At 42.6% G+C, this 121,896-nt stretch overlaps 3 protein-coding genes and 1 long non-coding RNA gene across 11 annotated transcripts in view; 2 read left to right on the plus strand and 2 right to left on the minus strand.

The window, feature by feature from the left end:
- Nucleotides 1–9,013, plus strand: part of FPGS (folylpolyglutamate synthase) — a 25,055-nt gene extending 16,042 nt beyond the window's left edge. For both annotated transcript variants that reach the window (XM_075835251.1, XM_075835250.1), the window contains exons 8-15: nucleotides 687–789; nucleotides 1,381–1,458; nucleotides 1,539–1,686; nucleotides 1,867–1,965; nucleotides 2,270–2,420; nucleotides 2,531–2,606; nucleotides 3,440–3,506; nucleotides 8,312–9,013. In XM_075835251.1, the coding sequence (XP_075691366.1) occupies nucleotides 687–789; nucleotides 1,381–1,458; nucleotides 1,539–1,686; nucleotides 1,867–1,965; nucleotides 2,270–2,420; nucleotides 2,531–2,606; nucleotides 3,440–3,506; nucleotides 8,312–8,733 (1,144 nt within the window). In that variant the 3' untranslated portion in view covers nucleotides 8,734–9,013. The remainder of the gene's footprint in view (nucleotides 1–686; nucleotides 790–1,380; nucleotides 1,459–1,538; nucleotides 1,687–1,866; nucleotides 1,966–2,269; nucleotides 2,421–2,530; nucleotides 2,607–3,439; nucleotides 3,507–8,311) is intronic.
- A 20,318-nt stretch (nucleotides 9,014–29,331) lies between these two features.
- On the minus strand, nucleotides 29,332–63,895 carry ENG (endoglin). Its single transcript, XM_075835252.1, has 15 exons — nucleotides 63,454–63,895; nucleotides 51,840–51,982; nucleotides 45,192–45,335; nucleotides 43,551–43,710; nucleotides 41,560–41,725; nucleotides 40,910–41,036; nucleotides 39,586–39,757; nucleotides 38,021–38,151; nucleotides 37,329–37,469; nucleotides 33,860–33,895; nucleotides 33,615–33,722; nucleotides 32,600–32,800; nucleotides 31,671–31,728; nucleotides 30,712–30,813; nucleotides 29,332–29,879 (listed from the first exon to the last, which is right to left on the minus strand). The coding sequence occupies exons 1-15, from the start codon at nucleotides 63,506–63,508 to the stop codon at nucleotides 29,761–29,763; spliced, it is 1,863 nt and encodes a 620-aa protein (XP_075691367.1). The 5' UTR covers nucleotides 63,509–63,895; the 3' UTR covers nucleotides 29,332–29,760.
- A 2,459-nt stretch (nucleotides 63,896–66,354) lies between these two features.
- Nucleotides 66,355–113,629, plus strand: LOC142659286 (uncharacterized). 2 transcript variants are annotated; one of them, XR_012850298.1, is made up of 3 exons: nucleotides 66,355–66,476; nucleotides 67,686–67,750; nucleotides 111,864–113,629. It is a non-coding gene; the product is annotated as an uncharacterized LOC142659286 (long non-coding RNA). The 2 variants fall into 2 exon arrangements; XR_012850299.1 differs by having other exon boundaries at nucleotides 66,355–66,446.
- Nucleotides 83,836–120,387, minus strand: AK1 (adenylate kinase 1). Of its 6 annotated transcripts, XM_075835253.1 has the most exons (14): nucleotides 120,181–120,387; nucleotides 118,201–118,378; nucleotides 117,831–117,986; nucleotides 116,813–116,985; nucleotides 113,486–113,599; nucleotides 113,191–113,382; nucleotides 112,010–112,100; nucleotides 111,829–111,905; nucleotides 93,583–93,622; nucleotides 89,719–89,754; nucleotides 88,871–89,034; nucleotides 88,205–88,321; nucleotides 85,692–85,883; nucleotides 83,836–84,225 (listed from the first exon to the last, which is right to left on the minus strand). In XM_075835253.1, the coding sequence occupies exons 1-14, from the start codon at nucleotides 120,238–120,240 to the stop codon at nucleotides 84,157–84,159; spliced, it is 1,659 nt and encodes a 552-aa protein (XP_075691368.1). In that variant the 5' UTR covers nucleotides 120,241–120,387; the 3' UTR covers nucleotides 83,836–84,156. The 6 variants fall into 6 exon arrangements, with proteins under 6 accessions (XP_075691368.1, XP_075691370.1, XP_075691372.1 ...); XM_075835255.1 differs by lacking the exons at nucleotides 111,829–111,905; nucleotides 112,010–112,100; nucleotides 113,191–113,382; ... (3 more) ...; nucleotides 118,201–118,378; nucleotides 120,181–120,387 and adding an exon at nucleotides 105,614–105,702; XM_075835257.1 differs by lacking the exons at nucleotides 111,829–111,905; nucleotides 112,010–112,100; nucleotides 113,191–113,382; ... (3 more) ...; nucleotides 118,201–118,378; nucleotides 120,181–120,387 and adding an exon at nucleotides 95,283–95,368.
- Between the last annotated feature and the right edge of the window lie 1,509 nt (nucleotides 120,388–121,896).

Consider the following 121,896-nt stretch of genomic DNA (forward strand, 5'->3'; position numbering starts at 1 on the left):
AGCAGCTGCAAAAGCAAATAGGATTTTAGGTTTTATAAAAAGAGTAAAGCCACATCTTGAATAGCGAATTCAGTTTTGGGCTCAATTGTAAAAAGGATGTAGGAGAACTGGAAAGGGTTCAAAGGCGGGCGACTAGATTAAGTGGGATGGAATGGTGTCCCTTACAACGAAAGGCTGGAGAAATTGGTCTTGTTCAGCTTGGAAAAAAGACTCCTTAGAGGTGATCTTATTAACATGTATAAGTATATGTGTGGTCAATACAGAGAACTAGCGCATAATCTGTTCTGTCCAAGGACTTTACAAAGGACCAGGGGACACCCATTGCGTGTGGAAGACGTTTCAGACATCAATATAGGAAAGGGTTCTTTACAGTTAGAGTAATCAAACTATGGAACGTCCTAACCCAAGAAGCAGTGATGGCAGATACTATGTCAGCATTTAAAAAAAGGCGAGATGATTATTTACTGACAAACGGTATTAAAGGTTATAACTAATCTAGTAATGAAAGACGTGAAAGGTTGAACTTGATGGACCTGAGGTTTTGTTGTTTTTGTTTCTTTTCAATATATGTAACAGGCTAGTCAATTTTTTTATTTATTTTTTCTTTAGTGAATCTTCTTTTGGTTTCTTTTGGATTTTTTATTTTATTTATTTTTTAATAACCCCAATAATTATCATTCCTGCAGAAAACCCATTGTATGTGGGGTTTCTTCTCTTGGTATCGACCACACTGCCATCTTGGGGGACACCATTGAGAAGATTGCCTGGCAGAAAGGCGGCATATTCAAGGTTTGGAAAATCAATATACCGTAATTTGCATCAATAACCCCCTCCCTCACCCGTGTCACTCAACAGGAACACATTTTAACCAGTTGTTGATAGCACTTTTCCTCTGTAAAAGTGCTGTTTAAAGCTTTTACAGCTGACGTATACAATATGTTACAGATATTCACTTTGGAAGCCTATTGCTACTAAAGCAAATATAAAAAAAAAAAACGAACAATAATTAGACTTAATCTAGCATGCAAGGTTCAAGTTGAGTCCTAGGTCACCAATGTGGGATCAGTGACTGTCTGACCTGTGTTATACCAACAATCGGCAAAATGCAAATTTCATGCCTCCTTCATTGCATTGCTTAACACAGTGCCACCTTCATCAATGTGGCTGTGTCTGGTACTGCAGCTCGGTCTCAGCATCACTTGAATGTATCGGGTATTGAGTACATCGGGCACAGCTGCACACACATAGTAAGCGTGTTCTCATGCAGTGAAGATGCCGCTGCTCTATGGCCTCGCTGCCTATCTGGTTTGCCCTGCCAGGAGATCCATTGACTCCCTCACTACGTAAGGTATCGCATAGGTCTGATTCATTGTCTCTCAGCCAGGTGTTCCAGCGTTCACTGTTCCCCAGCCTGCGAGCCCCCTGGAGGTGCTAAAAAACAGAGCCCAGGAAATTAAGGTAAGTTGATTCTCTCTCTGTAGTACACTCCCTGCCCAGCAGTCTTGGGCTTTTTACTCACTAGTGCTTTGTTGTCATAGTGCCCCCTGTATATGTGCCCAGACTTAGCAGAGTACGAGGAGTCCGACATCTCACTTCATCTTGGTTTGGCTGGAGATCATCAAAGAACCAATGCCTCCCTGGCGCTGCAGCTGGCACAAACATGGCTCCAGCGACAGGCCTGTCAAGGTACGGTATATTTGGCAAATGGTCTAGAACTGATTCGTGCAAGTATATTCTGCTTATTAATAAATTACAGAATTGTATATTTTTATATTTATATATATATATATAATTCTAATAATTTTTTTATTATATATTTTTTTAAACCATCCATTTTAACGCTATTTTTTTTGTTTTTCCCTACAGGTTTTGGGGAATTAAAAAATCCAAACCAACAAGTCCCTCCAGTAAAATGGCCTCTGCCCCTGGCATCAGCTTTCCGGCCCTCTGTTTCGATGGTACAAGGTAAGATCTGCTATCTAATTTATTATCCTGGCTGAAGAGCGCTTGTTTTACGGCAAAAATATCTCTGGGTGAATCATCCTGTGGTGTCATAATGTCCACACAAGTGAATCTTATTTATACAGTACTTGTTTTGACCAGTGGAAACTAGACTTTGCAAGACTCGCTCTGTTTTATCAGCAAATTTGTCTGCGGATAAAATCACCATTGAGGTAGTCTAGGCTTTTGACCACTAGGGGGCAGTGATGTAACCTTTGTTTTTTATACATGGGTGTCTCACACTTTTGTTGCTTTTACCTCTGTGTAGGTTTACGGCATACATTATGGCTAGGACGTACGCAGGTTCTACAACGTGGGCCCATATCTTATTACATTGATGGTGCACATACCAGCAGCAGTGTGAAGGCTTGTGTCAGATGGTTCCAGGAGGTGGCGCTCAATGAGGAAAAAGCTGGCGGGTCAGTTTTGTATAAACTTTTTTCTGTTGTTTTTCTATGTAATATCACAAGGGATGATTGTAATCCAGGCATGATGATGTATGTCACACAGTGGTTTTATTATTTTGCAGGGGTTCTGTGGTTCGGGTGCTGGTGTTTAATGCCACAGGGGAGAGGGATACTGCCGCGCTGTTAAAACTTCTGCAGGTGAGTCCGGATACACGTCCATTTATACCGCACACTCCTCCATCTAAATTACACTATATCCACGTACATTCTCGCTAGCATCACCAGTCCCACTCTTGCTGTATTGTCAGGGACTGTCTACGTATTAGTTTCCGATAATTGTCCTATAGCGACGCTTCTTAGGATAAGTTGCATTTTTCAATGAACATATTCGACCCGGCTTTATAATGTTCGTGGTGCAGGAGTATTGGAAGTTGCTATAATACTTCTCTGTACTGTAACCATCATCTTTTGTAATACAGTTCCACTCTTGTGTAATAACTTTAAGGGGTTCTCCGATTTTTTTTTTTTATTTATTTGTTTTTTTAATTTTTATTTTTTTTTTAAATTAATGTTAATCATATAATAATTTTCTGCAACTTTCTAATGTACGTAGTTTCATTTCATGAGTAGTTTCAAGATCTCTCCATTACAGCCAGGGTCCCCTGCTGCTTCGCTGGCCAGTTTCGTCACTGTGGCTATCCCAAGGAAGCTCAAGTGAGCAGAGATGGCAGCCGGGGAGTCCAGCTGATTTAAAGTTCTTGCGGTCGCAGGGGATTTAGGGCAGGCGATGTCTGGTTTCTATATATGAACAGTGACGTCAGAAGCTCCCCCGGGCACACTTCAGATACCACTCTGCCCGGGGGGGCTTGGGTGACATTTCCCTCTGACATTGCAGCCTTCCGACGCGATGTGAACTAGGGCTAATTTACATAAAAGTACCAAAAATCTTGACACCAGGTAAACTGTATTCTGCCTATTCAGGTCTAGTACCTAAATATGCTTATTCATTTTTCTTTTTTTTTCTCCTTCAGCCCTGCCATTTTGACTATGCTGTCTTCTGCCCCAACATCAGTGAGGTGTCCGGGGTGGGGATTGCAGGTAAGCATTCAACTTAGTCATTACTCTCGTGGCAACAACTTTCCAGGACTTTTGATCCTGATATGGTAAATCCAGAGCAGAGACTTCAGTCAGTCATTTTTTCAGCATTCGCTCGTCTATTATATGCCTTAATGACACTAACCTATGTGCGAAGCATCAGTCTCTGCTGATCGACCACAGCGATCACCTGACCAACTCCGCGGCACTAGCCTAATAAAGGAGTCGTGCAGCCTGACCAGTGATCCCTCTCGGCAATGGAGTATTAGATCAAGAATGGCGCAAATTTCTCCCTCCAAGAGCTCCCTTAAGCCTCCATATTGAGAAGGAAAAATAACAAGAAACAAGGGGAAGATTTTGTTAATACTGGCACACCGTACAGGCAGTGCGCCAGTCTCTCCGCCCGCCTGTTCAGAGTGCTCTAGATTAATCAACCTGGCGCAAAGCGTATTAATTAATCTGCTCACTATTCTAACTTGAGGGCATTTCTCAGGGTATCCGTCATCCATATTTCAGATTCTTTGACCGCTTGAATACCGTAGTATGGAAACCTAAGAGACCGATTTATAAGTGAAACCGGATATCACAGATCCATCAATACGGTCATGACTCCTGTTAAGACAGAAGCCCTGGCGCCGGTGTGAACAGAGCCTTATTTACTACCGTCAAGGCAAAAGGGCGGTGGAGTAGAAAAAAAAAATCGTTGGCTTGTAGCGTTATAATATCTGCTGATTTTTGTTTCGTGTTTACCGCCACAAAAATGTTCCTTTTAATTATTTACAAGACATTCCATGGACTTCCCAGAGCGCCGTGTGTCCCCTGTAACCTGTGCTGCTAAACATTGTGTGATCCAACGGTTAGGAAGTAAATCAGACACTTGGCAATAAGTGTGGACATTCCTGTTCTGTATGAAGTACTGCTGCCAAAATCCGTGCAGAAACTGATCTTGTCTCTGTCTGTCCCGAGAGCTGTGCGGGGGAGTGTCGCGGGGCTTTCAGAGCGGTCGTCTACGGTCCTGTGATGGTTCTTCTAATTAGGACAAGTTAAAGTGCTGTCTATGTACAATACATGTTTTTGGGGATCTCAAAATAAAGTATTCGGGATCATGGCGGAGGATATTATTCTATCTCATCCCAATGAATAATATTGTTAGCCATTATCAACAGTAGTTTCTATATGACTACACAGTAGATATTGATGCAGCTTTGGTTTAGCGTCCCCTTAACGTCGTCGTCTGCTTTGGAAACCTCCTTTTTTTTTTTTCTTCGGGTCTATCCACACTCAGATGTACGTTGGAGGAATACCTCAGGAGTATTTTCCAATGTAGGAGTATGAGCCGGGAGCTTTTCTGACCGCATACGCAGACTGGACACTGTCAGCCATAGTAGGTTCCCCTGGTGATAAGTTAATTACAGGGTGTCCCACTTCTGGTACACTCAGTGATCAGCTGTAATCTGGGAGGGTTCACCCACCACCACGGGACAAGTTAAAGAGGCTCTGTCACCAGATTTTGCAACCCCTAGCTGCTATTGCAGCAGATCGGCGCTGCAATGTAGATTACAGTAACGTTTTTATTTTTAAAAAACGAGCATTTTTGGCCAAGTTATGACCATTTTTGTAGTTATGCAAATGAGGCTTGCAAAAGTACAACTGGGTGTGTTTAAAAGTAAAAGTCCAAGTGGGCGTGTATTATGTGCGTACATCGGGGCGTGTTTACTACTTTTACTAGCAGGGTGTTCTGATGAGAAGTATCATCCACTTCTCTTCATAACGCCCAGCTTCTGGCAGTGCAGACACAGCCGTGTTCTCGAGAGATCACGCTGTGACGTCACTCACAGGTCCTGCATCGTGACGGCCACATCGGCACCAGAGGCTACAGTTGATTCTGCAGCAGCATCAGGGTTTGCAGGTAAGTAGCTACATCGACTTACCTGCAAACGCCGATGCTGCTGCAGAATCATCTGTAGCCTCTGGTGCCGATGTGTCCCCGCTCGTCTGACACGATGCAGGACCTGGGGAAGTGACGTCACAGCGTGATCTCTCGAACACGCTGTGTCTGCACTGCCAGAAGCTGGGCGTTCTGAAGAGAAGTGGATGATACTTCTCGTCAGAGCGCCCAGCTAGTGAAAGTATTAAACACGCCCCGATGTACGCACATAATACACGCCCAGTTGTACTTTTACTTTTAAACACACCCACTTGGACTTTTGCAAGCCTCATTTGCATAACTACAAAAATGGTCATAACTTGGCCAAAAATGCTCTTTTTTAAAAAATAAAAACGTTACTGTAATCTACATTGCAGCGCCGATCTAGATAGGGGTTGCAAAATCTGGTGACAGAGCCTCTTTAAGAATTATACAGTAGACATTGAAATGAATGGATTGTCCATGTAATACAAGAACGTCCTGGGTGCTACAGAGAGACTCTGACCTTTTAAAGGGGTATTCCAACCTAAAGCATTTTTCACCTAGCAACTAGTTAGGTGACCAATATTAGACCTGCTTCTTGGGTGTCTGGCCACTGAGGGAAATTGACGAGCGCTATGTTCTTCTGTTTCCGTCAGCCCCATAGACTTTGAATGGAGCCACACCGTGGTCGCCGCTCTAGTTAAACTGCTCCTAGCCACCGTCTTGCAACAGGGGGATCGGGGACTCCTGTTCTGAATGATGGACCCCAGCGGGTAGACCCCCACCGTTCTAGCATTTATCCCCTTTCCAGTGGATAGATGAAAAATGCTTTATGCTGGAATACCCCTTTTAAGACCTATTCAATAAACCTGCATCCACTCCTCTTGTAGCCAACACGCAGGTTGTGAATGCCAGGAACCAAAACCATTGGTCTCTGGGGCCGAGTGCTTCTCTCTGGAAGTTGTCCTTTAAAAAATTGGTTTGTATAGAGCAGAGGTCTCAAGCTCAGCCGGGTAAGTGGGGGCCACATAGAAAAAGTGTGAAGTTGACGAAGGGCCGCAATACTTTTAAATTTGATACAATACTAAATTATTGTTATTTGAACTATTATAACAATACTACATTACTATAGCAATACTACATTACCATCATTACTACATTACTATAACAATACTACATTACTATGACAATACTACATTACTATAATAATACTACATTACCATCATTACTACATTACTATGACAATACTACATTACTATAATACTACATTACTATAACAATACTACATTACTATAACAATACTACATTACTATAATACTACATTACTATAACAATACTACATTACTATAACAATACTACATTACTATAATACTACATTACTATAACAATACTACATTACTATAACAATACTACATTACTCTAATAATACCACATTACTATAACAATACTACATTACTATAATTACTACATTACTATAACAATACCACATTACTATAACAATACCACATTACTATAACAATACTACATTACTATAACAATACTACATTACTATAACAATACTACATTACTCTAATAATACCACATTACTATAACAATACTACATTACTATAATTACTACATTACTATAACAATACCACATTACTATAACAATACCACATTACTATAACAATACTACATTACTATAATTACTACATTACTATAACAATACTACATTACTATAATTACTACATTACTATAACAATACTACATTACTATAACACTACATTACTATAACACTACTACATTACTATCATTACTATAACAATACTACATTACTATAATTACTACATTACTATGACAATACTACATTACTATGACAATACTACATTACTATAACAATAATACATTACTATGACAATACTACATTACTATAATACTACATTACTATGACAATACTACATTACTATAACAATAATACATTAATATAATTACTACATTACTATCATAATACTACATTACTATAACAATACTACATTACTATAACCGTACTACGTTACTATAACACTACTACATTACTTAAATAATAGTGCTAGATTTAAACTTAACGGAAATTTGCGCGTTTTTTCCACGTGCTTATTTTAACAATCCAGTTTAAATGTCGCTAAATGCAGTCCTGCGGCTCAGTTGGCAGCGTTTTGCAGACATACGGATGTCAAGATTGGGCAGCCCCTCGGTAGAGGCGGCCACAGTGCCCTCGGTAGAGCTACTCGCGCTCTGCTCTGGGACTCCTGCTCTGTGGAAGCCCCTGACAACACTGTCCATGTATGGACAGTGATGTAAGAGGCTTCCCCAGAGTCCCGGAGCAGAGCCTATACTAGTGCTCTGCCCGGGACTCTGGCTCTGGGGAAGCTCCTGACATCGCTGTCAATATATGAACAGTGATGTCAGGGGATTCCACAGAGTCCTGGAGCAGAGCCTATACTAGCAACTGTGGGCTGCAGATGACTGTCTCAGGGGCCGCATGAGGCCCGCAGGTCGCGTGTTTGAGACCCCTGGTGTAGAGGTTGCCCACTCGCATTTTCTTGTTTTATTATGGTCACATCTATATTCTAGCTCTGTTCGTTATACTAGTGGATTTCAACATGCCAGATTCTTCCCCCATGAGATAAGATGCTCCTAGAGATGACTGGCAGCCTCTTTTCTTTCTACATTGATTTGGCTGAGTACGCATATTTATTGTGTAGTCGGGAGAAATAGATGTTTCGGCCGACCACTATCTCAGGTGTATGGACAGTTTTCGTGACTAGCAATGGTCTCCCCCATTTATGTGCAGTTGTCTTTTAGGGTAATTATCTAAATGCTGTTTGGAATTAATTTATGATTATTTCTTCCATATTTTAATCTGGTTTTCTTTCCTCAGATCAGCAGAATTACAATGTGACTCTGGAGAACGTCCTCACGCGATGTTTGGAGAATCAGAAGAAGTGGAACCTTCTGATGGAGGAGAGAAGTTGTACTGACCATTGGAGCTCCTCCCTGCCAGTTGATACTCTGATTAAGGACCGCCCACGCAGTTCACCCCTGCTCCTCGCCCCTTCAGAGCGTCTCTTAAACTGCAACTCCCTGGTGTTCCCATGCATTTCTCATGCTCTCCAATGGGTCAACCAGGGAAGGGACCCTAATTTTCCTTATCTGGACACCAATCTTCACCACCACCATCCCGTTGCCAGTTCTGGCTCCGTACTACTGCGGGAAGCTGCTCACGTTCAGATTCTCATCACCGGAAGCCTGCATCTGGTCGGGGGAGCTCTGAAACTGCTCGATCAATCCCTTACTGAATGAGTTTCCAGGGACATGGTTTATCGGTCCGATATTACATACGGTTTACTTGAATGGTGGATGCTTTTGCTGCCTGATATGGGATGATGGTAGATCCCTGCTGGGAGCGTTGTGACGGTTACCTCTGGACCATCTCTTTCAAAAGGGCTGCTATTATACACCTGTCCCAAATAATTGAAAATTATTATTAATACTGACACCACTTCTGTACATAGGAGGGAGATATTTGGATAAAAAGTTTTTTTTTTTATTCCTTTCCTGCAGAAAATATTTATTAACATTGCTTATGTGTTGTGTTTTTCTTTGTGTTCACGCTGTCGTTCTGCAGTAAACCAGCAGGTGGCGCTTATATAATAAGGTTTATATGTGTATAAACTAATAATGGGAGTGAATTTTCACACATTATCAAATATAATACAAAGTAGTCCCAGATTTTTGTAACCACCACAGATTTTGGAGGTATTCTCAGACTTAGTTATGTGATCTGCAGATTCGTGCTGCTCATAAGTTAATGGAGCCTTGATCCTAAAGCGAACCCCCCCCCCCCCTGTCCTGGGACTGCATTTTTAAATATGATGGGGGTATATGGAGCAATATTACCTAGTGCCCTCCAGTTGCGCCATTCTGCCGCGGATTCACAGTTTTAAGGTCCCTTCTGTGCTGTCCAAAAAATGGCTGCAGCGCTTCTTAGACTACGAGTCAGAGACACTTGCATTGGCCATATATCCCATCACACTTCTAATTTTATCCTGAAGACCGGAGGGTCACTTTAAGACACTAGCTGATACGTAAAAGAGCAACCCCTATGTCTCTCTTCTTTATGACCTTAAACTTCAACTATAGCCTGCTTCTGCACATAGGAGAGAAGTTTATAAGACTCCTTTTTAAGATTGTTCTTAAAGGCTTTGTCCAAGAACAGCGCCACTCTTGACTATAGGCTGTGTCTGGTATTACAGCTCAGCTCTGTTCACTTGAATGGCGATGAGCTGCAATATCAGATGGACGAGAGTGACGCTTTTTTTGGCTTATTGATTTATTTATTTTTTTTCCATCCTGTCATCCCCTTTGTGACTTAGCATATTTTAATGGCACACTCACACGGATGATATTCGGCGTCCTATATCAGCACCTACCGGTGATATAGGTGTTGGGATCTGCTCTTCCTATGGAAAACCAGCAAACTTATATCCTAAAAAAACTGAGGTCTTGGCTGTAATCTGATGTTTTACCGGCTCCACCGCATCAGCGATTGTTCCATGGAAAAGAATTTGCCACCTGCAGTCTACAGAGGAAATGGTTGTCTCATGACGGAGCTGTGTGAGCCGCTACCTGTTTACTCAACTAGATGGCTGGATTTGCAGTTTTGCTGGGGTTTTTTTTGGTGGTGATTTGAAATTGTTTTTGTGCAGTCACTTTAAAGTCTACAGTCAAATATCACCTGCACTACGTATACCGCGTTTTGTGGCCAGTGGCAATTTTTCAAAACACAGTATTTTCTGAGTGATGTGTTTCTGGCATGTACAAAATGAAGTTTAAAAACACCATAAAAATTGCTGTCAAATTAAAAAAAAAAATTGGTGTTTTAAAATGCTAGAAAACATGTGTGTGAAGGAAGGCCTAGGCTACATGAACACGTTGTGGAATTAGGTGCAGAAAATCTTCATCAAAACCATAGGTAAAAGCTGCACCTAAGGGTGTGTTCACACGGGCTATTTTCAGCTGTTTTTCCGGCCGTAAACGACCCGAAAAACTGCTAAAAATGCAGGGGCTGAACGCTTCCAAACATCTGCCCATTGATTTCAATGTGAAAAACGGCATTCCGTTCCCACGTGGCGGTTTTCACACGGCCATTTTTAGAAAGCCTCGTAAAAATTGCATGTCACTTGAGCCGTTTTTCATTGGCTCAATAGAAAAACGGCCGTAAAAAACGCTAGTTTCTTAAACGGCTGAAGATCAGAGGCTGTTTTCCCTTGAAAACATCTGTTTTTTATTAAGCGTGTGAACATACCCTGGGGTATGTTCACACGACCAAGTTTCAGACGTAATTCGGGTGTTTTACGCCCCGAATTACATCTGAAAAAACGGCTCCATTACGCTGAACAAACATCTGCCCATTACTATCAATGGGTTTTACGATGCACTGTGCCGACGACCTGTCATTTTACGCGTCACTGTCAAAAGACGGCGCGTCAAAAGAAGTGCAGGACACTTCTTGGGAGGTAATTGGAGCAATTTTCCATTGACTCCATTGAAAAACGGCTCCAATTACGTCCGTAATGGAGGCTGCGAAAAACTCGAGTACGAGCAATTACGTCTGAAATTCAGGAGCTCTTTTCGTCTGAAGACCGCTCCGTAATTTCAGACATATTTGCCGTTATCGTGTGCACATACCCTTATAGTGCATTTTTAGGTGCGGTTTTTACATTTTGTTGTGTTTTTATGCTGAGGATTGTGGTGTGTTGTTTTTTTAAATCTAGTCCGATACAATTCGCAAGCGGAATGGCAAGATATATAGGCACGCTGTGGATTTTAAAATACACACTGCAGGTCAATTTATGCGCAGAAAAAGCTTGCAACGTGTAGATGAGACTTCTTGAAATCTAATTTATTTTGCTGGTACGGTGTTACGTTGTGGATGTGCTGCGCGAATCTACGTACATCAAATCTGCATGTAATACGCATCGTGTGCATTTTCCCGGAAGGTCCTGGTGGAAGAGTCCCTCGATTGGGCCCTACACTATTAGCTAGAAAACGGTCTATTGCTCTGTGGTCGGTCTGTTTACAGATTGCCCATTGATTCAAACAAGGACAAATTTCTACAGGACTCTTTCATACTGACAAATAGTTAAAGGTGGGTCCAGGATTAGAAAATAATGGTCCGCTTTTTCCAGAAATGGCACCTCTCCCTCTTGTGGCATTGCAGCTTAGCCTCATTTATTTGAATGGGGATGTACAGCAATACCAGACACCATCCATGTACAAGATCGGGGAGACAATAACGGAAAATGGATCAAACTGGTGCAAAAGAAAAGTGGAATAGTTGCCCATAGCAACCAAGAAAGATATTTGTTAGGCTGGTTCACACCTGCATCGGTGTTTCCGTTCTACTCCGCCAGAGGAGCAGAACAATGCAAATAACGGAAGCGCCGGTTCCGTCGTACAACAGACATTACCGACGGAACCCGTGGACTTGAATGTGTTTTCGGTCACGGTGGCTGTGGTTTTATAGGAAACAATAGTGCACCCACCGGAGCCTCCAACGCAGATGTGAACGAGGCCTTAATCTGCAAGACATGAAGAACAAGAAGTTCTGTAGAAATCTGACAGGCAAAACAGGGTCCGTGTTTTCTTGGCGCCTTCCATGTTTGACTTTGGGTTGACTGATGGGGCGAGGGGTATGGTACTTTGTATTGCAATATTGAACAGGATTAGCATTACCGTGCCATATTAGGATTAGACATACCCTTCTATCTTAACCACATGCACTTGTATGTTTAAGCAAAAATTTTATGAAATGTATTAATACAATCTAAGTCCATTGTGCTGTGATAGGGTGCGCTCACACGTGGCGTACTTGCGTTGTATCTCCACAGTGTAAAAATAAGCTGCAGAAAACTGGGAAAAAAATGCAACGCAAGAACTAGAGGAGTATGTCGGCGTTGCAGAATATCTTTCCCATAGGAATACATTGTCGTTTTTCGCAGCCTATTTTTATGCTGTAAAAATACAATGCAAGTATCCCACGTGTGCGCGGGCACCCTAACCACGGAAAGACCTAACCTGAAAACAGCTGATCACAAGGGATCCTATTGCTGATGGATGAGGACGTATGTAATATAGAGCTAACCGTCTGGCTACTATGGGGACCCTGGAGAGAGAGGGCCCATTCCAGGTTGGTCTCACCTCCCCCCCCCCCCCCAATAATTTATCAGGTGGTGCGAACCTGCATAGGAACATGGTTTACCCAGGTGCTGCAATGTTAGCATACAAGAAAGTAGAAGATTTAATTGAGCCATAAAAAAAAAATAAGATGGGGGCAATGGGACCTCTTGTGAGTGGTTATGAGTGTACTGGTGTCAAGCAGCTGCTGAAAGGGGCATCATTTTTATCCTCTATGTACACCACTGCTGGGGAACGTGATCAAGGAAAAGGGGTTCAGAAAGTGACAAATGAGTCATGGGTGACAGACGGGCCGATGACGTTTAGCAGTACTCAAACTGCGCTTTCCTCTGTCTCTCCCAAAGTATCTTTAACTTCACCGGGCAAATATTTTTTTGTACTATTAGTTGATAATAGTTGAAAGCCGTATAGAGTGTGTGTACAATATGGACATTCCAGCAGGTGGACATATGGATGTAAAATAATTTCTGTATATAAAGCTTTTCCTTTCTGTCCTGTCTTTGGAAGTTAGAGCAAACCTCGAGGTCTTCCTGTGCTGTGTATAGTGAGGAAGCCGCAGCCTGGCATTGTGCCCAGCTCCGAGCACCGCCTGCTGCCTCGATTGAGCTGTGACCCTCACACATGGCGCCATAGGGACCCCCTTTGTTGTCAATGTGCCTGAAGGGGAAACATAACTATTTTGTTTAAAAATTCTTCTGTCTGACGCAGCTGAAAATTTCATTCTGATAACGGCTCTTCCTAATCTGCTTTTTCTTTATTTTTGACCCCACCGTCGAGTCGCCCCACGCAGACGTAGAGTCTGCGCCAGATGGAAAATTCCACCTCCTGTTACGTGACTCTTCTAAATACGAGTCTGCTTCCCCAGTGCAATCTGCTCTTTGAATTTCCGCCAACATATGAAATCAAAGCAGAATTTGCGCTCTAGAAGAATATAATCATTAGCACAAAGAACAACATAAATAGCTGCTTTATTCTAAGCTGTAAAAAAAAAAAGTTTACAGAGACATCCGCTCTCGGAGATATGTTACAAAGTATGAACACATCGTGTTCATTGCAAAAAACGATATTCGTGGAAGACGGGAGAAGCCCTTGAAGAATGCCCATTTAAAGAGGTTGACTGGTTTAGAAAACCCATTTAAAATCAACTTATTGGGGAATTCTGAACTAATAGAAGGGTGGTCCCGGTCCCAGACCTTCTCTATTGTGCAGGCTGGAGAGCAGCTACAAAGAGCATTTGTATTCAACGGGAAATGTTACTACCATCACAGAAAGTGACAACATCGGATATGCCATATATTTCTGATAGTTGAATGTCCGACTGCCAGGACCCCCTTCAAGCGTGAGATTGAAGAGACCACATCGCTGCTTTGGTACTGCGTCTGCAAAAATTTTCCTTGCAAAGTGGTGCTCCTGACCAATGGATCTGCAGGGGTCTGCAGCGTGGCCCTGTTCACTTGACCCTTCATTGTCAGGATTGGTGGGTCCCAGTGGGACCTCTGGGACCCACCAATCCTGACAATGAAGGGTCAAGTGAACAGGGCCACGCTGCAGACCCCTGCAGATCCATTGGTCAGGAGCACCACTTTGCAAGGAAAATTTTTGCAGACGCAGTACCAAAGCAGCGATGTGGTCTCTTCAATCTCACGCTTGAAGGGGGTCCTGGCAGTCGGACATTCAACTATCAGAAATATATGGCATATCCGATGTTGTCACTTTCTGTGATGGTAGTAACATTTCCTGGTGATATGCCATCGATATCTGAGCTAGGAACCCTTAATTTCCCCTTCGATGGAGCTGGAAGCAAACATAAAAACTTAAAGGGAACCTGTCACCCGCATTTCACTTATGAATCCAGTAATACCTGGTGGAAGTGGGTGAAAAATCGAATGAGCATCAGAGTCATATCCTCATTCCTCAAGCCTTTCTGAGTTAACCCCGCCTCCTTACTTTTGATTGACAGCTCCTCGCCTCCCCCAGCTCACATGAAATCATGAGCTTGCGCATCGATGTCCTGTTCTGGTGCGTGCGCACAACGGGATACCAGAGACAAGATTTTGGCATTCAGAGTGGGACAGTTTTTGGTGGTGGGTGGGCATAAGAAGAGTGAATGAATGAGACTGACGGATTATTACCAAAAAGGCGCAAAACTTTTGCAAACCGTTATTTACGGTCAGAGGAGGCGTTTAGGAAAGTGGATAACGGCAATGAACTTTTTCTAGCAGCGGCCAGCGAGGGGTGAGGAGAGTTTAATAGGTGAAATGCTGGTGACAGGTTCCCTTTAATGACGGATTTTCTCACAGTTTACAAGCGATCACTGTGGGTTCTAGCGGCAGGACACTCTTTGATCAGCTTATGATATGTGGACCCTTCTAAAGGCCCTTTTACATGGGCCAATTATCGGGCAAACGAGCGTTCATGTGTACGCTCGTCCCCGATCATTGCCCAGTGTAAGGGTAAGGCCACACGGAGCGGCCCTGACACGATCGCAACGCGGCCAACAACTGCGCTGGCACTATGTAGGAGCGGCTGTGAAATACCTTGTTAAGGGGTATTCCGGTTACATGCGCATGCACACTGCCGCTCCATTCATTCTCTATGGGAGCGCCGGAGATAGCTGAGTGAAGTGTTCGGCTTTTTCCGGCGCTGCCACAGAGAACAAATAGAAGTTGTTGTAATTTGCAAAATCGTGCCATAAAGAGTGTATTAATTAATGTCCGCATGATTTTGCAGATAAAGGGGCGGTTTACCAGCATTAACGTGCGGCCACTAACAGGCTGTTTGACAGTCGCACCGAACATGGTGCCGGCGCGGTTGTTAGTCGCTTTGCCACCGTGTCAGGGCCGCTCCGTGTGGCCTTACCCTAAACAGGGCAACGATCAGCCAATGAACGAGCAAACGCTCATTCATCGGCTGATTGTATCGTTTATGCTGCAAGAAATATTATCGTTGTCCGCAGCACATCTTGGTGTGTAAACAGGGAGACTACTGCCGACATGATAGAAATGTATGGGGAAGAAGGATTGTAGGCTCGTCCCCAAACATAGCTCGAGTGCCGATGAACAAGCTGTCTCGTTGATCGGCATCCGTGGCCCACGTCGGGCAGTGTAAGAGGACCCTAAGGGGGGATTTACATGAGCGTGCACATTTTGCGCACGCAAAAAATGCGGCGTTTTGCGTGCGCAAAAGGCACTTAACAGCTCTGTGTGTCATCACATAGGATGCGTGGCTGCGTGATTTTCGCGCAGCCGCCATCATTATGACACGCCGTTTGGATGTTTGTAAACAGAAAAGCACGTGGTGCTTTTCTGTTTTCATTCATACTTTTGACTGCTGTTGCGCGAATAACGCGCGTCCCACGGAAGTGCTTCCGTGTGGTGCGCGTGATTTTCACACACCCATTGACTTCAATGGGTGCGTGATGCGCGAAAAACGCTGAAATATAGGACCTGTCGTGAGTTTTACGCAGCGGACACACGCTGCGCAAAAATCACTGACAGTCTGCACTGCCCCATAGACTAATATAGGTCTGTGCGACGCGCGTGAAAAACGCGCGTTGCACGGACGTATTACACGCTCGTGTAAATCTGCCCTAACAGAAAGGGATTGTCCAAAGGCGACTATCCTTTGAATTAATACTAAAGCACAATCACATTCTAGAGTCCGAAAATAGCAAAAGATCACATGCTATGAACTTATGTCTTTAAACCGAACATATTTCATTGAATTTTGTCCTCTGTTGTCATAGAACAATTGAACATTTCAAGACTTAGAACAAAGACAGTGATATTTCTGTTCCTAGATGGAAAAAAACGAGCGTACCTCTGTTTTATACTGTAGGTTTCCGGAATAAAACAATAGTAATCACATGAATGAGATGATCTCTCCAAAAACAAGAATTTTGACATTTTCCAATTTGATCACGAGCTCCAGCGTTAGAATTTCTTTTATCTTGCCCGGGAGGGGCAATTAACGGCACTGCTGTGACGGGGCATAGTTTAGTAAACAGGACTCAGTACTAGAAATAATAAGTACATTGTTGCTGACTATACTGTGTATAAATCTAACGGTAAGATAAATAAAACTCTATAAAAAAAAGTATATAAAACCCTTTCCAGTTTACACTTAAGTTGAGCGGTTGTATGAGATTTTAAAAACATAGGTGCTTTCTTTCAGAAACAGCGCCACACTTATTCATGGGTTTTGTCTGGTATTGCAAGTTCAGCATCACTCACCTAAATGCTGCAATACCAGACACAGTCCATGTAAAGGAGTGGCGCTGTTTGCCATGTTTTTTCTAATCTCATACAAGACTTTTAAAGAACTTGGAAAATAATTTTGCTTCAAACTATTTGGGATGTGCCTGTCTACAAAGTATTTAATGGTGTTTGTAGCTACCAGCAGAATGGCTAATGCAGCTTTGGGCCGAAACTCAGGATCAGCAGAATTGTGAATGCAGCTCTTGGCTTTAGATAAGGAGACAGGCTGAAATTCAGAATAACTGCAAGATAAATAAAGGAAAGTACTTACGGTAGGTAAAGGAGCATGACTTGGTGAGACAAAAATGAAGTATTTCTTGATGTTTTATGACTATGGAAGGGCAGAACAGAGTAGAGTTTGTGGATTCTTGTACAGAGGTGGGTGACTGAATGACCAAAAGACTCAGCTACATAAGTTGAAAATGGATGACAAAGAATGCAACTTCCTGCCTTTATCTACAGTAGGAAGAACAGATCATCAACTTTAGAATTTATTATTTGGGTATAGATGCGATTGAATAAATTATCCGCTGATTTGACGTCAACATTATTTAAATATATTAAAACACATCAGATTTATAATTTTAATTCAGTATATAAAAAATATTTCCGTTCAAATCATGTTCCTTAAAACTCTTTATAGCAAACTATAAAAGTCAAATTGAATTGCGCCAAGAACAAAGGATCAAAGCCTTACAGGTTTAGGAAGGAAATCACTGTTGTGAAGAACCCAAATTCTTAATGTATTATTAACTCTCTCACTGCCTGGGGTTTTAGCGTGTGTCTGCAACCAAAAGTCTGTATAAGATATTACATGATTGCTGATAGAGATCTTAAAGGGCTATTCCCACCTTAGACATGTATGGCATATCCATAGGATATGCCATACATTTCTGATAGATGCAGGTCCCAGTTCTGGGACCCGCATCTATCTCCAGATTGTGAGTCACCTTTCCCGCATCTCACCTTGTGAGGCAGATGCCGCCTCAGGCGGTGAATGAATGGAGAGGTTGCTGCGCATGTGCACGACTCTATTCATTATCATGGGAGTTACGGAAACAGGCAAACAGCTGCCTCACTGGACAGGAGTCGGGTGACCCCTGATCTGGGGACAGGTGCGGGTCCCAGAGCTGAGACCCGCATCTATCAGACATTTATGGTATATCCTGTGGCTACACCATAAGGCTGAGTTCACACAGAGTTTTTTTGCAGGCAGAAAATTCTGCCACAAAATTCCGTTAGGAATTTTGAGGCAGATTCTCATCTGCCTACACGTCGTTTGCTGCGTTTTTCGCTGCGTTTTTCGCCCGCGCCCATTGAGTGCCACGGGCAAAAAACACAGCGAAATACGCTTTCTCTGCCTCCCATTGATGTCAATGGGAGGTCAGAGGCGTAAACGCTCAAAGATAGGGCATGTCGCTTCTTTTTACCGCAAGCCTTTTTTACAGTTCACGGTAAAAAAACGTGTCCACCTCCCATTGAATGGGAGGCATTTTCGGACGCTTTTTGGCGTGTTTTCCGACATATATAAGCGTTAAATGGTAACTACACCCAAAATACATCTGACCATGAGCCTAAAATACTTAACTCCAATATAGTCACTAGGGGGCATGCTATCTGTATCTCAATTCAAGCAAAATTGGGAGGATTTCTCCAGCTCACCTTGTAATAGGGACTTGTGTTCTTGAATAGTAGTCCTAGGCGCTCGGATCCTTGTGGCGGCACACGGAAAACTTGCTGTTTTGTAGAAAAAGGTTTGTTGGATCCAGCGCATCCTTGCTTTACAACTGTTGTGAAATCATTCATTAAAAGGAAAAATATTACATTTTGCCATATTTATTAACTGCCTAATGAATAATTTTTTGTCTCTGTATGCTAAACAAGGCTCAAATATCTTTCTTCTTTGCTATGGCGTTCCCTTCCATCTGTGTACAATATTATGTGCATACAATTTTAGAAACCAGGACAATATCTTTTTGTTATAAGGTTGCCTTTTAAGTGTTTAATTTCCCTGCAGTGCCACTACAGGGGAAATAAAGAATTACACAGTTCCCATTGAAATCAGTGTGTTATCTGCACATTGCATGGACATGCCAAGTCCTCCTGAGTAAGAAATACTCTTTGCAGTGGGTCTCCACTCTAATAATTGAGGGTCCTGAATGTTTAACCTTCTTTACTAACTACTAACAGAGTGTTTAAAAAATAAATAAATTGGTACTTGTGGCTGAAAATGAAAATGCCCCTTTTTTCTCTTCTTTAAAATAACCTATAAGGACGTTCTGTATTGAGGGGGGGGGGTCCTATATTTGGTGATCTGCTACAAAGAGAACATCTTGCTCTGGAGGACCCAGATGGTCAAGGTGTAAAACAGACAGCCAATTGCATTGCAGCGTAGGACGTGAAAACACGCCAGCTGCTTCCCTATCAGCTTGTCATCGAGGGTCGCTTCGAATGAAAAGGGTTTGTCTAAACCAGACAGTTTCTTTCATTCTTCCTTCTCATATATGGCCACATATATATGCTTCTATGATTAGTTGATGACATTTTGCAGCGTGTCAACTCCAAAGTGACAAAGAAAACAGGAGATGACAGTAGATTGTAATTTTTAGGCCTAACACAATTGCTTTGAAGAAACATTCCAGGATATGAGTCTCTCAAATGAATGCGGATAAAATCTCAAGAATGAGGCGCCACGTTCAGGCCTCTAGGACCTAGACTGCTCTGGGGGATGTCTCTGTCACGACTTCACTGCACGAGCCGCTGAGGCTGAGTCAGCTATCAGTAAAAGTGTTGGACAGCACAACAATGCGGCACCAGGCGCTGTGTACCGTGCCATGACTTCACCCGGCAGCCGCAGCCAGAATACAGACTTGGCTGGACTGTCATGTGATGCGGGGAGAAAACTACAATAACATGGATTGCAATAACAATTCTTTTTATTAAAGCCGTGTTAGGCAATCGTATTGATTGAAAGGATCTTTATTCCATCTCAGATTTGTTCTGCAAGTTTCTAATATACTTTGTACATCAATTCCTCACCATTTTCAAGATCGATGCTTGCTAGCAATGAATGGAAACAATGTGAGCTAAACAGTCTGTATTTATTGCTGATATTTCTTAGGCTCTATTTACACCATGTTGGGCCATACTTGTGGCTGTATAGGTCCAGCATACGGCATCCATAGAAGTCTATAGGGCCATACTATACTCCTGTATATCTCCAGTTTGATACGGAGGCATACACTGGTTTTTCATATATAGACAGTCAGATGTGTCACATTCATTAAAGGCCGGTGAGGCTACTGTCTGTCATCAGAAATTAATGCTGGCTATTTCGTGTAGCATGTTGGAAAGTACCCAAAGGGACTTCATTCATCAGAAGTTACATCCCATAACAGGCTACGATCCCTGCCTGCCTGTCACATATGGCTATCTATTGCTCAATGTGAGTTATATGTCTACGTTCCATCACATAATAAAATGTGTTAAATAAAACACTTTTACATCTTATACTGAATCTCCACCTTTTAACACTACGTCATTTTTAGGTCTGTCATTCTGTACTGATTATCTTCATAATACATTTTTTGCGCAGTCGTGGGCTCTATTCTTCTAAAACAAATCCCTTGTATAGCCATAGTGTTAAATAACAAAATTGTGGCTGCCTGTAGCCACCACTAGGGGGAGCTTAGGAGTTTACTGCATACAGTTTATACATTGAACTCAATAATAACACAGTATGCAACAAGCTCATAAGCTCCCCCTAGTGGTGGCTGCAGACAGACAAAATTGCATCATTCAACTATGTCTACACAGAGGATTTAGAGCTCTTACCCTTACCATCCATTGTAAAGGTATCTCCCTTGATATAGCTTCTATCTCTCTTGTCTAATAATGTTGATCTGACTGTGAACAGGGAGCCCTGCATAGCTTCACATTGCCCATGGGCAGAGGGAGAGGGCACAAACCTGAGCTAGGGTCCATCCTATTCATGGGACCCATAGTAATTGCAGAGGATTCTTCAATGGTGCATATGACCTTGCCTACTGGTGGTCGCATACTGTTGGAGCTGATGCTTGACAACCAGATGAGTAAGGCACTTGATCTTCACAAAGTCAGAAAATGAATTGGTTAGTATCTTTGCATCTTCCTCACATAGTTGGAAAAATATGTCACCTTGCTGGGTATTTATATATATATATATATATATATATATATATATATATATATACACACACATATACATATACACACATATATACATATACACACATATACATATATATACACACATATATACATACATATATATACACACATATATACACATACATATATATATACACACATATATATATATATATATATGCAACCTTCTCTACAACATAGAAGAAATGGTGGACTGAGAGTGATCTAGGCCCCCTGGGCATTAAACGTCATGGGCCCCTTTACCGACCACTATAAATACACTTGATTTGGGTGAATAAATTACATTTGTGGCGTAATTATTACCGACCAAAAGGCTGTGGTCCTCTCTAGTCATAGGCCTTTGGGCGCTGTTCTAATGCCCAAATGATCAGCTATGTGACACTAGCATACAAATATATCTCCTTATGAAGGAAATAACGTTTCTGCTCCCTATATGATATTATTCAGGATGTATATGGGAGATACGTGATGTTTACTATACACAGAAATGAAATTGTATATCTTGGTAGTAATGACCTTGGGTTGGGCATTTCCTGGCAGACGAGAGAGAGACCATGAAGGAAAGAAAGTGCCTTTTATTTCACAAGCTGGCAGAGGGCAATATTACTATAATAAACCGTTAACAATTAGAAAAACGGGATAAACATCTACAGAAATGTTTCAAAGTTTGACCATATTGATTGAAATCTTCAGGAGGTCATAAGGGGACGTCTAGGTCCTCACGTTTGATCTCACAGAGATGTATAGACTCAAGACATTCTATATAAACATATATTGTAAAGAATAAATAATATAGGCCGACTCTTCCTGGCCTGTCATAAGTTCCGTTTGTTTTTCTTATGAAAATGTAAGTAGAGGATACAAAGAATATGTCATTGTCTTCCTATATGTCAGCGGTGTAAAGGGGACTTGCATGCAAGCGACCATCAATGATGTTCATAATGATCAAGTGCGTACATAAGGGAGAGGTGGTTACTTAAAAAAAACAAAAAACTTAACTCCTCACTTGTTGCTGAACAGCGTTTTTGTCAGCATAAGACTGCTGGCACTAATGTTTACGGGCTATGATGGCGCTATTAATGGGGGTCATCCTGGCTGTCATGTGAACGTATGGCAGCATTATATATATATATATATATATATATATATATACATTGTATGTTGATATTATTGGTTGACTTTATATTAAGGGCACTTATTAATCAAGTGCATGCTACTACTGTTTGTAATCTTGCATTTTATTGTAGCTTTGTAGCTGTACAGTTTTCATTTTACCTTAATAATCGTTTTATTTAGCAAAATCACTAGGTCCCCCTACATGATGTTTTACCCAGAACATCCAAAGACCTTAAATGGGTTGTCCAGTACCTAAAATTTGATGGCCTATCCTCAGGATAAAGAAGAAATATATTACAGAAAGTTCGCTCACCGCGTTTCCAATGCGTTAGTTGGTGCAAGTTGGTACAAATTGAGTTAATCCAGGTGCTGCAGGTGCTTGTAAATACTTCCAATGAAGTCCTGTGTCGACAGCAGGTATACAAGGTAATGGACGTGAACAATGAAAGGTGTATCCAGCACTCGGCATAAAAGTTAAATGGTTTATTCGGTCATTTAAAACAGAAGGTTTAAAACAAAGATCCCGGGACCACGCTTACGCGTTTCAGACTACTAGGGTTCTTAATCATAGCTATGGCTATGGACCCTAGCGGTCTGAAACGCGTAAGCATGGTCCCGGGATCTTTGTTTTAAACATTCTGTTTTAAAATGACCGAATAAACCATTTAACTTTTATACCGAGTGCTGGATACACCTTTCATTGTTCACCTCCATTACCTTGTATCCTCTGGATAGGCCATCAATATCTGATTAATTGGAGTCCGAATCCCGGCACCCCCGCCGATTAGCAGTTTTGAAGACGACGCAGTGCTTTGAAGTGAATGGGAGAAGGCTGTAATACTGTGAGCCGCTGCTGTAAGTGTGTCGGCAATTCACAGTGTGAGTATCAAAGGAAATGAAGGGGAAGCCCCTTCAAAACAGCTGATCGGTGGAGGTGCCGAGAGTCAAACCCCGACTGATCAGATATTGATGGCCTATCCTGAGGATAGGCCACACATTTTTAGGGACTGAACAACCCCTTTAATCTGGTCCTGTGCCCCCAATCAAGTTAATACACAGGCAGTGGCATACATAGAAGAGAGGGAGCACGATAATAAAAAAATTAATTGGGGCGCCTATTATGGTGCCAAGTTTTGACAACCACGCCCTTTCAGTGACCCTTGGGCCAATTGCATCTGTAATTGTTAATGTTTTGTGCATGTAGCCTGGAATATTTGGCACAGGTCCAGGTGAACACTCCAGGAAACACCTATGCACATAATGACAAATCATTTTATTGGTATTAATGTAATTTATGGCGGCCACACAAATTCCATAGCACGTTCGGCTCCCTATACACGTGCACACATGAATGCGTTCTCAATGGAGAGGGGGGTATATGCCGCTGCCAGGCACTTCTGGGGGCAGCTTATCTCCCTGGAGAACAAAGGATCGGGCATGTTGAAATTCAATATGTTCGATCCTTTTTTTCCCCGAAATCTGCAGAACGAATGTCGGCCGAACATCTAAGGGCCCAGTCACATCTGCATTGGAGGCTCTGTTAGGGGCCTCCTTCGCAGATCCGGCCAAAAATACAGTAAACAATAGCACAGCATGCTGCGCTATTGTTTCCGGTAAAACCACAAACACGCTGACGAAACTCAATGGAATCCACTAAAATCAATGGGTTCCGTCGGGCGCTGGTGGTGTCCATCGTACAACAGAACTGGCGCTTCCGGCATTTTCGTTGTTCTGCTTCACTGAGGTGTAAAGCTGCCCTAATACGGTTTACATTAGATGGTGGGGAGGTCCTGCTGAAATCGGCGAGTTCGGCTGCAGTTAGTCTAATGTGTATGGCCATTTTCAGAGAACATAGATATGAGATAGATAGAATAGATAGATAGATAGATAGATAGATAGATAGATAGATTTGATTGTACAATTTAATGTAAAGGATACTGGAGAATCTTTATTGTGAATGTTACACTTTGTACATAACATTTGGGTAACTTATACAGTGACATAAGATATGTAATAGTCAGACCATGCTACCAATTATTCAAAGATATGAAGATCCAGCACCGAAGCTCCTTTTACACGGGCAGATATTCTGACCATTAAACGAGCGTTGATTGCCAAATCACCATGTCGATCAGCACTCGTTTGCTCCATTTACATGGAGCAATGTTCACAAGTATGGGGGGAGCGTCTGCTGTGGTCCTGTATCCAGGGCCGCCGTCAGCACTCGGCGAACCCAGGCAAGTGCCGGGGTCCACTAGCCTTCGAAAGGCCCACTAGGCCAATGGGTGCTGCCGCTGCCGTTATGGCTCCTCCAAGAGTCTAATCCCCGGCCAGAGTGTTGCTGAAGGGATTCTGCTTCTAGAGGGAGCCCCTGTCTAGGAGGCGGTGTAACTACCGCTGTAGCAGCCAAACAGCTGCTACAGGGCCCACTGCATGAGGGGGTCTGTGTCGCCCACCATCAAAGCCCCCCCATGCCCAGTGGCCCTGCTAGCAGCCGCTTCGGCTGCTTCAGCGGTAGCTAAGCCACATGCAATAGTATCTGCGTCCTTAGGATGCTATGACAGAGCAGGGTGGTAGCTGCGACCCGCATCTATCTGACATTTATGACATAACCTGTGGATATGTTATAAATGTCCTTCATGAGAAAACCCCTTTAATCTCACCTATTTGGGAATGTTTTTCTTATTCCCTTCCCTATGTGTTATAGAAATGGTAAAACTTCATACAGAATAGTTTGTATTACTTTCTCAGTTTCTTGGTGGGGGTCCTGAGAAGAGAATAGGGTTGTGCTGCAGGTGGCTGATTGTGCCGCAGTGCTTATACAGGGCCGTGGCCTCTACATTCTCAGGTTTGGTGAGTAGTGGGACCCTTTATTTAGCCCTACCTGTTATTTTATATCAATCCCATAGATCTAAGTGATCAGAATATGCTAAACGGTGACGTTGAGATTATTTCAACATTGTTTATTTGTATGCAAAAAAGTCACGCCCCATTTGTAGGACACACGTGTATATATATATATTTATATTATATAATCGTTAAGGACGTGGTGTCCAAAGCTCACATAGAGCTCCGCCCACATAGAGCTCCGCCCACAGCCCAACAACCAGTTAGCTCCGCCCACAGCCAGAAGACTGAGGAAGGAGATGTGAGTGATTAGTGGCGTAGCTATAATGCCCCCCCTCCCATACACAGTATAATACCCCCCTCCCTCCCATACACAGTATAATGCCCCCCTCCCTCCCATACACATTAAAATGCCCCCCTCCCTCCCATACACAGTATAATGCACCCTCCCATACACAGTATAATGCCCCCATCTCCCCCCATACACAGTATAATGCCCCCATATGTACGGACCAAATAGAAAAATAATAACATACATACTTACCTATCCCCGTTCCCCCGCCAGGTGGAGGATCCTTCTCCTCCTCCGGTCTGTGCGATGTGAGTGACTCAGTGCAGACAGGTGAGATTACGTCACTATATGGTGCCTGCCTTCGCCGAGCCGCTCGCAGCACACTGAGCACAGTGCATAGGAGGCAAAGGATCCTCCACCCGTCGTGGGAACGGTGATAGGTAAGTATGTATGTTATTATTTTTCTATTTGGTCCGTACATATGGGGGCATTATATTGTGTATGGGAGGGAGGGGGCATTTTAATGTGTATTAGGAGGGGGGCAATATACTTTGTATGGGAGGGGGAAGCTATGGGGGGCATTATACTGTGTGGGGGCCACTATGGGGGGCATTATACTGTGGGGGCAGCTATGGGGGGAATTATACTGTGTGGGGGAAGCTATGGGGAGCATTATGCTGTGTGAGGGCAGCTATGGGGAGCATTATGCTGTGTGGGGGCAACTATGGGGACTAATATGCTGTGTGGGGGCAACTGTGGGGAGCATTATGCTGTGTGGGGGAATCTGTGGGGGGCATTATACTATGTGGGGGAAGCTATGGGGGGCATTATACTGTGGGGGCAGCTATGAGGGGCAATATACTGTGGGGGCAGCTATGAAGGGCATTATACTGTGGAAGGAGCTGATATGGGGGGCATTATACTGTGTGGGGGCAGCTATTGGGGGGTATTATACTGTGTGGGGGCAGCTATGGGGAGCATTATACTGTGTGTGGGCAACTATGGGGGGCATTATATGGTGTGGGGGCAGCTATGGGGAGCATTTATATATATTAACAGACCACTGCATTCCTTTTGCTAGCAAAATATATCTGCATAATATTTCCAGCGTGCATTATCCCTTTTAGACTTTCTCCTATTAATCTACTGAATGCTATTTCCTGGTCTTCTGCTTTGCCAACATTTTGTGAGACTATGCTTCGTTAAGGCCTCATGAACACTTCTGTCGGCCATTGTACAGCTGCTAATGACGGTTCCGTCAAACACGGGCCGCACACGGATGGCTTCCATGTGCAGTCCATTGTTTCACGGACCAAATTCAATGAAAAGGCCGAGACTGTTCCACCAAAAACGGGCAGGAGTAGGACCTGCACTACTTTTGACGGAACGGCCGCACGGTTCCATTAACAACGGAAGTGTGCATGGCCCAATTGAAATTAATGTGTCAGGGTGCTATCCGTTCAAAAAACAGATAGCACCCGACGAAAAAAACTGAAGTGGGGATAAGGCCTAAGACTGACTTGATTTACTATAGGTCCGTGATGTTTTTTAAAAGCATATGTTTGTGATTTATTTTTTTATGCTGTGACCAAGAACGGTAGAGTTTGAAACGCGTAACAGAAGGAATCTTGCATTTTTTTTATTTTTATTGAAACATGTTTTAATGATATACAAATAAAACAGTGGTTTTAAGCGACAAGTGCTGGATCTTCTTATCTTTTTGATTAAATGGATTTACTGAAAGCCATCAGGTTTCTGTGCATTTGAAGATAAGGACTGGGGTGAATCTACTGGATGTTGGAAGTGCTGAGCCTTTCATTATTGTTTTTGTCAATAACCATGTTAGGGCTCATTCACACAACCATTGTTTCTTCAGTGTCCAATTTGGGTTTTTGCGGACGGCACACTGAAACATTCATTTCTATGGGTACATCCGTATTTTTTATTTTTTTCCTACGGATCAGTGTGTCTGTTTTGCAAATGATAGAACAGGTCCTATTCTTGTCCATATTTGCGGTCCATCTCAACCATTCTAGTGTATGGGTTCGCAAAAAAAAACGAACCGCACAAGGATGCCACTAGGACGCCACTGTGTTTTGCCATCCGCAAAATGGAAACAGTCATGTGCATGATGTATGTACAATTAATGTTCCAGTAATATTACATTTACCCTAAGATGTTATATCTTAGCTCGGGACAGCTTATTTATTAGTCGTGCGGGTTTTTATCTCTTATTTTTTGTTTAGTGCTGTATGTATTGCGCACTTTGTGGTTTTTGTTTTTTTGGACGTATATGTCAAGTGCAAGATTTGGAGCATACACAATATATACTGTACCAATAACCAACATATATAGACATATTCTAAACACTGTAAAATATACTTTCTACAACCGTACAAATAATACAATTTGTTAATAAATATATACAACCGTTGTCAAATCTCTTCACAGCTGAAGGCATGAGCCCTCTACCGCTATAATAAGCAGCCATCATGACCCCAATAATTATAATATCTATACAAAAGTAACAATACTGGTTAATACATAAATCCAACCTATAGGCTAGAGCTAAACCCGCGACATGTGCCATGTAATAACTAACGCAAATGTGTTAATCAGAAATTTTGCGTTATAATTATGTCACGGCCTCAGTCTCCTTTGACTTTTATGAGGCCCAACAGTGGCCTTAACAATGGTGTTCTCCATAACAACCAATCAGATTCCAGCTTTCATCTTTCGAGTACAGGTTAAAAATTACAAGCTGGAATCTGATTGGTTGCTTTGGAAAATGCTTCACTTTTTGTCTAAACTGGGCCTTATTTATCAAAACTGCTCATAGCAACCAATCAGAGCACAGCATTATTCTGCTGTGGTAAAATAAAAGCTGCACCGTGATTGGTTTCTTAGGGCAACAAGGTCAGATTTTCTCTTAGATAGGCTTAATAACTAAGGCCCAATGCGTTTCTATGTCATCTGGCCAGTGCGCCATTCTTGCATTGCAAATGTGGGGGGTCTAGCTCTACCCTTAGAAAATACAATACTATAAAACAAACAGCTTTTACATAGTAAAAATAAATAAATTAAAAATATTTGGATTTTTTTTTCTATACAGACTGGTATAATCTGACAGACTTTTGCGCCCAAGCAGACCTACTGATGGGCTCAAAAGAGTCTAAAGTGTTCATAAATGGGAGGTAAATGGGATGTTACTATAGTTCGGGGGAAGGGGTGCCCGGGCAGGAGGTTTCATGTGTGTTGTAATATAGAAAGATACATATAGAAACTAGTGGTGTTGCCGCTAGTTGGCAAACACTTCTCCATGACTTCCTGGTAAGCTTGTGCTTATACACAGCATCTAATCTGAATGAGCAGAGCTGCAGTGTAAAGCATGGAAGTGGAACAGAGCAGCATTATGTGTCATTTTTTAAATCTGAACATCCACTTCAACATGTGAATTGACATCTAAAGAAAGTCCTATTGCAATTATCAAAATGAGCAACCACCAGGTGCCCATTGACGTGCCATTGCTTGAAAGAAAGAAGGTTGGCATAGCCCACAGGTTGTTTCCCTTCTCCATTTTGTTTGCTAATGTTGTGTTACTAGAGGAGATCCTGCACAGGTTCACACCTTTCATAGTGAAGGGGGTACCTGAGCTGATGCCTCTCATCTCTAAGAACTTCATGGTCCATATTGGCCACATGGTTACTTATTAGGATAATTTCTGAGAAGGTTATTGCTGGGATGGCTATTATTCTATGTAGCTTCGGCATTAGGAGGAGTTGTATACATGTTCCTGAGGTATTTATCATTGAATTTGCTACAATACAGTATATACTTTGGATCGTTGATAAGCCGCCGCCACCACCAGGCACATTCATGAACTGCTTTATGGTATACGCAGGAAAATGTCTTCCTACTACGATATATGACTGCTGCAAATGACCGTCAAGTCTTATGATATGTAAAAGCAAATACTGTAGGTTGGATTGAGAGCTTTATATTCAGGTTGGTTATGTACATAAAAAAAAAAACACGAATAATTGGAACCGTCCATGTTCCACCTTTGGTTTAGGTCATCAGACTAGTCCTGATATGTGTCCATCTTATTCCTTTCCACGGAAATCTTGCTCTAAACCGTCTCCATGTCAGTCGCTTTGTTTGCCGTCAAGTAGATAATATTCCGGGACTGACATATTAGGATATTATCGCTGGTCTTGTATCTATGTCCATTATCAATGCTGGATAGATTTTCATCAATTTTGCTTTGTCAGGAGACATATAGGTAGGTGAAGATCAGAGAAGTAATCTCATTCAAGACCCTCACAATGAAGTCACCGCTTTATAAATGATAGGGCCACAGTCTTTATGTCTCCTGGATGACGGTGGTTGTTAGGGTGGTATACTCCGCAGTTATGCTCGGCTGCTGCTACTACAGGGGGTACTTTGTGTGCTGTCAATACTGTGGTTTGTGCTGCTGCTCTCAGACCCTCCAGTCACTGTCGGAACTGGCCGCATCTTATAAGAGGAGCCTACGTGGAAGAAAAGGAAGAAGATGTTATTGTTAAAGGGTTAGTCTGGTTTAGTAGGGGTCCCTCATCTATTATCCAGACTGGAGGGCAGCTATAAAGAGCCTCTCTTGCTCTAGAAGACCTGGCATGTCCATGCATTACAAGAAAAAATAATTGATTTCTATGGGATGTGTGTAATTCTTCCTTTCTCCTGCGGTGGCGCTGCAGGTAATTTGCGCACTTGCTGATAGCTTCCCCCAAGGATTACAGCGGATCACTGGGGCTTTTGTGAAAAATTGTGTGAAAAATTAAGTCTATACATATTTTCAGCCACTAAATGTAAGGCTTTGTGTGTGCATTACAGACCACAGTACAATCTTATTAAGTGCCGTACATTCCACCGTATCTTTCCCTAGAAGCACTGAAGCGGTTTTTTTTCGACGGGAGAATTTGGTGTCTAATGAAGTATTCCTTCATTAGAATGCATTACTCCATATTCAGGATCCATATCATAAGGATTGAAAATATGGTTGTGTACATGAGCCCTAAACAAGAATGTACCATTCACAGACACCAAGCAGAGATCTTAAAAACGGGGAACAATTGAAAACCAAATTATATTAAAAAGTTGCAGAACCTCTTTAGCTGTATCAGAATTCAATTCACATTTATAACATCATATGGGGAACAGTAACTTTTTTAAATTTGGTGGCACAGAAGAAGGTGGGACTTCTAGTGGGGAGACCATCAGAGATCCTTAGCACTAGATATAGTCAATGCGTTGTGTTCTATACAATGAAACGTTGTAATGGATGAAATAACATGGGTTGAGTATTTTTTATCGCGTACTTACGTGTGCGGGTATAGATGAACCACAAGGCAGCTGTTAGCAATGCTCCAACCAGGAACGCTCCAAATGTGATTCCCAGGACAGACTCCATGCTAAGGCCTCGTTCTGGAGAGACACAATATTAGGGACCTGTGTTTTTTTTGTGTTTTTTTTAAAATCAACAATTCGCGCCTATTTAAGTTGATGTGTTTTTTGTGCTTCCGTTTCTGCTGTATGCATTTGGCATGTAGTGTATATTACATGCTGGCAACCAGCTTATCTGGCTTGCACCATCGCCCTATCATTCTCCTTCCCTGTTTAAGCTGATGAGCATTCTGTGTCTCTTCCCCGTCTCCTTTCCAATAGGCTTGTGTTTATTTTGGCTTCTGGTTGCTTCCTTCCTGCCCTCACATCTCCCCGTTCCCCATGTACTGGGGTCAGCACACACTGTTTCCTGAGGGCAGCAATAGCCCTTGTGCTGACTGCTCCCTGTCGGTGACATCACTAGTTCCTGGAGATCAGGGGAAGAGGAACGCTCGCTTTTCTCTGATGGTAAAATTAATAATCCTGAAATTTATTCCAAAATCAAATGCGACATTGAAATGTGTCCAATTGGGTTAATGACATTGGACTTGCTTTCCTGTATTGGAAACCCTACAAATTGCCTGATTAAGTTCAAATGTAGCATTCCACAATATATCAAAAGGTAGAATTCTGGTTTATACCTCACTAACCTTAAAGGAAGACTTCAGGCCAAATTGTAGTGCAGTGCCTAAGGGGGCGGGGCATGACACTAAACACTAAAGAGAAAATCTCTGTTTCATGCTCCACCCCCTCTGCCAACCTGTGGCTGTATTTTTTACATTGGTTCCTCGGTCATATGATTTCAGTTCAGCCTCATCTCTTCAAAAAGCACATCCTTAATAATGTACGTTTAGATTAAGCTACCATATATTATCAGAGAATTTATTATCTTCACTTACTACGAGAGTTGGATTTGTTGACAATCGTTACATCCAATGACTTGTACACACAGCATTCCTAAGATTGAACAGAATTAGTATACAATTAGAAGGACATGATAAGGGTAAAACACTGACCATGTATATAAAATGTGTTGGCGACATAGGCACAGCTTGAAGTTCTTGGGCCCTGGCACATATATACAGTACAGCCAACCTAATTTAATATTCTTGGTTGTGATAACCTTTAAAGGGGTTGCCCCTCTCCGTATGCCCTAATAAGTCATATTGGAATAATCAGGACCCCCAATCGGAACATCCCGCTTTGGCAAAGATCAGCTCTCATTCTGAAGGTCCGCTGGGACCATGTATTACATGGATGCCAATTCATTTCAATATGCTAAAATACACTATATGTTAAATACACAGGTAGCTGCTAGGCCACCCATGAGTATGCCCTAGTAACTGGCCATCCCAAAAGGCAGCATAGGGTAGTTTAATGGGTGCTGGGCTCTCTGCTTATACCTTATGTGCCTCTCCCCTTTGTTTTACATCCTCTATGCCGCGGTCAGCACAACTAAGCTAATATATGTTACTCAAAAATAAAAATGTTTGGGCTCTTTTAAACTATACAGATAATATTGGAATCAACGTTACCGGTATGGCTTAAATTGCTCAAAATCACCCACATTACATGGATTTCAAGAGTTAGACACATTGTTTACTCCAGTTCTGGGTTGGCGTCAGCACTGGACAAACCTGGGTAGATGCCAGGGACCCCTGGGCTTGGGGGGGAATCTTTAGCAATCTGGGCAACCAGGCTTTATACCTGTCAAGGTAAGGATTTGATATACAGGGGGCCCACATACATCTGGAACTGGCCCAGATCTACGTATTGATAACCAGTCATTGTTTAGTACATTGAGCTTCATATATATCTCATAACTCACCAGTGGGATATCATATCCATAACAAAATGTACAGTTGAGTTTAGCAGAACTTGTGTCTGGAAGTGATAGTCCATGTGTGTTAAATATCCAGGAGAGACTGTCCATAGTATGCTGAGGCCGGCTTTTGTTCAGCATCACTATCTCGTTGCCCGCTAATAAATCACACTTACTTACTGACCGGTCTACGAAAGTAGTGTTCACCTATCAGAATGACAGTGAGAGAGGGATATGTCAAACCATTGCAAACGTCTCATGTACAGATTATACTAGAGGACTTCTTCTCAACCAACCACACAGTCCTCCAAAGGTGACAATCCAGAAGAACGAAGCAATTCTAGAACGAACTCCCAACTTTATATTAAATTGTGCGTATAAAAATACAACCAATCCAAATACAATCTATATGTGTTAATGGAATGCCAATTGGCTGGTATGACAAGGGTCTCAGCTTATTATTTAGTAACAAAATGACGATACTGGGCAAGTGCTAAAAAAGTAAATGAATGAAGAAATGGAGCAAGTGTTATAGAGATGAGGGTCATTGAGACCTCTTGCACTCAGGGCCTGGATTGTGGTTGGTTGAGGCCCATGGAAACATAATTTGCTGAGGGCCCCCATACCACCTCTGAGATCCAGACCCCACCTGATCCCCTATCACAGCCACCTATAGGAGAGGTGTTTCAATTTAGCTACACTAAAATTTTGAGAAAAGCTTTCCAACATTCCTGAAGCTCGCAATTAATATCCAGAGGTATCACTTGAAGTTCCTGGACCCCACTGCATAATCTGTAATAGCCCCCACCCCAATTAAAAAATTGACATTTATAACACTGGTGTCGCCTTATGTGGCAGAGAGGCCTCTGGGCTCCCTCAGGCATGAGGGCCCGGGTGTGACTGCTTCCTTTGGACCCCCTATAGCTACGCCACTGCTAAAATATACAAAATATCACCATGCACTTGATTGGCTTTAAAGTGATGTCAATGTATTGTTCGTTTCCTATCCCTCAGAACATACCCGCACATAGGTGATCTGATCAGCATCAAATGTCTTGGTGGGCAGGGTGAAGTCAGGGCTTTGAAATACTTCTACTTTGATTGTGGGAATAGCACACATAAAGATTTTCTAAAAGAAAAAAAAAGAAAAAAACACAAGGTTTAGTATTCTGTTCTTATATACAAACAAACGTAGAACAAGAGTATAACCACACGAAAGCAGTACATGTAAAATAATACAATACCATAATATATAGTGATACTTACAGTGAAAATTTGGGTTTCACTCCTTCTTACATTTAGCTAGAAAAAAAAAAAAAAAAAACTTTCAGAAAAATCATAACACATTCTATGAGTAGATGCTGAACAAAATGCAGGCACAGAAGTACAAATTTAAAATTCCTTTCTTTTGCATTAAAGGAGCACTCCAGGCAAAACTGATACACTGTGTTATTCCATGTGCAGGGCCTGAGGGGGCGGAGCATGACACAGGGATTCAAAGAACACCATAGAGAGTGTTTATACAGCTACATTTTCCCGTGCTTTGAAGTGGAAGTAACAAGACTAAGTTGTAAAGCTAGTAAGTCAAATGCCCCTCATTCTTGGGCATTGCAGGTCAGCACTCTGTGTTAACAATGAATGGGGGCTATAAGGCTGGCATTTTATGGGGACTCTGTGACTTACATTTTATGGGGGCTCTGTGATTGGCACTTAATTGGGGCTTTGTGACTTGCATTTTATGGGGATCTATGGTTGGCAATTGATGTGGACTCTGTGGCTGGCAGTTGATGGAAACTGTGGCTGGCAATATATATAGGGCTGTGTTGAATTCTATGGGGGTACTGTATGGGGCCTCTGTGGCTGGTACCAGGGCCACCATCAGGGCTGTACTACTGGTACTGCCGTTAGGGACCCAGGAACAATGATGAAAAAATAGGGGCCCATCCGCTTCTCAGCTGCTTTAAACATTTGAATGAAGGGCCCAGTGTTAGTCACTTGGAGAAAGGAAAGGACCCTGCAATGTAATACAATGTAATATAATGTAATAGGGCCCGTTCCTTACTCTGAAGTAACTAACGCTGGGGCCCTGAGAGACTAACAGAAGGGGAAGATGCAGCATGAGAAGCAGAACTCCGTGTGGAGATCCCGACCACCAGACGTGTCCTTCTCTACACCGCCGACTGGACCTGCAGGCCGGTGAGTGTCCCCCTCTCCATCCTGCTTCACATTCCTCCTGACATCACTTGTAGAATAGAAGACATCACTTGAAAAAGAAGTCCATGTTACTTCTTCAGCCATTTTTGGAGCCGTTTTTCATAGACTCTATAGAAAAACAGCTCCAAAAACAGGCGTAAAAAACACAGCAAAAAACGCGAATTTGATTAAAAAAAAGTCTGAAAAATCAGACGATTTTTATTTTGTGTGTGCACATATCCAAAGGGTTAATTTGTTGTAAATCCCTAGCAAATTCTGTAAGGCTACATGCACACATTAAGGAATTTGGTGCACAAAATCCGCATCAACACCGCAGGTAATTCTGCAGGTAAAATCTGCACCTAATAGTGCGTTTTTTTAAATAAATTTTTAGGTGCGGTTTTTACATTTTGATGCAGAAATAGGTGCAGGTTTTACGCTGCAGATTTTTTTAAAACTAGTCAGAAACAGTTCGCAAGCGGAAAAGCAAGATAAATTGACATGTAGTATATTTTCAAATACGCACCGCAGGTCAATTTTTGTGCAGAAAAAATCTGCGACATGTAGCTGAGATTTCTTGATCTCATTTACTTTGCTGGTACTGTATAACACTGCGGATTTGCCGCTCGAAAAGACCAGCGACAAATTTGTACGTAATAAGTATCGTGTGTATTTGGCCTAAAAGATTTTTTTTTTAACACACCCTAAGCGCCGTTCACACATGCTGGATTTGATACGGATTGAATGACATGCCGATGATTCTGCATCCCATGTATATGAGGTTTCCGGAACCCAGTTCACATGCTACAAAAAATTTTCCACGTGTATTTTTGTCCACACCATGAAAAAAAATCCACCACAGTAATAAGCAGCTTGCGACTTATTTTGCATGGAAAAGCCGAGAATAAGCAACGTTGAATGACAATGGGACTTAGGCCTTGTTCACATAGTTTTTTGCGGGCAGAAAAATCTGCCTCGAAATTCCTTCAGGCTTTCTCTGTCTCCCATTTAAATCAATAGGAGGCGATTTCGGAAGTTTTTTGCTGCAGTTTCCAACGTGGTTTCTGCGGCAAAAAACTGTGAACAGGGCCTTATTCTCGTGCGGATCTGCTACACGCTTGTGGCACATCTGCGTCAGAAATCAAAGGGAAAGCCTCAGATTTTTGCTGTTGAAAAACACATTGAACTTTAATGGCAACGTAGGAACGGAGCATTAGTTCTCCTTACATCCCCACAAGCGCTTCCCCCTCCCTTAAGGCCCCCTTCACATCATGTGGCTGCCCTAAGTTTATCGTGTCCGCAAGGAAATCTCCTAACGTACACTATAAAAAACGTAGGCGATAATTCACAAGGCTCCATTATGTCCTTTTAGCCTCCGTCCGGCTGGTAGACGTCGGTTTACCTTATTTTTGAAGGATGGAATAGCGTAGTAGACTTTGCTATTCCATCCTGAGAGATTCCACAAAAATCTGTATACCGCTCCTGACATTAATATATGGACAGTGACGTCAGGAGCTTCCCAGTGCCGGAGTCCCCAGGCAGAGCATCACAAGTTGGCTACCCGTGGACTTTGTCTCTGGGAAAGCTCCTGACCTCACTGTCCATATATGTAAAGTGACGTCAGGGGATTCTCCAGGGCCGGAATCCCTGGCCAGAGTATTACCGACGCTCCGGCCGTGGACTCAGGTTTTGCGAAGCTTCTGACTTCATTTTACGTACAGGGACATCAGGAACAGCGCCATAGTCTCTGGGCAGAGCGCTAGTAGAAGGCTCCAGCCCTAGGAAAGCTCCAGACGTCACTGCCATTCATGGACAGTGACTTCAGGAGTTTCCCCTGGGCCATTCCCTGGGCGATGTATGCCATACAGTGGGATAGAATTTGGCAAAAAAGATCAAAATCCAGAGCATGAAACGGTCACTGCCTGCTCCATGGTTTCCTTCACTGTAATTGACATCAGCACCAAAATCATTTAATGTGTATAACGTACAAACGTGAGTGCCACACTTTCCGTTGTCCACCCCCGGTAATGGAGGGGGGGTCCAGACATCTTGGCTTTATGGGGCTCAGAATTTCCTGATGGCGGCCCTGGCTGGTACTATATGAAGGTTCAGTGTCTGACAATTTAGGGGGCTCTGTAGTTGGTACTGCAGACAGGTTCTGAGGCTGGCACTATATGGGTGCTCTGTGGCTGGTATTGTATGTGGTCTCTGTACTGACACTCAATGGGGTCTTTGTAAATGGGGGTTCTCTGGTTGGCATTCTATTGGGGCTCTGTGTCTAATACTGTATGAGGACTCTATGGCTGGCTGTGGTATGGTGGCACTGCACGTGGCACTTTTGTGGGGGTCTGCTATGAATACATGGACTATATCTGTGACTCCACACGTAACAAGTTTCTGCGTACACCTGCAAACAAGCTATGACTACTTCTGCACCACTTTAATGATAACATTACTGTTATCATAAAATCTAAGGCATCATGTTTAGGCCTCTGATAGGTACACAAGCCTGGAGTAGTTAATAATGTCTTAGATCACTTACACTGTTGATTATCATATTCTCAATCACTTGACTTTCACACTTCGTCTTTGAAGTGTCCAACACGATGGAATCTTTTCGAAATTTAGCCGTGCACGTAGGTTCAATAAAATATATATCTTCAAGACTTTTCAAATTACAGACCTAAAATATACAAAAATGAGCATCATGTTCCATCAGAATCTTATGTCCATTGTAAAGTAACATAGAAAAATGTCATGGAAGGTGCTGCCACATTTAAATTACATGGCACCACCGAAAAATGGAAAACGGCCTTGGATTTGCCACATCTGTATGTATGAAGAGTGGATCTGGTTTGCCTAATTCATTGTCACTATCCCACTGCATTTACATTTGAGGAAGATGACGACCAAAAAGACAACAGATGCAATCACAAAAATCAGGACCATGGCACAGAGAAGACTGAAGACCCACACACAGGATATTATAGAGAAACGCTACGGTCACCAGGAGTCAAAATTGACTTGATGATACTCAATGCTAAAGTCTATGTTCATCTTTGCTACCAATTTTACTGCTCTAATTAGCTATAACAAAGGAAAATTAAGCAATTTTAGGAATAGTCTTGGTTAAAAAATCTTCTTCCATTTTGTGTCTACAGCTCCTACGCAGACCTAGGTGTCTCCAAGGTTACAGACTACAAAACAAACACTATGTAGTCCTTGACAATTTACCTTCATGACTTCATTGCTCATTGAAATGATCAGCTGTTCATCATTGCACATGTAATGTATGCTGGAGGAATTTAGCAGTGTCGTGCACTGGTCCTCTAGTTGATCAGTAGTGGGCGCTTTATCCTTTGTAACTAAAGTCCCGGGAAAAGAAAACGACAGATATTTTAAGTCAAATGACACCAGCTAATGGAACATAAATGAACACGGCTTTCTATTAAGGAGAATCTGTCTGCTCTTCTGACATGTCTGATTTAGTAAAAATAACAATAATAATTCTCGAACACCTCTTCCTAGAACTCTACGTTGTGCCATTCCTCTGTTATTCCTCCTGGAAATGTATGAATACATTGACAACTGGGTGCTATAATTCCTCTTGGCATGTTCCTAAACAGTCTGATATTGTCAGCACTGATTGGCTCTAGATTTAAAGGGCCCACTCCAACTGGACAACACCTTCTTAGAGTAAAGCCACGAAGGCGATCAACTAATTGCAACGCTGCTCATATGTTATTGCTGAGGGGGCTACATGCGGCCGCATGGGCCGAAATGTAGTATTACATAGCATCATTCAAATATGGTCGTATGAATAGGGATTGTCCAGATGGGAAAACCCCTTTAAGAGGGCTTATATTTGCGCTGGTTGCTACTGGTTACAGTACATGTTATAAACTACGTGACTCTCACTGCCATATATTGAAGTGAATTAACAACATTTTGGAAACAACATTTTCCAAGAAGAAGTTCTCACTGTGTAAGTAAAGTTTAATGGTTGAACAATGAAAAGTTCTGTAACTTTCTAATAGACTTGCTGTTCCAATTCCTCATCATTTTCAAGATCTCTGCTCACTGTCAGCAAATGGAAAAACATTCAAAGACTGAAACAAATCCTAACCTAGGCCTGGTCACACAGTTGATGGATTTGTTTTAATGTATCAGTCTAGGCAAAACTTTTTGAGCTAAAGACACCACCAGAACATTACCTCTCTCCTGTTCTGATAGTTTGCTACAATGTATCAGTGTAGCCTGAAGTGTATACTCTTTCGATCACAGCCTGAGGCTCTCCAGCTGTGATGAAACTAAAACTCCCAGCTGGAAAACGATAAGTTACAAACCACTATCATAGGCTTTTATACACTGGATAATATAGAAGCATATAGGTCTGTACAGTTTTACAAGATGACTCACGCAGTCGAGCACTGAAGATTAAAGGGGTTCTCTCATGAAGAATTAGGTCATATGGACGTCATAGACGGGGTCCCTCTCTCTGAGCCACAAAGGAGACCCATCCTGTCCATGCATTATATGGACAGCCATTCATTTGAATGACCGCCATGTAATGCTACTTATAGAAAACATGTCTGGCCAGAAGTGGCTTTACCCCTCCCATCTATAGTAGGCGATCACTGATGATTAAAGCTCAGACCCGCTGTGATCAGCAGATCGATGTGCCTACTTCATTTGAAAAAGGGTTGACTTGGTTAGACAACTCCTTCAACACCTTATGCATGGTAAAATCGTAAAAGATTAACAATAATATGGTAAGATAATAACAGTCTTGTCCTTACCACATGAAACTTGAAGAGTCACAGACCTGGCATCGGAGACATGCATGTATGATATGTTTTTCAGATTTTCTTTGTCTTTTAATATATTGCTGATAAGTTCATCTTTAGTTTCTGGCAGAGATAACGTTAACTTGGGTATTGTTAAACCATTAAGTGTAAAATTCCCAGAGGCCTAGAGAAAACCACGAATTTCAGTTAAATGTTTATATTTTTTTAGTGAAGAGCATAGAATCTGAGCAGGGCCAAGCAGTCTATCTGATGGTCAAGTTGATAGCCAAGGGCCAAACAAAGGTGGGTGGAGGCCCATGGCCAAAAAATTAGCTGGGGGCCCTGATCCAACCTCTCAGACACAGACCTCATCTGAGGGAGTTATGGAGACAGTCGAGCCAGACTTAGACTGTGATAGAGGGTGCTACATGCATGCTTGGCCACCTCGCCACCTCCTCTCGGGTGAATAGGAACGCCGGACGGCCATCAGATGACCCCTGTTTTCCCACAGGCGGGCAGTGTGTACACCCATATACGTAGTGACTGTGAGACCTACAAGGTGAATGTCAGGGAAGGGAGCTGAAATCTCTCCTGCATCTTCCAGACAAGCGGTTCTCGTGGGATTTGAACAACTGGATCAGAAGAACTGGCCTAAGGTCCCCTGCACACAACCGTGCCCCTAATCACTGTCCGTGATTACATGCACAGCTAACGGCCGTGGACAGCCATCCACATTTGCGGGCCATGCTCCCTTATAAACTATGGGCGTATATGTCCTATTTTTTACGGAGCCTTTCGACGGCACGGACACCTTCCCATAAATATACGGGAAGGTGTCCGTCGGACATAGAAATGAATGGGTCTGTAATTACGCACAAAATCTACGGTTGTGTGCATGGGGCCTAAGAATGTAGGTCTCTAAGGTAGTGGATGTCCCTGGGCACATGCCCTGTGTGCCCTCGACACCTTGTGTACAACCTCAGCCCTGCACTAGTTATTAGGCAAGACGTTGCTTCAAATGGCCATGATGAATAAGGAAAGCCAAATTGTGACTTAGGCCTACGATTTTTTTATGGGGTCATATGGTGTCTCTGTATAGAACTCTATTACAAAGGTATAATACAAAGGTATAATACAGCGTCCAAGGGAGTTATATGAATCCGACAGAAAAGCTCCTTATGCCTCAGTCTGCAATGGGGGGCATACAGAGGTATAGTAGGGTTCCATAGTTTGCTATATGTGCAGTAAAAAAGCTTAATATAACTCGGAAGTTGTACAGAGTCGTAATGCCCCTATGTGCATGAACCTTAAAGGGGAAGTCTTCTTTTCAGCTTACCACTATTTGAATGTCCTGCGTGCTATGAATGTTCCAGTTGTTGCCTGTCTCGCTCTTCAGCAACACCAAGGGTGGTTTGTAACATGAATCATGGCTAGAGGTCACATTAATATCTATTACTTTGTCACTGCAAAGAAACAAGAAATAAATATTTATTTCACATTATTGCTCCAATGCATCAAAAATATTTTAAAAAAAGAAGCAACTTTATAGATAAAATAAATGCAATCTTATAGTTTAATGTATGCTTGTAACGTCAGATAGGAAATACCTCTTCAATCTCACTCTGGAGGACTCGACATTGTTGATATCAATGGTCACTGTGCAATGCTTCATTTTCCCTGTGGTGGCGCTACAGCAGAATTTAACACTTGCTGCTGGTTTCCCCCCACAAGGGTTGCCTTCTAACAAAAGGATTGGCCCTTTAAGTCAAGTTTCTTGTACCCATACCTAAAAAACTTTCAATACCAGCTAATCAGTACCTGTGTCCAAACCTGCCCATGAAGAAGTGATGGTTGCAGAGCCAGGCACACAATACACATGGGAGTAGCTCGGTGTAAGCTCAGTATAAATATGTGAATAAGGGGTTAAATAAGCCGTATCTAATACAGTTTTAAAAGTGGTATCTCCCAGAAGTCCTTGCAGCGTACCTTGGGTTAGGGTGTTGATGAGTGACATGTACGATGTAGGCATTTCTTAACGGTTCTGGGCTCTGGACAGCACACGTCTCTATGTCCACAATATCATATTTTGCTTGGAGAAAGTTTGTAGCTCGAAAGTTATCCTGCAGTACGCACGTCTCTGGTCCAGTTTTATCTACGAAGAAATAAACCATAAAATGACGGAAAGAAAACTGAGAAGCGAATGTCTTCCGTCAACAGATTGAACCCCGAGGCCTGATTTACACGAGCGTGTGCGTTTTGCGCATGCAAAAAACGCAGCGTTTTGCGTGCGCAAAATGCACTTAACAGCTGCGTGTGTCATCAGTGTATGATGCGCGGCTGCGTGATTTTCGCGCAGCCGCCATCATTATGACACTCCGTTTGAATGTTTGTAAACAGAAAAGCACGTGGTGCTTTTCTGTTTACATTCAGAGTTTGACAGCTGTTGCGCGAATCACGCAGTTCGCACGGAAGTGCTTCCGTGCGACCTGCGTGGTTTTCACGCACCCATTGACTTCAATGGGTGCGTGATGCGCGAAAAACGCTGAAATATAGAACATGGCGTGAGTTTTACGCAGCGCACTCGCGCTGCGCAACACCCACGGACTGTCTGCACTGCCCCATAGAGTAATATAGGTGCGTACGACACGCGTGAAACGTATACACAAAATGCGGAAAGCACATCCATTTTTTTTGCATACCCGTGCATCCGTTCCGCAAATTATAGAACACGTCCTATTCTTGGCGAATCTGCGGTTCGTCTTGCCCATTCTAGTGTATGGATCCGCAAAAAAAAAATGGACATCACACGGAAGCCATCAAGATGTGTGTTTTGCAGGTCCACAAAAAGGAAACGGTTGTGTGCATGATGCCTAAGTGTAATATTTACTATGCACTGTATGATTCTGTGATGTTTGTGTATGGCAGCAACACAATATAATTCCTCCATAGCAGCCTCCCACACAGTATAATGCCCCATAGCTGTCCCCGGACAGTATAATTCCCCAATAGCTGCCCCACACAGTATAATGTCCCCATAGCTGGCCCCCCCACCCAATATAATGCCCCCATAGTGCCTAAAAAAAGGGTAAAAATATAAATACTCACCTAACCCCGTTCCCACGACGGGTGGAGGAGATCCCTCTACTCCTCTGATCTATGCATTGTGTGTGGATCGGCGCAGACAGGCGCGATAACGTCACTGCATCGCGCCTGACTGTGCTGAACCTCTCATGGCCGGCGTTACGTAGTAAGGCCCCATGCACACGACCATATTTTCATCTATTCGTAAATACTGTTCGTAAATACGGATCCGTAGTCATCTGTGAGTTATACCTATATACGGAACGGTATCTGCAAATGCGGTCCGTAGTGCATCCGTATTTAAACCGTATATACGGATCCGTAAAAAAAAAAGAGGGCGGTGCAAATTATGTCATCAACATGTTGCATAGCACCGCCTCCATAAATACGGACGTTTACGGATGCACATCCATAGCCGTCTGTTTTTCCGAAAGCACCCATAGGCTTCTATGGGAAGACCGTGCCATAATTACGGACAAGAATAGGACAGGTCCTATAATTTTTTCAGCACGGACACCCATCAGTAAAAATACGGAAAGGTGTCCATGGCCAATAGAAATGAATGGGTCCATAATTACAGTCCGTAATTACGGATGAAATATGCGGTCGTGTGCATGGGGCCTGAATGGTAAAGCAGGGACATGACGGCTCCCTGCTCCACCATTGGATTCAACTGTGTCTGCATCCTGAGGATGCAGATACAATCTATACTGGACATGCCACCAGCTGCCGGGACAGTGGGACACCGCCCGGTAACCGGGACTGTCCCGCTGGATCCGGAATGGTTGGGAGGTATGGATAAGGGTCCCTATAAGACAGGTTTACATACATTATATTTGCATAAAGGTTTTCTGCTTGTCATTATCTGATCTACTTAACAAGATATTACTGCTCACCCTTCCTCATATCCAGATAAATTTTCTTTGGATTTTGAAGTTCAGCAAAGAAGGTCACTTCTGAGTAATAATTCTTTGTCCATTGAAGAAGCTCCTCGCTATTGACTGGCAGATCATCACGTGAAACATTGTGTTCTGAATGGAGCACAAGTTTGGAAAACTGACATGAAGAAGCAAATATAGATACAATTATTCGATAGCTCTATAATAAATAAAGAATAGATGCAATGCAACAAAAGCATAAGGCCCCATGTACACGACCGTAAAAATTCTCCGTAATTGTGGACCCATTCAGTTCTATTGACCGCGGACACCTTTCCGTATCGCTACGGATGGGTGTCCGTGCCGTAGAAGTGTACTGCAAAAGATAGGACATGTCCTATCTTTTGCTTTTTACGGGCCGTGCTCCCATACTTTGTATGAGAGCACGGACCGAAAATGCGGGCGGCTGTCCACGGCGGTCGGCGGCAGGCCGTGCCCACAATCGCGGCCCGTGATTAAGGGCACGGCCTTGTGCATGAGGCCTAAGAGATACAATATAACGAACTATTAATCACAATTTCTGATTTACCAACAATGATTGACTATTTTAATGTTATACTGGGGTCAGGAGACAAATTAAAAGTAAATTAAGCAATATTTTTAATTTTGACATGGACATCGACCATGGGTGGTGACGACGAGGCATCATCATGTTCTGACTGGTGAGGCCCCAGTAGAAAAAGACTGAGAAGCCCTGACATAGACCAATACAAATCAGAAGCAGATGTAGCTGATTTGAGTTTGTACAATGTAGTTATTCTGCGTTTTTCAGTTATTGTCACAATGTCATTGGTTTTACATAGGACTGTAGGCAGACCTTTGTATTTTATGATAAAACATTGTCTAGCTTTCTAATATTTGTTTTTCAGTTCCTCACTGTTTCTAAATTTTCAGCTTGCTGTCAATTAATAAAGGTGCAGATAGATAGTTCTGAGATGATAGATAGATAGATAGATAGATAGATAGATAGATAGATAGATAGATAGATAGATAGATAGATAGATAGATAGATAGATAGATAGATAGATAGATAGATAGATAGATAGATAGATAGTTCTGAGATGATAGATAGATAGATAGATAGATAGATAGATAGATAGATAGATAGATAGATAGATAGATAGATAGATAGATAGATAGATAGATAGATAGATAGAAAGATAGATAGATAGATAGATAGATAGTTCTGAGATGATAGATAGATAGATAGATAGATAGATAGATAGATAGATAGATAGATAGATAGATAGATAGATAGATAGATAGATAGATAGATAGATAGATAGTTCTGAGATGATAGATAGATAGATAGATAGATAGTTCTGAGATGATAGATAGATAGATAGATAGATAGATAGATAGATAGATAGATAGATAGATAGATAGATAGATAGATAGATAGATAGATAGATAGATAGATAGATAGATAGATAGATAGTTCTGAGATGATAGATAGATAGATAGATAGATAGATAGATAGATAGATAGATAGATAGATAGATAGATAGATAGATAGATAGATAGATAGATAGATAGTCCTGAGATGATAGATGATCTCGTCTTCCAATGACAGCATTGTGAGAAGAGGGTTATACTTACAATCAGAATGACTGGTAGGCTGATGGCACTGCCAGAGAGAGTTATAAATGTATTGTTTGCATTTATGATAAGCACAGGAGGCTTCTCGGACATCTCCTGGTTCATACTATTTCTGGAGATCTCCAGTGGCAGGAAATTAAAATTCTGTAAGAAAATTTAGAAATGAATTCAACGGATACTGGATAATTGATGCATTAGTAGACATCTTATGGAGCAACAGCCAACCCTACTGAAAGGACGCCCATCTGATGGCCTGGCACTGGAGGCTCGCAACCACAACCAATAGCAACATTTATTGGTGTTATTATATAGACATTGTATAGCACTTTACGTATGGAGCTGGTATTTCATCACTGTATGTTGGTATTATTTGAGCACTGTATGGCGGTATTTACTTACATTGTATATTATTTTTGCAGTGTATGTTGGTGGCAGCACTGTATACAATATTCAACTATATGGAAGTATTATTTGTCAAATGTATGACACTATTATTATTTGGGCACCATATGTTATAAACTTATAATTAGGCGCTATATGGTTATTTGTACACTGATGACAGTACACCATATGGGGGCATCCATCAAAGGGTACTGTACAGGGCAATATCTAACGTAAGGTCGGCCACGGGATGTCAGTGTTGCTACAATGTGAAGTTGCACCTGCCATGGCTGCCATGTCATGGACTAATTCACTTAGTCACATCCGTTGTGCAACTGAGTCCAATCTTATGGGACGCAGTATCATGCAACAAGGCGTTTCAACCTTGACCCATGTTGTGATACAAATACTCTTCTAGATCTAGCTTAAGGCTAGGGCCACATATTGACTGCATGACATTATAGTCACAAGACTGTCATGTGACAGAAGCTCATATAGAGTCAGAATACTCTATGTCCTTCTTAAAGGGGTTGTCTTTATTAAGACAGCCCCTTGTCTTCTATGAAATTTCCTCTGCAGCAGCCACTACAGGTGAAATGTGGTGTTACAAGTTGGCCATCCTCTTTGTTAGCAGCTCTGTGTCATATCGACACATCATTTCCATGTATCAGTGATTTTTCAACCTTAGAAGACAGGGAAAAATTTCTGTTGACATTTATAGTGGAGCTTTGTGGTCACTGAAATGGAATTATTGTCATTGAAAGTAATTTAAGTCCCGTAAATTGGAATGGATGGTAAAGAGCCCCTGTACACTGTATCTATTCCTACATCCTCCTGTCCATCTGTGGTTATATCCGCTGCTTCCTGCGTCCTTACCCTGTTTCTGACACTCCATCTGTGTACAAGTGATACAGTATATTCATGGAAGTCTTTGCTTTATTCAACAAAGTGAAATTTGTTTTAGGATGTTAAACATACTTCTTACATCTTAAATCTAGAGGCTGGAAATTAGTGTAAACCTAATACTGGGAGGTGGATACTTTAATAAAATGATGTCCACCTACAGCCACCACTAGGGGGAGCTTAGGAGCTAAGTGCATACTACTTATAGATTGATTTAAAGAGGCTCTGTCACCAGATTATAAAATCCCTATCTCCTATTGAATGTGATCGGCGCTGCAATGTAGATAACAGCAAAGTTATTTTTTTTCAAAAACGATAATTTTTGCCCAAGTTATGAGCAATTTTAGATTTATGCAAATGAGCTTTTCAATGGACAACTGGGCGTGTTTTCTCATTTTACCAACTTGGCGTGTATTGTGTTTTTACCAACTGGGCGTTATGAATAGAAGTGTATGACGCTGACAAATCAGCGTCATGCACTTCTCATCGTTCCCACCCAGCTTCTTTCACTGCAGACACACAGCGTGACGTCACCCACAGGTCCATCAAACTTGGCGTCGGACGAGGCATTTAATACACTACAATCCGGAAGCAATGCAGAGTATTATGTCAGCGGCCAAATAATCGCATAGTCTAGTACCCTAGAGGGACAAAAAAAAAAGTTCCAAAAAAGTAAAATAAAATGTATAAAACTATTTCTAAAAAAAATTAAATAAATGCAAAAAGCTTTATTATGCAAAAAAATATATATAAAATATATATAAAAAAAGTAAACATAATAGGTATTGCCACTTCTGTAATGACCTGAACTATAAAATGATTATGTTATATATTTCCCCAGCGTTCAACACTATAAAAAATATACATAATAAAAAACAATGATAGAATGTCTGCATTTTGTTTATCCTGCCTCACGAAAAAAAAACGAATTAAAAAGCGATCAAAAAGTCGTACATACCCCAAAATGGTACCAATGAAAAATGTCTTAAACACTTAAGCATTTTCTTCTTTTGAGTCCACTCCTGTGTTTGGATAAAAAACGGAGCCAAAAACTGCATCAAAACGGCGTGTGTGATCCTGGCCTTAGAGTGTATGTGCCTCAGATAGGGAAATGGGATTGCGAGCCTCTATGCACGTGCAATCTCTGTACAGCAAATTTTATTTTAAAAATAAATAAATACAAATGGCTTTTGTTCTTCAAATCTTTCCTGATTTAGGCCTCCTATTTTGCAGCCAAAACATTTGTTTTCACTTAACATTACAAAATGTGAAAGTGAACAGCTTGGTACACAAGTTTAATGAAAGTTACATTTGTAAAAAAAAAAATAAAAAAAATCTAAGAATTCTTATTTTTCCTTAACTCCGTGAAGCAAAGGGTCCGGGGACTTTCTAACCATATACAAAGGAGGGAGTTTTGTCACTAGAATGAAGCAGAGATTTGCATCCCGTAACGACATCGTGTCGCCCTTAATGATGCCGCCTGGTGATTCGACTCATTTTCTAATTTTATCCAGTGAATTTTCAGACATTGTTTCCCCTGAACTGAATTAAGACTGTAAGCTGCATTTCCAGTAATTCTTCTCTGAGCCAAGAATGGCCTCTTTCCCTCACCCAATACAGTATACGCTGTGCACTATATACCTTGTAGACCCCATGTAAACAACAGAAAGGGATAGTTGGGAAACAGGTCCTAAAAATATCTAATAAGCAAGAATGAGCTCTGTTGCTGTGCAGGAATTATATGACTGGTTCAGATGAAGGATTTTGAAATAAAGCAAAAACACCCCTATTAACGTAGATAGATTAAATTTAATACCCCCATTCAGTGACAATACCACTGCACTGCCTAAATTAAATCAACATATAGTACCCAAATAATACCTCCATTTTGTACCCCAATTATACCACTATGTAAAGACCAATACTGTCACACAGTGCCCTAATAATATCAGCACACTGTGCACATATAGTACCCCATTCAGTGCACAAATAAAACTAAATTACAGTACACAAATAGTACCACCATACAGTGCACAAATAGTACTACAATACAGTTCACTAATAGTACTAACATACAGTACACAAATAGTACTACTATACGGTGCACAAATAGTACTACCATACAGTGCACAAATAGTACTAACATACAGTACACAAATAGTACTACTATACGGTGCACAAATAGTACTAACATACAGTACATAAATAGTACGACTATACAGTACACAAATAGTACCTCCACAGCACACAAATAATACTGCCATACAGTACACAATTAGTACCACCATAAAGTGCACAAAAAAATACTACTATACGGTGCACAAATAGTACTGTTAGAGAGTAAACAAATATTACCACCATATAGCACACAAATAGTGCTACCATACAGTGCTCAAATTGTACTACCATACAATGCTCAAATTGTACTACCATACAGTGTACAAATAGTACATCCATACAGTACACAAATAAAACCACCATACAGTACACAAACTTTACTCACCCCAGTGGCCGCCAGTTTTCTTATCCTTGTCGCCGGCATCTCCCTGCACAGGAACACCGGTGCGCTCTGCTCTCTCCTCCTCTCCCAGCCGATGCACGTAGGAAGTGCGCGCACGCTCGTCTTAGCCCTTAAAGGGCCAGCGTGCACACCAGGAATATTGCCCCCAGCCTATCCCAGCACATCCGGAACCATTTAAGGAACTCTGCCCACTTCCTCAGTGCCTGAGCGATGTTAGTTCTAACCCAGAATTAGTCTGTGAAAGTCCCGTTTGCAGTTCCCTCAGACCTGTGTCCTTGACTATCCTGTCCAGTATACGTGTCCAGTGTCCGTGTTGAGTCCGGTATCCGTGTCTGGTGCCCGTGACGAGTCCAGTGTCCGTGACGAGTCCAGTGTCCGTGACGAGTCCATTGTCCGTGACGAGTCCAGTGTCCGTGACGAGTGCAGTGTCCGTGACGAGTCCAGTGTCCGTGACGCGTCCAGTGTCCGTGACGAGTTCATTTTCCGTGTCGAGTCCAGTATCCGTGTCCAATGTCCGTGATGAGTCCAATGTCCGTGACAAGTCCAGTATCCGTGTCCAATGTCCATGAGGAGTCCACTGTCCGTGACAAGTACAGTATCTCTCTCTGGTGTCCATGACGAGTCCAGTATCCGTGTCCGGTGTCCCTGAACAGCTCAGCTTCCAATAATCCAGCACAAGCCAGCTTCCGATAATCCGGCATAGACCAGCTTCCAGTAATCCGACACCAGCCTGTCATCAAGGTACCGTTGCTCATTGACTATATTAGTTTGGCCAGCTGCTATTCCGTTGCGGTAGAGTAGCCCAATGGGTCCACTTTCCCGGTGGACGTTACAACAAATATTACCACCATAGAGTACACAAATAGTACTACCATACAGTACACAAATCGTACTACTGTACAGTGCACAAATAGTACTACCATACAGTACACAAATATTACCACCATACAGTGCACAAATAGTACTACCATACAGTGCACAAATATTACCACCATACAGTACACAAATAGTACTACTATACAGTGCACAAATATTACCAACATACAGTACACAATTACAAACATACAGTGCACAAGTAGTACTACCATACTGTACACAAAGATTACTACCATACAGTGCACAAATATTACCACCATACAGTGCACAAATAGTATTACCATACAGTGCACAAATATTACCACCATACAGTACACAAATAGTATTACCATACAGTACACAAATATTACCACCATACAGTGCACAAATAGTACTACCATACAGTGCACAAAGAGTTCTACCATACAGTACACAAATATTACCACCATACAGTGCACAAATAGTGCTACCGTACAGTGCACAAATATTACCACCATACAGTACACAAATAGTATCTCCATACAGTACACAAATATTACCACCATACAGTGCACAAATAGTACTACCATACAGTGCACAAAGAGTTCTACCATACAGTACACAAATATTACCACCATACAGTGCACAAATATTACCACCATACAGTGCACAAATATTACCACCATACAGTGCACAAATAGTACTACCGTACACTACACAAAAAGAGTACTACTATACAGTGCACAAATAATATCTCCATTTAGCAATTAAAGAAGTTTATTTTTTACTACTCATTAAGATAAAAATTCCCAAAAGGTGTTCTCAGCTAAAATTTATTTTAACTAGCATACCACAGCCATATACTTAAAGGGGTTGTATAGGATATGAAAAACATGACTGCTTTCTTCCAAAAACAGTGTCACATCTGTCCACAGGTTGTGTATGGTATTGAAGCTCAGCCCCATTCACTTTAATAGAGCTGAGTTGCAATACCAGACACCACCCATGGACAGGTGTGGCGCTGTTTCTGCAAGATGACACATGCACTTTAACCATAACGTCACCCACTTAAAGCAAAAATAGGTACAAAAAGTTATGAGAGGCACAGAGCACAGCTCTTATGTGGTACGTTACAATTTTTCACATGATCCTATGTATTGGCCCCCAAAGTTTCCAGAAATATATCCCACAGATATTCTGTAACATTGTGTGGCAGCCACAGATGTCCTATTCCAGTGTGGGCCAGCCATAGAAACTCCTATAAGTGCCTGTGTCACAGATGGCCCCACCAAGAGTGCCTATCACACGTATGCCCCCATAAGCGGAACCTCAGATGCTGCATACTAAGAATGCCAGAAGCTCAGATAAATGAGATACTAGTGATTTCCAAAGAAACTCGGAACTTTACCATCAGGAACACTTGTGGGATCAGTGGAACTCAATATTTATAAGGGCTCATTTACACGAGCGTGTAATACGTCCGTGCAACGCGCATGATTTTCACGCGTGTCGTACGGACCTATATTGGTCTATGGGGCAGTGCAGACTGTCAGTGATTTTTGCGCAGCGTGAGCCCGCTGCGTAAAACTCACGACAGGTCCTATATTTCAGCGTTTTTCGCTCATCACGCACCCATTGAAGTCAATGGGTGCGTGAAAATCACGCATGCCACACGGAAGCACTTCCGTGGGACGAGCGTGATTCGTGCAACAGCTGTCAAACTGCGAATGTAAACAGAAAAGCACCACATGCTGTTCTGTTTACAAACATCCAAACGAAGTGTCATAACGATGGCGGCTGCGCGAAAAGCACGCAGCCACGCATGATACGGGGCTGACACACGGAGCTGTTAAGTGCCTTTTGCGCACGCAAAACGCCACATTTTTTGCGTGCGCAAAACGCACACGCTCATATAAACCCGGCCTAACTCTGATAACAATAATATATTACTGGTATGTAACATTGACATTTCTTTGGTAAAAAACACACACAATACTGAGAATACTCACAGCATCTGTGCTTGAAAAATGAACATTTAGCACATAAACTTCTTGGCTTGAAAACTTCGCTATGCAGCCCTTCGTGGTTAGGGAATGTTCGGCCACAGGTTTCTCGCTATGATATTTTTCTAACTCACAAAGTTGAACCGGATCTGGAATAAAAACATTGCGAGAAAAACCACATCATGACAACTCTCAAGATAAGACAGAAATCAGAATACTAGAAATACAGTGTATGAGGCCACATGTCTATATACCCTATAGCATGCAATATAATCCTGACATCAGTGGAACCTGTTAAATTATCAGATATTCTGGATTATTGTATAGTCACAGGAAAATATATATTAAGGGTAAGGCAAGAAATTTCACAAACTGACTTGTTACAATGGTGACGTCCTATTACAGGACCACACACTAATTCAGTGATCGCTTTACAACTATTCATCCTTTCACAAATATTAGTAAAGGCGACTGCATGGCGAGGTGCTGGACTTTATACACCTGTGGCCAGTGGAGGTCTTTACCACCAAGCAACCAATGCAATTCCCAATAGGGACCACCTGAGAGTGCCACAACTTTCAACTTTTCCGGACAGTGGCGTAATGGCCGCTGCTAGGAGTCCCAAGCCACCCTGCCCCAGTTTGAACTGTATCTGCGTCCCCAGGATGCAGATACCAACTTTTAATTGTATGTGCTTCCTCGGGACACAGATACACTTAAATAAAATGGTGGAGCAGGGAGCCGTCAGCTCCCTGCTCCACCATTCATTTACTGACCCCTGACCTCAGTGCAGACTGTTGTAATGAAATTATCACGCCAGCCTGCACTGAGCCGCCGACTGCACGGGCCGGTAAAGGCCTGAAGAATGGGATGCTGAAACTAGGCTTTTATTATGTTAAGGGGCACTATTTATGTGTGGCGAGGCACTCAGGCCTTATTCACATGAACGTGTCTGTTTTGCGCTCGTAAAAAATGAAGCGTTTTTCCTGCGTTGCAGTTCCGTGTGATATCCGTGTTTGCGTTATTTACGCGCGAATGTCATCTGTATGTCACTCGTTTTTTACGTCAGCAAAATAAACTGAAGGAGGTGGTTTTATTTTTCTCATAATTTCTTTAGCAACTGTTGCGTGAAAAACGCATGGCACACGGATGTGCGTCCGTGTGTTGTCCGTGATTTTTACGCACCCATTGACTTCAATGGGTGCGTGATGCGCAAAAAAACCAAGTATAGGACATGCAGTGAGTTTCACGCAGCAGACACACACTGCGTGAAAAACACTGAATGTCTGAATGGCCCCATTGAATTGCATAGGTCCGTGTGACGTGCGTATTTTTAACGTGCGTAACACGGACGTGAAATACGCTCATGTGAATAAGGCCTAAAGCTAAGGGGGCGTCAGTACTGTGTGGGGGGCACGAACACGGCAACACTACTGTGTGGGTTACACAAGCACAGCATCACTACTTTTTGGGGCCCACTAAGGAGCATCACTGTGTAAGGGGCACTAATAGGGAATCATTACTTTGTAGGGGCTACTAAGAGGGCATCACTACTGTGTTAGGGTAAACTAATGGGGCATCACTACTGTGTAACGGCACTATGGGGGATTCATTACTTTGAAGAGGACACTAAGGGGGCATAATTGCTGTGATGGGGCACTAAGGGGACATTAATACTGTGATGGGCACTAAGGAGGCATTATTACTGTGTGAGGCACTAAGGGGGCATTGATTAGTCTTAATTAGTGCCCCAAGACATAATTTTGCTTGGGGCCCCAGAAATGCCAAATCTGCCCCTGCCTGTGGAAATGGGACTAAATGAAACAGCTGTATTCAATGATTAAGAGGTTGTCCCAATACCTTTGTCCATATAGTGCATGTTACTATCGCTTGCTAGTAGAGTAAGATTCCATAATATCTTGCTGTACTGAGTGCTGGACTATTAGATTTTCTGTTCTGCAAAATGTCGGATTAAAGGGTAACTAAACAAACTTCTGACATGTCATAGTGACATATCAGAAGTTTTGATTGGGTAGGGTCCAAACACTGAGACCCCCACCAATCGCTAAAACGACTGGCAGAAGCGCTTGTGTGCTTAATTTCTGTTCAGCTTTTTCCTGAAAGCCGATGTAGCGGAGTACGGACTCACAGACTTTCTATTGAGCACGTACACTGCTACATCGGTTTCCAGAAAAAGCCGAACAGAAACAAAGCTGCTCAGTGCTCAGACGAGTGCTTCTGCCAGTCGTTTTAGTGATCGTGGGGGTCTCAGTGCTCGGAGCCACACCAATCAAAACTTCTGACATGTCATTATGACATGTCAGAAGTTTGTTGAACGTTTAGTTACCCTTTAGGGTATGTTCACACGCAAACGCCAAATACGTCTGAAATTACGGAGCTGTTTTCAGGCGAAAACAGCTCCTGAATTTCAGATGTAATTGCAAGTACTCACGTTTTTTTGCGGGGTCTTTTACGGACGTTATTGGAGCTGTTTCTCAATGGAGTCAATGAAAACGGCTCCAAAAATGTCCCAAGAAGTGACATGCACGTCTTTGACGTGGGCGTATTTTTACGCGCCGTCTTTTGACAGCGACGAGTAAAATGACACCTCGTCTGAACGGAACATCGTAAGAACCATTGCAAGCAATGGGCAGATGTTTGCAGACGTATTGGAGCCGTCTTTTCAGGCGTAATTCGAGGTGTAAAACGCGTGTGACCATACCCTTAAAGAAATGTACTGTAATGCAAGTTATAGAGAGGTGTGGTGGTACCAAGTGGGACTGGCTTTTAACCAGAGTTTTAAACGCTGGTACCACGTTCTAGTAAGGCCACGATAGCCTGATGCCACTAGTGTAAAATAGTATCTGCAGCTGCCAACAGCTGGGTAGCCACATGAAGGGGCTCTGGCAGGGTCTGTATTTTATCTAGGCGTCTGGCCTGAGTTCTTCATTTATTTAGGTGTCTGGTCTGGGATCTGAATTCATTTAGGGTTTTGGTCTGGGATCTAATTTATTTAGGGGGGCTGGTTTGGCGGTCTGAATTAATTTGGGGGTGGTCTGTATGTATTTAGGGGTATGGTCTGGGGTTTGTATTTCTTTTGGGATCTGATCTGGATCTACATATGTGTCTGCGTGGTAGCAATGTGTCTTTTCCACGCCCCCACCCTAGATTTTATTACTGAATTGGTCCCTGGAAGCGGTACGTCACAGCCAGTCAGGAGAGCCTGAAGAGGGGAAGAGCACGCCAGCAAAGGCCACGGTAAAGAGAGAGAGTAAAGGCCCTTTTTAGAATTATCGGGCAAACGCTCGTTCATCGGATGATTGTATCGTTTATGCTGCACTTCTCCCTGTGTAAACAGGGGCGACTATTGCCAACATTATAGAAATTGTAGTAACGAGCGCTCGTCCCCGTACATAGCTCCTTGTGAAAGGAGCAAACGAGCGCCGATCAATGAGCGGTCTCGTTGATCGGTGATTGTTTACACATCCCATGTCGGGACGCGTAATAGGACCCTAAATATATCCGGCTTTGGTGTTTTGCACCCGCATCTCTCCTCCTCAACCCCTACATCTTATTAGATACCGCGGTGCTGAACGCCAAGTTGGACTGGCGATACATTTGCATTGTATTGTGATTTAGTGTTACAATAGTGCGAACAGGCAGTGGCCTGGCTAGGTTTCCCTTGCTTTCTATGAACAGTCACTGACTGACAGAAAAATCCTACTGTATCACTCAGCAGCAGGGGGGACAATGTTAGGGCGCTGGATTTTCCCTGTGTGTCACCACGTGCTCTTCAGTCAGACGTATAGTAAAAATAGCATCCTGCCCTCTGGATGTGTGGGCAACTTCCCGGTGAGGATGGATGCACGGAAGCTCTACACTGGATTAATAGGAGGTTTAATTAATGACTGGGGCTCAAATCCAAACTCAGTCTGGGGTCACAGACCAGAGTAGTCACTATTGTGCACTGCTTCCTGTCAGCACAAAAAAACAACCCTTATCTGGATGCAACAGACTGGCCCCTTACACAACCTCCCTGCTTGCTGCTCCTCGGTATATAAGACTTTCTGTATGAAGCGACATCCTACACTGACTCAGCAAGCCCCATGTCCATTCTAGTAAACCCTATAAAAAAGAATTTCCTACTAAACTTACTTTTACTTCCCTAGCACAACTGTCATTGTCAAAGTGAGGGGTGATACTTGGTGGCCCGGCCTCAAAGTGGCATGGCCAGTCTCCTGCAGTGCTGTTCCCTGCGTCACCCGACAGGCCAGCTGGCACCACATTATGTCATATCAGATAAAGCCGCACAGGCGGGTGCCTGGACAGAGGCGCTCGGTGGATCAGATAGGGAGGAAAATGCAAAAAAGGGAAGTTCTGTAAGAGCAAAAATAAATACAGTCACCCATCCCCCCATAATGCAAAAGGACCCAACGTCATGACGCGTCTCAGTGTCTCCTAGAGCCAAGAACCAATCAGCAAAACAACTCCAAGAATGGAGATCTTAGTCTGAGGTATCGAAACTCAACTTGAGGAAAGCAATACAAGGGCAGAAATAATATAAGAATCCATGTGACCCTGCAACTTCACACGGTAGAGAAAACGGCTTTTCCCTCTAAAGGTTTTCATTGTTTAGTACAAAATTGGCTTCACGCTAAAATTTGTGGCGTAAAGAGACATCTTCATTAACCAATTAATGACTGCCAGTACGTCTTCTTATGTCAGACTTTAAGGGATTTTCCACTATTAACGTAGTGGTGCACAACCGAGCATGCTCACTTGTTAGATCGGTGGTGGTCCAACTTCTGAGACCAACAACGATCACTAGAATGTGGGATACCTGTCACCCCTCCTGTATATAGTAGTGGAAAGGAGTTGTATAGAGCGATGACTAAGCATGTTAGCAACTCACTATAGACAGGTCTAAGGGAGATCTGGACACAATTGAGCATGCTCACTTTTAAATTGGTGAGAATCCAACTGTCAGGACCCCCACCGATCACTAGAATGGGGGATTTTTGTCCCTCTCCTGTAAATAGCGGAGTTGGAAAGGAGTTGTGTGGAGCAATGCTCACAACCCACTCCAAACATTGCATGAAGTATTACAGAGGTATTCTCCCCTAAAAGGGAGAATGCGGTGCCGTGCGGAGGCACCCAACATCGGCACACAGAGTGCCATTCGAACCGTAGGGGGGCACTAAGGGGACATCATTACTGTGAAGTGGAACTAAGGGGGCATTATAACTGTGGGGTCATTATTACTGTGATGGGCAATAAGAAGGCATTTTTTATAGTGTGGGGCATTAACGGGGCATTGATTAGTCTTGATTAGTGCCCCAAGAAAACTTGCTTGGGGCCCCAGAAATGGCAAATCTGCCCCTGCCTGTGGTGCATGAAATCAAAGGATGACCTCAAGTGAGGTCTGTTAGGATCCAGATTTTAGAGTACCTGAATGTAGCTAAAAACATATACAGGTGACTCCGGAGGTCGGCATTGTGCTATTGCTCTGTAGGAAAACCAGTCAGAAACCTGGGTAGCTTGAGGGGAAGATGATACAACTATACGTACAGAAATAAGTACTATGGATTTTTAACTTAGAAAGTTCCTGACATTTTTATTTTGTTTTTCTCCACTACTTTGGTTAACCTACACTAGTGGCTCCCTTGTCTCAGAAGAGACAGGAAATTTTATGACGGCCTGTGTCTTCTGCTCCACAGGTAGACTACAGGCTCCTGTAAACAGCAGTCTGCATTCTGTTCATAGTCCAATGGTGGAAAACTTCAACTGCGAGGTTATAGTAGGTAGGATTCCGATTCTAAGAGTATTTTGAGAAATGGCCGGTCATGCTTCACTGTAAAATTCTATAGGTTACATAGTAAATTCTGCAAGAATTTGTGCTGTGGTTGGACGAGATCATCCTGCATTATTTTTCTATAGACAGGAGTCTGTGTCTTTATGATGTAGAAGTCAACCAAGCACTTATGCGGAACTCAGGAACTGTGAACGCTGACCGCCTGCTCCAGAGCTGCGAGCGCTAACTCCCAATCCTCAGAGCTGAGCAAGAAACAGGATGGAAGAGCACTTCAACTCCGAGTAAATGTTAACAGGATGGAGCCAGGCAGACGGACAGACGCGGCGCTTGGAACAAGTTTCTCGGGGCTGTAAACTCTTTACAGCTTGTCGCCAAATTGTTAGGACACACAGGAAGATATAGGCGTGTTAAACTTTATATTATACTATATTACATTACATTGTATTATATTATTGATTCCGTGATTGTTTCATATACTCAAAAAGTGTAATTTGTCGAAAGAGCGCTTCCACCGAAAAAAAAAAAAAATTGTAAAAAATGACTAAAGGTTACAATTATTGCATCCGCAATGCACAAAATGCAACTTTCCATTGTGCTCGGATGTACTGGATTGAATGTGGCCGGCCTTCCTTCCTCACATCTGCTGGAGAGCTCAGAGAACATACATTGACATGATTTGATTAATTACAGCCGAATTAAAGCTGGTGTCGGCTCCACCATGTCGCTCCCTCCTCCATATCCTCTCCTCACTGTTATTTATCAGTCGCAGAGCCGCGGAAAACCAGCCCTGTCAAATGATGTCAGGTTCACCTCTTGTAACACAGATGGAACTGGTTTGACCTTGAAGTTGTTCCCTTTCCTCCAATAGAGAACAGGATATTCTCAATTCATTTTGGGTTCAAAAATAAAACTTAAAGGGGTCCCCCGGGTGATTGAATTTAAATAACTAAGAACTAAAGGTTCTGCATACAGGATTTGGGATACATATGTAGAAAACTATAGACCTTTAGTCCTCAGTTATTCAAATCTACATTCTCCCAGAGAACCCCTTTAAGTTTAATCAGGTTGGTTTCACATGGTGCTGTCAAAATGCGGTTGCAGCAAAAAAAATCATTTTGACCACACCATGCGTACCCAGTCTTATGCCTGGGGTCCCCAAAATAAGTACTCAAAGACCAACTTGTAAAAGGGGCTGTATGAAACTAATAAGGCATGCAGGTTTCTTCCAGATACAGCGCCACTCTTGTGCATGGGCTGTGTCTGGTATTTCATTTACTTCAACGGGGCTGAACTGCAATACCACCCACAGCCCATGTATAAGAGTGGCGCTGTTTCTGGAAGAAAGGAGAGATGATTAAGAAGATGATGTTTACAATAATAAATCAAGAACCTTTATTTTGGCAAGGCCATGATTGTCCAACTAAGACTGAATGAGGCCGGTTAGGGCTCCCGACTGGGTACAGAATTGCTACAGTGCCAGACTATGACTTATGATCTGAGATGCAGGCTAGACATGTGAACCAAATCTTATTTTACATTATTTTTTTATGTAAAGTGTGAAAAGTTGCTCAACAGTTGTGCAACTGTCTTGGTCCTCATGCACTTCTGTTGCAAATGTCCTATATATGTATTTCTACTGAGAGAGACCACTTCTTTGAGAAGACCACAACTGATCCAGACTAGATTGTATCCCTTCTACTGGCTCTCTTATTTGAGAGGACAACCCCTCTTGAAGACCACTTTTTACCAATTTTGGTTGGTCTTCTCAAAGACGTTTCACTGTGAGGCTGGGTTCACACGACCTATTTTCAGGCGTAAACGAGGCGTATTATGCCTCGATTTACGCCTGAAAATACGGCTACAATACGTCGGCAAACATCTGCCCATTCATTTGAATGGGTTTGCCGACGTACTGTGCCGACGACCTGTAATTTACGCGTCGTCGTTTGACGTAAAATGACTGCCTCGTCAAAGAAGCGCAGGACACTTCTTTGGACGTAATTTGAGACGTTTTTCATTGAATTCAATGAAGAACAGCTCTAAATTACGGCCGTCAATGACGCCTCGCAAAATGCGAGGACGTGCAATTACGTCTGAAATTACGGAGCTGTTTTCTCCTGAAAACAGTCTGTAATTTCAGACGTAAAAGGCAGCTATCGTGTGCACATACCCTAAGGGTATGTGCACACGCTAGCTGGCTTTTACGTCTGAAATTACAGACTCTTTCCTGGAGAAAACAGCTGCGTCGTTTCAGACGTAAAAGCAGCTCCTCGCATTTTGCGAGGCGTCTTTGATGGTCGAACATTTGAGCTGTTCTTCATTGAGTTCAATGAAGAACGGCTCAAATTACGTTTCAAAGAAGTGTCCTGCACTTCTTTGACGAGGCAGTCATTTTACGCGTCGTCGTTTGACAGCTGTCAAACGACGACGTGTAAATTACTGGTCGTCTGCACAATACGTCGGCAAACCCATTCAAATGAATGGGCAGATGTTTGCCGACGTATTGTAGCCGTATTTTCAGGCGTAAATCGAGGCATAATACGCCTCGTTTACGCCTGAAAATAGGTCGTGTGAACCCAGCCTAAGTGTAGCTAAGCCCTAGACATGATCTAACGGAACATGTTGAGAATTGGTCCCCAAGTCTTGGTAACACCACTGAAAGGGAAGGCGGGTTGGGCGAGACACTTTATGCTATATAAAAGGAATGACTAAAATAGAGCTAGAAAAAAAACACATACCGCATAATGTTATACAATGTTTTCATGTCAACAGGAAATAGGGGCCCTTTTTGGACAGGCTGTTTATTATTTGTGGTCACATCCTGTGTTCCTGTAGCACTTGGCTACAAAATGTGACAGTGAACTCTACACCATGGAGAATACATGACGATCCCACAACCACTGTATATAATGCTGGCACCACTTGAAGGACAGGAACATGGTACTTTAGCCAAAAGTCCTCACGTCACGAAGACGTTGTCCATTGCCCACTACAACCAACTATAAGACAGCAAAATTTCACATACAGATGACACATCTAATCTTTATATACAAATTGTCTGAATATGTTAAATGCTTTACATAGGGAATGAAGGCGCAAAAAAAAAAAAGCAGTGCTTGCCGCTTTCCGTAAATTTGTATACTATAAGAGAGGCCCTTACACAATGGAGGATGTGGTTGCCAGGAATTATCTAACGGACGTCCCCAGGTCCCCGTTTTCCCTATAGGTGAGGGTCTGATAGATAGATCCTGAACCTATGAGGCATTTATGGCGTTACCTGTCGATAAGAAAACTCCTTTAAGTCAGCAAGATGGACTGTACATGTGACGAGGATGGATGAAGGTTCGTTCTTTCTGAGGAGGTAGAAGAAGACCAAAGTGGAGGGGAGATGGAGGAAGATGCCGAGTGAGTTGGTGGCAGGAATTTAAGAAAAACATAAATGAGAAATGGCCGAAAAATCATTGAGTAGTGCAAGGTCAGGTACCAATGTAAGAAGAAAAACCTATTAAATAAAATATGGTTATGAAAAATAGCTTAATACATTACCTAGTGGTCTTCAGGGCTTAGGCGGATTGTTTTCTAAAACCATGGACACCAAAAGAGACAGGACATTGTGCCCCCTGGTATATGTACTGTTCAGAAGCCATGGGATATAATTCTAAATACACCTACTATATCCTCGGTCCCTGTCACATTAGAGCAGACTCACTGAGAACATCACACAAAGTCAGAGGCCACATTAGAAGCCTACATTGCCGATCCGGTTCAAAATGCAGAAAGATGACGGACACCATGATGAAAACTGATATAATCCATTAAAATCAATGGGTTATGTCGGGCGCCGTTGGTGTCCGTCAGGTGACAGATCTGGCATGGTTTTGTTGTCTGGTCTCATAACGTTCATGATCTACAGTTATCCTCATGTGCATAGGTGCGGGCCAAACCTGCCGGGCATCCCTACTTAGGAATAAAAAGAGTGGACCATGTTGAACTTCAGCCAATCTTTTTTTTTTTACATCATAGGGATGAAAATAGATGGAGGTGTCTAGTAGCCATCATCTCTTCTCCCTCTATGGACAGATCATAGACGTGTGTGCCAAAAACTTGTTATTTTTTAGAGTTTTTGAAATATTATTTGTACCTATATCATAAAACACACACACAGGTTTTGGGAACCCCGAGCATCCATTCATTCACACATTAAAGGTATACATTTGTAAGTGTGGCCTCACCTCAAATAACTTTATGATAGTTCAGAAAACGAAACAATATAAACCATTCATTCCTCAATATAGGACCATCTCTCGAGGCCATCCTCTCCACTAATGTCCCAGGACACCTCTGACAGTGTTTTATCTCTGTTGGGAATAAAGGATCAAGCGTCCTTCACCTCCAACATTTACCATTGGAGGAACGTTGGGCTATCACCATACACGTTAGATTGTTTCCCGATTCTTCAGATATTGTCAGGTTTGGCAGATGTTGATCTAATGTGTAAGCCCAGCTTTAGTTGCTGCAGGGAAAAAGGACCCTAAAAATGGTGGCTGGATTGGGGGTTTTCAGCAGCAAAACCCCCTCCTATGAGCTTCTGGGATGGGTTCTCCAAGTATGAGGGTTGTAAAAACATGCTGGGGCTACATGGTTGACCTTGATACTGCAAATTTGGTGGTTTGTCTTATACAGAAGATCAGTAGGATAATCCACAATGGTTTAAGGCAGTGATCCCCAATCTGTGGGTCCCCAACTTCTGCAAAACTACTACTCCCAGAATGCCCTGATAGTCGAGGGTTGTCAGGGTATGATGGAAGTGGTAGTTTTGCAGCAGCTCGAAAACCACAAGTTTGAGATCACTGGTTTAGGGTCAACCCAACCTCACTCATGAGGTTCACACAATTCATGAAATTGAATATATGGTGAAGTTGAAGCCACAAACTTGCTGAGGAAGGTCAGTGAACTTTTATGTTCTTAATTTTAAGTATTTTGTTCCTGTTTTGCTTTTACAGTCTAAAAAATTCCTCCCAAACTAAGAAGCATCTGTTTGCGTGCATAGCATGGTCCCCCTGGGTATTTCTTCTACTTGATGGTAATCATCCTTCCAAAATTTTCTTAAGCTGGGACTGTTTAACTCCAGATTAAATAACATATTACTCACAAGATCTTGTGATCTACAAGTCCCAGGAGGTCGTGAAGCAACAGAAAATATAATCCACACGACTTGTGGGTCTACAATAGAGAACTGAACATTAACTATTTGAGTGTCTCATGTACATCAGAACATCTCAAGGAACCAAAGAAAAAATGGACAATAGCCAGGCTCTTCTGGACCTATTAAGCTGGGACTAGTAGTTCCCCAACACCTGGACAACCATCACTTAGACTTCATTGACTCATTTCCAACTCAATAAACATTAATATCACAAAAAATTTTTTTTTTTTTTATGACTGGCCAGGGACGTCATAAAAAAAAGGCTTCTTTTTTGGTGTTGAGAATTAGAATGAATAGAATTGAGATTAATAAAGCCACAACATGTAGATTGTAAGCTCTATGGGTCAGAATCCTCTCCGATTTTGCTCCTATATTCATAGATGATTTGCTCGGTAGCTCTATAAGTAAGTTATATCAGTATGGTTCATGGCTCCATCTGAAATTGTCCGTGCTTGAGATAGGAAAATTAGATTTGTGAACCCCGCCGGATACAAGAACCAAAGTGAGTGCCTTCTCCATACAGCGCTGTGGTATAAGCTGCCGCTATATAAAAGAATACCCAATAATAATATACTTCACTCCTACAAATGTCATGAACTTACCAGAATGTCCCATTCGGAGACAAAGACCAAGAAGAATCATCTGAAGAACCTTCATGTTTCTCGTCTTCTTTCCTGCTTCCTTGAAGTCTTCTTAGCCTGTGTCCAGGAACGCCGGCTCAGACAAAGCTCCGAGCAAGCGACAAAGTAAGATCAAGGCTGGATGGACCGACACGGAGCTGGAAACCGTCAGACGGTCACAGAAATCCAGATTTTGTTCCTCCTGAGAAGGCTGGCTGATTATAAGTAGCGAGAGATAAAGACCCAGAGAGGGGAAGACTATGAAGTAAGAGGAGATGTAGGAGATGAGGAGTGGACAGCTGTCCAGATTGCTCTGCCGTGCTGTGACAACCAGCAGTATCTGATGAGCTCCGTCCAGGAAACGGGGACTAGGGAGGTCTGATGCAGCTGGATAACAGCAAGGAGGAAATGCCTTTTACACAAGTAAAGAAATTCTCCAAGGAGCCCGAATACCAGAAAAACAGACCCCCCTCCCTCTAACACACGTCCAGAAGGCGTGGTATATATTAGTTAAGGCTGAGCCCCCCATTGAGGATGGACTTGATGTTTTTGTCGCTACTTTTGAAGTGTTCTTCTGTTATTCATATAGGCTGACATGACAATGGGACTCCTACAATAGGCCCAGATTTATCAAATGATAGGTAGACATACAGTATGAATGCGTATGTATAGTCTGGGTAACAACTAGCCGGCGCGGAATGCGGATGATGTCATCCTAATTTCAGTAATGTTATATTAGCCAGGAATATCTGGATATTTTGACGCTGTTTTGGCTTGGTGGGTAGCTTGTTACCTCCGAGCACAAGGGCTATATGTACAAATGCTGACGAAGTCCAGGATAGGTGATAATTGTATGATCGCTGTGGCCCCACCAATCACGAGAACAGGGGTCCCAAAAGCTTAGTTTCTCCTCACTGTAGTGCGTAGGACCTTGAATGGAGCGCCGGTCGAGCATTAACTCTGCCACTCCATTAAAAGTCTAAAGGAATGACGGAAACAGCTGAGTACAGTGCTCGGCTGTTTACGTCAGTCCCATAGACATTGAATAGCGGGCGCGTGCTCGACCGCCACTTCATTCAAGCTTCTCTTCACTGCAGGGGGTGACATGAGGAGGAACAGGGCGTTTGGGACCCCTGTTCTTGTGATTAGCGGATAGGTAATGTTTTTCAATTCTGGTACAACCCCCTTAAAATTGCACACAGAAGATTTCAGGCATATTGGAAAATCTTTGTGCAACTACCCAATCATTCTGTTTTCTAATAAGGGGGTATGAGGATGGACAGAAGTCCCAAAAACTGTCAGGATGGTGCAACATTTCTACATGTATGGGGGCTTCCTTATCATCATGTTATTTTTTTAGCTCAAACATTCTGCTCCGATTTATTTCTTGATATCCTTATAGGGGTTGGAACTCAGTTTTTCTAATCTACAGCTCTACATCTGTAACGCAGATAAAATATAAAGATAAAACTGACTACCTGCAGCCACCACTAGAGGGAGCCCAGGAGTTACTGCATACATGAATTCAATGTATAAGAAGTTGTAGTAAGCTCCAGTGCTCCCCCTAGTGGTGGCTGCAGGTAGTCACAGTTTTACCATTTATTTTTATGTCTTTGCAGGAGATTTTATGTATTCATAAAAATAATCCGCACAGAATTTTGAACCTTTTTAGATAAAAAAAGAACAAAAAGGTGATCATCCACTTTAGGCGGGCCAAAATAATCCAATATAACAAACAAACATTTAAAGGGGTTCTCCAGGACTTTTACATTGATGACCTATCTAAAGAATATGTCATCAATATCAGATTGGGGGGGGGGGGGGTCCAACTACCAGCACCCCGCTGATCAGCTGACTGAAGGTGCCGTGGCGAAGAGGGACCGCGTTCACTTGAATGGGACTGGAACTGCAATCCCAGGCACAGCCGTTGTGGGTTTTTACGGCACTGTGCCCGGTAAACTATGAAGGCGCTGCGGCGTTTGTCGCTGCACCAATATAAAAGTCCTGGAAAATCCTTTCAAAGTTAAAAAACAATTATGTGAAATAAAACTGTTGAAATTGTCCATTTTGGTCAACAATTATATCATGTCTATGGACAACTGTTAATTAAGTGTATGGATCTGGAGTGTACAAGGGCAGAGGGGACCCACAACAAGAACCGTATTTATGCCAATGTTGTGCATCTGCACAGGGCTCATGCGTTTTGTCAGTCCTGGGCTCGTCCGCGCTTTCTCAGTCCTGGGCTCGTCCGCGTGTTCTCAGTCCTGGGCTCGTCCGCGTGTTCTCAGTCCTGGGCTCGTCCGCGTGTTCTCAGTCCTGGGCTCGTCCGCGTGTTCTCAGTCCTGGGCTCGTCCGCGTGTTCTCAGTCCTGGGCTCGTTCGCGTATTCTCAGTCCTGGGCTCCTCCGCGTGTTCTCAGTCCTGGGCTCCTCCGCGTGTTCTCAGTCCTGGGCTCCTCCGCGTTCTCAGTCCTGGGCTCCTCCGCGTTCTCAGTCCCGGGATGGTCCGCGTTGTCAGTCCCGGGCTCCTCCGTGTTATCAGTCCCGGGCTCCTCCATGTTGTCAGGCCCGGGCTCCTCCGTGTTGTCAGACCCGGGCTGGTCCGTGTTGTCAGACCCGGGCTGGTCCGTGTTGTCAGTCCTCTGCTGGTCCGTGTTGTTAGTCCTGGGCTCCTCCGTGTTGTTAGTCCAGGACTGATCCGGGTTGTTAGTCCTGGGCTCCTCCGTGTTGTTAGTCCAGGACTGATCCGGGTTGTTAGTCCTGGGCTAGTCCGTGTTGTCAGTCCTGGGCTGGTCCGGGTTGTCAGTCCTGGGCTGGTCCGGGTTGTCAGTTCTGGGTTCGGTGTTATTATCCATTACGTTTTCTCCTCCTCACTAGACAGCAGGAGAAGCTGCTGAGACCCCGCCCAGAGGAGGCGGAGCCTAATACCACAGCCCGGAACTGCGCGGCACCGTGATCCGTGTTACATGTTACTGAGGTGGAGGAACTGCTGATATGTCAATATAATGTGTGTATATATGTAGTGTGGTGTATATTGTATATATGTGGTGTATATGGGATATATGTGGTACATGTGGTGTATATGGGATATATGTGGTACATGTGGTGTATATGGGATATATGTGGTACATGTGGTACATGTGGTGTGGTGTACATGTGGTGTGTATATGGTATATATGTGGTGCATGTCTGTATATATGTGGTGTGTATGTGTGTATACATGTGGTGTATGTGTGTATATGTATGTGGTGTATATGGTATATATGTGGTGTATGTGTATATATGTGGTTGGGGTGTGTGTGTGTATATGTGTATGTATATATATATATATATATATATATATATAAAATGTAGTGCATGTGTATGTATGGGTGTGTATATATGGTGTGTGTGTGTGTGTATATATATATATATATATATATATATATGTGGTGTATATGGTCTATATGTGTTAAAACAGCTCTGCCCATCACACTCCTCCACCCTGGGATAAATCATCACTGCAGCGAGTGTCATCATTTCACCATTGGATGACGGTCGCATGACACGACACATTGTCAGTGCACTACAGTGCGGGTGGTGTAATATTTGAAGGTGTATTTTTGTGGTCCCAGAAACGCCACCGTATATCCAGAGTTATACAATTGAATTATAAAATCTTATTATCTTTGTAAGAAAATTAATGAGCTATTAAGTAACTTTTTGATATTCACATACAGGGAGCGACTACCTTGCTGTTTGTATGTTTATTCATTTATAAAAAAGAAAGAATTTGCAAAAATAAATTAATTCTGTCTGCCAGCATCTGCCACTAGGGGGAGCTTACTGCATATGGATTTATACAGCTCCCTTTGCACTCAATGGAAGCTCTGTGTTGCAGTGAGCACCCCCTAGTGGTTGATGCAGGTAGCAACATTATGACGATAGCATAATGCAAACATATTCCACCCAATTTAGAAATTAACATTGCATGATCAGCGCCAGGAGTTGATGGGTTTAAACTGGACTTTTCCTTTAAGAAAAATGATGGAATCTGGGAGTAATGGAACTTTTTAGACTATTTCTCATTGTATTGTAGTAGCAATGTTATTAGTTTTCAGAGCTTGGTGCTGTGAAGAGGATTTCCTGAATCTATACTAGAGGAGATATAGCGCTGGTGTTTATCTAGCCGCGCGGTTCCGTCAATATTCAAGAGTGTCGTCTTATTATTTTGCAGGGTGAAACCGTTGAAAGAATTTCCTGAGCAGATGGCAGGGATTCTCGATAATGAGAGATTATCAGGTAAACAGTTTTACATCTCGGGCTGGACAATAGATTTTGGACGATGGTCTCGGAAAATTTACTGATATTATAATCTTTAGCAAAACCGGAAAACTGAGCGTATCCATGAAATCACAGTCCAGGCTAAACACACATAGAAAGATCTTTCCAAAATTTTGTACTGATTAATTTCATTCTATATCTGTATAGGGGTTGGAGCTCTGTTTTTCTGATACAGAGCTCCAAATCCTCTGCTTACTTTCATACGACAACAGAGTTAAAGGGGTTGTCCAGGCACGGACAACTGATGACCTATCCACAGGATAGGTCATCAGTATATGATCGGTGGGGGACCAACACCCAGACCACGCAACCATCAGCCGCTGCGGCTGCCACCGGGCACTGGATGTCCATGCCGGAAGCAGATGGCTCCGGTCACGGAATAGCGGTTGAGCTGCAGCTCTGCTCCTATTCAAGTCAATAGGAGCATAGTTGCCGTTCTAAGCACGGCCGCTATGCAGTGATCGGAGCCATCTGCTTCTGGCTCAGAATACTGTGTGGGACCCCCATTGATTAGATACTGATGACCTATCCTGTGCCTGGACAATCCCTTTAACAGATGAAATTCTGGCTTTTTGCAGCCACCACTAGGGGGAGCTTAGGAGCTCATTTAAACTGTATAAATCTGTAAGCACTGAGCAGGCTGTTATGAGTTTATCAATTCATTGCATGGCCGTGTAAAGGGAAGCAGGGCATGTGGAGCTCTTTGTAAAAAATAGAGGTACAATCTTTAGGGTCTGTTCACACGTAGTGACCAAAAACGTCTGAAAATACGGAGCTGTTTTCAAGGGAAAACAGACCCTGATTTTCAGACGTTTTTTGAGCAACTCGCGTTTTTCGCAGCGTTTTTTCGGCCGTTTTTTAGCTATTTTCATTGGAGTCTATGAGAAAACGGCTCCAAAAACGTCCCAAGAAGTGTCCTGCACTTCTTTTGACGAGGCTGTAATTTTCCAAGTCGTCTTTTGACAGCGACGCGTAAAATGACAGGTCATCGGCACAGAACATCGTAAGACCCATTGCAAGCAATGGGCAGATGTTTGCCGACGTATTGGAGGCGTTTTTTCAGACGTAATTCGAGGCGTAAAACACCTCCAAATACGTCTGAAAATAGGTCGTGTGAACCCAGCCTTATAAACCTTCCTACTTTCCCTCGGATGCATCTCATCCAGCATGTAAAGCTATATAGGATTGCTACTTTATTTTGTATGGGATGTATGCAATTCTTGCTTACCTGTGTTTTTGTGCTACAATTGTGCTTAGGTTCCACGTTAGGCTCTGTTCACATCTGCGTATTGGCTTCTGTTTATAACCGAAGCTACGACGCATTGCCGGAGCTGTCGCGGGACTGATACCTGCGGCACCTGACCAACCCCGTTGACCTACAATGGGGTGGTCGGATTACGTTGGGGTATTAAACATGATAAAGTCTGTGACCGAGCCTCCGACGCAGGTGTGATCACAGCCTAACTGAACCGTTAAGAAAGACTTATGGTGGAGCGGCTTTAGATACTTCCATCTTTTCATGATTAGCTGCTTGTAGGGCTTTATAAAGCTCGATGTGAGGCATCCCAACCGTGTTGTAATATTAGGATTTTTATATTGGTGACCAAATTGAAATCGGAAAAGAACATGTCACATCTTGTGGCACGAGGGGAATACCAAGTTGAAAGAATACTTATCTGTGATGAAAGTTCAAGGCAGGGGCGCAGCTATAGGGGGAGCAGTCGTATCTGGGCACTGGTGCCTATAGGGGCTCATAAGCCCCTCTGCTACATAAGAAAACAAGTATTATAAATGGTGCATGGTAGTTGGGGGGCCTGTTACAGATTTTGCATTAGGGCGCAAGTGCACACCTGGTTCCTAAAGGGTTACATTTGTATGAACAACTATGGGATACGTGTGCAATTGCTGGGGAATTTTGACCCACTGGGACAATATAACAAGGGTGATTTATGTCGACTTTTGGCCTGAACGGATGTGGTATGTGGGGTATGAATATAAGAATAATCCAGAGGATCTGACCTTCAATGGAAAGCAAAGTTCACACGAAGAAGCTTCACTTCCCTGGGGGCCATATTTATATTCAGGGCCAGGGATTTGTTATCATTTATTTTGAATCTTGAAATCCAGCGTTTCATATCCAGATGTGAAGCAAGTTTGCAATTGATACCATTTTTATGTGGTGTATGTACTACATAGGTAAATCATCAGCGATGGTGCGTAGTACCAGTATATAATCATGATATAGAAATACGGAAGCAATGCGGTTCTCAGATGTAGCAGTGCTGAGTTTGGCAAAACTTATCATGATCTCTTGATCATAATCTGTGGCATTCCATAGGAGTGCAGGTAAAGCTGGTCATAAAATATTGGAGGATACCTCAGAAATCTAATGCGTGTGGGGGCATCCATCGTGGGAATAAAAAATCAGCCATGTTGGATTTTAGCATGCCTGATCCTTTGTTTCCTATGGGATAAGCGGTGTCAGGCGTATCTGGAAGCCTCTTATCCCCTCTCTTTATGGATATAAAAATGCATACTAGCCAATCTAAGGGTATGTGCACACGAGAACTGTCTTTTACATCTGAAAAGACAGACTGTTTTCAGGAGAAAACAGCTGTGTCGTTTCAGACGTAAATGCTCCTCCTCGTATTATGCGAGGCGTCTTTGACGTTTGTAATCTTGAGCTGCTCTTCATTGAATTCAATGAAAAACGGCTCAAATTACGTTTCAAAGAAGTGTCCTGCATATAATGTATATAAGTGTCCTGCACTTCTTTGCCGAGGCAGTCCATTTACGCGTCGTAGTTTGACAGCTGTCAAACGACGACGCGTAAATGACAGGTCGTCTGCGCAGTATGTTGGCAAACCCATTCAAATGAATGGGCAGATGTTTGCCGACGTATTGGAGCCGTATTTTCAGGCGTAAATCGAGGCATAATACGCCTCGTTTACGTCTGAAAATAGGTCGTGTGAACCCAGCCTAAGTGTACATGGGGTGATAGCTGTTGGCCAAGTAACCATTCGGCATACAGCTGTCTGTCTAAGTGCTAGCGCCCCTAGTTGACTCCTTAGAACAAAACCGCCGCGACCATCAGCAGATCACTGCGCCTCCGGCTTCTCTCACCGCTTGGGGGAGCGCTGTATAGTCAGTCATTTACAGACATAATGTTTCTTCAGTACGAAATGAGAGACCACTATGTGGCACATCTCTGCTATATCTCATAGAGCGAGTGGTAAGGAGGGTGCCCCATCTATAAAATGCATATGTCTTAAGACATAAGGGATGGGACTATTAAGATGGGGCACCATCCTTTTAAGAGGAGTCACATTTGCCTTGTATATCGGCAGTGTAAAAGGTGGAAAACGTAACGTAACGTGCTTACCTGACGGATTCAGGTCTCCGCACAAAATACAGCTGCTCTGTATACAGGATACAAAGCAGCCGTATCTCAAAAAGCAAAAATAATTTTTAATAAAAAGTTATTAGAAAGTTTCACCAAACACACTGATACCCATTTTTATTAAAAAAAAAAAAAAAGTTTTCAAAGGTGTACAAAGCCTGTAATTCTCCACAAAATTGACCTGGAGGAAAATAAATATAATACGAATAATAAACCCAAACATTTTTTTTGGGTATATTTTCTTATGCCGTTCTTATTGCTACAAGACAAAAAGAATGATTTCATGCATGAGACGCCACGGTGGTTCACACGTCTACCAGATGAAAGGTCCGATTTCACGAAAACTAAATTTAAACGCAATGTAAACATTATAAAACAGTTCCCTAAACAATATCGCACATCGCAAACAATAGCAGGTGACTGAACAGTACAAGTGGAACAGGGAGGGACTGAAGAAACAGAACAGAGCCAGAGATGTAGAGATCACACACCAACAAATAGGAAAACATCGAATAAATGACCTCACTACACAACCGTATCAGGGACCCCGCTCGCTCGTAGCCCCCCATCTGTTTTTTTTTTGAGTGGTTTGGGAGACATTGCTGGTCTGAAAATGCTCCCTGCAGGAAACTGAGAGACAGATATTTTTGGGATATAATTGTGCAAGTAACTCACAATAGGAATAAATGGCAGGGGGCATTTCCCGTCTGTCACCCAACATATGACTGGCGACAGTTAAGGGTCAGGAAGTGCCCTGTCTGCGTCCCTTATAAATGTGTCCTATCCAAATAAGTAGAGAGACGCGATGTCACAAGGGGGAGCCGGGCAGGCAGCACATGGCTGCTGCTAAATACGAGAAAACATGGCTGATGGGAAATACGTCGTATACAGGCACGAGACCGCTGACTAATCCAGAACAGTCTGGGCACATTGTGGGATCTTCTCTTCTATATCCAGTAATACTCACTTTACATTTATACTGCGGAGTGAGGATGATGATGATGATGGAAACATTTACATGTGAAAAGTTAACTATTACACTAGGCAGATCTTTCGGTTTTCCAGTTTTGGTGTTTGGTAGGTTGTGAATTTCCCCCGTCTGCTGCATGTACGGTGGCATCTTTGGCAGGCAATGTGTCGGGCTGGGTTTTTATGGGGTTATCTATAGCTGAGTTTAATGAACTTATCTTTCCAGCCTCTGGCAACGCATCTTCCTCCTACCCGGCTGATACCGCAGCGGAATGGATAGGGATGCCAGGCAGCAAGTGAGAGGTCTGGCCTATCAAAACCTAGGTCACACTATTCGAGGAGCTTTTCAGTGGGCTCTGTGCCAGTTATAGTGGCTTTTGCCCTATAAGAGTTTTGCAGCCGTCTTGCCTGACTACTCTTCTGATTACTCCACGGTACTACATTCCGGTTCTGGTCTTTATCGAGCTAGGCTAGTCTAACTATGTCCACTTCACACCAGCACCCCTAGTTCATCGACCTGTTCTCACCAGTACATTTTTGCATAGACTTTCAGTTGTGGTTGCCCCTAGTATCCACACCTCCAAACTAATACCTTGTATTCTGGTTCCACCTCTGGTAGACATTGTCCAGGGAATCAAACACCAGACTAGCTTAGGGCCCTAAAGTCCTAGGGCCACCTGAGTACCTTGACCTAAATCACAGTCATGGGAGTGTGTGTGTGTGTGTGTGTGTGTGTGTGTGTGTGTGTGTGTGTGTGTGTGTGTGTGTGGGGGGGGGGATCTTCCTGTCTGGATCTGTTCTTTCCTTGGGTATCGCAGGGACAGGAATATTACACGAACGCACTTTTTTGGGGTGACTATGACTGATGCACTATTAGGGGCATTCATAGTCAAGGCACTTATGGAGGTAGCTGTGCCACTGATGGAGACATGTCTGGCAGGCGCACACTGTTATGGGGACATGTCTGGCAGGCGCACACTGTTATGGGGACATGTCTGGCAGGCGCACACTGTTATGGGGACATGTCTGGCAGGCGCACACTGTTATGGGGACATGTCTGGCAGGCGCACACTGTTATGGGGACATGTCTGGCAGGCGCACACTGTTATGGGGACATGTCGGAGTGACACTTTCAAATCGAATGTACGTATTTGGGGAATACAAATGGCAGAGTGAGAAATTAAGCTTTAAGTGACAACAGCTCAAGTCCGTTCGGGCGTACCTCCTAACACTTGAATCCCCAGTTCTAAACCCCGATCTGCCCAGAAAACCTCCAGGTAAAGCCTACTTCTTGGCATATTTGCATAAGCTGAGAACCTTTTGGGGACAATCCCGCAAAAAGTCACCAAAACGTTTTATGTTCTAGGTTTTTCTTAAAGTTGAATTACCTTTTAATTGATGTCAGATTAGTGAAATGTTATTACGTTAATATAGACGAAAATCCTCTGTTGGGCCATTTCCCTGACATGATAATAAGGACCATCAAATCCAGCTCCTTCTAAAGCTGATATTAGTGCAGGTTACTTTCTGCTGGGTTTTGGGATATTTCACAAATAGGCAGGGACTACATGGTGACAATGCAATTTTAATTATTACCTATGAGGAAAAAAGTTATAGGCGACACATGTGCATGGCCCGATGCAGACCACCGTAGATTTTGTCCTTAATTACGGATAAGGAAGTAAACACTAGTTCAGACTGTAATGTTGAAAAGTAGAAAATTGTATTTTATATTTTTCAATGTCAATTGACAGAAAACAAGTGCAAAAAAAAATTGCCAAATGTGAATATAATATATCACCCATCGGAAAGTTAGAGTCCTGGTTAGAATTCAATCATAATCTCAGTTAGATCCAGGGCTTTTCACCGATAGCAGAGACACCACGTGTGGAGGATCGGTGTCTGACAACACCTGTGCGACGTTTCGGGGGACCGCGCCCTGTCTCAAGCATATCTGTTGGGCGATCAGTGCTCATTTAAATAACGATCGATCAAGGTAAGGCCGGATTTACACGAGCGTGTGCATTTTGCGCGCGCAAAAAATGCTGCATTTTGCGCGCGCAAAAGGTACTTAACAGCTCCGTGTGTCAGCAGCGTATGATGCGTGACTGCGTGATTTTCGCGCAGCCGCCATCATTATGACACTCTGTTTGGATGTTTGTAAACAGAAAAGCATGTGGTGCTTTTCTGTTTTCATTCATAGTTTTTACTGCTGTTGCGCGAATCACGCGTGTCACACGTGACTTCACCGGGTGCGTGATGCGCGAACAACGCACCAATATAGAACATGTCGTGAGTTTTACGCAGCGGACTCACGCTGTGTGAAACTCACAGTCAGTCTGCACGGCCCCATAGACTAATATAGGTCCGTACGAGGCGCGTGAAAATCACGCGCGTTGCACGGACGTATTACACGTTCGTCTAAATAAGCCCTAAGTGTAATAAATGGAATATATAACATTTTACAAAAATGTGAATGTTTAAAAACATATAGATAATTAAAAACAAGCATTGAGTTTCGCAATGAATATTAAAGAAGTGGATTGTCCAGACTCATTCTATGGCCGTCAGGCACCTTCCCGTATATTTTACGGGAAGGTGTGCAAGCCGTAGAAGCCTTTCCTGTAAAAAATAAGGCATGTCCTCTTCTTTTCTTTTTTTTTTTTTTTTACGGACCGTGCTCCCATACCTTATAATGGGAGCACGGTCCGCAAATGCGGATGACTGTCTGCGGCCGGCCAGGCCCACAATCACATGATTACGGGCATGGTTGTGTGCATGGGGCCTTACAGATCTCTGACTTGTAACGAGTTGTGCACCTGTGTTAGCTGGACATGGTTTTCAGTCTCTGGGTGTGAACAAAGAGAAAATGAATTGAAGTGCAAAGTATATTGGAAAGTTGATAGAAAATTGATCAAATTCAGGCTGCCTTCTGGAACCACAGCGGGAGCTCACTACATATTTATTTATACAGTCTTCCATTGAAACCTATTGTAGCAATATAGCAAGCTCCCCCTAGTGGCGTCTGCCAGTAACCTTTACAGGAGACCTGACTGTTTTTTCAGGATCGAGGTAGATCTCTTTTATTTTGGACTCACTTCAAATCTGCAGGAGTAGACAAGCATGAGTTACGGGCTGTGTGTGAGAAAAGACTCTCTGACAACACTTCCTGCCCTTGTGCTCTGGCCAAGTTTAATTATAGGGAAACAGGGCGTCGTAGCAACCCATCAGATCTCTCAATACTATGAGGTCTAAGGTCCCTATGATAATCCTGACCTGCGAGATCAGAGGGACAGGGCCTATAGTCTGAGGATGCAGGCAGAGACATTTTTTTCTTACAGGCAGCCTATAACTTCAACCAAAAAAAAACTAATGGCCCCTTATGTAATGCATGGACTGGCCAGGTACGCTAGAGTGGGAGCTGTCTAAATTCCCTTATAGGACAGGGGTCGTCTTCATGAGATAACCCCCTTAACCAGTTGCACTTATTTATAATTATGTTGGGATGGAAATGCTCCAATAATAAATAATGGTTACAGTGGGTATTTCTGAAGGGGAAACTGCTAGCAATGCCAGCACAGGTACCCTATGCCCATTGTTTGACCGCTGACCACATAAATGCTAATATAACACATTGCCCCTAGTGGCCAAACTAAGGAATAACTAAAGATTTTTGCTAATAACTTCTGATTGTGGCTCTTCATTTAATAGAAATTTGCATGTAAATGCAATCTTAGTAAATAAACCAAACCCATAGATGACCTTGTCAGCAAAATTGTTTTAGGCAGAAGATTTTCTTTTTTCAAATTTGTCACCCTGTTATAGACAAATTAGTTCCGGCTTCTGTTCTTAGAATTAGCACCCCCTAAATAATGTAAAATCGTATTCTTATCAAGTTTCCTGGCAGTCCTATCATGTCACATAGGGATTCTCTAGCAGATTTTCATAGACTTTAACAGGTTCCCGACTGCTGGCCGTAAATATACGGCCAGCGGTCAGGGTCTCTAAAGTCCACCGTATAGACTATTTACGGCGGCACTTCAGAGACTGTGCACGCGCGATCGCGTGCACACAGCTCTGTGCCCTGGCTGTTGCTAACAGCCATGGGCACTGGGCAGAATGTCAGGGGTCAATCTTTTGGCCCCTGAACATGTGATCGCTGTGACAACCAATCACAGCGATCACATGCATTTCTGCATAGAAAACAGTGTGCACGCGATCGCGTGCACACAGCCCTGTGCCCACGCTGTTACCAACAGCTCTGGGCACTGGGCAGAGTATCAGGGACCAATCTGATGGTCCCTGAACATGTGGTCGCTGTGAAAACCTATCACAGCGACCACATTTGTTTTATTTTGACTTTTCTGGCAGTAAATCTCCTGCCTCTTTTCTTCTCCTCAAACATTGTTTCAGTTTGAGGAGAAGAAGAGACTCGGGAGAATTGCTGCCAGAAGAATACAGTTACAGTTACACAAAAAATACAGTTACACTCTAAAACATTCTCTGTATAGATAGATTTCTATCTATCTATACAATCTATCTATCCATCTATCTTTTTTTCTATCTATCTACCTTTCTATCTTTTATTCTATTAGAATAGGCAGGTAGGGAGTATATAATTATATATATATCCACATATATATAATATATATAGCAATAGCGGTTTATTTTTTTGTTAGCGTTAGTGTAGATATATATAGCAGTTAGTTTGTGTGTTTTATATAAAAAAACCAAAAAAAAACAAAACAATTTGTTTAGTTAGTGTTAGTGACGTTATGGCGAGGAAGTTGTTTAGCGCCGAGGAGGCATACGCCATGCTGTGGTCTGAGTCGGAGACCGCATCAGAGATGGCGTCCGAGATGGAACCTGTTTTAGGTAGTGACGATGACAGCGTCACTTCAGGTTCATCTTCAGGGGACGTTGTCCCTGATGCAGTTGAAACTGCAGAACTTGAAAGCGCAGGGCCAAGTAGCGCTGTAGCACGGGACAGCCTGGTCCCTCCAGTCCAGGCTCTTGTATGGGCACCTGCCCCATCTTTTGGGCCTAGAATCCACGGATTTACTGCCACTCCTGGCATAACCGTGGACAATACAAATTTTGTCCAAATGGATTACTTCCATTTATTTATAACGGACGACATCCTAAATCAGATTGTCCACGAAACAAATTTATATGCCACTCAATATATAAGGCAGAAACCTTCATCCACCCATGCCAGAGATTGGACGCCCACCAATTTGCTGGAATTAAAAAAAAATTTGGGGCTCACCCTAAATATGGGTATTGTCAAAAAGCCCTCCATTAGGTCTTACTGGTCAACAAGACCCGCCCAAGCCACACCAGTATATTCTGCAGTAATGCCCAGGTCTCGTTATGAGACAATAATGAGGTTCCTCCACTTCAATGACAACGCACAGGCCCCCCCAAGTACTGATGCAAACCGGGATCGGTTGTTCAAAATAAGACCGCTAATAAATTCCCTGAATAACTTATTTCTGCAACTCTACACCCCTGAGCAGAATGTAAGCGTGGACGAATCCCTCCTCAACTTCCATGGCAGACTTCGCTTTCGCCAATATCTACCTTCCAAAAGGGCAAGATATGGCGTTAAGCTTTATAAACTGTGCGAAAGCGGGTCAGGATATACCACCGCCTTCAGGATTTATGAAGGGCGGGACCGCTCAATAAATGTTCCTGGATGCCCCCCTGATCTTTCCACCAGCAGTAAGATCGTGTGGGAGATAATGCAGCCTCTGCTTCACAAGGGGTACCACCTGTACTGTGATAATTTTTATTCCAGTGTGCCCCTGTTTAGGCATTTGCATGCTGCAAGGACTGGGTCATGTGGCACCATGCGCAAAAACAGAATTGGTTTTCCACAGCAATTAGTGGGGAAGCGCATGGTAAAGGGGGACTCCTGTGCTTATGCATCTGAAGAATTGCTGGCGGTCAAGTTCAGGGATCGCAAAGATGTGTATGTGCTAAGCACGATTCATACCGCAGGAACAGTGGCAGTGAGGGAAAGGGGGGCAACATCGGACAAGCACAAACCAGTGAGCGTGTCCGAATATAACAAGTACATGGGGGGGGTGGATTTAAGCGACCAGGTTTTACAGCCCTATTTAGTAAAACGCAAAACTAAAACCTGGTACAAAAAAGTGCCCATTTATTTGTTACAGGTGGCCATCCACAACTCATTTGTGCTCTATAAAAAAAACAGAGGCAGAGACACATACCTGGATTTCCAGGAAGAAATTATTGACGGCCTCATTTTTGATGTTCAGGACACCCGAGAATGCCCCCAGTCTGAGGATGTCACGCGACTGACTGAAAGACACTTCATCAGTCGGATTCCCCCAACAGCAACCAGAAGCAACCCCCAGAAAAAGTGCCGCGTCTGCAGAAAAGACGGGCACCGCAAAGATTCCCGATATTTCTGTCCCTCATGTCCCTCACAACCAGGCCTGTGCATTGAGCCATGTTTTAAAAAATACCACACTGTTCTGAATTATTAGATTTTAGTTAATTCGTTGAAAATATATTTGCCCTACATTACGTTTTTATTTTTCCCCTGATTTTACTCCAAGGGTGAGGGAGGGAATGGGTGGGGGGTGGATGTCATATTTGCATGTTTTCTAAAGTTCATCTGCTGGAGAGCTCCATTTGCATTAACCTGCAATTTCTTATTTTAGAAAACCCCAAAAAATAAATTCCCATTATACCCCTAGATGAATATTTTGGGATTTCTACTTCAAGAGCAGATATTTTGGAAGTGTTATAGAAACTCTGTTGAGTTTTGTAAAATCAGCTTTGAAAAAAAGCGATTTGTGAAATAATCTTCTTCTATCCTCCGCCCTCCTACATCTCTATGTGATAATAAGGCCCAAATATTTGGTATCCCCGTGCACGGGAGAAGTGGCAGAATGTGAAAGGAGATGAATTTTTGCCGTGGTCTATGCCGTGTGTGAAAAATGCTGGTATAAACTGACGCATTTGCTAAAAAATTGCTAATTTTATTTTGATCCATCTTATTCAAGAAACTTTCAGAAGAAAACTGGACTATCTAAAAATATGATAAACCCCTTGAAGAAAACCTTGTGGGGTCTACTTGCGTGAATGAAGTAATTTATGGGGTGATTCTAATCTTTCAGCAGCATTAGGCCCCCCAGAAAACAGTATGCTGCTATAAAATCAAATGCAGAATTCCTGGACCGAAAAGCCTCCTTTTATGCCAAGCCCTGGCACATGCCCGCACAGTGAATAAGGCACACATATTTGGTATCCCCATGCACAGGAGAAGTGGAAGAATGTGAAATGCGATGAATTTTGTCCGTGGTCCATTTTGTGTGTGAAAAAGCTAGCATAAACTAACGCATTTGTTAAAAAGAAAGGTAATTTTATTTTGTTCCATCTTATTCAAGAAACTTTCAGAAGAAAACTGGACTGTCTAAAAATATGATAAACCCCTTGAAGGAAACCTTGTGGGGTCTACTTGTGTGAATGAAGTCATTTATGGGGTGTTTCTAATGTTTCAGCAGCATTAGGCCCCCCAGAAAACAGTATGCGGCTCTAAAATCAAATGCAAAATTCCTGGACCGAAAAGGCCGAAAAGCCTCCTTTTATGCCAAGCCCTGGCACATGCCCGCACAGTGAATAAGGCACACATATTTGGTATCCCCATGCACGGGAGAAGTGGAAGAATGTGAAAGGAGATTAATTTTGTCCGTGGTCCATACCGTGTGTGAAAAGTGCTAGCATAAACCGACGCAATTGCTAAATTCTTGCATTTTTTTCCAATTTTGCCCACTTTGATACTGACAAATGCCACTAAAACAAAGCCCTATCTGTCCTTTAAAAAGAGTGTAAAATTCAAAGATGAACTTTATTCACCTGCTGAGTTATAGTCATCTAAAGAAGCGCATAGCAAAATTGTGAAATTTGCTCTGGTCATTTAGCTGTAAAACAGCCCAGTCCTTAACCGGTTAATAATGTATGTAACTCTGCTCTGCCTCAGTGTCAGTCTCCAATAGAGCTTTGGCATTCTATTCCTGAACCAGGAGGGTCAGGATGAACAGTGTTTTCTCTTCTAGGCTACAATGAATTAGGTACGACATTGAATTGAGTATAATAGGAGGATGCCAAGAGCAATGAACGCCTATAAGATAGCAGGGCCAGGAACAGGCGTTTCTATGAAGCATGGGTGACTCTGTGACAATATAACAGCACCAGCACAGGGGCATAGCTGGATGACATAGGAGGATAATAGTGATGGAACAACGTGCGTTCTCCGCTCAGATTTTGCTGTTTTTCTAGAATATCCCCAATGATTTTGAGAGAAGACGGATGTCGCCCTCGGTTAGCTCTTCACATGATGTGAATGTTAATTGATTATACAGTAATATAAGATTTACTAAGCCGGGGTCTGTGCTTTTTTTATACCTGACCTGTCCTTTCCAGATTAATGTCCCTTTTATGTAGTGTCATGTCCAATATTCGGTTGTGGCATAGAACAGACAGAAATGGCATCTTGTGTCCTGGTGACAGTAATATAATAATATATTGTATTGTCCTCTGGAAACACGTGCTGCTTTTACAGAATTGAGGCTACACACACCTACAGCGCTGAGTGACGCCTGGCATGCTGGTCCACATGGCGCACATTATCCGGGCTGAATAATGCCGTGGGCAGTCATGATGCAGTTATATTGGATTTTATTTAAAAAATAATTTGGGCACGGCTATTACTGCTGCAACAGAGCTCTATTGTAGAGCTCATACAGGCATCTGCATTTCTGCAGCAATTCCGCAGAAACTTGCTGAAATTCCGCTGCGGAAAAAATGGCGAAAATGGTGCGGAATTTGCTGCGTTTTTCTCAATGCTGGGTGATGGTGACATCCTCAGAAAAACTCAGCAATTTAACGAAAATTACGCAGGTGAATTTCTGCAAGGAAATTTTACGGAGCGTGTGAATGAGATTTGTTAAATCTCACCTACTTTGCTGCTATTGTATTCTGCTACGTATTTTCCGTTCACAATTCCGGACGGACAGTACGCAGCAATTCCACTACGTGTGGACGAGCCCCAATACTGCTCTTTAGCTCATCTCCGTGAGCTCTGAGTGACTGCAGCTGAGCTCCAATCTCTAATGTGTGATGTAGTCTAAAATCCACCTCCTATCATATCAGGCTGCGGTTCTGTCTGTCCTCCCTGCTTTACACTGTAGCTCTGCTTGTTCAGATTGACTGCTGTGTATAAACACAAGCTCCCAAGGAATAAGTACATGGAGAACTAAACCAACAGTGAGAAAAAGATTATTAGGTAATTGTCACGCATAGAATTAGGTAGATGACCTTCATTATGGGGGATCGCGCAGATAGACTTTAAAAAGTGTCATTTCTTTCATACCTTTTAGATTTGCACAGTATATAAACCTACACATACATTCCAAGGGATTGTTTGAATAGGAATCCCATAACATAGTGTTATTAATGGAATGACTTTGCATCAATCACATCCCAGAATCCCCCACAGTCGAGAATCTTTACTATTGTAACGTTCCTGACACTATATCCGGCATTAATGTTGCGTTCCACAAATGATGAACCCACAGCTTAAACATTTAACCCACTAGCAATGAACTGCAAACATCTGCACTTATTCTTCTTATGAGGAAATGATTTCTGCTGAGGAAGAGACTTTCACATCTGCAGTTTCATTAGGGTTCTGTCCAGGGGCATAGCTATAGGGGTTACAGAACGCACCCGGGCCCTAGGGCGTCCAAAACACCCTCTGCAAGGTAAGACGACACCAGTATTATAAATGGCACATGGTAGGTGGGGGACCCTGGTACAGCTTTGCATTGGGACCCAGTAGCTCCAAGTCACACACGTGGTTTTGTTTTTGCTTTACAACCGATCAACCGGTATTATTCAATACACCGACCTCGTACTATATGTCGCCACATGGTGTCTCTGTAATGCTCCGATGGTGCATGCCACCATATTATTATTCTTTTTTAACAAAACTTTTGTGTACCAACATCTAAAATTGGAGGTACAAAGAGTTACAGTATGAGCCCACAGTAGGACACATATTGCTTAATATAGATCCGTACCACAGAAATCCATAATACTTGAGTTTCATAGAAATGAGAAGGATCCGTCAACAGATCCAGCATGATCTGGCGGAAGCCTCATTCACATGGCAGAGCTGTGTGAATGAAGCATGTATGGTGACAGTGTCCCAACAGCAGGGGTCAGCAACCTTCAGCACTCCAGCTGGTGTGAAACTACAATTTCCAGCATACCCGACATCCTTTGACTGGGATAATAAAACCTTTGGCTGTCAAGGCATGCTGGGAGTTGTAGTTTCACAACAGTTGAAATGTCAAAGGTTGCTGACCCCTGGCCTACAGTTTTGTCTTATGGATCCATGGGAGGCCTGTGTGCCGCCATATGGTGCCTTAGTGAAGCATTGTATTCTCCCCTAGGATCAATGTTTCTAGAGAATACCTCCGTTATACACCGATGATGAAGAATGCAGCAATTTTGTGTTCTCATGGATTCCATATGAATCTGTGACAAAAAAACCTCTGTGTGTCTCAGTAGAAATTTGGAGACCTATGTAGGTACATTATGGCTAAACAGACACGGATCCACAATACTGCTGTGTACATTAGCCCATGTTTGTGGACTAAACCCATGCTGCTTTTTTTGGGATCCTGTATTGTGTGTGGCTGAGTCACAATATCGTATAATATCTACCACTAGCGATGTGATCGCTCCCTGATCTGTGGAGGTTCGATCACTGGGATTCCTACAATGTTGCAGTCTACAAAGATGGGGCAGAGTTGCAGTTCCTGCACCACACCAGAGGAGGTGCTGTGCAGAAAAATAATCCGAAGGGGGTGCTGAACTATTTGTATTATTTTCTATTGATATTCGCATTATAGTTCTCATTTCCAGGCATAGAAAGTTAAATAGGCTTCTAGAGGGGTCAAAGTGGCTCCTAATGTCTACAATGTTTTGTCCATTCCTGGCAAATATATTATGGATGGTTACAGGAAGGACAAGGTAAGGAGTCAATTTGGTCTCTTGGGTTAAAATTATTGAAGGTTTAAGGACTGAGCACTTCATAAAAAATGATGAGCTTAATTGGCCAAAAGGCGCAAAAACAAAAATCTATGACCTCGGGTAGTTAAGAAGTTAAGTATCTTTTCCTGCTTTAACTTTTTTTTGACGTTATGCTATAGTTACTTAGTATCACTCGCTGCTGAAATAATATGTGACAACTGCATCATTTCATATTGGACATCTCCCAAAAGACAATGTGGTATCCGGTCTGCCGGTCTTCCTCTCTCCACCAGCCCCCCCCAGCCGTTCCCTCCATATCAAGGTCAGAGGTGACTTTACAGCTTTCTACAAGGAGATCGAAGGCTTCCAAGAGGAAATAGCTGAAATACTCACTTCAGCTTAACCCCTTGGTGAGGCTCATGATCGTGTCACTTTGACCGAGACCATGCGAGTAATAAGCAGTCATGGTGAGACACTGAGGTGATGCTTTTTTTTTTCAAGCAACCTTTTCCTGTTCTGGAAAGGAATGTCTCCAGCCGGAGAGAGTGCAAAATACGAAAAGAAAATACGAAAAATAGGAGCCAAGTCAGGGGACCTCAAATGTTTCCTTGAAGTCGTTTACTGCTCAGAAAAACAGGAAGAGAGTGAGGATATCAACATTCGAAGGACAGACAGAAGGGGAACAGGGTTGCGGAACGCACCTTCCTACGGGAAGAAGGGCAAATTCTTTCAAGTCTCTGGGTGAGAATATATGACGTGTGAGGCCAGCGATTGGCAGACAGACCTTCATTTAACCCGGTTTGTTCTGTTTTTTTAGATACGATCTGTATTGGGGGGGGGGGGGGGTCAGAGAATAAGGCAAAAGAATGTTGTTTACAGAGAGAAATAAGGCATTTTTTTTAGTTGCTGTTCGATTCGCTGTTTATTTAAGGGCATCAAGGGCATCGCTGACTTGTTTGAAGACATCGTCTACTGATCCTTCTGCGTTCATCTGTTGGGAAGATAAACCATACATGAATGCTATACTGGTACTTTTTTTTTTAAAGCACTGTCACATTCACCTAAGCTGCGATACCATACAACACCCAATGGAGAAACCGTTCTGTCACTCCACCCCCTCCCCCCCCGTGATGCGATCACGGGCTGCCAATAAGTTGTCATGGCAGACTGGGGGCCTAATGAAGGCCCTAAGGTCTGCCATTTTGGTACTCCTATTAAGCCCTTCCAGAGATGGCAAATTTCACAATATTCTGCAATACATAAGGCATTGTGTTGTGAAAGTGATCTTATGATCGCATGTTCAAGTCCCCTGGTGGGACTAAATAAAAGTCTTCAATTAATTAAAGTTTTTAGGAATATTGTAAAAAAAAATAATTGTAAAACAAAAAAAACAAAAAAAAAAACTTTTCCCATTTTCCCCCTAAAGTAATGTAAATAGTGGGGAAAAAAACAAAATTGGTATCACCCCCTTCTGTAAAAAAACAAGCTATTACAATATAACATTATTTATCCTGCTTGGTAAATGCTGTAAAAAAAAAACACCAGAATTGCTGTTTTTTTCGACAACTTGTCTCCCAAAAAAGTGGAATAAAAAGTGATCATAAAGTCGCATGTACCCTGAATGGTATTAAAGGGGTTTTCCCGTAATCTGTATTTATCACCCATCCACAGGATAGGTGATTAATATGTGATGGGGTGTTCAATCATTAGGACCCCCACTGATCTCGAGAACACGCTTGCCTGGCCGCCCCTGTGCGCCACATATGAATGGAGCGGTACTGCACACGCTCGGCCACCGCTCCATTCACTTTGTATGGGGCTGCCCAAGATGGCGTTTGGCAGCCCCATAGAAAATTAATGGAACGGTGGATAGGTGATGAATATCGACTATGGGAAAACCCCTTTAATAAAAACTACAACTCCTCCCTGCAACACTCAAGCTCCCACACTGCTCCATCCATGGAAAAATGTAAAACCACGAGTCTCAGAATATGAAGACACAAAACAAATAAAAAAAACTATATAAATGTGGCACTGCCGTAGTACAAAACCCCAAAAAACAATGAAGGAATTGCTTTTTTTTTTTTTCTTTCTTTCCATTCCACACCACAAAATAATTTTTTTAAAGTTCCCAGTATATTATTTGGTGATTTTAAAAACTACAACTGGTCCCGCAAAAAGAAAAATCCCTCCTACGGCTCTGTCGATGGCTTTTGAATGACAGGAGGAAAATTTAAAAAAAAAACGAAAAATGCCTGCGGCGGTAGGGGATAAGGTTATACTTCCACCATTCACTATAATAAATCAACTAGATATGCCATAATAGTGTGATTGGTCGGGGTTTCTTTAAAACTTGATCCCCCGGCCTGGGCCCCTACCCCTTGTCCCTCTCCATCAGTTGAGCATTCTGAAGAACCATAGCCACATGTTCTGAATTTATCATGTATGACTTCGCACCTTTCTCACAATGCCTCTGCTTTCATACAGAGCAATGACTGGTTCTGTGGCTTTGTAATAAGTCTCCAGTCTCTTCTTGATGGTGGCTTCGTTATCATCAGCCCGGCCGCTGGTCTCGCCACGTTTCATTAACCGTTTCACCATGGTGTCAGAGCCGGCGTCGATGTACAGCAGCAATGAGGGGGCACCAATCTACAATGAGGACAGGGAAGGAATTATACAGCAGATTATAACAAGGGGCAGCCAATGAGTGAATGGTTAATTAAAGGAACAAAATAGATGGTATGAAATGGGTTATGAATGGGAGGCACGGAGGGGTGATGGTCAAAATATGGCTATGAATAGGATAACATTAATATACAATGACAGTGGCCATTAATGAGATTATGGTGATCCACAAGTGCAGGTAGTGAAGGGTTAACCATACAGGTTGAATGAGGATATCTAGATCTAGGTACATGTATATTTTTGTATTTGGTGTAAATGTGGGGGTCTGGAAGGGGACAAAACCACATAGTTATATATTGCTTAGGCATAATGGACATTCCGTTTAATAGTACAATAGTCGACAGGGGGCACTATGTAAATAAATCCTGTGGGAATGTCTACATATACAGCTGTATATCTTACCAGATACTTCCCTATATCGCCTTACACATTTGTATCTCTAGATTGTGGATTGTTTTTATTGGGAGGCTGCAGAGTAAATGAAGATATTACACAATACAATTATCTAGGGTCAGGCGCTATCTTAAAGGATTTCCTCATCATCCCTAGACACTACATTTGTGGATGTGGCTCTAAGATTATTGAAATTTATGAGAACTGTCTAATATGCGAAGTGACATCTGGGACTGGATCAGACTGTGTATGTGGGGTGTATTCAGCTCTTCTAGTGAGAAGCAACTAGTAATGCAAAGAATTTTTTTCTAGTGCTGTCACAGCAAGCGGCCGTTGTATAGACGATGTATAGACCACGTGTGCGCATGCTTCAGTGTACATACAGGACCAGCGGTGGCGGTGCACATTTACAGAGTTACACAGGTCCTCAGCTCTCAGTTAGGGTATGTTCACATGGGCTATTTTCAGCCGTTTTTCGGGCCGTAAACGCCCCGAAAAACGGCTAAGAATGCTGGGGCTGAACGTGTCCAAACATCTGCCCATTGATTTCAATGGGAACAACGGCGTTCCGTTCCCACGGGGCGTTTTTTACGCGGCCATTTTTAAAAACGGCCACGTAAAAAAAGCCTCATAAAAAGAAGCGCATGTCACTTCTTGAGACGTTTTTGGAGCCGTTTTTCATTGACTCAATGGAAAAACAGCTCCAAAGACGGCTGAAAATCAGGGGCTGTTTTCCCTTGAAAACTGCTCCGTATTTTTTGTGAACTTTTTGTTACGTGTGTGAACATACCCTTTGGCTTCATGGAGCTGATTTAAAAAATATGTTAGAGAATTGGATAGATAGCAATTTCCTAATATAGTATTATTGTTGGAGCAACTTCCATTAGTTGAGGGAGAATCCTAATAATGCTAACACCACAACCTTGCACCAGAGCTGAGCATTAAGACCCTGGTTTTACCAGAATATTCCCACAAATAGAAATAGCTATTCCAATAATAATAATAATAATAATAATAATGATCTTCTGAAGAGGACTGGTCACCCCTCCTGACATGTCTGTTTTAATTAAGTAACAATTCTGGAACATCTTTTCTTAGAAACTCTACGTTGTGCTATTCCTCTGTTATTCCTCCTAGAAATGTATGAATAAATTGACAACTGGGTGTTACCAGTTGGGGGTGTGTCCCTATACAGACTGACATTGTCCAATCAGTGCTGACCGAGTAAGACTGTTTACAGACACGCCCCTTTGACCAGGGAAATGTTAACACCCAGGTTGTCAATCTATTCAGACATTTCTAGGAGGAATAACAGAGGAACGGCACAACGCAGAGTTATCAGACGAGATTTTTTACAATTGTTATTTCATGGGAAAGTATTTTCCAATGTAGACGTGTCAAGCACTATTGCTATGCCATACATTCTAGATGATTGCATTGCAACTATTTCAAATGGATAGTGTGGACCCAAAGAAGTATCCCCCTTTGCACAATGTTAGGGAGGGAGATAGACCCAAAAGTGGTACTGCCCTTCTCTACTTCAAGGGAACGGAGAGGGTGAAAAAGCACTAAAAGGGGGGAGAGACTAAGTGCCTACCATTTACGTCAACTACCTACACTGGGCATTGTAATGTGAAGTGCGCTAGACTCTTCTGCAATACTCTTATGTAACATAGAAAAAGTGCAAATGAGATCAGTGGCGTTGTCCATAGCAACAGTTATTCCAAATTAAATTTTTTAATTGCAGGTTGGAAAATAAAAGCAAACATTTGGTAGCTATTCTCCTCTACATGAGTTTATACATAAAGCCCTCCGTGTTATTGGAGACATATAACAAGCAGGAGTTGGCTCCAAGAACAAGGAAGTATGGTGTAAGACCGAACGTTCCTCACCTTCTTCTCAAACTCTTCCCCCTGCTTCACCTCACGAGGGTATCCATCTATGAGAAATCCTTTGGAGGTGTCCGCTTTGGCGACCATAGCATCTCTCAACATGTCCAGAACTGTGTCCTGGGGAAGGAAGAGACACTTGACTACATGAAGATTTATCTTTACTTTGATTGCACTGACGGTGTTTTCTTAAAATAATTGGGTAAAATACACGTACGACAATAATAACAAAAAACGTGTAAACAGGACATTGAATCCACCCCTCTATTTCCTCTATTTCCCTAGAATAATGACAAGATTTTTCCTTTCATTAAAGGTCCTCTTTGGCTGTTTTTATGGTCATGACAGCAGGGGGCAACAAAACATTCGCTGGATTTACGTGACCCAGTCCTGCACCTTAGTGCATGAGTCATTGCCAATTAGACCTACGAGTAGAACTGTACTAATTAGGAAACAGCACCACCTAGTGGAAAATACAGAGGAAAAAGTGGAGGCATTGCCTAGCACTGTATCAGCTTCGGCATACATGTCTCCATTGTATTTTATTAGCTGAGAAATAGCATTGATTTCAGTCATGCATGAAAATCCTTTGAAGAACAGATATAAAGTGCAAATTCATTTGATGGGATAAATCACTGCAATATGATTCCATGTAAATGGAGGACTCACCAAAGGCACTAGTTCTCCTCTCTCCATGATGGCAGACAGGGTCTTCCCTCTCTCTGTACCTGAGGACACTTCAGCCCTTAGTAGGTCTCCAGTGGACAGATGGGTGTAGCCATACTTTTGGACGATCCTCTCACACTGGGTCCCCTTGCCAGATCCTGGTCCTCCTGAAGCCGCCAACAACATAAACTTGTCATAACTAGTCAATGCATGATAGAAAGTTACCTACATATAAAGAGAGCGCTCCACTGGGCGAACTTACGCTGCATTAGGAAATTGCTATTTATGCAATTCCCTGCTATATTAGTGTAAAACTAGTTCAATTGTTAACTTCTTTTCTAATTATTCATTCAAACTCTAAAATATCCCCACCATCCCATCAGAAGATAAAAGACTGTAAGATCCACCTCAGGGAGTCCAAGGAAGCTGAGATATGGGGAGCTCTATGATCCTCATAATGTAGAGCGGCTTTTAATGTCCCTGACCCTGCATGTTACGAGGCGGGAACGCTGTGGTCACCATTGATTTACTTTCTCTAACAAAATTGGTTAAAGGCATAAAATCTAAATTTTTTTGACCCTGCAGGCAAGACCACGGACCGCTAAAGGTACTGGAGTGTAAGTATCCCATAAACAGCACCTTCTATCTCAGCTTCCTGTAAAATGGTGGGAGCGTTTTTAAGTCTACCATGGAAACACACCTACAAAGGCTAGGCTACAAAATGACACTATTGATGCAACCCTGTATAAACTTACAGACTGATCCTGATCTACGTCATTTATCAATCACCAATTATTAGAAACATTTGCTGAATTATCATACGGCAAAATATTGGTACACATGATACTCACCGACCACAAAGATGATCTTACTGTTCTTTAATTTCTCTGGAGAGAAACCGATAATGTTAATATTAGAATTGCATTCGTAGGCTGCAATAGTGGTGCAGAACTTAAAGGGGAAATCCAGCATAAAATCTTTGTAAAATAGCCCCTACTCCCATTGTAAGATTGCCCCAACCCTAATTCTGGCCCAACCACTGGTCTAAAACCTAACAACATCATAGGGGTCTAATGTGCCCTCCTACACTCCTGTGAAACTGGCCTAAGATTGTATTCATATGGAGCCTTTTCCTCATGTTTTTGGTGCTACAGTAAGGTCGTAAAGGGTTCATTAGGATTCTATTAGCCAGACAGGGACCACAAGATTGTCCTTTTGATCTCCCTATGGGCGGGTGTACCTCTTTTTTGAAGGATGGAATAGCGTAGTAGACTAAGCTATTCCATGGATGGCGAGAGTCTATGGGAAGGATCCTTATGGATAGCATCTGTCACAGGTATACGTTAAACGTATATGTCGGAAAGCTCCCGACATCACTGTCCATATATAGACGGTGACGTCAAAGGCTTTTCCAGGACCGGATAGCCCAGCCAGAGTGCTTTCGACCCTCTGGCTGGGGACTCCAGTATTGTAGCTCCTGACATCACTGTCCATATATGGACAGTGATGTCAGGGGCTTCTCCAGGCCCGGAGTCCCAAGTCCGTGCTCTTGCAATGCTCTGGCCATTGTAGTTCCTGACATCACTATATGTGGACAGTGAAATTCTGGAGCTTCCCCCGACACAGCGCTTCATGTACAACTCTGCCCAGTGGGATACATTGCAGTCTTCTGTCGGAGGTATACATCGGTAGTCCTCCTGGCATATATCACAGACGGAAGGCAAAAACACAATGTGAAGGGGGTCAATTACCACCGTACATCCCATTCACAGTGTGGTTAAAATCCATATGTTTGTTCACATGGTTTTAAAAAAACACAGCAGGCCCACCAATTCATGAACTTTGTATCTCTAACATGCATCACCTGGACGTAGCAGTAAAATACTTAATCAGAAAACGTCGATATGCAAAGTCAGCCTTACGCTTACCATAGACAATAGTTTGATATGATCCACCCACAATCTAATATTTATGGGGCTTGGCAATATCTAGGGGAAACAAGGATGGGTTTTTCCAGACTGACCACCTGGAGATAAGCGTCGCCCGCCCAACCGTATTCTCTGTTCACATCATAACATGCACATATAGCTGACTCAGGATTCATAACTATCAGCCAAGCAATCATTATTCTGCCCATGGCTAACTTCAGTTTACTATACGAAAGATACAGGTCACTCTGACTGAACTCTTGTATTGTTACCTGCTCCCGCAGTGTCTGGAGAAGTTTTGGATCCTCGACAGCGTGTGCAGACTGCTCCCATTTTCTGTTAGGACTGCGGCTACTGACTGTAAACTCGGATTCGTCCCTTACACCTGCACACTAGTAACCTGGCTCTACCATGGCAGATCCTCATACGTTTTTAGAGTTAGTGAAGTTTGGTGTTAGTTCTCTGCTGTTCTGGCAACCACTACTCTCCTCCCTGAGGCTGCGCCTTGTGGTCAGTGGCAGCTTGCCTGTCGTCCAGGAGACACTTCTCAGGCAGTTACTGACATCAACTGTAAACACTGACAGCAAGCAGTGACCCTGCCACCAGCCAGGGAGCTACTACTCACCCATCATTTCTCAATAATTATTTTCTATTTAAATATCATTAATCACTAAGAAACATTTCCCTATGCATAAATTTTACTTTTTACCCCTTTCTATCTCACCTGGACAAACAAGTGATTTTGAGGTTGTATCTAGATACCAGAGACCATTTACAATTCTCTGGGATACCTGGCCAACAATACAACTCTCACAGGAGTAGTCACCCAGCTTTCCTACGGTTCAGATCTGTACAGGAAAAAAGAATGTCTTACTAGGTAGATTCATGAGTCTGGAAAAGCAGGGTGACAACCCTGGTGAGAGCGGCGGTCATGGCGGCAGCCATATTGGTTCTCTTATGTAGCGTCCATGGCCGCGGACTGTCGGGTTTACTCACCCCCTGGCGGCTGCAGCCATAGATATGTGAGCGCTGGCTCGCATCTCCTTCCCAGGAGACGCCAGCGCTCACTTCCGCTCCGTTCCGCTGTGTCCTTAAAGGGCCATCGCGCGCACATGCGAATCATCATCATCAATTAGCCCATGATTCCCTGGACTATAAGAAGGGCCCTGTCCCTTTGCTCATTGCCTGAGCGTTGTTAGTATTCCCATATCAGTCTTGCAAATGGTCCCTTAGTGTTGTCCTATTCCAGTTGTTTCCCGTGCCCTGCTGCCTGTATCCTGTTTCCCATGCTGTGTTCTTGTTCCTGAGCCTGTTAGTGTTGGAGTCGTGTCCTCCTGCACCTGCTGTCTTCTGCCACGTCCCGTGTCATCTGCCTCGTCCAGTGTCATCTACCACATCCAGTGTTATCCACCACGTCTGGCAGAACCTGCTGCACCAGCTGTCATCCGCCACGTCTGGCGTAACCTGCTGCACCCACCTACATCCGTGCTAAAGTCTCGGCCACTGTCCGGACTATTCAGGTACCCTGGACTTTGTATTGATTGGGTGCCCTGTTGCTTGGCCAGCTGCCTCCCCGCTACTGCGTTGCGGCCTAGTGGTTCCACATACCCACAGACCGTCACATCTTACAACCAAACTGTGGAGGGAGGCACCTCTGATGCCGCTTATCTCGAAGGAAACAAGGCATCAACCCTACCTGTCTGATCTCTGAATAAGTTTTAATAGATTAACTCTGTATTTTAAGGGGACCAATCTTTAATATGGATCACTGATCTCTAGATGCAACCTCTAAAATCAGGGTGAATGTTCTCAGTAGCACATATGCTGTGTTAGGTGTCTGGAATAAGACATGTTACTGAAACATGTACTTACCCATCTATAAATAGTGGTCGGTTGGGGAGGGGACATTGCCGCTAACATTTGCCTGACTTCAAAGTACTGTATTTTGGCTGGGAGAGCTCTGCGTGGTGTAATGTGGGAATATCAGATTCTCTGTGTATTCAACTTAAAGGGCATTTCCATAAAAATGTATTTATAAGGAGAAGCTTCCCTCTATAAATAGACCGAGGCGTAACTAGGGGTAATTCAAATAATTTCTACATCTTTTATGGTGAAGGGGTTATCCACTTACTCCTTTTTGTTAAAAGGTTCCCCCGAAATTAGGGGAACATGGCAGCAAGTGTTCAATTCCCCTGCGTAGGAGAAATGAAGCATTACATGGTGCCCAATGAAATCAATAGGTTGTCTGTATAATCCTCGGGCAATCCTTTTAGAGCTGGTGAGAGACATGAGATAGTAGATTATTTGGCCAGCAGCTATTTTCTCCGTTTTATTAACTTGTTCCGCTTGACCGAAAGCACATATTATTTATATGGAGGAAGATAAGCAGCTTCCAGACACCTCTGTCACCGCTTATTTCAGAGAACGCAAAGGACTGCACAGGTATAAATCCAACCTGTACTTTTTATAGAACGCCCCCCCCCCCCAGTTTATTTATCCATAGTGCTAATAACAACTATTTGTGATACTCCGGCAACTATCATGGCCTTGTCCTTAGTGAAGTTTTATCCAGTCAAAAAAATAAAATAAAATAATTTAAATAAAATGCCCAAAAAATCTACCAATTCAATAAAATGTCACCTTCATTTACTATGTTACTCCTCTTCCCATTTATATTGGTTGGAGAACATATTGTGGTATCGCTGTCAATAGGCGGAAGCCAAAGGCTGACAACGGCACAGACAGATAGTCAGAAAAATGGAGCAGGGGCGCGAGTTACGGTCTTACCTGCCATTTCTGTAGGACTGGCGATCAAGGTAACCTCTATCTAGAAAGAAGAAAAAATAAAGTTATTTTAGTTTATAAAGGTGTTTGTTTATATATATATATAATATATTTACATACATGCAGTCCGTGGCAGAGGTATAGTTGGTGCAGCGCTTGCACTGGTGCACGTCTACTATTTAAGAAAATAGCTGAGACATTTGAGGGCCCTGGAAGATTTTCTGGATTAGATACAATGAACTTCAAGCTAGATCTTTGTATTCCATGCAGGGTCTGTGGAAAGCTGGGTGACAACCCTTATCAGCACTGTAATAGCTGCCATTCGTGGTAGTCCGCTTAGAACGTCCAATAGCTATTAGATGTAAATAATTGTACAGAAGTCGTAACAGAATGAAGTGTCCATATAGTTCGGCTTCCTACGGATCAATGTCACAACGGAGATCAATTATCAGCGCTGACCTGTACATTGTAGAATCTATATTACCTTTGTACTGTACTGGGACACAATGCATTTCCTCCCCAGTGCTTGGAGTAGCATGCCACTAGAGGCGTCATCATCATCAGTCCCCGGATGTTTTTGCTCTTGTTTAACCCTTGTACCATCACATGTATACATGACAGTGATGGATGTCTAAATATGTTGAAGTACTTTCCACATAGTTGTATGTGGAAATTGAGGCTAAACAGTTTAAGCCCAGCCCATGGCCAGTGTGCAAACGGCATGACAGTCATACAGCTCAATGAATGGGAAAGAAAAAGAGTACACAAGCACCAGACCCTTTTTTCAGCAACGAATGCTTGTGGTAGCATTTAGATTTTTGCTCTGGAGCCCTCTTTTTTTTTTTTTGTGTGTGTGTTTAATAATCCAGAATGCTGGTTAATCCACCACCTGTTATTCTTAATACCACCTCTTCTCATATACAGAATTAGGATATATTAATATAAGAGAGGAGATATCCTGCTCTAAAGTTGTGCAATGCTTCACCCAACACTGGAGAACTGCAGATCCCATATAGAAACCAATGGTTGCAATGGACTCTGTCATGCCTCGCTTTTCTTGCAGCACTCCACCAACAAGCATTTACATTGCAGCTCCCGGGGAGAGCCAAGAACCGGGATCGTACTGATCGTTCTACTCGATCGACGTGCCAATTTTTCTATGGGATTTTATAAACACTATGGGGCCTCCTCCCTTCTATGTACTCCTAAAAATGAATGATGCCGATAAATGGCCACCATATAGACCTGTGTAGGCCCACACTATCATGGGCCTATATACCTTGAACTTATATATGGAAACAATTCCAAAAACATGTCTCATCTCTACATCATGGCAAATAATTGTTTCTGCTTAGTTCCTTATGCCGCTGGATAACAGTAATAAAAGCCTTTACTCCAGCCACAACCCAGCACTAAACAATGACATGTCTGTATCATGCAGAATTTCCCCCAAACCCCCACAGTCGCCGCAGGCACCAAATAAATGCATTTAAAGGGCTTATATATGCACATGCTGGCAGCAGTCACACAAGCTGGTGAGCAAAGATCAGATAAGAACTCATAGATTGAAGATCAATGCAATAATACTATACATAAGAAAATACAGAAAGATAGCGATAAACCAATAAAATACCAGGACAGCTACACAATGTCAACTCATTAATAGAATAGTCACATAGGCTTACATAGAAAACACCAATGACCTTTGTCAATGTCACGTTGCCTCCTCAGCCGACAGGTGAGCGGTGCAAGGGTGGTACGCTGGCAGACCTCAGCATGCCAGCCTTTTAGTGTACATGAAATAAACATGCAGAAGAACAGGGAGCTGCGGAGGCTGAGAGCAAAAAGCAGAATGACGCAGGAGGTGATGGAGTGAGAAGAGTTAACTCTTGGGCAGCCAGACTGAAAGCAATGCAATTTTCACCTGCAGTCCTTTATCTGTCTCCTATTATCAGATACTTTCTCCTACCCACTTACCTGATATCGCACCTTCAAGGGAGGAACTCATACAGTCACCAAGAGTAGACAAATATGTATAGACAAACATATTGCGAAATGACCAGTTTTGTTTTCCGGAAGCCTTTATTTATTTCTCTATTTATTTCTCACAATTCAGATTTTCTTCTGTTTAATTAAAAAGATTTTCCAGAAAGCCCCATAGATTGCAGCATTGTTTATAGATATAGAACATCGTACCCTTAAAATTCAATTCCTACTTGTCTTCCCTCACTTTGTCCATCCTGATCTTTCTGGTTCATGGATAGAATAGGAGAATTACAAGGATGCAGAGCAGAAGGAGAGCGGTGTCAGGGAGAATGCTTAGAAGACATAGTGGCACTTACATCTGCTACTCATGTATGTAGGAAACGCAGAAAACGTTTATTTCCCAGATAATTTATTATTTTTGGGGAAAATATTCTACAATGGGGTTGTCTAGCTTGTGTAATCTCTTATCAAACTCTGCTGATTCAGGCGGGATCCTATTGCAGTGCACCCCTGAAATGTAGGTGGTCATTTGAGTCCTTCTGAAGCTAAGAATTGTGCTTGGTTACGGCTCTTGGCTTTACCCACCGTGGACGTTGCTATTCCGGGCCTAGGCACCTTGAGAAAAAGCTTAACATGTCCTAACAGGGTAATGGGATTCATAGAAAGCAGGCAGCCCCTTTAATGGGGTTGTATTAGAAAAAAGGGTCTGCTTTTTCTTCCATAAACAGCGCCACTCTTGTCCAAGTGATTGTCTGGTATTGCAGCTCATCCCATTTCAAGTGTCTAGGGCAGGCTTCAAATACCAGACAGTCAATGGGCAAAAGTTGTGCTGTTTCTAGGAAAAAAAAAAAAACACAAACTTTTTTTTTTTTTTTAAATCATGGACAACCCCTTTAAGTTGTTGAGAGGTTATAGATCACCATTGACAATATTTAATCCTAGGCAGCAAATACAGCAATTTAACTGAATACCTGGCAAGGTCACATAGATCCACAGCTTGGGTGGCAGGGAGCTTCTTGTTTCATCACACAACATATTTATAGGAACTACAAGCATCCCCTTAATTATAATAATAGACAAAGGATAGGAAAGACCTGGGCTAATAAGGGTTAAAGGTTTAGAGGCAGAGGTTTGGCATGAGTAGCAAAGAAAAATCAAAAAAGTGCTTGGGTTTTAGGAAGGTGGGATGAACTTTGTAGTTAACTGACTGTAGAAAAACATAAAAGACATTAGAGCCCTAAAGGGCATTAGGTCCCACGTTTTGATAGTTTTTTTAATTGAAATTGCAACCTGCTGTGCGACTGCTCCAAAAGAAAACTCCGCAGAAAAGCTGCCCGCTGGTATTCTCTGCTGGGGCAAACCAACCATTCGGGCAGTGCCCAAGGCTATATGACCAGAGGGTCCCACAGCCCATCATTCAGATACCTCTTGTTAAAGTTTAATTGTAGAAATGTAATGAAGAAATACTTCTAAAATGCAATGTGTTACCCGACTCAAATGTATTAAGACTTGGGTGGGTGATATGGGTCAAACCTTTATTGCCCGTAAGGTCCAGACCATTCTTAGTTCTATGGCAACTTCTGTTTTGTTTTTTTTTTGTTTTGTTTTGTTTTGTTTTTTTGCTCAACAAATCTCCCAATAATGAAAAAATATCAAATATTCCTGTTTCTGGCCAGACTTGCCCTACTCCGCAAGTAAACTGTGTCTGACAATAAAAACGAAGCTACGTGGCTTTTGTTGACGCAACATTGCGATGCAGCACCACATTGTGTATGTACTGTATTTCCATAGGGAAGAGCTACAAGTGTGTCTACATATTATATACAAAGAAATAACATATAGAGCAAGCACATAACCTTTACAATACAGATGGAGAGTGCATAGAAAGTGGTATATACTAATATGGTACTAATGTCTTTTGCTTGTATAAGTGGCATATTCTGCACACGTGCCTATGAGAACCCTCACCAATATAAGTGTTATAGCATATGTTGTTGCTAATGTGCCATAACTTTTACCTTACCGTGCTCCTGTGTTGTGTCTGTCCTGTCTCGCTTTGATCTGATCTGATAATGCTACCAGGCGCTAATGCTTTTTCTATCTATATTTAATGAGCTGAAAGAATAAACCTAATTTACGCTTTCACAACAGCCCTCTGCTACCTCTCTTTCCAGTGGTCACTCCCTGAAGCTCCTCGTACAAAGCTTTATCCGTATAATGGATAATGTAAAAAGAAGCATGTCATTCCTAATTTAACCACAAGGGGCAGCAGCACACACCATGAGAAGAAAAAAAAAAAGTTTTTAAAGGAGAACTGCCCTTCAAACAATTAAATTAGTGGGGGTCAATAATCTGGGACTGACAAAGTTTACCAGAACAAAGGGGGCACTGCATTCTGCAAAAAAATGTATTATGATCAGTTCGTCAGGGATTTCAAGGTATAGAAATCTCCAATTGGAGAAACATTTTGAGTCCAGGTAATGGTCTCCACCAATGTTGAAATACGTTCTCGGTCTAAATTTATTTAGCGGAAAATAATTTAAGTTCTGCCAAGGCTACTTGCCCATTCTCTGCCCTCCGCTCAGTGCCAATTCATCCTTGTGTTGGATACCTCGATCTGAGACAGATTGGTAGCTGACAAAGATTTGGTTCCTGACCAACCCATTTAAAATGATTTTGTTGCTAGGCAGTATATCCCTAGTAACAGGTTAGCAGTGTGATGACAGTAGAGAGGACCCACAGCTGGGTGAACTATGGGCCTTCAATGGGTTGGAGTGCGGTTGCCATTGTACATTTTGCAACCCCAAATGCTATGCCAATGTCACCTATACTCCAAAATAATATAAGCTATGTGTGTGTATGAGTGGATACAATTTGCAGATAGTGCAGTGGACTATCCTGGTAATGTATACAGAAATAAAACTACTTTCCAGAACAAATTATTGCAGCCTATTGCACAACCGACATGTTTAAACGCTCATATGGGACGTAGACTTACAGTAAATGTTTCAGGATGATGAATGGGGGTTGTGAACAGCTGCTGTCCTGCATGGACCATTTGCTCCCTGTCACCTTTCCAGATTCATAGACCTAGGTCACATTACATCCTGGCCCTGAGCCCCTACCTAATAAGGTCAAAATGGCGACCACCCCGTCTCCTTACAGGTTCTAAGTATGGATCACTCTCGTCTTGTGTCACTGCAGCCGTGCAGACCATGTGCAGAAACAAAGAGACATCGCTGATCTGGGGAATATTTAAATATTTTTGTTCTCATGATATTTGCCATTAAACGGTATACAAATTCTCTACGGCCCCCCACATATTGTCAGTACTGTTTTTAGCTTTGAGTGAGTGCGCTGACAAACATAAAGGCAATCCCACAGGTTTCCCCGTATTCCGCGCTAATTTTTATTCCCAGGGCAGCCCTGCCCTATTACCTGAATCACTCCAAACCACAATGGGAGCAGTTAGGTGAAATATATATATAGGTAGAGATAAGCAGCACTCTGCGACAGATTCCAACACGGTAATGGGTGCAAGCAGGTAATCCAGATCCGTGGATTATAAAACCTAAACAAAAGAAATCCCACAGCACTCCAATGGTTCCAAAAAGTATGTGATTTATTCAGTCAACAGCTGCAACGTTTCCGTCCTGCTATAGGACCTTTTTCAAGCAAACGTTGCAGCTGTTGACTGAATAAATCACATACTTTTTGGAACCATCGGAGTGCTGTGGGATTTCTTTTGTTTATATATATATATATCCAAAAAAGAGAACGTGAAGCAGCACTCAAATAAAGTGAATTTATTCATCCAACATGGAACCACAACGTTTCACCTCCTCTATGAAGGTGGAGGTGAAACGTTGTGGTTCCATGTTGGATGAATAAATTCGCTTTATTTGAGTGCTTCTTCACGTTCTCTTTTTTGGATATCTAACACATAAGGAGAGGTCACTCCTTTATTTTTGAAGCTTTGCACCAGCCTAGTCAGGCATTTGTTCACAATGCTGCTCCAATCCTCTGCTTTTTTTCTATATATATATATATATCATAATAAAGCAAATACCTACTAAAAAAACGTTAAATAACATTAAGCTCGACTTTCTCTTTAATATTACGCCGCATTAGGGTCAGTTCACACAAAGTATTTTGACACGTTTTTTTATGCGGAAACTGCGTCGGAAAACACCCCAAAAAACGTCACAAAATGCCTCCCATTGATTTTCCCGTGAGCGGAAAAAACAGCTCGCGGGAAAGAGAAGCGACATGCCCTATCTTCGGGCGTTTACATCTGACCTCCCATTGACATCAATGGGAGGCAGAGAAAGCGTATTTCGCAGAGTTTTTTGCCCGCGGCGCTCAATGGCCGCGGGCGAAAAACACAGCGAAAATCGGCGTGCAGGGAGAGCAAAATCTGCCACCAAATTCCCAACTGAATTTTGAGGCAGATTTTCCGCCTGCAAAAAACTCTGTGTGAACCCAGCCTAAATGAGCTCAAATCTTGTTGTGGCCAATGCCAAAGCAAGAGCAGACCCATCAGGCATGATCACTAGTACCCAGTGATTTAGTCTTGGGTGGTCCAGAATCGAGGCATTACATACCGTAGAGGCAGACTATGTAACTGCAATGGGGCCCTTGGAGAGCGCGAGACCAGCCCTGGATCACCTGTGATAGAAGTTGACAAGAACCTGTGCTGGACTCCCTTCTCCAAAGGAACTGCAGTGATGGGGGTAGGGAATTGGGCCAAACACCAGGCCCTTCTTGGGTGGAAAAACTTTGCACCATAATGGGGGTCCTATTTTGATCTTTGCTTCTCCTCTTCTATGTACATCACTGTCTAGAGGGGTTGTCACTTCTGCTCCACATGTGAGATTTCATCTTTTTGCAAATCTTCCAGATGGAGAATAGAAGGATTTATGGGCATATTTGTTTAACTCGGCCTAATGCGTTGTTTAGACTTCTACTGCAAGGGTTACAGATGCAGGAAGGGTTACATCGCAGCACCGGTTATGTAATATTGCTAGCTGTCCTTTTATTGTGAGTGAAATGTCACACGGGAGGGAGAACCGATCTGTTATCTGCACCAGATACACATAGTGTCACCTTACCGATGATGTTCAGTGACTTTCGGTGTCTACTATGGCGACGCTTGATAGACCTATCACGTTCCATATCATCTGCAGATTATTACATACCTGATTATTTATCAGGAATCAATGACCAGTATATTTAATGTCCCTGTTATCTATTAACCCCCAAATAACGATAATACAATAACCATCCATCAAAATGTGAAAATTATTTTGATTGATTTATAATTTAGTTCTCTACGGCCTACAAGGGTTTTCAACAAGCCTCCTACCCTGCATGACCTATAAAAAACATTACTATACATTGATCTTTAAAATTCCCCCACCACTGCAACACTAGACTGTGCCGACTATGCCACGGTGACATCATCGATGCTGACATCATATCATATGGCCACGTCGTCCAATGGCTGTAGACTGATACCAGGAAACAACAGATTGTATTCAACTGCTTGTGTTTATCCAATTTTTTTATAATTGTTGCAAAATTTTAACATAAAATGTAACAAAAACATAGAATAGGGTTTATTATAAAGTCATATAGTAATAAAATAACAACGCATACATTTTGTATTGCTTCCCTGTCTCCACTTCATCCCTCTTTGCCCTCTCAGTGGATTTGACTTTGCTCCAGGCTCAGGCGGGTGGTTGAATATTCATATACACACAGCGAAACGTAATCAAATCTTACTAAATATACCAGGCTTTAAATGATTGAATTAAAGAACGGGCATGGCAAGAGATCCGACCCAAGGGGAGTACATTACACCTGCTTTCAGAAGCAAAGGAATCTGGTAACAATTAGGGCATGGCCCCACGTGGCGGTTTTCCTCCGCATCAATGCCGCACAGAATCTGCGTTTCAGATTCTGCGGCGGATCTGCCCAAAATGTGCAGAAAATTGATGCGGACAAGCTGCTGCGTACTGCCGTAAAAGTGCTTCCCTTCTCCCTATCAGTGCAGGATAGAGAGAAGGGACAGCACTTTCCCTAGTAAAAGTAAAAGAATTTCATACTTACCCGGCCGTTGTCTTGGTGACGCGTCCCTCTTTCGGCATCCAGCCCGACCTCCCTGGATGACGCGGCAGTCCATGTGACCGCTGCAGCCTGTGATTGGCTGCAGCCGTCACTTAGACTGAAACGTCATCCTGGGAAGCCGGACTGGAGACAGAAGCAGGGAGTTCTCGGTAAGTATGAACTTCTATTTTTTTTACAGGTTGCTGTATATTGGGATCGGTAGTCAATGTCCCGGGTGCAGAAACAGTTACTGCCGATCGCTTAACTCTTTCAGCACCCTGGACAGTGACTATTTACTGACGTCTCCTAGCAACGCTCCCGTAATTACGGGAGCCCCATTGACTTCCTCAGTCTGGCTGTAGACCTAGAAATACATAGGTCCAGCCAGAATGAAGAAATGTCATGTCAAAAAAGCAAGACGCATCCGCAGCACACATAACATGTGCATGACAGCTGCGGACTTCATTGCAGAATTTAGAATCTCCATTGAAGTCAATGGAGAACTTCCGCAATGAGTCCGCAACCAGTCCGCCACTGCTCCGCAACATCCATTGTATGCTGCGGACACCAAATTCCGCACAGCAGCCTATGCTCCGCAGCTGAATTTTCAGCCACGTCTAAACGAAGCCTACTAAAAAGAAGTGGAAGGCAATGGAGAAACGGCTCCGCTGCGGATTAACGCTGCGGAGTGTCCGCAGCGGAATTCAAGAGCAATTCCGCCACGTGGGGCTTTGCCCTTAAGGCGCAGGTTGGTAAAGCTACCCCAATGTATTAGAGGATTGCTTATAAGGTAACTCCCTAATATAATGCAATTATCAAGTGAAGGCTTTGTGGTGACTCCTGCCGTCTGTGCACTGCATGAACCATGTCACAATCAACACTGCCCAGTCACAGGCTATTCCATAACAATGAGCTGTACTTTTATAGGGGTGAGGTGCAATACAAGACCTAGCCTGTGCACAAGAGAGGCGCTGTTTCTGGTGGGGAAAAACTGACCTTTTTTTTTTTCTGATCTCATACAGCCCCTTAAAAATTTCTTCACAAAACTAGAAAATCCCCAGTGGATAAAAGTCTTGAGTTGTCATCTTCTATCAAAGACCTGTCACCGTTTGGCCATTTTTAGCACGTGTTAGTTAAATGGCTATAACTTTTTTATGTTTAATTTTTATTTGTCCCTGTTGCGTGGACCCGGAGTTCGGAGCGGCCGTTCTTGTGGTGACGCGCTGACACAGGCTCTGGGGGGGAAGGTGTCCCCCCCCCCTCCCTGTTTGTCGATGACACAGATGAATGGGCTGCCTGCCTGGTTCAATACATCAAGAAAACGGCCGCTCCAAACTTCCGAATTCAGGTGACGGGGACCGAAAACCTGCGACCCTTTCAGGTCTGGAAAAGAAAGTATATTGCAAAGTTTATTCATTTCAGAAAAGAAAAATAATAAATCATTTTTATTTTTGTTGGACAACTCCTTTTAAAGGGGTTGTATAAGATTAGAAAAACATGGCTGCTTTCTTCCAGAAATAGCGCAATTCTTGTTTATGGGTTGTGTGGAATTGCAAAATTTTAATGAAGACAAGGATTGAACATGTGTCTGTGAGTCCCATAATTCCTACCACTTCTGTAGAACGGACTTCAGGGAATATCATTTACATAAACTGAAATAATCTACATTCCCAAAAGTCTGTGCTCCAGAATCTGTCTCTTATTTGCATATCCGTTTATCCCAGAGGAGATGTTGAAAACGTTTGCAATTTTTTTATTCTTTGCAATAAATTAAGTCAAACTACTAAAAGAACAAAACTTATCTGTGTCACAACTGTTCTCGCTCTGTCACTGTGTCGTCTGGTTTTGACCTCTATGTCGTCCATTTATGATGATAAACGCACATTCCTTTGCGCCAAACCATCTAAAACACTGGCCGCTAAAGGGTTGTACATTACAAGATATCTGCCACAATGGGAATGAGTTTCCATCTGTAAAATAGTTTCCACTGCTGCAAATATCGTCGTGAAAACAATTATAATAATTGTTTATGGAATCGACTGTTTTAGCAACATAGGCCAGTGACGATCGATTCCAGTCATTATTGTTAATAGTAAGTTATAGCAAAAACTTTAAGCAGCTATAAAGCTATTATTTAGTTATTCAGTCACTTAGGCTTCATAGAAATACACAGGCACTGCTCTCTGCTCTCTTATCCACCACCAGGGGGAGCATCTAGCCTTCCTGCTTCCAAGAATGATTGTACATCTGCCCAAATGCTCTTTGGACACACAGTCGAGGAAAGATGCCATCTGGATGGTGCACCCTATACAGCTGGGCATAGATATGATATTTAAACTCGCCATATGACACCTGGCCCATCATTACTTTTAGTAAAATTAGTAATACAAACATACAAAAAAAAGAGAGAAAAACTTGCAGCTGTTATGTGACTGGCCAAAAATGGTACATTTTGGAAAAACTATTGAAATCGTCCGTTTTTGGTTGATCTTTATCTCATGTCTGTGACCTGCTTATTGCTCCTCTTATTAGGTTTTACACTATACCAGCCTATGAGTAAAATAATTACATTCATTTTACAACAACACCGTAGTGTCCAGAGGAACTTCTCCATGTGAACTTTTCCAGCTGCAATTGGAAATCCGTTTTAATTGTGACTAATGGAACCAACAATGGTGACATTATGTGACCCAATATAAGACCAATGAACTGATAATTCATCATTAGGACAATTGTCTGCACTGCTTATCTCTATGATCAGTCATCTTATGTAGAATCACACGAAAGGTTACTATCCGAAATGCACGGTAAAGAAAAAATCCTTTTTATTAGAAGGATCCCCCGAAAATAAGTTGTTGGTACCCCCAGCTTTAATCTGCATTACACAGTGACTATTGAAATCCATATAACATGCCAATCCTCCAGGGAGAGGATTCTAGCCGCTCTCCCCCATGGCTAATTAAAGGGGCCTGAATAGGCGACCCCCCCCCTCCAATGACTTAGAACTCCCTAATAGGGTATTTAAAAATGGGGTTTGTATGCCAGGCAGCCCCTTTAACTTCTTAATACTCCTCTTATAATGATGCATTTGCCAAACATATAAGATCATAGCTCTATTAGGATCTATAAGGAATGATAGATGTCAACTAAAACCAGTTATTGTGTAAGGGTAAATTCACACATGGCAGATTTGTTGAAGAAATTTCTGTGACTGTCCCATTCATATGAATGATACTTGCAGAAGTCCGTGTACATGCTGCAAAAACAACCCCATTCAGATACATGAGATGGATTTTGCAGTTGCAGAAATTTCTGCCGTGTGTGAACAGAGCCTTAAAATAATGGAAAACTAGCACCAGGAGGGGGACCCGTTATTACTTTTTTAGGTGCTCCTCCTTGAACTCCAATAACTTGTAATCAGGGTTTAACATCTCTACAGGCAGATACAGTTTCCAGCCCACATGATGTAATGATCCAGAAGACATAGAATGGCCTCAGCCTAAGCCATAGGATAGAAAATCACTAAAACAGTCATCCCCACAAACGGATTTGCAGAAAAATGGTGTCAAACCGGGATTGTCCCAGAATGTCTAATCCCATCTTATAACAAAAATCAATCATTTTTTGGAATCATCTTGGGACACCTAGAAGCGTCACTATCACGTCTGGAAGAAAACCATCATAAATCACCAGTCCGAGCGCATTCACATACTATTCCTATAGAGGGATGAGCAACAAGTGGCGGTTACTGATAAGTCATCTGAATGTACAAGTGACCAGACGTCCAGATAGACCTGCACCGACCATTAACTTTACTAATGTTACTAGAGAAAAATTCCCATTTAATGCAACGGAACCGGTTATTAAAGAACATCGAAATGTCATCTGTATCCAGGCATGTTAATCTGTGTGACCCTGGAGCTGCTGCTGCAATACTGACCTGTCCGTGCCTAAGCAAGGGGAACCCAAAGGCCAGGGATGAGAGCGCTTGGCGTCTTCAAGCAGCTGCCCCGGCTATTTTTACCACTATATATAGCTGCGTGCTGCGGTGCATGCTGGGATTGGGATTTCTTACCATATCACGTCCTGTAAAGGACAGCAGGCTCTAAAGATGTGACCTGCATATTAATGTGAGATGAGCAAACGCAGGGAGGAGACAGAGGAGGAGAGAAATCCTGAACAGAAAAGCCCAATAGTGAAGATACTGTAAAACTCTCAACAACCTGTTAACCCTTCTGGGTAGTCGGGGGATGCAGGAAAAATATATAATACGCAAAGTCCTCTTATTCCGTATTAAATTTAACTTTCTGAATTGGAGCCGCCTTATTTATAGGAAATCGCATGAACGTATCCCTTATTATTTACCTAAAGTGATTCCCAATAATTCTCAGAGGGCTGAGACGAATGCTGGCAATGCTGCAAATTAACGGCAATTACGCAAAACATACCTGCTGCAAAATCCGCATACGTCAGGGTTCATCTAGACGTGGCAGATTTTGCAGCGGACTCCACGCAGGTTTTTAGACTTTGCACAGTGAAAATCCGCTGCTTCCCCGCAACAGACGGAGTATGATGGCAGAATGTAAATTCTGCACCACCGGCTATCTTCCGCACCTTTTTTGTCTGCAATGCCTGCACTAAGAAAAACTAAAAAGCCATAGAAAACAAAATTCCACTTTTCCGCAGTGGAATTCCACAGCAAATCCACCACATCTGAAAATGCCCTTATAGGGAGTTACCATTTAAAGGGGTTATCCAGTTTGTCATTTTTTTTATACTGGTGACCTATCCACCGGATAGGTTACCAGTATATGATCTGTGGGGGTCCGACACCCGGACCCTGCAACCATCAGCTGCTCCGACTGCCTTCATATGCTGGAAGAAATGCAGGGGTAGGTGCCGGAAGCAGAAGGCTCTGATGCAGGGTTGCAGTACTGCAACACCTCCGCTACACAGTGGTCAGAGTCTTCTGCTTCCAGCACCGACCCTGCATATCTTCCAACAGCCGGAGCTACTGAAGAGCTATTCTGTGGATAGGTCCTTAGGCCGGATTTACACAAGCGTGTGCGTTTTGCGCGTGCAAAAGGTTCTTAACAGCGTAACTAGAATTCATAGGGCCCCATAGCAAAATAAGATGGGCCCCCATCACCTAGTGACAGAAAACTGGAAAAGCAGTATAAGTAGCAATATTTGCAGGTATAGATAATAGCGTCATATATCAGAGAACCCGAATAGTGTTAGAGAGCAAAAAGCCACCAAATTGTTATTCTTCACAAAACAATATTCTTGCACCTGATTTGGCCCCCACAACCTCTTGGCCCTTGCTACTGCTATAGTTATGCCCACGGTAATCACCAAGATGGTTGCCGTTCCAGTTCCCACATGGTTTATCACCTAGCTTTTCAGACTCCTGAGTGGTAAATCCCCCCTAGCCATGCAGTAATACATCCTGTGTTTTCATAGCATTACAGAACATCTTTTGCACACAGCACTCTTGCCTTTTTTTTAAAAAAAAAATCCTATTCAGAACTGAACCAAAGCTAAAATAGGAGCCACTATTTATTCTGACAAACCAGTTGTGCCATGTGCCTATATAAAGAACGACCCTAGGAGTGCAATTGGCATAAGGAGACAAATCAATACTGTCAATGATGGAAATAATTGGAACACAAAAAATGATGGAACACAAAAAATCAGCAACAAAATCACAGTATGTATAAAGCAAAAATAGCCTGTCTACCCCAACCATGGGACCGCCATAATAAATATTCAATCAGTCCTCATAGTAAATGTTTTTCACGCAGTCTGTTGGCTCGGCGGCCACTGAATATTTTGGGTTCCTGTCTAGCAACAGGTGCAGAAGGAAGCAGGTGACCCCTTCAGATCTCCTTAGCTCACGTTGTCACATGCCAGTCTGCAGAAGTGTTGGTGCCACATACCGATGACACACCACTAGTTCTACCACACTGGGGATTTCGCAGAGGAAGATGAGGATAGCTTAGAAGCGGGCAGTGAACATTTTGCCGACCTCCAACATTTTGCCACTGTAGTTTTAAAACTTTGTAGGCTAAACATTGTTTTATCAAATATTTGTTATGTGTCATCGACTTTTTTCTTTCCATGAGCGAGATGAGCTGCTATCACTAGGAGAAGCTCAAATCTACCCTACATTTCACGTGCAGGGTAAATGTAATATTACATAGCAGCCAAGCAAATAAATGGACATTCATGTAATAAACGGGCCGAGTCCAAAAAGTGCATATAGTCACGGGTTATCGGGACGATAAAACTTTTTTAATTTCACAGTGCTCTGAGGACCTATGTTTTAAGACCTTTTTACATGGGCCAATGATCGAGCGAGCGTTTGTGCAAACGATCGTTCCCGCTGATCGCCCTGTGGAGACAGGGCAGCGATCAGCCAATAAATTAGCTCGTTTGTTGGTTGTTTGGATCTTTTATGCGGCTTGAAAAATAGTCTCTTGTCGGCAGCACATCTCCCCGTGTAAACAGAGTATCTACGACTGACAAAACGCAGATGTATGGAGTTGAATAATCGTATTACAGATCGTTCGTACTCATACGTTTCGATCAATGCTTAAATGGAGCAAATGAGCACCAATTAACATGCTGTATTGTCGATCGCCGCTCATTTATCGGGCAGAGACTCTGCTCGTGTTAAAGGATATCCAGATAATCACATTTCATAGTTGAAATGTCTACTCCATTTTAATGAATGCAAACCCTGAGAGGAAGAACTTATAGCACGAGTTCTCAGGATGCATGCGGACTGTCATGTAAACGCTACACTAACGTACTAGGCACAGAAAGCACAGGAGTGTGACTATAGAGGAAACAAACACAGGAATGACAAGCATGTAGTGTGGGGGAGGATGGAGAAATAGACTGCCTGTGTATACTTATATACTAACTTAGTGACTGGGTGACTGAAGACAGCTATCCATGGCTTCCAAAATGGCCGCCTATGGTTACACCTTCCTCTTTCCAAGTAGAATGAGCAGCTCTGGAGCACAAACTGCTTCACTAACAAGAGAAATGCTGTACAGACTACGAGAAAAGCACATGGAAGGGTTACTATTTGGCAAAGAGGCACGTTAATTTGGATTTAAAAAAATAACCGTGTGACTTAACATACACAACGTAAAGGGGTTGTGTGACGTTAGAAAAACATGGCTGCTTTCTTCCTCAAACAGCGCCACTCTAGTCTGTGAATTGTTTCTGGTATTGCAGCTCGACAACATTCATGTGATGAACTGTAATACCAGACACCACATGGAAGGAGTTGTGCTATTTACTAATCTCGTACAACCATTTAAATAATCTCTTATATTTTCTGTTAACTGCTAGGTCACATTGCAGCATTGGACTCAGCAGGTCGGACAGATAGGGACATGGATTTTCAAATAATCATTAACAAGATTAATATGATTCATTGATATGTGAGATAATCTGATGTCCGGAGATACAATACTATCTATCCAAGCCGATTGGATTGGACAGACGGAGGAAAGTGGACACGTTACAGTGACCTTATTCTGATATATTTAGATGTCCGATAACAGCACAAAACTCAGTCACAGTTATAGGAGTTCTCGCTGAAGTAAAAGGGAAAAAACGGCATGAAAGGATCTGCCATAGACCCAAAAATTTGCTCCAAGACAGTCCTACTAGGTTACATGGAAGTCATAGAGGATGGTCTCCACGTGTCCAGAACCGCAAGAAAGACTGGGCTAGATTTACTAATGCTGCTTAATATTTAGACAGTGTAAGCTTGGACCAGGCAGTCAGCAGATGCGCCAAATTTAACAAAGTGGTGCACGCCGTATGATAAATTTGGCGCATTTTGCAAGACATGTTAGACACTTCCTTCTTCCTTAGACCACCTCTTGGTTGGCCCAGTTTCCGCCAGGTTCTTGCGCCAAAATTTTGGCATATGTCGGTATAATTTAAGCCACACCCCATTACTGCTAAGCCATGCCCTCTTTTGAAAGGGACCAGAGAGGTGCAAACATCTGTTATTATTTTTCACAAATCATTAATAAATACGTCTAAATTAATTTTCACTAAAATAGGGTGCAACAGGTCAGAAATTTGGCGCAACAATAGAAAATCTGCCCCAATATCTTTGAATGGGCATCATGTAATACTACATTTCCCCTGCGGTGTTTGCCTACTTCCCCTGGCGATATCAGCTGACTTATAATTGCCAGTGCTCTGCATTTAGAACAGAGTTTGTGTCCACTTTCATGGATAGAAGAATACATTTTGTTCAATTAATTCGTCCATCCTCCCCTAATGTCCCCATAATGTACATGTTAATAGTGGGTTGTGGGGGTCACAACCAAAAAATTATTCAACTATTCTATTTCTTTGGGCCCCTTACTGGATATGTACACTTTTGCAACATTGTTCCCATTGCCACAATGTATCTAAAATAAAAAACAAAGTAACTTTACAAATGGTCATGATTGAAAATATCGTACCATGGTAACAGACTTCAAAGAAACCGTGTGTAGTCTGATTCTGCACTCATGGGATTGCAGGTTAGCAAGAAAAAGCTGGAACCATGTAGACACACAAAATCTATAATATGGCAAGAATGCAATTACATGACAAGCAGAAGAAGGTGCGTAACTGGGGAATGTAACTTTCTTTTTATCACTCGGCTAAATACTATCATATCTGATAATCTGGAAAATATGCAAAACTAGGTATATACGTGTTGAATAGGAAAGCATCGCTACCCCTGACCTGTAGAAATGATTCAATGCTCATGAATGTTCAAAGTTATTCAATGCCACGGAAAAAAACTATTTCTGAAAGTACGGAAATGACCCTGCTAGGCTGAAAAGATTCATTCCCCCAGGTGTGATGAAGAGCTGCAAAGACCCTCCGCCTTTACACTTCTCTGTACACTCAAGATGCCTTCGTTTTCTTCACACATTGAAGTGAGTGCTCAAGGACAAGGTCATTAACAGGGTCGCATCTGAGCGTAATGTGTATCCATAGATCATGGCAACTTGAAAATATAAATGTGCATTACGCATACCAGATAGGACACACAGGATACAATTGTTTATGATTACACATAAAACAAGTAGCCGAAGTCCCTTGGAGCGTGATGTGATTGTTAATCATATTGCAATATAAGCTGTGAAAAATACATATAGGAGATCATCCACTTCCATTCTCTCCTTCTCACAGTCTTGCATCTGACTGTAAGGCCCTTTTACAGGAGCCAATGATTGGGTGAACGAGCATTCATATAAACGCTCGTTCCTGATCATTGCCCCGTATAAACAGGGCAATGATTAGCCGATGAACGAGCCAACGCTCGATCATCGGCTGATCGAATCGTTTATGCAGCAGAAAATAATATCGTCGATAGCTCGTCTCCCTGTGTAAACAGGGAGATGTAATGCCGACATGATAGAAATGTATGGGGACGAACAATCATAGTAACGATCGCTCGTCTCTGTATGTAAGCAGTCAATGAGCGCCGATCAATGAGCTGTTTTATTGATCGGCTCTCGTTTTCATGGCCCATATCGGTATGTGTAATAGGACCCTAAGGCAATTGGCTGCAGAAGGAGCCCTCGCCCACTTTTCTCCAATCCTGGCTGTTGCAGCGGGTGTGCTGCTGGTATTGTAGCCATCCTCTCGTGGGCACAGTGGCAGTAACTTAATGTAATAGTACATCGAGATTCCTCAACTACCTGAGGCCCTTGATGTACTATTACGGCAAGGTGCAGAAGGGGTCTCAGGTGCTAAATGTTCTGTATCTATATGCTCCTGAGATGTAAAACTTATATTGATGACCTCAAACCAGCAAAATATATTTGGAATAGACCATAAAGAATTTACCGTTTAATTTGTATGGAGCATAGGATGCCTTCATGAGCAAATATAATGGTGGAACTTTTCAATTACTGTTAAAAAGTTAAATCAGAAATAAGTCAATCAACCCAACCTTCTAATTCTATTGTCATGTCTATCCATTTTACTATTACAAAGGATGTTATGCGATGCAATATGTGTACCATTATTACAGCCTCGTATGTCACTCAGCAGCAAGCTATATGTTAAATGCTGCTATACTGTATATACCGACTTGTATACATCATCTTCTGCACTCACCTGCTCTTTCCATTCCACTTCCCTGGGTTGCGCAGGCTCATCAGGAAGCGAAGCACGGAAACTATGCGGGCAGAATTCTTCACAACAAGAAAAGAATCACAAAGAGAATAGAAAAATAAGGAAGCAATTGAAGAAGGAAAATGGTGAGTAATGGAAAATATCAAATCTGCATCACACTCACCTTCCACTCCCAAGCCGTCAGGGAAGAGGAGACCCTTCACAGCGCAGCAGATGTCCTCAAATATACAATTTTCCTCTCTGTCGGCATCAAACTGTTGAAAAAAACATGATTAGCGGCTGGAGGATGGATATGTACAGAGCTGTATCTTTAATGAAGGTATACGCTGTATTGTATGTAGTTCAATCCCACGGGACAAAATGAGTCAATTAATTTTGCAGTACATCAAAAGGGAATCTGAAACATGTTAAACTGATTTGACAAATGTAATCTGATAAAAGATAGATCTAATAAAAGTTCTAATGAAAGATAGATCCAAACGGCAAAACGTGGAACGGGGGAATCCATATTCTTGCTAGTTATGCTATGTGTATTGTGAAAGATGTCCAGTAGGGGGCATTCTTGTTATAGACTTTATTATGTCATAGGATCACAACTCTTTTGTTCGTCTTCCATTGAACTGCAGATGTTAAAACACCTGCATGTCCTAGGATACGTTCTCTATATCCATAGGCGAATATGAATACGTTTTTAATTATATCATTTTAGATTTTCCAGAAATGGCGCCACTCTTGCCCTAGCGGCTTTGTCTGGTACTGCAGCTCACCCAAATTCAAGTGAATGTGGTTGAACTGCAATACCAGACACAGCCTGTGGACAAGAGTGGCGCTGTTTTGGAGAATACAATCCCTTATTTCATACCTGTATAGGACAATCAGGTAGTACTATAATGACAGAAGAGACCAAGTAAACTACCCTTTTAACTGTCACATATATCTACATTTAGTAGTGAGGGTATGTTCACACGGCTTATTTTCAGCCGTTTTTTGCCCCGAAATGCCTGAATGCCTCCAAACATCTGCCCATTGATTTCAATGGGAAAACGGCGTTCCGTTCCCACAGGACGTTTTTTTACGTGGCCGTTTTTAAAAACGGTGTGTAAAAAACTCCCCGTAAAAAAGAAGTGCATGTCAATTCTTGAGCCGTTTTTGGAGCCGTTTTTCATTGTCTCAATAGAAAACCGCTCCGAAAACATCTGTAAAAAATGCATCAAAAAACGCATGATGCGTAAAAAACGTCTGAAAATCAGAGGCTGTTTTCCCTTGAAAACCGCTCCGTATGTTACAGCCGTTTTTAGTTTAGTGTGTGAACATAGCCTAATAGTGCAGAATAAGTGCACTCACTCTGGCTACGAGCCCTTTGTCTTGGTAATACTTGACAATCAGGGGAAGGTTCTGTTTAAATGTCTCCAGTCTTCGGTCAATGGCGTGAACATTATCATCCGGTCGTCCATGTTCTGCTGAACGTCTTTCCAATCGCTGCCGCAGGCGCTGGGTTGAACACGACAAGAAGATCACCAGGTCTGGAGTACCAATCTGCAGGCAACACAGACTTGTTACAGGTGCTGTAATGTTTGGATCTCAAACAATCTGACATCATGTACTGTATGCCCGGGCTGCAGAGTTACTCAATCCACACCTGTTCCTCAAAGGTAAATGCCTGTCCAATGTCCCTCGGAAACCCATCAACTACAAAGCCAGTGGCGTCTTGATGGTTGATAAATTGCTGTTTCAGCTCCTCGATTGTAGTTTCCTGAATAATAAAAATAAAGTACAAAATAAATCTGCGTTCTAATTCTATGCACTGCAGCTCTCTCTCCTATCTTGGTGGGACTATAGCTATGCTCATCCTGAGTCTTCTGCTTCATGAAAGTAATGCCAGATATAGACTTGCCAATGACACTTACACAGGCAGAGCAGTCATTTTTCAAGCAGGGATCAATAGCACTTTTCATCCTAAGTTTCTGATCCGTGAATAGAAATCCAGAACTGCAGAGAATTGCGGCTGGCACACTGACCCATTCATTTCTAAGGGGCCATGCACACATCCGTGTTCCGTTCCACAAATTATAGAACAAGTGCTATCCCTGCCAATTAACGGGCAAACGCTCATTCATCGGATGATCGTGTCGTTTATGCCGCTGAAAATATTACCATGTAAACAGGGAGACATGCCGACATGATATAAATGTATGGGGACGAGGGATCGGAGTAACAAGCGATAGTCCCCAAACATAGCTCCTTGTGAAAGGAAAAAACGAGCGTCAATCAACGATCAGCGCTCGATTACACAGCCCACATCAGGCCGTGGGTCTCCTTAGGGTCCCTCTTCCGCTAAAGGCGTCATGTGATCCCTCCGAACTGACATGCTGCTTAACATGCAGTTCGTGCTTCCGTTTGGGAGTTGGGGGTCTGTTCAATACCTGCAACAGCGCCCACTAGGTTACTGCTAGTAGTAGGGCACATTATAGATGCTCTGATTTAAATATGTCTGTCTGATGACAGATTATATTGTCCCTGGCACAAACCCTTTATCCCTCCTAAACACATTTATCTTAGTTAGCACCATGTTGCAATGACTTCTACATGCCAGCAGGGGGAGTGTAACACCTTTTTCTTTTTCTGCAGTGCTACCAAGTAACCCAGCATTAAGCATTTATTAAAGCTCAGCTGTTAAACTGGCATTACACAGGGCAACAGAGCCCCTTGAGTGGATTTTGGATGGTAACGGAAGTGCATTTAGAATCCGGAATGTACCATTTTCCAAATGATAATATTTGGAGGGGGTAAACCATGTAATTACTTAATAAAATATGCCAGAAAATGGCTTTATATGTAATATTTGCCATTTTGCAGACTATGAAAAACTCAATTTCAAAGCATAAATTTAGAATCCATAAATGTATTATTTAAAACAATTAGCTTTATGAGAATGAATAAATTAATGGCCCAGACCGCAAACAAACGACCGGCTTTTACCGCAACCTAGTGGAATTGGATCATATTTATTAGAACTGACACTTTGAAAGCTCTTAAATGGCCCTTGACGTAATTCACTTTCATTCCTAGTGATAGCCAGCTGTGTGCCTCAGTCCTCTCCACCACATTAATAGACTCCCTTGTTATTCCACCTATGCCCATTGGGGTGACTTGTCAGTAAAACCCATCAGATGGTTACATCAGTGGAGTTAGGACCAGAAGTCGCTGCCATCTGGAAGAACCCCCCCCCCCCCTCCATGCCTAGGTCCCATTGCATAATGTGATCCGTCGTCCTCGCTTTTTATGTCCCTGTACTATGACGTTGTGACAGTTTTACTAGAAAATTAACAACCAATTACAATGCAGCAGGAAGGCGTGAAAGTCGCTTTGTGTCTTTTGTGACATTATGAACAATGGCTACGCCATTACGACAAGCTTACATGAATTGAATAGAAATGTATAATACCAGCTGAATAGCGTGAAAAACATTGCACACGTTTCAATTCAGAACCACAATTATAATGCACTCAGCACAAATGTAATTTAAAGGGATGGGATGGTTTTATATAAATATAGTTCATAAAAGAGTGTGCTCATTGGTGTATGTTGCCAAATTCATACCCAGATCTAGGGGGAAGCATATACAGAGGGCAGTGTTGGTTTATGGTCCGTCCATACATGACCAAATATGTACTACATCTGAATGGAGTTTGTATGTTCTCCTGCTGTTCGCGTGCGATTCCTCTGGGGTTTTCTCCAGACTGATAGGTTCATTGGCTTTCTATATTATTGGCTGTTGTGTGTGTGCATAAGGGTCCTTTCACATGGGCCGTGAAAACGAGCGCCAATTAACGAGACAGCTCATTGGTTGGCGCTTGTTTGCTCCTTTCGTGCCGAGCAATGATCAGTAATGTATGGGGGAGAGCGATTGTTATTACGACCGTTCGTCGCCATACATTTCCATTGTGTCGGCAGCACGTCTCCCTGTTTACACAGAGAGATGTGCTGCCGATTTACGATATTTTGTGCTGCATAAACAATACGATCAGTCGATGAACTAGCGTTTGCTCGTTCATCGCCTGATCGTTGCCCTGATTACACAGGATAATTATCGGCAACGAGCCTTCATATGAACGCTCGTTTGCCTGATCATTGGCCAGTGTAAATGGGCAGGGATAATAGACTGTGTGCCCCACTGTAGTGAAAACATGATTACAGTACAGGACAGTTGTCCTGCAGAGAAGCAGGGACTCCTAGCGTCGTACATAACTATGATGCTAGGAGCCCGGCTCCCTGCAGTGTTTTTGGTCCGGGATCAGCGGCCGAAATACGTTCCGTCCATTACGGACGTAATATGCTCGTGTGAATCCAGCCTAAGGTCATATGGACGTCGTGGAGGGGGTGCCCCTCTCAGGGAGCAGAGAGACGCTAAGTCATAGTCACTACGGCTCTGGCAAAATTGTCTTTGTGTTAAATGATCGCCCATTGATGTAATGCTAAATTTCCCATGTGGTGGCTGTTGCAGGGGAAACGATTGGTTGGATTGTTTTTGGGGTGTTTTGGGCAATATTACAGCATCTGATGAAAGCGTAACATAATCTAAGTGTGTGGAGTTTTTCCTTTGAATTGACTTTCCATGGAAAGAGGTAAAAAAAATGAATGCACCAATATGTGGGCTTATTTCACATGCAGTAACGCACACGTTTTTCTACAAAAAGTGATTTCTTAGAGCTGTTTCTTTACATAAAAAATCCAGCAAAAATGTTCGGCAAATGTCTGGGTCAATGAGGTCGAAGACTACAAAGCATTGTTAATGTTATCTGTACTGCATGTGTTTAGCCGTGGAGCATTGTGATGGTCCAGGGGGCTAAAATGTGAGAGTTGGTCTGTGTGCCAGTATTATTAACCCAAATGTAGGACCTCATGGTGAAAAACCAACACATCCTAACCACAGGAGAAGCAGTCCAAAATCATAAATCTAACGTACCGGAGGAGCAAGTTCCCCTTTAGAGATAATCTGGGCAATCAATTCCCACTTGCGATCGCTGCTGGCATGATGAATTAGCTGTTTGCGTAAGATCTCTCCAACGGAAATACAGATAAAACCAAAATGGGAAGCCATCTTTGTGCTTTGAGTCCCCTTACCACTGCCCGGACCACCTAGAATATTAGAAATGGAAATAAAACCGTACAACCTGCTTAGAAAAATGAATCAACAGCAGAAGCAAAATAACCATTAAAGAGGATTTCCCCAACTCGCTAGAGCTCCATTGATTCGAATAACTCGCCATTACAAGAAAGTGTCACAGATTTGAGACCCTTGTACCACTTCTTGTAGATTTCCATCCGTCACTCGTAATCTTAACACAGGACTCGAGCAGTGTGTCCGAGATTCCTAACTGCTTTAATATTCAAGAGGTTTATGTGCCATAGAGGGCTCTGCGGCCCCTTTGATTATTAAATAAGAGTTACCCGAACTCACAAAACCCAACCAAAGTTTTAGGTCTCTTGCACATTACCGTTGTGCCACTCGGGCCGTTTTTTATGGCATCCGAGTGGCCCCTGATAGTCTTCACGGACCCATTCACTTTAGCGGGTGAATCGGGTCCGTGAAAAATGGTCCGAGTCTCCGATCCGAGGAAAGATAGGACATGTCCTCTCTTTCCTCGGATCACTGATGGGACTCGGACGGCGCACACGGTCGTGTACATGCAGCGTTAGTCTGACATTTCCAGCATAGATATCCTAATAGAAACAAGCCAGTAAGTGCTATTACACGCCAAATGTGAGTTTCGGAAGCCGCAAGAGACCTTTGCTGACTGGCCATGATGGATCTTGTTGCCCCATCCTATGCAGCAAGAATGGTACCATGGATACAGCCATGTGAATCAGCGGAGAGTGTCTCACTACATTACACATAGCGAAAGCCACCGATATGAGAGTTTGAGGGGGGGGTGTCATTCAGTGCATTAGCACCTTCTGGCATTTAAGGCATCAGTTCTCACCAATGACGAAGATGATTTTAGGTCGCGCTCTATTGGGGTCAAAGACGTCGTATTCTTGAATAAGCCCTGAAGATTCTGTCATGTCTGAGTCACTGTCAATTGAAAACTGGGACTGGATAGGAGGCAGACGCTCATAGCGACGCATATGCGGCCCCTCTAGAAGGAGAAAATAAGATTTAGCAACAACAATGAAGAAGAACATAAAGAATAGAGCATAAAAATAGATTATGGTTAGGTCTTGCTCTCACTGTTAATAAATGTATAAACCCATTATATCTTTTGGTTTCTAAACAAAAAATATCTATTTACATGTTATAAAATATTATAAAAAACAATAAAATGCAATGTGTGAATGCGGTCTTATACTTACCTGACTTTTGTGTGCTCTTCTTTCCCTGATTTCCATTAATAGGAGGCAAATTCCGACTCAGAAATGTGTCCCACTGCACCTTCTCGGGTCCCCCTAAATCTCGAACCCTTTGTAGACACAGTTCTAGGTAATTAATGGGGTCCTCTGGACGGTAATACATGAGGCCTGTCAGCAGACTCTAGTAGAAAAGGTGAAATAAACTATTGAAGGAAACGCGATTAATGACTTTCGTGCAGATGCTGCACCTCTTTACATACTCACCCATACATATAGAGCTCATCCATACCGATGAAAATAGGAAAAAGGAACCTAGACAAGTAAAAGCGTCCTTATAACTCCTACCTCAGGCCGGTTAACTAAATCTAGGTGTCTGAATTTAGGCAGAAACTATATTACAAAGTTACAGCACTATAAATGCTTTATTAGTTTAGTGACTAAAAAAAAACACCAAAGCCCATAGAGCATTGAGAGCTACAAGTTTCAGGGGGTATTTGCGATAATCTCTCTCCTCCTGGTAGTTTTATTTAACTGCGTGGGGAAATGATTGTCAGGCAGACCTGCTCTCAGCCACTTCCAGTTTAAGGCTTCATTCACATCTGCATCGTGGTTCCGTTCATGGGTTCCGTCAGATCTTTCCATCAAGGGAACCCATGAACTTAAACCATAGCTTTCCGTTTGCATTACCATTGATTTCAATGGTAACGCTTCCATTGCTAATGGTTTTCGTTTGTCTCCGTTCCCTAAGGTTTCCGTTTTCTTGGCGGAATCAATAGCGTAGTTGACTACCCTGTTGAGTCCACAAAAAAAAAAAAAAAAAAAGGGAAATCTTTTATGGAATGGAGACAAATGGGAAACATAAGCAACGGAAGCGTTACCATTGAAATCATTGGTAATGCAAACGGAAAGCTGTGGTTTCTGTTTGGTTTCATTTCATGGGTTCCCCCGACGGAAAGGTCTGACGGAACCCATGAACGGAACCACGACGCAGATGTGAACGAAGTCTAATAACTAGACTTTTCAGAGTTGAGAAGAGTTCTAATGAAAGTGCAATATCCTGCAGAACCTAAATAGAAAGTAGGCAACAAATATAAGAGCAGGGTTGAGGTCTGACAACCATTTTCCCACGTTATTGCTGCAGGTAGGGACAATTCGGTTTATCACCTGAGAGAAAGAGAAAAAAAAATCCCTTTGTAGACCATGGCTGCGGTACACTCTAGGTCAGGGTTTCCCAATGATGGTTCCCTGGAAATCCTTGGAACCTGGACAGGGGTTCCATAGAAGACGGCAGCTGCATGAGCTGTCACTTTTACAGTAGGGATAGAATGGGGGAAGGCAACAAATCCCAGCAAGAACATAGAATTATAGCATTTTACCTGATCCTAAGCTAACATTTTTTATGGTAGAAATATAAGTAGGGGTTCCCCAAAACTGTAAACATTTTAAGGGGTTTCCCAATTGTAAGAAGGTTCGGAATCACTGCAATGAAACTTCTGGGCTGAGAGATTGATGCAAATTTACTGGCACATTTTAACATGCACCTAAATGACACATACAAAGTAGACGAATCTTGTCTCTTTCCTCTGATATATTATCTCTAAATAAAATGTGTATTATGCAATGAAAAAACTGTACAATATAGTAAAATCGATTTGTATTATATACTATGCCACATGTTCATGATACATACACAACTCTGCACAATGCATTATAATGTCCTGATCAAAGAGACGATATAAAGACAAACAAAATACTAAAGAATCCGCTCCAATAAACATTATGCTGTATTGTAGGATAGAGAGCGGCTGCAGGATTATAATCCAGCTGCACTGAGTGGACATGTAATATGTAGCAAGGGAGGTAATGATATAATGTAATATACTATATAAAGTAACCTGATACAATGTCATGTAATATGACCTGTCACCCTGGGCAGTGATTGACAGGCACACGGTATTCAGGGAGGTCTGGGCATACACATACCTCAAAGAGCCTGGGGATATGTCTATCTTGCAGGTAGTCCTTGGCCTCTGATGTGCTCATGGTGCAGCAGCTAACACCTCTCCCTCAGTCCCCAGCCCGCAGCCACCTCTCCTCCAGCTTAGTGTTATCCCCTCTGCCGCCTCCTCATCTCTGGGCTTCGGTCTCTCGTTCTCTGCCGCCTCCTCCTGAGCTGCCTGTAAGTGCCAAACTGCACACCCAGCTCTTCAGAAACCCACCCACCCCTAGCACGGCCGATACTGAGGGGCATCCTAGACCCTACTAACCTAAAACAGCACCCCCTACTACCCCAAGAATACCAGCTACATACTGCAGGGAAGACACCCATCCACTACATGCTGTATGCGGCACTTATACAGTTACCAGCAGTCACAAAGCAAATAGAGGCAGTGAGCTGTGGAACATTACTAATGATATTTATCTATCTATCTATCTATCTATCTATCTATCTATCTATCATCTATCTATCTTATAGCTCTCTATCTATCTATCTATCTATCTATCTATCTATCTATCTATCTATCTATCTATCTATCTATCTATCTATCTATCTAGCTATCTTATAGCTATCTATCTATCTCTATCTATCTATCTATCTATCTATCTATCTATCTATCTATCTATCTATCTTATAGCTCTCTATCTATCTATCTATCTATCTATCTATCTATCTATCTATCTATCTATCTATCTATCTATCTATCTATCTATCTTATATCTATCTATCTTATATCTATCTTATAGCTATCTATCTATCTCTCTCTCTCTCTCTCTCTCTCTCTATCTATCTATCTATCTTATATCTATCTATCTATCTATCTATCTATCTATCTATCTATCTATCTATCTATCTATCTATCTATCTATCTATCTATCTATCTCTTACAATGTGTCACTGTGTATATAGCTCTCGCTCCATATATGTAAGTATGAAGTGCATATTGAATACAAGCAATGAGTGCGGGGTAGAAGGTTACACCGTATTTTAACGTCATGAATACCCTACATACTGATGTTTTCTCTATTATGTGTATAATAAGCAGCAGGCGGCAGAGCAGATGATGAGAGGTAAACCTTCCGGTCAGGGGTGGGTAGAGACAACAATGGGCCCCTGTGAAAGAACATTAAGTGGGCGCCTTGCTCACTAATAGCTCATAATAGAGCACCCCCTTATGTCTCTAACTATTTACTACTAATTGTCTGTTATGAAATTCATTATCTCATTCCCTTACATGGACTCATATAGATTCTAGGAAGCTGCTATCTGCTTTTAATGTGGCAATGAGCCCCCTTACCTACTGAGCCCCCTGTGCTGCACAGGATGCACATATGGCATGTCCGCAACGGATTCTGGTGCAGAGGAAATATAATAGAGCCCTGTGCAGTCCTTGCTTTATGTCCATTCTACTGCACATTGCTGAATTTAAGCATAAACCTTAGAATGTTGTGAAGAGTAAATGTTCTTTAGAGAATCCTTCAGATGCGATGAATAATTTCTTCATCTCAGCGTTTGCTAGGCAGCAGGCTGAATATGTTTGAGCCATTGCTTATCATCACAACCAGCCACATCTACTTCTAAATGGAACGGGCACCAGCAATGCCCACCAGCTCCATTCACTTACACTGTGCTCTTATTTCAGGCATCAGCACAATGTAGGGAGCGTCGTGAACTACGGCTTCTACCATATTGCCACTATG

Source organism: Rhinoderma darwinii, chromosome 8 (assembly GCF_050947455.1).
Source record: "Rhinoderma darwinii isolate aRhiDar2 chromosome 8, aRhiDar2.hap1, whole genome shotgun sequence".
NCBI classification, from domain to species: Eukaryota; Metazoa; Chordata; class Amphibia; order Anura; family Rhinodermatidae; genus Rhinoderma; species Rhinoderma darwinii.

Coding starts and splice junctions, on each gene's coding strand:
- ENG (XM_075835252.1), bottom strand. CDS start 63,508: ATGAAGGTTCTTCAGATGATTCTTCTTGGTCTTTGTCTCCGAATGGGA. Junction 37,470..38,020: donor TGAGCAATGAAGTCATGAAG/GTAAATTGTCAA, acceptor TGTATATTTTAG/GTCTGTAATTTGAAAAGTCT. Junction 29,880..30,711: donor GTTCATCTATACCCGCACAC/GTAAGTACGCGA, acceptor TCTTCCACGTAG/GCTCCTCTTATAAGATGCGG.
- AK1 (XM_075835253.1), bottom strand. CDS start 120,240: ATGAGCACATCAGAGGCCAAGGACTACCTGCAAGATAGACATATCCCC. Junction 118,379..120,180: donor ATATCCCCAGGCTCTTTGAG/GTATGTGTATGC, acceptor CTTTTCTACTAG/AGTCTGCTGACAGGCCTCAT. Junction 117,987..118,200: donor GAAGAGCACACAAAAGTCAG/GTAAGTATAAGA, acceptor TTCTCCTTCTAG/AGGGGCCGCATATGCGTCGC.